The sequence below is a fragment of the Sciurus vulgaris genome (genome assembly GCF_902686455.1).
Source record: "Sciurus vulgaris genome assembly, chromosome: X".
Taxonomy (NCBI): Eukaryota; Metazoa; Chordata; class Mammalia; order Rodentia; family Sciuridae; genus Sciurus; species Sciurus vulgaris.
In genome coordinates this window covers 138,146,604-138,253,367 of record NC_136471.1, presented here as the reverse complement: position 1 = coordinate 138,253,367, position 106,764 = coordinate 138,146,604, and the positions used below count along the sequence as shown (strand labels likewise).

At 64.2% G+C, this 106,764-nt stretch overlaps 3 protein-coding genes and 1 long non-coding RNA gene across 7 annotated transcripts; 1 reads left to right on the top strand and 3 right to left on the bottom strand.

Moving 5' to 3' along the window:
* The first annotated feature begins 26,121 nt into the window (after window positions 1–26,121).
* PLCXD1 (phosphatidylinositol specific phospholipase C X domain containing 1) lies at window positions 26,122–42,021 on the top strand. 2 transcript variants are annotated; one of them, XM_079125006.1, is made up of 7 exons: window positions 26,122–26,425; window positions 33,114–33,261; window positions 36,187–36,323; window positions 38,698–38,826; window positions 40,115–40,270; window positions 40,890–41,073; window positions 41,170–42,021. In XM_079125006.1, the coding sequence occupies exons 2-7, from the start codon at window positions 33,135–33,137 to the stop codon at window positions 41,406–41,408; spliced, it is 972 nt and encodes a 323-aa protein (XP_078981132.1). In that variant the 5' UTR covers window positions 26,122–26,425; window positions 33,114–33,134; the 3' UTR covers window positions 41,409–42,021. The 2 variants fall into 2 exon arrangements, with proteins under 2 accessions (XP_078981132.1, XP_078981131.1); XM_079125005.1 differs by lacking the exon at window positions 26,122–26,425 and adding an exon at window positions 26,502–26,731.
* Window positions 42,022–43,362: 1,341 nt separating this feature from the next.
* On the bottom strand, window positions 43,363–56,043 carry GTPBP6 (GTP binding protein 6 (putative)). 3 transcript variants are annotated; one of them, XM_079124993.1, is made up of 10 exons: window positions 54,721–56,042; window positions 51,521–51,658; window positions 50,862–50,932; window positions 50,570–50,700; window positions 50,151–50,226; window positions 48,070–48,211; window positions 46,196–46,404; window positions 45,163–45,311; window positions 44,770–44,922; window positions 43,363–43,671 (listed from the first exon to the last, which is right to left on the bottom strand). In XM_079124993.1, exons 1-10 carry the CDS (start codon window positions 55,070–55,072, stop codon window positions 43,548–43,550), a joined length of 1,545 nt encoding a protein of 514 aa, XP_078981119.1. In that variant the 5' UTR covers window positions 55,073–56,042; the 3' UTR covers window positions 43,363–43,547. The 3 variants fall into 3 exon arrangements, with proteins under 3 accessions (XP_078981119.1, XP_078981118.1, XP_078981120.1); XM_079124992.1 differs by having other exon boundaries at window positions 48,070–48,228; window positions 50,156–50,226; window positions 54,721–56,040; XM_079124994.1 differs by having other exon boundaries at window positions 43,568–43,671; window positions 44,732–44,922; window positions 48,070–48,228; window positions 50,156–50,226; window positions 54,721–56,043.
* Window positions 56,044–58,237: 2,194 nt separating this feature from the next.
* PPP2R3B (protein phosphatase 2 regulatory subunit B''beta) lies at window positions 58,238–91,912 on the bottom strand. The gene is made up of 13 exons (XM_079124991.1): window positions 91,421–91,912; window positions 72,861–73,046; window positions 68,562–68,665; window positions 68,192–68,294; window positions 67,402–67,476; window positions 65,823–65,909; window positions 65,001–65,157; window positions 62,725–62,773; window positions 62,233–62,322; window positions 61,746–61,921; window positions 60,645–60,763; window positions 60,425–60,531; window positions 58,238–58,832 (listed from the first exon to the last, which is right to left on the bottom strand). The coding sequence occupies exons 1-13, from the start codon at window positions 91,742–91,744 to the stop codon at window positions 58,682–58,684; spliced, it is 1,728 nt and encodes a 575-aa protein (XP_078981117.1). The 5' UTR covers window positions 91,745–91,912; the 3' UTR covers window positions 58,238–58,681.
* Window positions 91,913–104,789: 12,877 nt separating this feature from the next.
* Window positions 104,790–106,315, bottom strand: LOC306651986. The gene is made up of 3 exons (XR_013761283.1): window positions 106,017–106,315; window positions 104,956–105,079; window positions 104,790–104,919 (listed from the first exon to the last, which is right to left on the bottom strand). It is a non-coding gene; the product is annotated as an uncharacterized lncRNA (long non-coding RNA).
* Between the last annotated feature and the right edge of the window lie 449 nt (window positions 106,316–106,764).

Genomic DNA, 106,764 nt, shown 5'->3' with positions numbered 1-106,764 from the left:
GGGGGGAAGGAGGGAGGAGGGAGGGAGACAAGAGGGCCAGGCCAGGGACGAGCCTGTCCCCTGCGCACACCCCAGGACCAGCCTCCTCCACCCTGGCACCTCAGCCCAGGGGTTCATTCACATCAGGGCCTCGTGACCAGGCACTGCCCCCAGGCTCAGATCTGCACATGGTGTCCTGGGGACCACCCTTCATCAATGGAGTCGTCGGGACCCTCCAGATCCAGCCCCAAGCACTGAGGGATCCACACAGCAGAGAGCCCTCTCCCTACTCCTGTCCTTCCTCCCTGCAGCAGGTACACACCTACCTGGGAAGGACCCTCTGACCTGGTCACCAGGTCCACACCTGGGAAGGACCCTCTCACCTTCCCTGGGGCAGGTCACACCTGGGAAGGACACTCTCACCTCCTCTGGAACAGGTCACACCTGGGAAGGATCCTCTGACCTCCCCAGGGGCAGGTCACATCTGGGAAGGACCCTCTGACCTCCCCTGGGACAGGCCACACCTGGGGAGGACCCTCTGGCCTCCCCTTCTCCATCCAGCTCACATGACAGTGCACAGGGTACCTGCTTCGGGGGTCTTTGTTTCCCAGGCCCCATGTGATGTCCAACCTCTACTGTGCATGTTCTTCTCTGGTTAATCTAAACTGAGCACCGTTCACCAAAAGAGAAGGCGGTGCAGGTGAAGAAGGGCGGTTCTCAGCATGAGAGGACATCAGAGTGGACGTGAGGCTTCACTCTGTGCACAACTGACTGCAGGAGTCCCAGGACCCAGGTGGACACAGTCAGGTCAGGATGAGGAGGGTGCTCAGGTGAATTGTCCACCAGAGAAATTGTCACCATGCAGAGAAGCAGCTCCAGGGCACCAGGTGGCCGAAGTGATTTTTAGCCTTAAACTCTAGGAAATAGGGGTCTGCATCTGTGAGACCTTGAGTAGAGATTCCTTTTGAAGTGTACCCATTGTGAGAGAAAAGACACAAATATCATCATGTTACAGTGAAGAAATTCTCATCACAAAGAAAGAAGACTGATGACAAAGCACAATGAACAGCTGGCTGTAGGTGGGTATAGAGCTTATATGTATTCTGTGTCTGCAGCTGCACATTCTATCTATGTATGTTTCTGCAACCCTCTGTGTCTGCAGCTGCACACTCTACCTATATATGTTTCTGCAACCCTCTGTGTCTGCCGCTGCACACTCTACCTATACATGTTTCTGCAACCTTCTGTATCTATAGCTGCATACTCTATATGTTTCTGCAACCCTCTGTGTCTATAACTGCATACTCTACCTATATATGTTTCTGCAACCCTCTGTGTCTATAACTGCATACTCTACCTATATATGTTTCTGCGCCCTCTGTGTCTGCAGCTGCACACTCTACCTATACATGTTTCTGCAACCTTCTGTATCTATAGCTGCATACTCTACCTATATATGTTTCTGCAACCCTCTGTGTCTGCAGCTGCACACTCTATCTATGTATGTTTCTGCAACCCTGTGTCTGCTGCTGCACACTCTATCTATACATGTTTCTGCAACCCTCTGTGTCTATAGCTGCATACTCTACCTATATATGTTTCTGCAACCCTCTGTGTCTATAACTGCACACTCTATCTGTATATGTTTCTGCAGCCCTCTGTGTCTACAGCTGCACACTCTATCTATACATGTTTCTGCAACCCTCTGTGTCTGCAGCTGCACACTCTATCTGTATGTTTCTGCAACCCTCTGTGTCTGCAGCTGCACACTCTATCTGTATATGTTTCTGCAACCCTCTGTGTCTGCAGCTGCACACTCTATCTGTATGTTTCTGCAACCCTCTGTGTCTGCAGCTGCACACTCTATCTGTATATGTTTCTGCAACCCTCTGTGTCTGCAGCTGCACACTCTATCTGTATGTTTCTGCAACCCTCTGTGTCTGCAGCTGCACACTCTACCTATACATGTTTCTGCAACCCTCTGTGTCTGCAGCTGCACACTCTATCTGTATGTTTCTGCAACCCTCTGTGTCTATAGCTGCATACTCTACCTGTATATGTTTCTGCAACCCTCTGTGTCTATAGCTGCACACTCTATCTATACATGTTTCTGCAACCCTCTGTGTCTACAGCTGCACACTCTATCTATACATGTTTCTGCAACCCTCTGTGTCTATAGCTGCACACTCTATCTGTATGTTTCTGCAACCCTCTGTGTCTATAGCTGCACACTCTATCTGTATATGTTTCTGTAACCCTCTGTGTCTACAGCTGCACACTCTATCTATACATGTTTCTGCAACCCTCTGTGTCTACAGCTGCACACTCTATCTGTATGTTTCTGCAACCCTCTGTGTCTGCAGCTGCACACTCTATCTATACATGTTTCTGCAAACCTCTGTGTCTGCAGCTGCCCACTCTATCTATGTATGTTTCTGCAACCCTCTGTGTCTACAGCTACACACTCTATCTGTATATGTTTCTGCAACCCTCTGTGTCTACAGCTGCACACTCTATCTATACATGTTTCTGCAACCCTCTGTGTCTATAGCTGCACACTCTATCTGTATGTTTCTGCAACCCTCTGTGTCTGCAGGTGCACACTCTATCTGTATATGTTTCTGCAACCCTCTGTGTCTACAGCTGCACACTCTATCTATACATGTTTCTGCAACCCTCTGTGTCTACAGCTGCACACTCTATCTGTATGTTTCTGCAACCCTCTGTGTCTGCAGCTGCACACTCTATCTATACATGTTTCTGCAACCCTCTGTGTCTGCAGCTGCACACTCTATCTGTATGTTTCTGCAATCCTCTGTGTCTATAGCTGCATACTCTACCTGTATATGTTTCTGCAACCCTCTGTGTCTATAGCTGCACACTCTATCTATACATGTTTCTGCAACCCTCTGTGTCTACAGCTGCACACTCTATCTGTATGTTTCTGCAACCCTCTGTGTCTGCAGCTGCACACTCTATCTGTATATGTTTCTGCAACCCTCTGTGTCTGCAGCTGCACACTCTATCTGTATGTTTCTGCAACCCTCTGTGTCTGCAGCTGCACACTCTATCTATACATGTTTCTGCAACCCTCTGTGTCTGCAGCTGCACACTCTATCTGTATGTTTCTGCAACCCTCTGTGTCTATAGCTGCATACTCTACCTGTATATGTTTCTGCAACCCTCTGTGTCTATAGCTGCACACTCTATCTATACATGTTTCTGCAACCCTCTGTGTCTACAGCTGCACACTCTATCTATACATGTTTCTGCAACCCTCTGTGTCTACAGCTGCACACTCTATCTGTATGTTTCTGCAACCCTCTGTGTCTGCAGCTGCACACTCTATCTATACATGTTTCTGCAACCCTCTGTGTCTGCAGCTGCACACTCTATCTGTATGTTTCTGCAACCCTCTGTGTCTATAGCTGCATACTCTACCTGTATATGTTTCTGCAACCCTCTGTGTCTATAGCTGCACACTCTATCTATACATGTTTCTGCAACCCTCTGTGTCTACAGCTGCACACTCTATCTATACATGTTTCTGCAACCCTCTGTGTCTATAGCTGCACACTCTATCTGTATGTTTCTGCAACCCTCTGTGTCTATAGCTGCACACTCTATCTGTATATGTTTCTGTAACCCTCTGTGTCTACAGCTGCACACTCTATCTATACATGTTTCTGCAACCCTCTGTGTCTACAGCTGCACACTCTATCTGTATGTTTCTGCAACCCTCTGTGTCTGCAGCTGCACACTCTATCTATACATGTTTCTGCAACCCTCTGTGTCTGCAGCTGCACACTCTATCTATGTATGTTTCTGCAACCCTCTGTGTCTACAGCTGCACACTCTATCTATACATGTTTCTGCAACCCTCTGTGTCTACAGCTGCACACTCTATCTGTATATGTTTCTGCAACCCTCTGTGTCTACAGCTGCACACTCTATCTATACATGTTTCTGCAACCCTCTGTGTCTATAGCTGCACACTCTATCTGTATGTTTCTGCAACCCTCTGTGTCTGCAGGTGCACACTCTATCTGTATATGTTTCTGCAACCCTCTGTGTCTACAGCTGCACACTCTATCTATACATGTTTCTGCAACCCTCTGTGTCTACAGCTGCACACTCTATCTATGTATGTTTCTGCAACCCTCTGTGTCTGCAGCTGCACACTCTTATCTGAATATGTTTCTGCAGCCCTCTGTGTCTGCAGCTGCACACTCTATCTGTATATGTTTCTGCAACCCTCTGTGTCTATAGCTGCACACTCTATCTATACATGTTTCTGCAACCCTCTGTGTCTGCAGCTGCAGACACTAAAGCCAAGTGAATTAGACCCAGTAGAAAACCGGGCACAGTGGAACAGGCGTTTCACACAAGCACATACAGGACAGGCCATTCCTCACTGGCGAAGTCCAGGTGACTTGGGAATGCTGGACATCTTCCCACAGATATGGAAGTTCTCCTTCCCTGCGCCATAGGGATGGAGGTGCACGTGCTGCTTTAACACTGCTCTGAGGGGTATCAAACTGTCAACTTAGGAAACTCACGGTCAGAGCCCAGGCACATGCACAGGAGGAAGAGAGGAACTGAGGGGTGCAGGTGGCAAGCGCCACATTTCACCTGCCGAGGGAGAGCAGAGAGGGGTCGTAACAGGGACAGTGACACCAACCCGGAACACTGCACCAGGTGGAAACTAACACTTAGGAAGGCACTCAGCACAGGGACCTGGGGAGGCTGCACCAGGGGACTCAGCCCAGGGGAGCACAGGGACCTGGGGACGCTGCACCAGGGGACTCAGCCCAGGGGAGCACAGGGACCTGGGGACGCTGCACCAGGGGACTCAGCCCAGGGGGGCACAGGGACCTGGGGATGCTGCACCAGGGGACTCAGCCCAGGGGAGCACAGGGACCTGGGGACGCTGCACCGGGGGACTGAGCCCAGGGGAGCACAGGGACCTGGGGACGCTGCACTGGGGGACTCTGCCCTAGGAGGTTGCAGAACAACGCCTTCCATGTGTCCCCTTTGCTGAGAAGCCTGCTCGTTATTGGTTTCTATCTGTATTTCATAATCAAGAGGAAGAACTAGAAAAACAGCTTGTGGGGATGACATTAGTGTGAATGAAGACAAATTAGTCTTAGTGACAGTCACGTGTCATTTTCCGTCCCAGCTCTGCGTTGCATTCCTGTTTGCTGGAGTTTGGGTTAATTTCCCTGTAACCTTGCTCTGGGCTTTAGGAACTTCCCATTCATCTTAAGTTCCATGTGCAGCTAGAGCGATAAAAACAGCATATGTGTTGTGATGTTTTACTTTTATTAAGCAATGATTGCACGTTTTTCTGGTGCAGTGTGTCGCAGCACCTGTAAGGCCCCCCAAAAGGAAACCCCAACTCTGTCCCATGGATCCACGGCAACCCCAATCAACCGCAGGAGGCGTCACTTGATGCAAACCGCAAGAGGTGTTTATTCCAGCGCGCTGGGACCCAACTCGAGGAGTCGAGTCCCTAGCAGAAAATCTTGTAGGTTTATAAAGGCAGAAACCACACATCGGGAGGGGTCGCACATGAAAGGGAAAAGGGGGACAAAGCTGCCGGGAAATTCCAAAGGGGGTCTGGGTTTGCTGACAACATGTTTCCCAATGTTTTACAACAGGTGTAGATTCTGGTCAATAGTTTCTGGTAATCATTCTCTTTGAGCACTTTCTGGCTATCAGGCTCAATTTACCCTTTTATTCTCTGTTTGGGGCTGTTTCTTGGAACAGCTTTAAGGGCTTTGTTCCCATTCCTGGGAGGGAGACCTTAGGGAGTTGAGATGACTGGGAGGGTGACCTCAGACAACTTAAAAAAATGTCCATTCTTTCACACCCACGTGCAGGATGGCTCCCTCAGGTGACCTCCTGTCCCTTCTCGTGTCATGGGGATTCTTTGGGGTGACAACATTGTAGTATGTCCACTTGGAAAATTTCCTCCGTGCAATACATCATCATGTTCGGCACACAGTATCTTCTTTAAAAGTGCTGACATTACACATTGGATAACACACTTTTTTAGGTGTTGCAGTGAGTTGAAGGGATGCCTCCCAAATCCAGATTCTGCTCCCTCAGCCCTGGGGATGTGGGTTTCTGCAGAAGCAGGGTCTTTGCATGTTAATTCACTTACGGTGATTAGACTAGGATATTCATGATTAAGGGGGGCCCTGAGGCCATGGCCGTGTCCTCACAGAGACAGAAGAGGAGGCACAGACACAGAGGAGGAACCACGTGGAGACGGAGGCAGAGGCTGGAGGGCTGGGGCCACCAGCCCAGGGCCGCCTGGAGCCCAGGAGCTGGAGAGGCAGGAAGGAGCCTCCTGGAGCCCAGGAGCTGGAGAGGCGGGAAGGGGCCTCCCTGAGCCCGTGGAGGCAGCAGCCCTGGGACCCTGGAGTCAGCGTTCTGCCCTCAGCACTGGAGACCTGGGCTGCTGTGGCTTGAGCCCCAGCCTGTGGTCACCTGCTCTTGCAGCCCCAGGGAACAGACGCAGCTGCCCATGATGAGATCAAGTTACGGAAGTGGGAATGTTGCCGTGGGTGGAATATGGGGGGTGGGAAGGGGCACCCTGCTCTTGGTGGACTGTGGGCTCCGGGTCAAGTGCAATGAGGGACCGGGAGCTGGGCAGCGGGCAGACCATGCGGGCCGTGCTGCAGCATCGCTGAGTCTCCCCTGGTCCACCACACAGGGCAGACACCGCACGGTACTTGGGCCCCATCAAGAGGGTGGCAGTGGTCTGAAGGGTCAGTGCTCGGGGTGGACGCTACATGCCCGTCCCTGTGGCCTCACGGCTGCAATGAAACGTGGTGGAGGCGGGTTTTACAACGTGGGGCTCAGAGCGGCACCTGGCTCGAGAAGCGAGGCAAGGCAATGGTGGCAGCGCTGGAGATGTCCATGCAGATGGGCGATGGTCACCGCTGTCCGGGAGCCCCAGCTGCAGATGCCCACTGCCCAGCAGAAGGGCAGCTGGGCAGGGCGTGGGGCTCTCTGCTTGGGTGAGGAGTCCGGGTGGCTACAGAGCTTCCGGAAGGACAGTGAAGCCGTGAACAGCAGCAAGTGGCAGGCAGCGGGCAGGGGTCTGCGGCGCTTCCTCCCTGGCTGCTGGCTGGGTGGCGAGCAGCAGGGCGGTGTCCGGCTCCCGCACCCCTCTGGGCCGTGAGGAGGGTGTGTCCTGTGAATAGCCAGCGAGGCTGCCCTGGTGAGGGGGACGCATGCGGAGGGGTCCTGCCGGGGCTCAGCAGTGACCTGCCAGCTCAGCAGCGACCCCAGGGTGGCGAGAGGGCTGTTCCACGGGGGGTGTGTGGGCAGGCGAGCACCGTGAGGGCGCGTGGTGTGGAGCTGTGTGCACGTGCGTGCGGGCAGGCGAGCACCGTGAGGGCGCGTGGTGTGGAGCCTGTGTGCACGTGCGTGTGGGCAGGCGAGCACCGTGAGGGCGCGTGCTGTGGAGCCCGTGTGTGCACGTGCGTGTGGGCAGGCGAGCACCGTGAGGGCGCGTGGTGTGGAGCCCGTGTGTGCACGTGCGTGTGGGCAGGCGAGCACCGTGAGGGCGCGTGGTGTGGAGCTGTGTGCACGTGCGTGTGGGCAGGCGAGCACCGTGAGGGGGCGTGGTGTGGAGCCCGTGTGTGCACGTGCGTGCGGGCAGGCGAGCACCGTGAGGGCGCGTGGTGTGGAGCTGTGTGCACGTGCGTGTGGGCAGGCGAGCACCGTGAGGGGCGCGTGCTGTGGAGCCCATGTGTGCACGTGCGTGTGGGCAGGCGAGCACCGTGAGGGCGCGTGGTGTGGAGCCCGTGTGTGCACGTGCGTGTGGGCAGGCGAGCACCGTGAGGGCGCGTGGTGTGGAGCTGTGTGCACGTGCGTGTGGGCAGGCGAGCACCGTGAGGGCGCGTGGTGTGGAGCTGTGTGCACGTGCGTGTGGGCAGGCGAGCACCGTGAGGGCGCGTGGTGTGGAGCTGTGTGCACGTGCGTGTGGGCAGGCGAGCACCGTGAGGGCGCGTGGTGTGGAGCCCGTGTGTGCACGTGCGTGTGGGCAGGCGAGCACCGTGAGGGGCGCGTGCTGTGGAGCCCGTGTGTGCACGTGCGTGTGGGCAGGCGAGCACCGTGAGGGCGCGTGGTGTGGAGCTCTGTGCACATGCGTGTGGGCAGGCGAGCACCGTGAGGGGTGCGTGCTGTGGAGCCCGTGTGTGCACGTGCGTGTGGGCAGGCGAGCACCGTGAGGGCGCGTGGTGTGGAGCCTGTGTGCACGTGCGTGTGGGCAGGCGAGCACCGTGAGGGGCGCGTGGTGTGGAGCTGTGTGCACGTGCGTGTGGGCAGGCGAGCACCGTGAGGGGCGCGTGCTGTGGAGCCCGTGTGTGCCTCTGTGTGCCTGCAGGTATGTGCACATGAGCGTGTGCATGAGACACTGCCTTAGGTGTGCACATGACTGTGTCACTGTGTGCACGTGAGCATCCGCTTGTGTGTTCGTGTTGTCAGTGTGTGCCTAAGTTGTGTATTGGTTTGTGTGTGAGCCCCTTGAGACTGCACATGAGCAGTTGCACATGTGGTCACAGGCGCGTGTGCCTGTGTGTGTATGCAAGTGTATGTGTGTACCCAGGGTGTGTATGTGACTGTTGCTTGTGAGCCCCTGAGTGCACAGTAGTGTGTATGAGCTCCTGAGTACACATAAGCATGTGTATGTGTGCCAATGTGTGCCTTAGGTGGGCACATGAGTGTGTGTGTGTGTGCATGTGTGAGCCCCTGGGTGCCTGTGAGTGGGTGTGTACCAACGTGTGCCTTAGGTGTGCACACAAGTGTGTGTGTGTACCTGTTGTGTGCACATGTGTATGTGTGAGCTCCTGGGTGCATGTGTGTGTTTGCCTTGGTTGTGCATATGAAAGAGTGTGTTGGGTGTGTGTGCATGTGCGAGCACCAGGTGCCTGTGAGTGGGTGTGTATGCCGTAGGTGTGCACGAGTGTGTGTGCATGTGTGAGCTCCTGGTGCACAGGAGCAGGTGCCTGTGCGAGCCCAGCCCAGTGCTGCACCTGGCAGGTCCAGGCAGCTGCCCGAGCCCAGGGGAGCGGGGGGCCTGGCAGGCGGCTGCAGTCAGGAGGCAGCTGGTGGGGTGGTGCCATGCTCTTGGGATCCATCCGCCCACCTGACCTCAGACCCGTGATTAAGTCGGAAAAGAAAGAAGGTGTCTCCTCGCAGCCGTGGCTCCAGGGCCTTTCGAAACCTTGGCTGTGCCCACTGTTCCTTTGCCAGGAGCGGGGGAGGCCCACTGTGGACGGGCCAGGCAGGCCGGGCAGGACTGCCACTCCAGGGAGGCTGGTCAGGTGCAGGGCATGCCCAAGGGGGTCCAGGCAGGTCCAGGGCATGCCCAAGGGGGTCCAGGCAGGTCCAGGGATGCCCCATGGGAGTCAGGCAGGGCCAGGGGACTCCCCAGGGGTCAGGCGGGTCTGGGGATGCCCCAGGGGTCAGGCAGGGCCAGGGGACTCCCCAGGGGTCAGGCAGGTCTGGGGAGGGCAGCCAGACACTGGCTCTCCAGGCCTCATGGGCTCATGGCTCCTCAAAGGCAGCGTCCACCCAGGGGCAGGAGGCTGGAGACCCAGCAGCCCTGGGCTTCAGTCCCACCCTTCAGCAGGATACGGCTGGAAAGCGGGCTCTGTACTCTGTTGAAAGGAGGGTAGTGACGCAGGGACGCGGGTCATGGGCGTCCAGGAGGGAGACCTGACCTTTCCCCACCTCTGCACACTGCACGGGACACGAGGCGCTGAGAGGGGAGGCTGGGGGGAGGCATATCTCACTCTCGTTTCCACACCTGAGTGTCGCCAGAGTCAGGGGGCACAGCGTGAGTGGGTCCTGGAGGATGGGAAGAGACAGGGGTCTGAGAGGACCCCAGCGGCGAGCAGATTACAGAACCGGATGCCACACAGCGGGGTGTATGTGGGTGGATCGAGTTGTTCCTCAGTACTAAGCAATGACTCAGTGACAGCACTGAGCACTGAATGTGTGACAGTCCTGAACACTCACTGTGTGACAGTGCTGAGCTCCCACTGTGTGAGAGCGCTGAGCTCCCACTGTGCGACAGTGCTGAGCACCCACTGTGTGACAGCACTGAGCTCCCACTGTGTGACAGTGCTGAGCACCCACTGTGTGTCAGTCCTGAGCACCCACTGTATGAGAGTGCTGAGCTCCCACTGTGTGACAGTGCCAAGCACCCACAGTGTGACAGCGTAAAGCTCCCACTGTGTGACAGGGCTGAGCTCACACTGTGTGACAGCGCTGAGCTCCCTCTGTGTGACAGTGTTGAGCTCCCACTGTGTGACAGTCTTGAGCACCCACTGTGTGACAGTGCTGAGCTCCCACTGTGTGAGAGTGCTGAGCACCCACTGTGTGTCAGTCCTGAGCACCCACTATGTGAGAGTGCTGAGCACCCACTGTGCGACAGTGCTGAGCTCCCACTGTGTGAGAGTGCTGAGCACCCACTGTGCGACAGTGCTGAGCACCCACTGTGTGACAGTGCTGAGCACCCACTGTGCGACAGTGCTGAGCTCCCACTGTGCGACAGTGCTGAGCACCCACTGTGTGACAGTGCTGAGCTCCCACAGTGTGAGAGTGCTGAGCACCCACTGTGTGTCAGTCCTGAGCTCCCGCTGTGTGACAGCGCTGAGCACCCACTGTGTGACAGTGCTGAGCACCCACTGTGCGACAGCGCTGAGCTCCCACTGTGTGACAGTGCTGAGCACCCACTGTGTGACAGTGCTGAGCTCCCACAGTGTGAGAGTGCTGAGCACCCACTGTGTGTCAGTCCTGAGCACCCACTGTGTGTCAGTCCTGAGCACCCACTGTGCGACAGTGCTGAGCTCCCACAGTGTGAGAGTGCTGAGCACCCACTGTGTGTCAGTCCTGAGCACCCACTGTGTGACAGTGCTGAGCACCCACTGTGCGACAGTGCTGAGCACCCACTGTGTGACAGTGCTGAGTTACCACTGTGTGACAGTGCTGAGCTCCCACTGTGTGAGAGTGCTGAGCACCCACTGTGTGACAGCGCTGAATTCCTAGTGTGTGACAGTGCTGAGCACCCACTGTGTGAGAGTGCTGAGCACCCACTGTGTGACAGTGCTGAGCTCCCACTGCGTGAGAGTGCTGAGCTCCCACTGTGCGAGAGTGCTGAGCTCCCACTGTGCGACAGTGCTGAGCTCCCACTGTGCGACAGTGCTGTGCACCCACTGTGCGACAGTGCTGAGCTCCCACTGTGCGACAGTGCTGAGCTCCCACTGTGTGACAGTGCTGAGCTCCCACTGAGTGACAGTCTTGAGCACCCACTGTGTGACAGTGCTGAGCTCCCACTGTGTGACAGTCTTGAGCACCCACTGTGTGACAGTGCTGAGCTCCCACTGTGTGAGAGCGCTCAATTCCCAGTGTGTGACAGCGCCAAGCACCCACAGTGTGACAGCGTAAAGCTCCCACTGTGTGACAGGGCTGAGCTCCCACTGTGTGACAGTGCTGAGCACCCACTGTGTGACAGTCTTGAACACCCACTTGTGACAGTGCTGAGCTCCCACTGTGTGACAGTGCTGAGCTCCCACTGTGTGACAGTGCTGTGCACTCACAGTGTGACAGCGCTGAGCTCCCACTGTATTATAGTGCTGAGCACCCTCTGTGTGACAGTGCTGTGCACTCACAGTGTGACAGCGCTGAGCTCCCACTGTGTGACAGTGCTGAGCACCCACTGTGTAACAGTCTTGAGCACCCACTGTGTGACAGTGCTGAGCTCCCACTCTGTGACAGTGCTGAGCTCCCACTGTGTGACAGTCTTGAGCACCCACTGTGTGACAGTGCTGAGCTCCCACTGTGTGACAGTCTTGAGCACCCACAGTGTGACAGCGCAAAGCTCCCACTGTGTGACAGGGCTGAGCTCACACTGTGTGACAGTGCTGTGCACCCACTGTGTGACAGCGCTGAGCTCCCACTGTGTGACAGTGCTGAGCACCCACTGTGTGACAGTCTTGAGCACCCACAGTGTGACAGCACTGAGCTCCCACTGTGCGACAGTTCTGAGCACCCACTGTACGACAGTGCTGAGCACCCACTGTGTGACACTGCTGAGCACCCACTGTGTGACAGTGCTGAACTCCCACTGTGTGACAGTGCTGAGCTCCCACTGTGTGACAGTGCTGAGCTCCCACTGTGTGACAGTCTTGAGCACCCACTGTGTGACAGTGCTGAGCTCCCACTGTGTGAGAGTGCTGAGCACCCACTGTGTGACAGCGCTGAATTCCCAGTGTGTGACAGTGCTGAGCTCCCACTGTGCGACAGTGCTGAGCACCCACTGTGTGAGAGTGCTGAGCACCCACTGTGTGTCAGTCCTGAGCACCCACTGTGTGACAGTGCTGAGCACCCACTGTGTGACAGCGCTGAATTCCCAGTGTGTGACAGTGCTGAGCACCCACTGTGACAGTGCTGAGCATCCACCGTGTGACAGTGCTGACCTCCCACTGTGTGACAGTCTTGAGCACCCACTGTGAGACAGTGCTGAGCTCCCACTGTGTGAGAGTGCTAAGCTCCCACTGTGTGACAGCGCTGAATTCCCAGTGTGTGACGGTGCTGAGCTTCCACTGTGTGACAGTCTTGAGCACCCACTGTGAGACAGTGCTGAGCTCCCACTGTGTGAGAGTGCTAAGCTCCCACTGTGTGACAGCGCTGAATTCCCAGTGTGTGACAGCGCCAAGCACCCACAGTGTGACAGCGCAAAGCTCCCACTATGTGACAGGGCTGAGCTCACACTGTGTGACAGTGCTGAGCACCCACTGTGTGACAGTCTTGAGCACCCACTGTGAGACAGTGCTGAGCTTCCACTGTGTGAGAGTGCTAAGCTCCCACTGTGTGACAGCGCTGAATTCCCAGTGTGTGACAGCGCCAAGCACCCACAGTGTGACAGCGCTGAGCTCCCACTGTGTGACAGTGCTGAGCTCCCACTGTGTGACAGTGCTGAGCACCCACCGTGTGACAGTGCTGTGCACCCACCGTGTGACAGTGCTGAGCACCCACCGTGTGACAGTGCTGAGCACCCACTGTGTGACAGTGCTGAGCTCCCACCATGTGACAGTGCTGAGCACCCACTGTGTGACAGTGCTGAGCACCCACTGTGACAGTGCTGAGCACCCACCGTGTGACAGTGCTGAGCACCCACTGTGTGACTCAGTGGGTGACTGAGTCACCCACTGTGTGACTGTAGTCACTGTGTGACTACAGTCCTGCAGCTGTAGTCCATGGAGGTGAGGAGAGGACACAGTCCTGCAGCTGCCGTCCATGGAGGTGAGGAGAGGGCACAGTCCTGCAGCTGCCGTCCATGGAGGTGAGGAGAGGGCACAGTCCTGCAGCTGCCGTCCATGGAGGTGAGGAGAGGGCACAGTCCTGCAGCTGCAGTCCATGGAGGTGAGGAGAGGGCACAGTCCTGCAGCTGTCGTCCATGGAGGTGAGGAGAGGGCACAGTCCTGCAGCTGTCGTCCATGGAGGTGAGGAGAGGACACAGTCCTGCAGCTGCAGTCCATGTGAGGCCGGTGATTGCCTGGCCCCCTGTGTTCGAGACCCCGGGCTGGGGGACAGTAGATTCATGTCCGATTCTGCGGGAGGTACTGTTCCACCACCAGCACCCTCGCAGTTTCCCCGAGGCTTGGTCCTGTGGCCTGGCGCCTTTTTCTGAGGGCCTGTGCGCTTCCTGCCGCACAGAGAGCTCCCCTGCCCAGGTCTTCCCGCCGTGCTCCTCCCCCATCTGACTGCAGGTCTCAGATTGGGCCATCCGCCCACAGCAAGGGACCAGCCCCAGGAGGGTGGTGGCTTCCTGTCCACATGCAGCGGAAGAGCAGAGTGGTGTTCGCGAGAAGAGACGGCCAGCCTGGGCTCTCCTCGGGGGGCATGAGTGTTCTGGAACCAGGGGAAGGTTTACCTCCTCTGCATCTTGCTCAGTGAGATCAGCCTCTATTGTGGGGATCACATTAGGATGCGGTAGATATGAGTGTACCTGAGATGTGGATTACGCATGTCTATAAACGTACCTGTATGTGTGTGTGCACAGGGGTGTCCACACACGTGTGTGCTTGTTGTTTTGTACACATCGTGGTTAGCACCCCACTAACAGGCTGCACGCCTCAGCATGCTCCAGGATTAGCTCGCAGCTGCAGGGAGTTTGGGGGCTGGTGAACGACCACCCAGGACACTGTCAGCAGGATCCTATGTCAACCAGAAGTTACATGGGGTATGTGCTATATGCATGGATGTGTTCTGTGCATGGGGGTGTGTGGTGTGCATGGGTATGTAGTGTGCATGGGCCTGAGCTGTGCATGGGGTGTACAGTGCATGGGGTGTGGTATCCATGGGTGTGTGTGCTGTGCATGGGTCTGAGCTGTGCTTGGGGTGTACAGTGCATGGGGTGTGGTATCCTTGGATGTGTGTGATGTACATGGGTGTGTGCTGTGCACAGGTCTGAGCTGTGCATGGGGTGTACAGTGCATGGGGTGTGGTGTGTGTTGTGTGCATGGGGTGTGCATGGTGTGCATATGTGGTGCATTCTGTGCTTGGTGTGCATGGTGTGTGTTGTGTGCATGGGGTGTGCATGGTGTGCATATGTGGTGCATTCTGTGCTTGGTGTGCGTGGTGTGTATTGTGTGCATGGGGTGTGCATGGTGTGAATATGTGGTGCATTCTGTGCTGTGTAGTGTCCATGTATATGGTATGCCTGTGTTACAGAGGCATACTGTTCTATGTGGCATGCTGTGTCTCGTATGTTTTTCATGTGAGTGTGGTGCTATGCTACATGTGCATGATGTGTTCTGGGTGTGCACGGAGTGTCATGTACCTATATGGAATGGCTGCTGCTGTATCTGCATGTTGTGTGCTGTGTGTGCATGGTGTATGCTATATGTGCATGGCGTGTGTTATTCTTCCATAGCATGTGCTGTGTGTTCATGGATTGTGCCGGGTGTTCATGGTGTGTGCTGTGTGTGCATGATGTATGTTATACATGCATGGTATGTGCTGGGTGTGCACAGCATGTGTTATACCTCCATAGTGTGTGTTGTGCATGTATGGTGTGGTTGGGTGTGCATGGTGTGTTTTATAGCCCCATAGCATGTGCTGTGCTTACATGGCATGGCTGGGTGTGCAGAGCATGTGTTATACCCCCATAGCCTGTGCTGTGTGTGCATGGTGTGGCTGGGTGTGCATGGCGTGTGTTATACCCCCATAGCCTGTGCTGTGTGTGCATGGCATGGCTGGGTGTGCGTGGCGTGTGTTATACCCCCATAGCCTGTGCTGTGTGTGCATGGCGTGGCTGGGTGTGCGTGGCGTGTGTTATACCCCCATAGCCTGTGCTGTGTGTGCATGGCGTGGCTGAGTGTGCATGGCGAGCTCTTGCCTGCATGGTGTGCGCTGGGCATGAGGGACGTGGTGCAGGGCGCAGCCTGTGTCCTGAGGCCTGCTGTGCACCGCTGGAGCCCCGGGGGCCATGGTGGAGCACCAAGCTCCTCACCAGCTCAGTGGTGCACAGAGAGCTGTGCCTACAGGCCGGCATCACTGGGCGGACACCGTGGCCCTGGGTTTTGACACCCAGCGGGGCGGGAGGGCGGGTGGGATGAGCCAGGTGCAGACTCAGGGGCCTGAGCCGCGGGCCTGCCTGTCTGGGCCAGTGCCAGCTCATTACCCTGATCTCTCTGCTTGGATCTGGTTTGAAATTTTCCATGGGGCCCCGTGTGAGAGATGTTCCACTGGAGCCAAGAGGCCGGGCTCCCCTCTCCAGGGGCCTGACCAGGCCTGTGCAGGCGAATCTGCTCTTGTCGACCGTGCGGGCAGGAGGCTGGAGAGCCAGGAACTCCGGGATCAACAGCAGGGCTGGGAGTCCCGGCAGGGAGGAGGTGATGACCACAGGACTTAAGAAGACCAGGACAATGGAGAGGAGCCAGCGCCAACCAACGCAGACAGCACAGCACAGACTCCCTGAGACTCAGCACCCAGCACCACTGCAGACAGCACAGCACAGACTCCCTGAGACTCAGCACCCAGCACCAACCAACACAGCTCAATACAAACCTCCCTGAGAGTCATCACCCAGCACCACTGCAGACAGCACAGAACACCCCCAATGAGACTCAGCACCCAGCACCACTGCAGACAGCACAGCACAGACTCCCTGAGACTCAGCACCTGCTCCTCTGCTGGACACCTGCTCCTCTGCCTGGACACCCGCTCCTCAGGGTCCTGAAGACGCCTTCCCAGCTGAGTTCAGATGGACAGAGAGAGCAGGGCAGGGGCCTGGAGCTCGGCCTTGGCCCTGACACCCACAGCGAAGGTCCCCGGCCCTCCTTCCACCTCTGCCTGTGGCGCTGGCCCTTGACCAGAGCAGCTCAGGAGCATGAACCTCGGGGGGGCAGGACCGCAGGGCCTCCTGCAGTCGGCCACTGCCCGCTGGCTCTCTGAGCATGCTGGGCTGCCCAGCCGTGGGACAGGCATGGGCCCCGGCCTGGCCGGAGACAAGCTGCTCAACTGAACTTCCCTCCTTCTCTCCCTCGGGAGGGAAGGCTGTGCTCTGGCCCCACCTTCAGAGCAAGTGCGTGTGCAGCCCGGTGCCTGCAAGATGCACGCAAATCTCCGACTGTGCGAGACGCCCTAACTCTGGCGTAACTGGTGCCGAGCACGTCTGCTAGGGCTGGGTGACCGCAGGTAGGTCTGCTGAAGTCGGCGAGGCCCCTGAAGACCCACTGAAGCCGGGTGACCTCCAGCGGGTTCTGCAGCCCAGGAGCCTGTGGGCAGGGGAGCCTCGTGGAGAGGCCCTGCCTCCGTCTCCGGGGTTCTGTTCCCAGAGGGAACGCCCTGCTTGTTTTCCCTCAGTGCAGACGGAGGACACGGTAGTGGGCTGTACCCGCCTGGCCTGCACAGGTGTCCCCTCTTCCCTCCACAGCCCATCCAGTGGACCCCGTGAGCAGCCGGTTGTATCGCTCTGCCCGGAAGCCCCGCAGCCTGGGGGCTCGAACAGCAGAGGTCTACTCCCCGTCCTGGAGGCTGGAGGCCCGAGGTCCAGGCGTGGGCAGGGCTGGCTCCTCCCCAGGCCTCGCTCCCGGGCTGGCAGACACCGTCTTCTCCCCAGGTCCTCACAGGGTCGTCCCTCTGTGTGCGTCTGTGTCCTCACCTCCTCTTCTACCAGGACCCCAGTCCTGTGGGGTCAGGGCCACCCTGGGGACCTCACTGCACCTCAGTCACCTCTGTGAAGATTCATTGCCACACGTGGTCACATCACAAGGTCCTGGGGCCAGGGCTGCAGCAGAGGAATTGGGGGGAGGCGATTCAGCCCATCCTAACCCCAAACCAGGAATGGATCCTATCTGGACACAGGGTCTCTGCAGAGGCACTGAGTGCAGGGTCCTGAGAGGAGCCCCTCCTGGTCAGGTGGCCCTGAGGCCATGGCCGTGTCCTCCCAAGAGACAGAAGAGGAGACAGAGACACAGAGGAGGAGCCACGTGGAGACGGAGGCAGAGGCTGGAGGGCTGGGGCCACCAGCCCAGGGCTGCCTGGACCCCAGGAGCTGGAGGGGCAGGAAGGAGCCTCCTGGAGCCCGTGGAGGCAGCTCAGCCCTGTGACCCTGACCTGGCCTCTGCCCTCCAGGATGGGGAGCTGGACTCGGGGGTAACAGCCCCTGGTCCCAGGCTCCATCCACTGTGGTGGCAGCCCTAGCACTAAGCCACCCTCCAGCTCTGACCCAGGTCTGCCTCCTGGAAACCCCAGGACCTTGCTGCCCAGGAGAGTCTGGGCTGTTTCCTCTGCCCATTTGGTCAGCAGCATTCTCCCAGGCCAGCAGGGGACAGCTGGCCCCATTGTTCATCCTGCAAAGCCAAAGGAGCCCCACGCAGCAGCCCTTCCCTCAGCAGGGCTGTGGCCACAGGGATGGCGCACCCTTGCAAGGGGACAGTGCCCAGCCATGGTGCCACCCCCTGAGGGACAGGCCTCGGGTGCTCAGAATGCCCGGCACCCTCCCTGCTGGCTCTGGGAAGGACAGACCCATCTTCAGGACCCTCCACGGCGTGGGACCCCGCTCTCAGCAGGACTGCGGACAGTGCGTGCTGTCCCCTGTCCCCAGCTGCTGAACAGGACGGCAAGGAGGGACCCAGAGGGGGCATCAGAGACCACAGGAGTCCCAACGTCACCATCCCCACCCACCAGCTGGGTCCTCATGGTGGGGAAGACAGGTTGCTGGGCGGCCAGCGCCCCCTCATGAGGGGAGCCCGCCTGGAGCCCCCCAGCTCCACACGGGTGTGGTCTGAGCCCGGCTGGCGCCCAGGGCGGGCTCCACCGTGCCTGGGCCGGCCTGAGCGCAGGCGCGCCGCTCACGGAGCCGAGACTGGGAGCGCGGAGGCCCGCGCCCGGCCTCGCTGCTCCGCAGACCAGGGCCTTCGGCAAGCCCTGCTCTGGGCAGTGTGGGGCTCGGCGGGGCGACGGCCCTGGCGGTCTCAGCCCCCGACCCTGGCGCCGCCCGTTTGGGGGACCTGCCGGTGCCTCCAGGCCTCCGCGGGACTCGCGGCTCCTGCTCGCCACCTGCAGGCGGAGCTGGGCGGCTGCGCGAGACTCCGCGCCCGGCGGCCTCCACGCGCCTCCCTCCCTCCCAGCAGCCGCCCTCTGGCCCGGGACCTCGGCCCCACTGCCGCTGAGCCCCTGGCGCCCTGGCGGCCTTCGCCGTCCCTGGCCTTCGGGGCGGGGGTCGCTTCCCGGTCAGGACCCGCCTGCAGCGTCCACCCACGCCGGCCCGACCCCGGACGCGGAAGTGCGGCTCCGTCCACAGGAGCTGCCGGCGAGGAGAGGCTGGGGGCCGGAGGCCGAGCCCAGCCTCCCCGCGCTGCAGGGCACCTGAGCGGCGGCCTGGGCGCAGACCCCGCGTTTCGCACTCGCCGCGCAGGACGCGCAGTCGGCGGCTGCCCGTGTGTTCGAGCCGGTCGCCACCTGCATTCCGGGCTCCAGGTCCACGAGGGCTGGCCCTCGGCGCTCTCAGTTCCGAGTACCCCTGCTGGCCTGGACTCCCAGGCGCAGGCCGGGGCCTCCCACCGACTGCTTCACGCAGATTCCAGGATGACTCCGCCGCCCTGTCCCGGGTTTCAGGCCCCGTAGGGCTGCTCTGGGTGGTGGACAGTGCCCGCCCTCGGGGCAGCAGTGGCCACACTGGACGTCCCTGTCCTCCGGGCAGCCCCAGATGCACTCATCACGTCCCTCTCCCCAGATGGTGGCTGGCGGCTGGGGCAGTCCCTTCTGGACGGAGGTCCCTGCAGGCCCAGCTCCGGCCAAGGGGAAAACTCGGCCCAGACCCGCAAGTCTGCTGTTTCTGACCGCGTTCTGTCCACGCGACGCGCGGCCCCCAGAGCAAAGGCTCGGAACCCACGACTGGCCGAGTCACTGCTTCGCAAAGTTTTGTGTTAATCGAATAAATTAGTCGGCGTTGGGTGAAGAGGGGGGTCTGTCGGCAAATAGGTCACGAACCCCCGCGAGGGTGGCACGTGGCTCCGCGCTGCAGCCTGCAGAGTTCGACGTGCGCGCGCACGCGCAAACCCTCCCACCGGAATCTGCTAACCGCTTTTTTCTGCTGGTCCCAGGGTTGAACGTGGGGTGCTCTACGCTGAGCCACCACCCAGCCCTTTTTGCTTAGGTCCTCCCTAAGTTGCCGAGGCTGGCCCCCAACCTGCCATCCTCCTGCCTCAGCCTCCCAAGCTGCTGGGGCTGCAGGCATGGCCATGGTGCCCTCTCTCTGGACCACTTCTACTGGGCGTGGCCTGGACACGTGTGGCAGTGATCGCTGGCCTGTGAAGGCGTGAGGGCCTCAGGGCTCCCAGAGCTGCGGCCTCCCTCATGACACCCGCCGTCCCCTTCAGACCGCTCTCCCAGCTCTGCTGGCACATGTGACAGATGGCACAGGTCCGTGCACCATGCTGTGCGACACGTGTGTGCTAGAGCGAGAGCCCACGTGAGTGTAGGACGCTCTCCGGGAGCCGTGCGTGGGAGGCGTAGAAGCAGAAGCCGACTTCCCTCGCTGGCCCTGACCTCAGCCTTCTGCCCTGCAGGGCTGGGGAGCTGGGCTCCTGTGGGCTCCTGTGGGCGAAGTCCCCGAGCGTGGCCACTTGTCACGGCAGCCCAGGACACGCCTACAGGGGCCTCTGCGGGCTCTCTGGGTGGGGTGGCCCGGTCCTCTGCGGCACAGGGAGGCCCCGCAGCCCGCCACGTCCAGGTGCACCAGACCTGGAAGGCAGGTGGGGTGCAGGCACAAGGCAGGGAGGACGGGAAGAGACGGGGCCTGGAGGGTTAGGGATGTGCCTCTGAAGTGTGCTGACCGTACGGAGAGACCGTCCCCTGGAGAGGGCGGAGGAGCTGACCTGCAGAGGCCACTGTGCCTGGCCTCCCTAGGACCCCACAGAGGGCCTCCCTAGGACCTGGCCCTCCCTAGGACCTCACAGAGGACCACTGAGCCTGGCCTCCCTAGGACCCACCTGCCCCTCACCCTAGGACCCCACAGAGGGCCTCTTGCCTGGCCTCCCTAGGACCCCACGGCCACTAGCCTGGCCTCCCTACTGCAGTCCCGTCCACTGGGCCTCCTGGGAGGGTGGACCCCACACGCCAGGACTCTGGGGGCCTGGGCAGTGTGCCCTTGCTTATGGCCAACATCTGCAGCCCACAGCCCTGCTGCAGGTCCTGGCGGCTTCCAGAGTCCAGCCAGCGAGGCTCTCGGGAGGGGGACGCTGAGCCAGCCCCTTGGGTCCACGTGACCACACCCTGACCCGGCTCTGGGTGTGGCTGGTGTGTCCACTGTCCCCAGAGACAAGGGCCCTGTCCTGAGGAGTTCTGGCTGGGCTCCTTCTCCAGCAGACCCTGACCTGGGCCTGCCAGGTCCACCCAAGGTGAAGGACCTGGGCACACACTTCAGCCACTCAAGGCCTGACCAAGGGCCAGCTCAGGAAGCAGGGGCCCCAGTGGACGCCTGTGTCCTGCCACTGGAGGCCCCATCCAGGGCCAGCTCAGGAAGCAGCCTGGCCCCAGTGGACGCCTGTGTCCTGCCACTCGGGCCCCATCCAGGGCCAGCTCAGGAAGCAGCCTGACCCTAGTGGACGCCTGTGTCCTGCCACTCAAGGCCCCGTCCAGGGCCAGCTCAGGAAGCAGCCTGGCCCCAGTGGACGCCTGTGTCCTGCCACTTGAGGCCCCGTCCAGGGCCAGCTCAGGAAGCAGGGGCCCCAGTGGACGCCTGTGTCCTGCCACTCGGGCCCTGTCCAGGGCCAGCTCAGGAGCAGGGACCCCAGTGGATGCCTGTGTCCTGCCACTCGAGGCCCCGTCCAGGGCCAGCTCAGGAAGCAGCCTGACCCCAGTGGACGCCTGTGTCCTGCCACTCGAGGCCCCGTCCAGGGCCAGGTCAGGAAGCAGCCTGACCCCAGTGGACGCCTGTGTCCTGCCACTCGGGCCCCGTCCAGGGCCAGCTCAGGAAGCAGGGGCCCCAGTGGACGCCTGTGTCCTGCCACTCGGGCCTCGTCCAGGGCCAGGTCAGGAAGCAGCCTGACCCCAGTGGACGCCTGTGTCGTGCCACTCAAGGCCCCATCTAGGGCCAGGTCAGGAAGCAGAGGCCCCAGTGGACACCTGTGTCCTGCCACTCGGGCCCCGTCCAGGGCCAGCTCAGGAAGCAGCCTGGCCCCAGCGTCGGGAGCAGGTCCCGAGGGGCCGGAGCTGAGGTCCCTCCTCCTCCCAGGGCAGGACGGGGCTGCACACCTGGCCTCTCTCCAGGCCTCCCCCCTGGAATGAGAGGTGGCCTCCAGGGAGGACTGACTGGGCTCGTGCCTGCAGCAGGTGCCAGGTACAGACCCTTGCCAGCCACAGTGGACCTGTCACCCCTGGCTCCAGTGACCGCTGTGTCCCTCCCACCGCTTGTTCGCCCTGCATCCGGCCCCTCTGAGTGAGCTCAGTTCACACTGCGCCCCTGGCCCTCACCCTGGCCCTGGGCCTGGCCCTGGCCCTGACCCTGGCCCTGACCCTGACCCTGACCCTGGCCCTGGCCCTGACCCTGGCCCTGGCCCTGACCCTGGCCCTGGCCCTGGCCCTGGCCCTGGCCCTGACCCTGGCCCTGGCCCTGGCCCTGGCCCTCACCCTGACCCTGGAATCGGGGTCTGAGGTGCGTGTGAGCGATGAGGAGATCCGAGGGGTCCCAGGAGGGTCCCAGGGCACCTCGTAACGTCCTGCAAGGTCCCAACCCTCTGCCCACAGCCTGCAGCCCTGCCGTCCCCAGGCCCCTGTGGGGACCCCGGGCACCAGCTGCCCATCGTCCTGCCTCCCGCAGATGCCCCTTGTCTCCCGGCGTGGGGAGGCCGAGGCACGGACACCTGGGAGGGCCAGTTGACCTGCGATGTGGAGGGCCAGCCCAGGGTGTGCAGTGACTGGGCCGGGCACACTGGACGGAGGAGGGGTCAGCCAACAGGGGGACTCTGTCCCTGCGCTGCCTGGGGAACGATGATGCAGCTGTGGGCCGCACGCGGACACCTCCGTGGGAACCAGGCAGCACCGTGTGTAGAGCAGGGCGTGCGGCTGCACAGCGCGCGGAAAGCAAGAGGGTCCTGGAAGACGCCGATGCCAGGAGGCCGCCCCACCCACAGGCAAGGAAGGCCAAGACGCAGCCAGAGAGAAGCTGCGGGAGAGAAGCAGGGACCAGAGAGGCAGAGCACGTCCAGAGGTGGGCGCCCTGGTGCCGGGCACACGAGGAGGCCGAGGCCGGAGGATCACAAGTTGAAGGCCAGCCTCAGCGACCTAGTGAACCTGCCGCAAGATAAAATTAACAGGGCGGGAGAGGGCAGGGGTCACGTGGGGGTCCTGGGGGCCCCGTGGGGCTGTGGAGGGTCCTGGGGTCTCAGGGGCTGTGGAGGGTCCTGGGGTCTCAGGGGTGTGGAGAGTCCTGGGGTCACATGGGGCTGTGGGGGGTCATGTGGGGCTGTGGGGGGTCCTGGGGTCTCAGGGGTGGGGACAGTCCTGGGGTCATGTGGGGCCATGGAGGGTCCTGGGGTCACATGGGGGGTTCTGGGGGCCCCATGGGGCCCCATGGGGGTCCTGGGGTTATGTGGGCCATGGGGGGTCCTGGGGTCACGTGGGACTTGGCGGGTCCTGGGACCTCCCTCGGTGGCCGTCCCTGGGTTAGGTGCACAGCCTCTGCTGACATTCCTGGCCTCCAGGGTGGCACTGCCCACTGCTGCCCAGGCAGGGCGCAGGGCGGCACGGGGTCCTCCCTGATCGCGGAGCTCCGCTGCGGGAGGTCCAGGGGCCACGCCCTCCCTCGACCCGGGCTAAGCACCTGGCTTCCCCCAGGGCCACCCTGGCCTTGGTCAGCAATCTCCAAATGCCCGAGCTTGCGACACAGGTCAGTGTCCAGGAGGCCACGGGCACAAGTGAGGCGCACCGGCCAGGCAGGGCGGGGCAACCCACTGGCCAGCCCAGGTGACCAGCCACACGGCAGGAAGATCCAGGGGTGGCTGATGCAGGCCTTGGTGACACGTCACACATCACAGCAGGGCAGGGACAAGGGTGATCCAGGCCTTGGTGACACGTCACACGTCACTCCCAGGACAGGGACAAGGGATGGTCCAGGCCTTGGTGACACATCACACGTCACTCCCAGGACAGGGACAAGGGTGATCCAGGCCTTGGTGACACGTCACACGTCACTCCCAGGACAGGGACAAGGGTGATCCAGGCCTTGGTGACACGTCACACGTCACTCCCAGGACCGGGACAAGGGTGATCCAGGCCTTGGTGACACGTCACACGTCACTCCCAGGACCGGGACAAGGGTGATCCAGGCCTTGGTGACACGTCACACGTCACTCCCAGGACAGGGACAAGGGTGATCCAGGCCTTGGTGACACGTCACACGTCACTCCCAGGACAGGGACAAGGGTGATCCAGGCCTTGGTGACACGTCACACGTCACAGCAGGGCAGGGACAAGGGTGATCCAGGCCTTGGTGACACGTCACGTCACACAGGACAGGGACAAGGGTGAATCAGGCCTTGGTGACCACTGACCCTCACCACACCAGGGCAGATGATGGTCAGGCCTGGGTGACCACTGACCTTCGTCACACCAGGGAAGGCGGTGCCCTCTCTGGGTGACCACTGGCTCGTGTCCCACAGTATCCGCACTGGACCAGAGTGGAGTCCACAGTGGGCCCCGCGGAGGGGCAGGTGTCCTTGGTGGGCTGTGCGTGTCAGGGGCAGTGTCCCCTGTCCCCCCCGGGTCTGTGCCGTGTCCACTTCATGCTCTGACAGGGGCCCCGGGGAGAGGCTAACGCGCCCACTGGGCGCAAGCGTCCCTGCTCCTCTGGTCGCGACGGTCTTTAAAGGTCCAGCGCCTCGGCCAGAAGCAAGCAGGGAGCCCGTGTCCGCCGCGGCCCTGGACACCAGCCTGCTCCCCTGGATCCTGCTTGAGAAGGGAGGACCGTGGTCCCTTCTGCCTGAGGACGCACCCTGTGACCACATTTCCTGCATGTCATCGTGAGTTCAGGGGTGACCGGCTACTGCTGGTGACCCCGTGTCCCTAACAAGCGCAGATGGCCGAGGCCAGTGTGATTGTTTTCAAGTGGAAACAGAGAGAAGGGCCAGCAGCCGTGTCTGCCCGTCCTCTCCCGCCGCACCTGACGCCCGTCCCCTGTCCCTTGTCTCAGGACACAGGGTCGCCCTCCGCCCCATCCCGGGCAGAGCAGGGACGGCGCAGAGGACCTCAGCAAGGGCCCTGCACAGTGACCTCCGCAGCAGAGGCCACTGTGGCCCCAGGCCCCGTCCCCACCTGGCCGCAGGGACGGTCCCCGTGCTGCTCCTCCCACTCCCGAGCATGAGCACTGGACTGCCTTGGGGACAGGCGGCCTCCAGCAGCAGGTCCAGCAGCCCCGAAAGCAGCGCTCAGCCCTCTGAACGTGGCCGCCTGTGGGTGACCTGGGCCAGGGGCAGGGTGGTGTCCACCGCGGCTGCCTGTAAGTGACCAGGGCCAGGGGCAGGGTGGTGTCCACCGTGGCTGCCTGTAGGTGACCTGGGCCAGGGGCAGGGTGGTGTCCACCGTGGCTGCCTGTAGGTGACCAGGGCCATGGGCAGGGTGGTGTCCACCGTGGCTGCCTGTAGGTGACCTGGGCCATGGCAGGGTGGTGTCCACCGTGGCTACCTGTAGGTGACCTGGGCCAGGGGCAGGGTGGTGTCCACCGTGGCTGCCTGTAGGTGACCAGGGCCAGGGGCAGGGTGGTGTCCACCGTGGCTGCCTGTAGGTGACCAGGGCCATGGGCAGGGTGGTGTCCACCGTGGCTGCCTGTAGGTGACCAGGGCCAGGGGCAGGGCTGGCTGGCCACTCTCAAGGGCTCATCTTCGCTGGGCTCTGCTGCACTGGGCCGTCCACCGGGGGCCGGGGCTTGATTGGCTCCTCAGAAGCAACCTTGCCCACTCTGCCTGGACTGAGGCACACTGAATGGGAGGGACATGGACACACAGCCAGTGGACAGAGCCCCCCACAAAGCACCCACAGATGCAGAGACCCCTGGAGGACAGGGCCGCTCCAGCTAATAGCAGTACTCTGGAAGGTTCTGGTCCTCACCTCAGAAATCACCAAGCCCAGGGGGGAAGGCAGACGCAGGGTCTCCATGAAAAAGACCCTTTTTGTCAACTGAAAATAAATCAAGCATGGTGGTGCCCGCCTGTAATGCCACTGGCTGGGGAGGCTGAGACAGGAGGATCACGAGTTGGAGGCCAGCCTCAACAACTTAGCAAGTGCCTAAGCAACTTAGTGAGACCCTTTCCTTGAAGTAAAGAGAAAAGGGCTGGGGATGTGGCCCAGTGGTCAGTGCCCCTGGGGTCAATCCCTAACCCCCTCCCCCAATCACACTTTAAAGGGGCACATTCGTGTGAGCTGGCCAGGGGCGGTGGGCGGGGCCTGGCTCTGGGCAGGTGGAGGCGGCCCTGGGCAGGTGGAGGCGGCCCTGGGTGAGCGCGGGCAGCTGGGCCAAGCCATTGCAACAGCAGGGATTTGTTCCAGGGCTCGACGAGTGGTCTGCGGTCTGACCTGGGTTGAGTGACAGCCCGAGGGGGCAAGAGGGGAGGATTGGCAGCCGCACCCCTGGCCTGGGCCCCTGGTCACCCAGGCCGGGAGGAAGTGGGTCCAGGGTGTGGCCGGTGCTGGGAGGATCCCTTCCCCCTGCGAGGGGCCGCCGGCTGGCTGGAGCCAGGACGAGGGCCACTCGCGGTGAGAGGCCCTCGCTTCGGGGAAGGACAACGCTCCCGGGAACACTCCGTCCCTTTGCTGACCAGGTGCTCAGCGATCAAAGGCCGCCGGCCCGGCCACCGGATGTCGCAATCCGAGCGGAGCTCAAGCGCCCGCTTGAGTGGCGGGGCTCCTGGGTGACCCGGTGAGCAGCAGCGCAGGGCTGCGGGCAGTGCGCGTCCCCGGGGGTCCCCGCCCACCGATTGTCCAGCATCCTCGGTGACCCCTTGGGGGCCTGCGGCCCCGCAGTCCCGCGCGGGCGCCGACCCCGGATCCTGCCCGCCCCGCGGAGCCCAGGCTGCCTCCCGAGCTGGGGGCGGGGTCTGCGACAGGTCTGCTCCGGAGGCCGCGCCTCCCTCCTCCCGCGGAGGCCTGAGGGCCTCCAATCGCAGGCGGCCCAGTGCGCTGAGGAGTGCGAGGCCGCGCGCCGCCGGGAACTCCGCGGGCCGAGGTACGGGCCGGTCTGTCCCTGCGGGAGGGGCTGCGGCGCCGGGCGGCAGTGACCGCAGTCCGAACGAGGAGGGCCGGGACCCCCTCCTGCCGCTCAGGCCGCCAGGGTCTCAGGGACGGGCTTCCGGGGCCGGGTCGGCGGGAGGCCTCCAAGGCCGACCCCTGGACAGAGCCTGGGCGCCGGAGGCCCGCTGGCGGCGGTTCCCAGCGCCGGGAATTCTCGGTCAGAACTGCAGAAGCGGCTGCGGCCGGGCAGCTCCGCGCTCTGCGGGGGCGGGAAGGGCAGGGCCAGGCCGGCCAGGCCGGTAAGCAGGAGGGACGTCGCGGCACGCCATGCCTTCATCACCGGAAGGCTATGCGTTGACTGTCCACCCCGGTCACGCAGAGCACCCGCCCTGGACCAGCCTGCCCCGCAACCACCTGGGCCATTGGCCTGCATCCCTCCCCCAGCCTGTGGGGTGGACGTTACAACTTCCTCTCCTTCCCAGCCTGGCCTCCGGCTGTGAGGACAGGCAGAGATCGGAGGAGCAGGTGTGCGGGCATCGCTGGACCCAACAGGTGTGTGGTCAGGGAAAGACTGGGAGGCTGGGGAGAACCGTGTGGCCTCCCTGTCTGACCCAAGCCTTGTTCACGAAGGGGAACAGGGGACGTTAGGGGTGTAGGAACTGTGCCAGTGTGAGGGTGAGGTCCAGGGGTCAGGGTGGTGGGGCCAGTCCCCTGTGTCAGGACCTAGTGTGGAGGTTCTGGGGACAAGACAGTCCCCTGTGTCAGGACCTGGTGTGGAGGGCCTGGGGACACGACAGTCCCCTGTGTCAGGATCTGGTGTGGAGGGTTTGGGGACAAGACAGTCCCCTGTGACACGACCTGGTGTGGAGGGTCTGGGGACAAGACAGTCCCCTGTGTCAGGACCTGGTGTGGAGGGCCTGGGGACACGACAGTCCCCAGTGTCAGGACCTGGTGTGGAGGGCCTGGGGACACGACAGTCCCCTGTGTCAGGAACTGGTGTGGAGGGTCTGGGGACAAGACAGTCCCCTGTGTCAGGACCTGGTGTGGAGGGTCTGGGGACAAGACAGTCCCCAGTGTCAGGACCTGGTGTGGAGGATCTGGGCACAAGACAGTCCCCAGTGTCAGGAACTGGTGTGGAGGGTCTGGGGACAAGACAGTCCCCAGTGTCAGGACCTGGTGTAGAGTGTCTGGGGACAAGACAGTCCCCTGTGTCAGGACCTGGTGTGGAGGGTCTGGGGACAAGACATTCCCCTGTGTCAGGACCTGATGTGGAGGGTCTGGGGACAAGACATTCCCCTGTGTCAGGACCTGGTGTGGAGGGCCTGGGGACACGACATTCCCCTGTGTCAGGACCTGGTGTGGAGGGTCTGGGGACAAGAGAGTCTCTTGTGTCAGGACCTGGTGTGGAAGGTCTGGGGACAAGACAGTCCCCAGTGTCAGGACCTGGTGTGGAGGGTCTGGGGACAAGACAGTCCCCTGTGTCAGGACCTGGTGTGGAGGGTCTGGGGACAAGACAGTCCCCTGTGTCAGGACCTGGTGTGGAGGGTCTGGGGACAAGACAGTCCCCTGTGTCAGGACCTGGTGTGGAGTGTCTGGGGACAAGACAGTCCCCTGTGTCTGGATCTTGTGTGTTGGGTCTGGGGACAAGACAGTTCCTTGGGCCAGGACCTGGTGTGGAGGGTTTGGGGATAAGACAGTCCCCAGTGTCAGGACCTGGTTCGGAGGGTCTGGGGATAAGAGAGGCTCCTGTGTCAGGACCTGGTGTGGAGGGTCTGGGGACAGGACAGTCCCCAGTGTCAGGGCCTGGTGTGGAGGGTCTGGGGACAAGACTGTCCCCAGTGTCAGGACCTGGTGTGGAGGGTTTGGGGACAAGACAGTCCCCTGTGACACGACCTGGTGTGGAGGGTCTGGGGACAAGACAGTCCCCTGTGTCAGGACCTGGTGTGGAGGGCCTGGGGACATGACAGTCCCCTGTGTCAGGAACTGGTGTGGAGGGTCTGGGGACAAGACAGTCCCCAGTGTCAGGACCTGGTGTGGAGGGTCTGGGGACACGACAGTCCCCTGTGTCAGGAACTGGTGTGGAGGGTCTGGGGACAAGACAGTCCCCTGTGTCAGGACCTGGTGTGGAGGGTCTGGGGACAAGACAGTCCCCAGTGTCAGGACCTGGTGTGGAGGATCTGGGCACAAGACAGTCCCCAGTGTCAGGAACTGGTGTGGAGGGTCTGGGGACAAGACAGTCCCCAGTGTCAGGACCTGGTGTAGAGTGTCTGGGGACAAGACAGTCCCCTGTGTCAGGACCTGGTGTGGAGGGTCTGGGGACAAGACATTCCCCTGTGTCAGGACCTGATGTGGAGGGTCTGGGGACAAGACATTCCCCTGTGTCAGGACAGTCCCCAGTGTCAGGGCCTGGTGTGGAGGGTCTGGGGACAAGACAGTCCCCTGTGTCAGGACCTGGTGTGGAGGATCTGGGCACAAGACAGTCCCCAGTGTCAGGACCTGGTTCGGAGGGTCTGGGGATAAGAGAGGCTCCTGTGTCAGGAACTGGTGTAGAGGGTCTGGGGACAAGACAGTCCCCTGTGTCAGGACCTGGTGTGGAGGATCTGGGCACAAGACAGTCCCCAGTGTCAGGACCTGGTTCGGAGGGTCTGGGGATAAGAGAGGCTCCTGTGTCAGGACCTGGTGTGGAAGGTCTGGGGACAAGACAGTCCCCAGTGTCAGGACCTGGTTCGGAGGGTCTGGGGACAAGACAGTCCCCTGTGTCAGGACCTGGTGTGGAGTGTCTGGGGACAAGACAGTCCCCAGTGTCAGGACCTGGTGTGGAGTGTCTGGGGACAAGACAGTCCCCTGTGTCAGGACCTGGTGTGGAGGGTCTGGGGACAAGACATTCCCCTGTGTCAGGACCTGATGTGGAGGGTCTGGGGACAAGACATTCCCCTGTGTCAGGACCTGGTGTGGAGGGTCTGGGGACAAGACAGTCCCCTGTGACACGACCTGGTGTGGAGGGTCTGGGGACAAGACAGTCCCCAGTGTCAGGACCTGGTGTGGAGGGTCTGGGGATAAGAGAGGCTCCTGTGTCAGGACCTGGTGTGGAGGGTCTGGGGACAGGACAGTCCCCTGTGTCAGGGCCTGGTGTGGAGGGTCTGGGGACAAGACTGTCCCCAGTGTCAGGGCCTGGTGTGGAGGGTCTGGGGACAAGACAGTCCCCTGTGTCAGGACCTGGTGTGGAGGGTCTGGGGATAAGAGAGGCTCCTGTGTCAGGACCTGGTGTGGAGGGTCTGGGGACAGGACAGTCCCCTGTGTCAGGGCCTGGTGTGGAGGGTCTGGGGACAAGACTGTCCCCAGTGTCAGGACCTGGTGTGGAGGGTCTGGGGACAAGACAGTCCCCTGTGTCAGGACCTGGTGTGGAGTGTCTGGGGACAAGACCGTCCCCTGTGTCTGGATCTTGTGTGTTGGGTCTGGGGACAAGACAGTTCCTTGGGCCAGGACCTGGTGTGGAGGGTCTGGGGACAAGACAGTCCCCAGTGTCAGGACCTGGTGTGGAGGGTCTGGGGACAAGACAGTCCCCAGTGTCAGGACCTGGTGTGGAGGGTCTGGGGATAAGAGAGGCTCCTGTGTCAGGACCTGGTGTGGAGGGTCTGGGGACAGGACAGTCCCCAGTGTCGGGACCTGGTGTGGAGGGTCTGCGGACAGGACAGTCCTGTGTCAGGACCTGGTGTGATGGAGGACCTGGGCATGTGTGATGGTGTTCAGTGTCCGGGTGAGTTTCAGGCGTCTGGGGATGTGGGGACAAACCTCATTGTTGGGACCTTGTATTGTCTTTAGTGCTGACATTGTTTGCATCCATGCATCCATCCATTCATCTCATCTCCCCACACATCCCTTCACCATCTGTTTGTGCATCCATCCCTTCTGTCCACCCATCCATCAGTCATCCACCCACCATCCACTCTGATCTGTGCTTCCATTCCCCATCTGTCCACTCATCCATTCAAACATCCATCCATCCACCCATGCACTCACTCATCCATTTGTCCATCCACTCACCCACTGTCTATCCACCCGTCTACCTGTCCATCTACCCACCCACCCAGCCACTCATCTATCCACCCACTTTTTTGTACCTATATACCCACTATTTACCCACCCAGCTAGCTGCACATCCACTCACCCCTCTGTCTATCCATTCATCCACTCTGATCTGTCTCTGCATCCATCCACCCATCTCTCCATTCCCCATCTACCGACCTATCCAAACATCCATCAAAACATACATTCACCCACCCATCCATCCACCCATCCATCCACCCATCCACCCATCCTTCCATCCATCCAATCATCTACCCATCTAATCATCCACCCATCCGCCCATCCATCCATCCATCCATCCATCCACCCATCCATCCACCCATCCACCCATCCATCCATCCATCCTTCATCCATCCATCCACTCGTCCATCCATACATCTGTCCACCTACCCATCCTCTCATCCACCCATCCACCCATCCATCCGTCATCCATCCATCCATCCATCCTCCATCCATCCACTCTCACCCATCTGCTCGTCTGTCCACCCATCCAATCACCCATCTATCTGTCCATCTGCCCACCTACCCATCCACCCACTATCAACCACCCACCCACCCAGCTACTCATCTGCCAATCCTTCATCCATCCCCTGACTCACCAGTGGCCATTTTTATCCTGTTCACAAGTTATAAAATTGAGAACAAACCTGGAGAACCCTTAATGCTGACTTGACTGCTGACTAGCTGAGGATTTGGGGGGGACTCACAGGGTCTGAGTTCCACCAACGGGCAGGGCACAGGCCTGTGGGCAGGCGGGGTGTGGTGCTGAGTGGTTCAGGAACCAGCTCTGTAGAAGAAAAGGCACGTGCGTCCGTGTGTGGTCCACCCCACGTGAGCAGGTGGGAGGGACGGGTGTATATGTGGTCCACCTCAGGTGAGCTGAGCTGGTGGGAGGACAGGCACCATGCCATTGAGCAGGGTCAGCTGTACGTCAGCACATGTATGAAGTCGTGACTCGCAGCAGCTGTTGGCGTAACCTGCCCCAGAGGCGTGCGCGTCTGCACTCGCATCGAAGGTTCATAGCACACGACCAGCTGAAACCAGACAGCTTTAGCTGGGGTTGTAGCTCAGTGGTAGAGTGACTGCCTAGCTACTGGACTCCACGATAGGGGACAGGGCAGGCCACTCACCAGGCACCAGGGTCCAGGACTGCAGGGTGGCTTCACATGTCGTCCTCTCCCTGTGTCTGCAGGATCGTCCCTCTATGTGCATCTGTGTCCTCATCTCCTCTTCGTACAAGGACCCTGTTGGGTCAGGGCCACCCTGGGGACCTCACTGTACCCCCATAACCTCTGTAAAGACCCGTCTCCACACACAGGCATGTCCCAAGGTCCTGGGGTCAGGGCCACCCTGGGGACCTCACTGTACCCCCATAACCTCTGTAAAGACCCGTCTCCACACACAGGCATGTCCCAAGGTCCTGGGGTCAGGGCCACCCTGGGGACCTCACTGTACCCCCATAACCTCTGTAAAGACCTGTCTCCACACTAGGTATGTCCCAAGGTCTTGGGGTCAGGGCCACCCTGGGGACCTCACTGCACCTCAGTCACCTCTGTAAAGACCCGTCTCCACACACAGGCATGTCCCAAAGTCCTGGGGTCAGGGCCACCCTGGGGACCTCACTGCACCTCAGTCACCTCTGTAAAGACCCCTCTCCACACACAGGCATGTCCCAAGGTCCTGGGGTCAGGGCCACCCTGGGGACCTCACTGCTCCTCGGTCACCTCTGTAAAGACCCGTCTCCACACACAGGCATGTCCCAAGGTCCTGTGGTCAGGGCCACCCTGGGGACCTCACTGCACCTCAGTCACCTCTGTAAAGACCCGTCTCCACACTAGGCATGTCCCAAGGTCCTGGGGTCAGGACCACCCTGGGGACCTCACTGTACCTCCATCACCTCTGTAAAGACCCCTCTCCACACTAGGCATGTCCCAAGGTCCTGGGGTCAGGGCCACCCTGTGGACCTCACTGCACCTCAGTCACCTCTGCAAAGACCCCTCTCCACACACAGGCATGCCCCAAGTTCCTGGGGTCAGGGCCACCCTGGGGACCTCACTGCACCTCAGTCACCTCTATAAAGACCCCTCTCCACACAGGCATGTCCCAGGGTCCTGGGGTCAGGGCTGCAGCAGAGGAACTGTAGGGAGACTGTCCTCCCTCCTTTCTCCCTCTCCCCACAGCCACACCCCACCTCTCCCTGCCTCCCGGGGTAAGTCTGTGGGTTGGATTTTCCCCAAGCCAGACTCCCGTGTAAGTAGCATCCTGGCCAAAACCCTCTTTTCCGTCCGCAGGTTTCACAGGGTCAGCTTCCAATGGGTGGGCAGGTGAGCACTCGTGGAAGCTTCCGGAGCCTGCCCTGCACAAACGCCAATGCGGACTGGATGTCAGCGCTGTGTCCCCGGCTCTGGGACGTGCCCCTGCACCACCTCTCCATCCCGGGTGAGGGCGCGCCAGCTGGGCCTCGGGAGGCTGGGGTCGGTTGGCGGGTGCACTCGCGCGCACACGTCACCCCTTCTCTGACTCCGTCACCCAGCCTCACACGACGAGAAGGTGGCTCCCGGGAGACACGGGGCCGTGTAGTCAGGAGGTCAGGGAGAGAGGACCTGAGGTCAGGCCCAGGCCAGAGGCAGACCGAGGAGCAGCAATCGCTGCTGACCACACAGACCTGTGAAGGGGGCCCCGAGTGTCCACCTGGAACCTCAGGACCTGACCTTGTGCGGATAGGATGTTTGCAGACGTGATCAACTTAGAGGTCAAGTTAGCGATCCCAAGATGAGGCCATCCTGGTCAGGTGGCCCTGAGGCCATGGCCGTGTCCTCACAGAGACAGAAGAGGAGCCACAGACACAGAGGAGGAGCCACGTGGAGACGGAGGCAGAGGCTGGAGGGCTGGGGCCACCAGCCCAGGGCCTCCTGGAGCCCAGGAGCTGAAGAGGCAGGAAGGAGCCTCCCTGAGCCCATGGAGGGGGCAGCCCTGGACCCTGACCTCAGCCCCTGCCCTGCAGGCTGGGCAGCTGGCTGCCTGTTGCTGAGCCCCTGGGGTGGCTGTTGGCTCATGGGCGGCCCCTGGAGTGAAGGGCAGAGTCCCGGTGGGTCTGCTCTGCCAGGCGCGTGGGGCATGCCGGTGACCTCGGGACCTGCGCCAGGCGCGTGGGGCGAGAGGGGACCGCGGGGTCGCGGGCATGGCTCCCTGTGTGAGCCTCCCATTTCTCCTCCACGCTGCCTTCGGGAAGCCCAGTGTGCGGTGGGAGAGTTTATTTCAGATCAGACTCGGGCTGGGTCCTGCGGGCAGCCCTGTGATGGGCAGGAGGACGTCTCCTGCTCCTCCCTGGGACGGCTGGACCGTGGGTGTGGCTAGGAGCCGACCCTCCCCAGCCTGGTCACCTGGTCCAGGAGAGTCGGCCCCCAGGGACACGCAGGGACCGGTGGCAGGTGGCTTCAAGGCCTGGAGTTTGCACAGGTCTGCAGGTGGCGTGGGTGGGCGCGGGGTGGTCCTGAGCACTCCACCTACACACCACCGAGGCAGTGGCGTGGCCAGTGGCTGTAAGCGAGCCGTCCACACCGGCATTGGCCAAGTGGACAGTGGCCTTTAAACTCCGTTCACAACAGCAGCAAATGAGGGCGTCGAGGCCAGCAGGGGTCTGGGGAGGAGGGACACGGAAACGCATCTCCAACATGCAGGAATGACGGATCTGTCACCTGCATGGTCAGCTCCAGCGCAGGACCGTCTAAATACGAGGCTGGGCACATCGCACCTGCCAGGAGAAAACGCAGGTTGGCACGTGGCAGACCCAGCAGCAGCTTCCCTGGTGGGTCTCGAAAGCCAGCAGATAAAACCAAGAATCCACGCGTGGGACGGCACCCTGCAGAGGCTCTGTACAGCCAGACGGGCGTGAGGCAGAGTACGCCCGGCGACTGGCACACGCGGAAGCCAGTGGGAAGCAGAAAGCAAGACCCAAGGACATGGTGAGGGCAGAAGGCACATGGCCACACCTGTCATCCCAGCCACTCGGAGGCTGAGGCAGGAGGATGTATGTCAGAGGCCAGCCTCAGCAGCTTAGGGAGACCCTGTCTAGAGATAGAAACTGAGCAGGGCTGGGCGCCGCTCAGTGGTAGAAAGCCCTGGGTCCAGTCCCAGCAGCCCCCGCAGGAGGCGGGAGGGATGCCAGCAGGGGGGATGGGGGTCCTGGGAGTGGGGTCCCTGCGGGCGTGCCTCAGCGGAACCCCCTGTGCACCATCAGGGTGCGCCAGCCAAGCAAAAAAGACCCCCGCAACAGGGAACCCGCCCGCTTGCTGAGGAATCCAGGTGTGGATGAACCGGGAGGCTGGGGCGGGGAGGGGGAGACAGGCCCAGGGGCGGCTTCTCCGGCACCAGGTCCAGGGTTAGGGTTGGGTTAGGGTTAGGGTTAGGGTTAGGGTTAGGGTTAGGGTTAGGGTTAGGGCTAGGGCTAGGGCTAGGGTTAGGGTTAGGGTTAGGGTTAGGGTTAGGGCTAGGGTTAGGGTTAGGGTTAGGGTTGGGTTAGGGCTAGGGCTAGGGTTAGGGTTAGGGTTAGGGTTAGGGTTAGGGCTAGGGCTAGGGTTAGGGTTAGGGTTGGGTTAGGGTTAGGGTTAGGGTTAGGGCTAGGGCTAGGGTTAGGGCTAGGGTTAGGGTTCGAGTTAGGGCTAGGGTTAGGGTTAGGGTTAGGACCTGCACCAGGTCCGCCTGACCGCGCCGCGGATGCTCAGGAAAGGCAGCTCAGCCGCCGGCACAGCTGGGCGCCACTTTTGGGGACTCACAGGACAGGAGGACGTGCTCGGAGGACAGACAGGCCGACCCTCCGACACATGGCCGCACACAGGTGGCTGGAATCATGCACGGCAGCCTCAGAGGTGACCAAGCTCTTCACGCTACGCTCTCGCTTGTCGCATTCAGCGGCTCACTTCCCGGGCTGGTGTAGCAGATGGCCATCACCAGGGGCCTGGGTTCTTGGGGGTTCACGCCCCCCAGCCTGGACGGGAGGCCGTTCCCAGGGCTGCTCCCTCCAGGGCTCCAGGAGGCTCCTTCGCGCCTCTCCAGCTCCTGGGGTCCCTGGGCTGGTGGCCCCAGCCCTCCAGCCTCTGCCTCCGTCTCCACGTGGCTCCTCCTCTGTGTCTGTGTCTCCTCTTCTGTCTCTTGTGAGGACACGGCCATGGCCTCAGGGCCACCTCCCCAGGAGGGACTCCTCTCAGGCCCCTAACCTGTTACACCTGCAGACCTATGTCCACCCCGGGCCATGCCCAGGCTGCAGGTGGTCTCTCTGGGCGCTGTCCCCGGCCGTGTGTGCTCCCCGTGCAGCTCCTGGCCTGCAGCCTGGGGACTGATGGCCGTCCCCGTTTCTTCCCACAGGAAGCCACGACACCATGACCTACTGTCTGAACAGGAAGTCCCCTGTGTCCCACCGCGAGTCCCGCCTGCTGCAGCTGATGAGCAAGGTGGCCCCGTGCGTCACGCGCCCCATGGTGCTGAAGTGGTCTGTCACACAGGTAGGGGCCGCGTGGGCGTGGGGGGTGGACGGCGGTGGCGTTGCCTAGCGCGAGGTGGTGGGTGCCCAGGGCTGCGCTTGCCTCACGCAGGAGACGGGAGGGAGAAGGAGGCCTCCTGCCCACCTGGCAGCCGCCCCAGGTGGTGGGGACGAAAGGTGTCGTCACTGGCGGCGTCACAGTGGACGTGTTGGCCGCCGGCTGAGAGGGCTGGGGCAGGGGTGCGCCTGGTGCCGGCTGAGGGGACACGCCGTCCTCCTGTGGCCCCGCCCCGCTGAGCCTCCCTGCTCCTCCTGGGCTTGGTCAGCCGTGGTGTCCACTCCCAGGGGCAGAGGGAGCCACGCTGCAGGGTCCTAAGGAAGTGGCCCAGGATGGAGGCGCATCTCCTCCGGCGTCTCTGCTTTCGCCTGGTTCACCTCCGCCTGCACCCAGCCTGCTGCCCGGGGTGGGGCAGGTGCGCCAAGAACCGGGAGGGCGTCGATCTCGGCGCTGGGCAGAAGGGGCCTCCTGGAGGCTCCTGCCGGAGGCCCAGCCAGCCTCAGCAACACCTGGCAAGGCCTGGAGGGGGTCTCTGCCCATTCCGGGCCCAGGTCGGCAGGAAGCGGGCCCACCCTGGAGAGGAGCCTCACCCACTGCCTCCTCTGCCTCCGTCAGGGCCAGCGGGTGACAAAAGGCTTGTGTGCCCGGCTGTCCCGGGGACACTGGGCTGGCTTCAGCAGCCAGCTCTGTCCTGCAGAGTGAGTCCTATAATCCTGGGGGCAGCAGGAGTGGGGGATCTGCAGGGCGGGGGCTGAGCACCTGTCGGGGTCACACCTGAGGGAGGGCGTCTCCCTCACCTGTCAGGGTCATACCTGCGGGGGGGCGTCTCACTCTCCTCTCGGGGTCACACCTGAGGGAGGGCGTCTCCCTCACCTGTCAGGGTCATACCTGCGGGGGGGCGTCTCCCTCTCCTCTCGGGGTCACACCTGCGGGAGGGCGTCTCGCCCTGGGGCTTTGGGTCCCCAGCTGCCAAGGGTCCTGCTGCAGCTGCCCAGGCTGCCCCGGGAGTCCACCCTGAGGACGTCCCCACACGTGGATACAGAGGGACAGGAGGTGGGCTTTGTGTCCATGGGCTCAGGAGCCGCCTGGCGGGCAGTGGGGCGGGGCAGAGGAGAGAGGCCCTCCTAGGCCTCAGCAGGTGCCTGGAGCGGGTGGCCACAGCCTCCTGGCCAGCTGGAATCCCTCCGGCACCGTCACGGGGTCCCCACGTCCGGCCACAAGGCCCGGCGAGGGTTGCGTCAGGATTCGGGGCTCTGCGGCCGGTCCACACTCCCTGTCACTCATACACCCGCCCAAGTCCAAAGCCCCTGGCCTGCGCCTCGGGGGCCAGGTGCAGCGTGGTCACGATCCCAGGTGCTCGTGGGGGCGGGCAGGGCCCGGGTTCTGGCTGGGTCTCTGTGCACACAGGTGGCGGGGCACCTGGGGCCTGGCCTCCGTGTAGGTCGCAATCGAGGTCCCTCGGGCCCTGGTCACTCTGTCCGTCCATGGAAGGGCCCTCGGGCCAAGGGCAGTGAATGTAGCCCTTCCCTGGACGCCCAGAGGGAGTGGGGTGCTCCTGTGAGCGGCGCCACCCTGGGGCTGTCCGTCCCCACTGTGACCTGCCAGGAGGAGACGCCCTCCCGCAGGTGTGACCCCGACAGGTGAGGGAGACGCCCCCCCTGCAGGTGTGACCCCGATAGGTGAGGGAGACGCCCTCCCACAGGTGTGACCCCGACAGGTGAGGGAAATGCCCCCCCTGCAGGTGTGACCCTGACAGGTGAGGGAGACGCCCTCCCGCAGGTGTGACCCCGACAGGTGAGGGAGACGCCCTCCCGCAGGTGTGACCCCGACAGGTGAGGGAGACGCCCTCCCGCAGGTGTGACCCCGACAGGTGAGGGAGACGCCCTCCTGCTATAGCCCTCCACGGTGCTATCCTGGCGTCCAAGGGTCAGGACCCGGGCCGCCGGGGGCTGGCTGGATCCAGGCCGTGGGCCCCTTCCCAGAGACCTTTGGGGATGCAGGCGACCGTGACTCCAGGACGCCTCCGAATTCAGGGTCGGGGTCCAGGGGTGCGTCCACAGCAGGTTGGGGTGGGGTGAAGCCCTGGACGGCCGGCAGGCCCAGGCGGTGCAGGTGAGGCCGGCTCCCTGCAGTGGGCTTCCCCAGGCAGGGCCGGGCGGCTCGGGTCCCCGCGCGCAGCACACAAGCCGGTGGATGCACAGCGGTGACATCGCGCAGGGCCACCCTAGGTGCCTAGGTGGGCAACCCCAGCGCCTTCCTGAGTCCCAGGGACAGGGCGACTCGCCCAGGAGGGCGGCGCCTGCTGGCCCGGGCAGAGACGATGGGGCCTCTGTCGCAGGCGCTGGACGTCACTGAGCAGCTGGACGCCGGGGTGCGGTACCTGGACCTGCGCATCGCGCACATGCTGCAGGGCTCGGAGAAGAACCTGCACTTCGTGCACATGGTGTACACGACCGCGCTGGTGGAGGTAGGGGCGGGGCCTGGAGGCCGGGCGGAGCAGGAGGCGCCGCCCAGGGGGCGGGGCGGCCATGGCGGGCCCAGGGGACGGGGCTGGAAGCGCAGTCCAGGGGCGGGGCGACCACCGCAGGTCCGGTCCAGGGGGCAGACCCGGGCGATGGCTGCCTGGCGTCCCACCCGTGTGCCTGCTGAGCGTGCGCAGCGTCGCTGGGCCTGGCAGTCTCTCCCCGGCCTCAGGCTTCCCTACATCCAGCACATTTGCAGAAGCGGGTGAACCAGCCTTGAGCCCGTTTGGCTTTTCTCAATCCATTCTCCTTCCGGATGCCGGAGGCTTCCTGAAGTCTGAAGAGCACACGTGGCCGTCCTCCCAAACCCTGCCGGCAGCTCCCTGTGTCCGCGATACACGCCTCCCAGGACCCCTGGGGTCCAGAGGCACTGACTGTGGGTCACTCTGCACCCGCTGGCATGGCTCAGGCCCACAGCCTCAGGACCCCACACCTTCTACTCACAGAGCCTTCTGTGTGGAATGTGCTCGTACATACACCGGCACATGCATATGCACGCATGCACGTGTGTGACACAGGCACACACACAGACACCTAGACACACATGCATGCACACAGACATGCACAAACACGTGCAGGTAGACACATGCACGTGTGATGCAGACACAGACATGCATGCACCCATGTACACAGGTGCAGAACACAGATCCAGATCCAGACATACACATGTGCTGACATGCACTATCAGACGTGCATGCACGCAGAATGCACATATAGGCAGGTATACAGATGTGGATACAGGCATGTGTGTGCACACACACGGACACGTGCACATACACATGTGTGCACAGATACATACGCACATGTAACACCAATACAGATGTGTACACATCCACCCACACGTGGAGGACAGATTCAGATCCAGATCCAGATCCAGACATGCACAGGTGCTGACACGCACCCATAGATGTGCATGCACACAGACACAAGTGGACACAGGCACTCACTCGAATGAACAGACATGCCTGTGCACGCAGGAACAGGCGCTTCCCCGCTGAGAGCCCGGGCTGCCCTCCTCTGGCGGGCTCTTCCCTCCTGCTGGCACCCCTTCCCCACCCTCACCCTGGAGGCTGTGGCTTCAGCCGTGTCCCCTGGGCAGCTCCGCCTCCCGCCTCCCGCCTGCAGCACAGGAGGCACACCTGCCAGTGGGCGGGCCCTGGAAGCCCCGTGTCCCGGGAGGCTCCTGGCCTCTGTTGCCCTCTGGGCACGTCTGAGTGCTGGCTCCTCACCCAGGACACCCTCACGGAGATCTCAGAGTGGCTGGAGCAGCACCCCCGGGAGGTGGTCATCCTGGCCTGCAGGAACTTCGAGGGGATGACGGAGGACCTGCACGAGTACCTGGTCGCCTGCATCAAGAACATCTTTGGGGACATGCTGTGCCCCCGAGGGGTGAGGAGGGTGGCCGCCCCAGGCACCGCAGGCCCGTGTGCAAGCCTAGCCTGGCAGAGCAAGCCGGTCTTCCCGCTTCTTGCTTCCCTGAGAGCGGCCGGCTGCCCGGCGTGGAGGGCGTCTGGGGTGGGCGCGCAGCAATGTGCTGGTCTGCCTCTCCCGCTGGGCACTCGCGTGTCGGGCTGTCCTCTCCCGGCGCCCAGCCAGGACTCAGCCTCGGTGCTGACTTGGGTCCAGAGAGGATGCGGCTGCTCTCCAGCTGCTGGGGGCTCCTGCCTGTGGTGGTGCCTGGCCCTGTCTGCGCTCAGCATCCTCCTTGGACAGCACAGGGCACCCCTGAAGGGATTAGGGCCTGCCCCCTCCAGAGTGACCGCATGTCGCCGATGACACCTGAAAGCCTGTTTGTAGTGAGGTCCTGGGGGGGGACTTGGAGCACGGGCTGGGGACACAGGTGGCCCCTCAGCACAGCCAGGGGTCAGCAGCGTCCTGCATGGGCCTGTCACTGCAGGTCCCGCCCTGGGCCCCAAGGGCCCACTAAGCCACGGTGTCACCTCTGAGCCACAGTGCCAGGGTTGGCGCCACCCCACACCCGGCACCCAGTGACCCTGGTCCCTTGCAGGAGCTGCCGACGCTGCGGCAGCTGTGGGCGCGGGGCCAGCAGGTCCTGCTGTCCTACGAGGACGAGGCCTCCGTGCGCCGGCACCCGGAGCTCTGGCCCGGAATCCCCTACTGGTGGGGCAACAAGGTGAAGACGGAGGCCCTGATCCGCTACCTGGAGGCCATGAAGAGCTGCGGCCGCCCGGGTAGGAGGCGCCCGGCCGGTGACGGCTTTCGGTCGGCAGCGGAGGGATTCTGGGGGGCGGGCGGGCCCAGCGTCCTCACGCTCCTGTGTCCTGCAGGGGGTCTGTTCGTGGCTGGCACCAACCTCACGGAGAACCTGGAGTACGTCCTGGCGCACCCGTCCGCGTCCCTGAAGAGGGTGACGCTGCCCAGCCTGCCCGCGCTCAGCGCCTGGGTCCGCCAGCAGTGCCCGGGGCCCGGCGCCCGCTGCACCAACATCATCGCGGGCGACTTCGTGGGCGCGGGCAGCTTCGTCGGCGACGTCGTCGGCCTCAACCAGAAGCTGCTGAGGTGCTGACCGGCCCCTCGCCGGCGCGCGGCAGCCTCGCGCACCTGACCACCGAGGCTGCGGCGCGTCGCCCCGGACCCGGCGAGAGGGCCGGTCTGCGCAGCCTCCTCCCCGACGTGGACAAGCCCCTGGGCCCCAGCAGCGCTGCTGTCCGGTGTCTCGGTCAGGACGGGTCCAGCGGGCTTGTCCTGGCCAGCCACGACCATCAGGAGGGTCCATGTGCCATGGTTAGCCACAGCCATCAGGACGGGCCGGCGGGCGTGCCTGGACACCGAGGCCTACTCCACCAGAAGCATCACCTGTGGACGGACGTGGGCGCTGCCTTCCCCACCGTGGGCGGGAGCCAGGACAGGGTCAGGACGCCTCCTCTCCGTGCGCTCAGAGGGCCGGTCTTGATCGCCTGGGGGCAGTGGTCAGCCTGGGAAGTGCACAGGCTCCTGGGCAGGTGGGGTGCGGAGCTGCAGAGGCTCTTGCAGCAGTACTGGGCGCCTGGCTCTCATCTGACTGACTGATGCCGCCCTTTCCCTGGGCAGCAGGGCTCCGGGGGGCTCTGGTCCACCTTGCTTCTTCCGGCTATTAATGGAGGCCTGAGGGGTGGTCCCTGGGCACCAGGAAGGCTGCCGGGGGAGGTCCTGAGCCTTGGCCTGCCCTGCGTTCCCAGCCCCTGAGAACGATTAAACGGGTCCAAGCCAACATGTCCGCCCTGGTGCCCGACGTCCAGGATCCGAGGGAGCGGTCTGCCCGCCATGGGGGAGAGGCTGCTGCTGGGCCAGGGGTCAGCTCCTGCCCCAGCGAAGCCCACACCATCCCGTGCACCAGACCCCAGCCCCTCCTCTGGGCTCAGAGAGGCCCCCTCCTCTCCCCTGACCACAGAGTCCCCAGCCTCTCCTCTGGGCTCAGAGAGGCCCCCTCCTCTCCCCTGACCACAGAGACCCCAGCCTCTCCTCTGGGCTCAGAGAGGCCCCCTCCTCTCCCCTGACCACAGAGTCCCCAGCCTCTCCTCTGGGCTCAGGGAGGCCCCCTCCTCTCCCCTGACCACAGAGACCCCAGCCTCTCCTCTGGGCTCAGGGAGGCCCCCTCCTCTCCCCTGACCACAGAGACCCCAGCCTCTCCTCTGGGCTCAGGGAGGCCCCCTCCTCTCCCCTGACCACAGAGTCCCCAGCCTCTCCTCTGGGCTCAGGGAGGCTCCCTCCTCTCCCCTGACCACAGAGACCCCAGCCTCTCCTCTGGGCTCAGGGAGGCCCCCTCCTCTTCCCTGACCACAGAGACCCCAGCCTCTCCTCTGGGCTCAGGGAGGCCCCCTCCTCTCCCCTGACCACAGACCCCCAGCCTCTCCTCTGGGCTCAGGGAGGCCCCCTCCTCTCCCCTGACCACAGAGCCCCCAGCCTCTCCTCTGGGCTCAGGGAGGCCCCTCCTCTCCCCTGACCACAGACCCCCAGCCTCTCCTCTGGGCTCAGAAAGACCCCCTCCTCTCCCCTGACCACAGAGCCCCCAGCCTCTCCTCTGGGCTCAGGGAGGCCCCTCCTCTCCCCTGACCACAGACCCCCAGCCCCTCCTCTGGGCTCAGAGAGACCCCAGCCCCTCCTTCCCATCCTTGGTCTGGGAGCAGCCCAGCCCCCACTCGTAAGATGCTGGGCAGCTGGAGGGCGGCCAGGGTCAGTGGGGGGAGAAGCCTGAGCAGGTGTCAGGTGACCACTCAAGGTGGGGTTCTTGCTGGACACCCGGCGGCCCAGCCGGGGCAGGGTTTCCGGCCCTGTGGGGAGGTGTCCTCTCTGTCCCCTGCCACCTGCACCTGGGCTTGGGCTCCCACCCTCGCCGCCCCCCGCCCGCTTGGGACCCCGATGACCCCTCCAGCACAAGGCCTTCGGCCACAAGACTGTGTGAGCCCGAACACACGGCTGGACAGGAAGCCGCCCCCGTCCTGGCCACCGACCGGGCAGCGCCTCAGTAACCAGCCACACGGTCCACACACCGGCTCGGGCTTTAATGGCAGCTGGGGCCCCGCCACGCCCCCCGCTGACCAGCCGCCCAGAGGGCTGCCGGCTGGGCCGACCGCCAGCCCACGTTGCTGTGGACGGGGAGGGTGCAGCCGAGGCGGCCGTGGCCACTTCTGTCCATTCTGAAGCAGAGGCTCCCCACGCAGGCAGCTCATCCTGGGAAGAGCTTCTGGAACTTGCCGTAGGCCGAGTTGCTGATGATGACCTTCACGTGGGCGGCCCCGGCCTCAGGCAGCACGTCCACCTGCTGCACCGTGGCCTCCCGGTACAGCCAGCTGGGGACAAGCAAGAGGCAGTCACGGCCTTGAGGTCCAGCCCCCGGCCCACCCCACGGCTCTCCCCTTGCTGGGGCAGGAGGCACGACCTGCGGCCTCGCCACGGGAGTGAGCAGAGCTTAGGCACCTGGTGTATGCACATGCGAGCATCAGGGTGGACTTCCACGCCCACTGGAGAGACCTGCCCTTCTGTGCATGGACGCCACTCAGCATGGCCGTCCTGTACAGACCTGGCCACCAGGGAGCTGGGGCAGGACCCCGCTTAGCCCCTCACCTGAGCTGAGACCCCACCAGGGAGCTGGGGCAGGACCCCGCTTAGCCCCTCACCTGAGCTGAGACCCCACCAGGGAGCTGGGGCAGGACCCCTCTCAGCCCCTCACCTGAGCTGTGACCCCACCAGGGACCTGGGCAGGACCCCGCTCAGCCCCTCACCTGGCTGAGACCCCACCAGGGAGCTGGGCAGGACCCGGCTCAGCCCCTCACCTCAGCTGCGACCCCACCAGGGATCTGGGCAGGACCCCTCTCACCCCCTCACCTGAGCTGTGACCCCACCAGGGACCTGGGGCAGGACCCGGCTGAGCCCCTCACCTGAGCTGAGACCCCACCAGGGACCTGGGCAGGACCCGGCTCAGCCCCTCACCTGAGCTGTGACCCCACCAGGGACCTGGGCAGGACCCCTCTCAGCCCCTCACCTGAGCTGAGACCCCACCAGGGACCTGGGCAGGACCCGGCTCAGCCCCTCACCTGAGCTGTGACCCCACCAGGGACCTGGGCAGGACCCCTCTCAGCCCCTCACCTGAGCTGTGACCCCACCAGGGACCTGGGGCAGGACCCGGCTCAGCCCCTCACCTGAGCTGTGACCCCACCTGGGACCTGGAGCAGGACCCTGCTCAGCCCCTCACCTGAGCTGTGACCCCACCAGGGACCTGGGGCAGGACCCCTCTCAGCCCCTCACCTGAGCTGTGACCCCACCTGGGACCTGGGGCAGGACCCGGCTCAGCCCCTCACCTGAGCTGTGACCCCACCAGGGACCTGGGCAGGACCCCTCTCAGCCCCTCACCTGAGCTGGGGCAGGTGCACCTGGGCACAACCCCTCACCTGAGCTGTGGCCCGGCCAGCTTGACGTGCAGGGTGAGCACCTGCCTCCCGGTCGCCCTCAGCACCGCGTCCTCCAGGGTGGCCCTCAGCTGGTCCAGCCCTCGTCCCTGGAGGGCAGACACGGCCACTGTGCTCGGGTCTGGGGGGCTGTACCTGGTGGGGTGGGCAGACCTGTCAGGCCCAGGTGGCCGCAGAGGTGGGGGCCCAGGCTGGGACCCTGTCACTTCAGCAAGGAGAGGCCGCAGCCCGATGACTCGGGAGGCCGCCTGCCATCAGCTGTCCCCAGCGCTGGGAGGACAGCGAGTTTTCATGAGAACGGCCGCCATGGCCTGTGACCCACCCCACCGGGACAGGATGTCCAGGGAAGGACGCCCTCAGGCCGGCCCCACTCACCCCGGAACCAGGTCCACCTTGTTGTGGACCTCAACCATGGAGTCCAGCAGCGGGGTGGGCAGGCCCAGGCCCCGCAGGGCAGACAGGACGCTGGCTTTTTGCAGCTCCGTCTCGGGGTGGCTGACGTCTCTCACGTGCATGATGACGTCCTGCTGGATGGGATGGGCCAGGCGGTCAGGGGCTGTAGTGCTGCTGTCCCTGCCGGCTGTGGACGGGCCCGGGAGTCCTGAGCGCACCGCAGCAGGGGAGGTGGCGGTGGGGCAGCCGACTCCGCTCCAGGACAGGGCTGCTGGGGCCAGGGCACCTCCCAGGTGGACACGGGCACCCAGGTCCCCCTCCCGACCCTGGGGTCCCCGCACAGCCTGGGCCTCCTGTGAGGTCCGGCCTCCCCGCCCTGGGGTCCCCGCACAGCCTGGGCCTCCTGTGAGGTCCGGCCTCCCCGCCCTGGGCCTCCTGAGAGGTCTTTCTACAGACGGGCTCCTCCTGGCAAAGCTGGACAGGAGAGAAGCCCCAGGACTTCCGCCCTGGACAGCGACTGCCCATTGGGTAGCTCCTGCCCCAGGCTGCTCCTGGGGTCAGGGTCCTTCTGTGTCTGGCTGTTTCTTAATCTTTTCATCTTGGAAAAGTCAGGGTCTCAGAAACCATGCAGGCTGTGGGCATGGGAGCCACTGCATCTGCCGTCCTCCTGGACGCTGGGGGCGGGCCTGTGGGCCTGGGGGACCTGGACACCACATGTGGGCTCTGCGGTTCTCCTACTGTCCTCTGCTGCCCGGGACACTGCCTTGTCCTCCCTGGGTCTGCCCCTGGAGCCCAGGAGCTGGAGAGGCTGAAGGAGCCTCCTGGAGCCTGTGGGGGAGCAGCCCGGGGACCCTGGCCTGGTCTCTGCCCTGCAGGGTGGGCGCTGGACTTCTGTGGTTTCTGTCCCCAGGAGGCCAGGAGCTCTGACTGGGGTCCAGGGAGTATCTCTTGCTGAAGGGCCTGGCCCCTGGGGTTTGTCTATGGGGTCTTGTCCACGGGGTCACCCCGCACGCACCGAGTGGGCTACGTCTTCCAGGGTGGCGGAGAAGGACTCGATCAGGTCATGGGGCAGCTGGGAGAGGAAGCCGATGGTGTCCATGTAGAGGATGGTCACGCGTGAGGGCAGGGAGCCCGCGTGGGCCGTGACGTCCAGGGTGGCAAACAGCTGGTCCCGAGGCTGCATGGCCATGTCACCGGTCAGAGCCCTGATCAGCGTGGTCTTCCCTGGGGACGGCACGGGACACACCACGTGAGGCCCTGAGGAGGCCCTTGCCTGGCCACGGGCCCCGTCCACGCCTGAGACCCTGTGCCTGCAGAGGCAGTGGGACCCAGGTTTCCACGAGCCCTAGGCGCAAGCGCCTCAGGGACCCTGGTGGCCAGAGAGGGAAGACCCAGGACACAGCCCTGGGTGACGGTGTGGACACGAGGGGTGAGGGAGGGCACAGGTGGGAGGTCGTGTGCACAGGCCTGTGGTGTAGACGGGAGGCGGGGAGGGTGCAGACGGCTGATGATGTGGAGTGTGGCGTAGACAGCCTGGTTTTGTGTCGTGGTGTGTGGCCACGTGGATCGTGGGCTTGGTCCATGCACGTGGTGTGGACGGGCCTGGTGGTGTAGACGCGGTGTGGGCTGGTGTGGACGGACCTGGTTCTGTGCATGTTGTGTGGACAGGTCTGGTGGTGTAGATGTGGTATGGGCTGGTGTGCACAGATCTGGTCTGTGCATGCGGTGTGGATGGGCCTGGTGGTGTAGACGGGCCTGGTGGTGTAGACACGGTGTGGGCTGGTGTGGATGGACCTGGTTCTGTGCATTTTGTGTGGACAGGTCTGGTGGTGTAGATGTGGTATGGGCTGGTGTGCACAGATCTGGTCTGTGCATGTGGTGTGGATGGACCTGGTCTGTACATGTGGTGTGGATGGGTCTGGTGATGTAGACGGGTCTGGTGGTGTAGACAGGCCTGATGGTATAGATGCGGTATGGTGTGGTGTGGACGGACCTGGTCTGTGCACATGGGAAGGGCTGGTGTAGACAGACCTGTGCATGTGGTGTGTGCTGGTGTGGATGGCCTGGTGGTGTGGATGTGGGGTGGGCTAGTGTAGACGGACCTGGTCCGTGCACATGGGGTGAGGTGGTGTAGGCTGGCCTTCTGCTGTGCGGTGGTGTCAGGCAAGGATGGGGCTGGAGGCGGGTGTGAAGGAGGCTTTGCAGTGGTCCCTGGTGACCGGCCTCTGTACTGGGCTGGTCCCTTCCGACCTGACCCGGGACTGCTTCCAGAGCTTATGGGACATTCCGGGCCGCGGGTCTCAGGACCCGGGCACCTGGCAGGTCAGGGCTGTGGCGGCCCCTGCCCCGCCCCAGCCTTGCCCAGCCCCGCCCTTTCCCTGGGCACCCGGACCCACCCCACCCCGCCCACTCAGCCCCGCCCCTGCCTGGGCACCCCGCCCTGCCCCGCCCCACCCAGCCCCGCCCCTGCCTGGGCACCCCGCCCTGCCCCGCCCCACCCAGCCCCGCCCCTGCCTGGGCACCCCGCCCTGCCCCGCCCCACCCAGCCCCGACCCTGCCTGGGCACCCCGCCCTGCCCCGCCCCACCCAGCCCCGACCCTGCCTGGGCACCCCGCCCTGCCCCGCCCCACCCAGCCCCGCCCCTGCCTGGGCACCCCGCCCTGCCCCGCCCCACCCAGCCCCGACCCTGCCTGGGCAGCCCGCCCTACCCCGCCCCACCCAGCCCCGACCCTGCCTGGGCACCCCGCCCTGCCCCGCCCCTGCCTGGGCACCCCGCCCTGCCCCACCCCACTCAGCCCCGCCCCTGCCTGGGCACCCCGCCCTGCCCCTCCCCACTCAGCCCCGACCCTGCCATGCCCCGCCCCCCACCACTCCACGCCCCGCCCTCACCGCAGTTGGTGTACCCGACCACGGAGACCACCGGGAACTCCCGCTTGGCGCGCTGCCTCCGCAGGAGCTGCCTCTTCCTGCGCAGCCTCTCCAGGGCCTTCCTGAGCTTGAGCTCCTTCTCCCGCAGGAGGCGCTGCCGCATCTGCATGAAGGACTCCCCTGCAGAACCAGACGGCGCCTCAGCGCAGAGCCGGCGCCCGAGGGTCCCGGAACGGCACGTGCGAAGGCGAGCCCGCACCTTCCCGAGGGGACCTCCTGCCCGCTTCCCCAGCAGCCCTGCTCTCCTGCCACGGCCCCAGCCGGTGAGAGGCGGGACGCTCCCGGGAGCTTCCCTTTCCCCGGGGAAAACGAAGCTGAGGGGAGCCTCGGAGGGCAGCCTGGAATAATGTGCAGTAGGCTCAACGTGGCCCGCATGTCCCTGCCCTGACCCCTCCATCCTGGGTCATTGGTCACGCAGCCCAGGGACTGCTACGACGTGGACCATGGTGTGTGTGTCCCCAGCACTCAGGTGCTGGAGACCAAATCCCCAAACAGATGCTACTTGTGTTTGGAGGTGGGGCCTCTGGGAGGTGAATGGGCCATGCAGACAAATGGATTAATCCCTTCATGGACTGGGGATTAATCCGTTAGTGGATGAGTGGATGAGTCTGTTCATGGATTAGTCCATACATGGATCAGTAGAGGAATCCACATATGGACTCATGGACCAGTGCACCACGTGTTCATGGTTAGTCCCCACGGGGATTAGTGGGCTAGTCCATTTGCTGGTTAGGGGGCTAGTCCGCTTATGGATTAGTCCATTTGTAGATCAGTGAACTAGCCTGTTTATGGATTAGTGGGCTAGTCCATTTGTGGGCTAGTGGATCAGTCTATTCTCAGATTAGTGGGCACATCCATTTGGGGTGAGTGCATGCGTGCATCTGTGAATTGGTGTGTTCGTGGATTAGTGGGTTAGTGGATCAGTCCATTCACAGATTAGTGGGCTCATCCATTTGGGGTCTGTGAATTGGTGTGTTTGTGGATTAGTGGGTTAGTGGATCAGTCTATTCTCAGATTAGTGGGCTAATCCATTTGGGGTGAGTGCATGCGTGCATCTGTGAATTGGTGTGTTCGTGGATTAGTGGGTTAGTGGATCCGTCTATTCTCAGATTAGTGGGCTTATCCATTTGGGGTCTGTGAATTGGTGTGTTTGTGGATTAGTGGGTTAGTGGATCAGTCTAATTCTCAGATTAGTGGGCTTATCCATTTGGGATCTGTGAATTGGTGTGTTTGTGGATTAGTGGGTTAGTGGATCAGTCTAATTCTCAGATTAGTGGGCTCATCCATTTGGGGTGAGTGCATGCGTGCATCTGTGAATTGGTGTGTTCGTGGATTAGTGGGTTAGTGGATCCGTCTATTCTCAGATTAGTGGGCTCATCCATTTGGGGTCTGTGAATTGGTGTGTTTGTGGGTCAGTGGGTTAGTGGATCAGTCCATTCACAGATTAGTGGGCTCATCCATTTGGGGTCTGTGAGTTGGTGTGTTCGTGGATTAGTGGGCTAGTGGATCAGTCTATTCACAGATTAGTGGGCTCATCCATTTGGGGTGAGTGCATGCGTGCATCTGTGAATTGGTGTGTTCGTGGATTAGTGGGTTAGTGGATCCGTCTATTCTCAGATTAGTGGGCTCATCCATTTGGGGTCTGTGAATTGGTGTGTTCGTGGATCAGTGGGTTAGTGGATCAGTCCATTCACAGATTAGTGGGCTCATCCATTTGGGGTCTGTGAGTTGGTGTGTTCGTGGGTCAGTGAGTTAATGCATTATCAAGGGAGCGGCTATGTTTAAGAGCCAGCTCTGTCTTGCACACAGGCCATGTGATACTCTGCCAGGTTACAATGCAGGACCAGGTCCCAACAGACTTTGGCACCTTGTTCTTGGACAGCAGCCTCGAGGAAAGTGAGCCAGACTCCATTCTTATCAATGGCTCAGTTATAGCAACAGAAGTGGACGAAGATGACACCCTGATTTGCCTGGGTGCCTACCCAGGGCTGCCTCCCTTTTCCGGGGAAGACCACGCAGACATGCCCCGCCTCAGGACACACCTTACCCGACCCCATCATGTATCGAGAGCCCCCGCCTCCTCGGTCCAGGGCAGCTACTTCATTCTTCAGGTTCGACCTGGTGGAAACGAGAGGCGCTTTCGTGCTGTGGACACTGGGGTCCCTCCAGAAAAGCTTGGCAGCGCAGCGGCTTCAAATGTGGGGAGGGAAGCACTGCGCAGGGGCCTTTCCCTGCGTGGAGGGTCCCCCACTGCCGCGGGGTAGCTTCCACACGGGCCAGGGGCTCCTAACGGGAGGACGGACGCCTGGAGAGCCTGCTGGATGCACTGGGCGCCCACCAGGAGCCGAGCTGCGGGGAGCGCCCTACCGCACTGCTTCTCCTCCTGCAAAGCCCGCACAAGCCGATGAGATTGAACGAGAGAGGGGGCCCTGGCGGCTGGCGGCCTACGTGCCTCGGGTACCTGAGGAGGGGGATCTCGGCCAGCGCCACCTGCAGCCTGGCCTCCTGGGTGCGCGCGTTGCAGCGGAAGATGTGCAGGACGATGGTGAAGCGATCGAACACCCGCACGCCCCAGGCGGCCTCCAGCTCTTTCTGGAAAGGAGTGCGCAGGTAGAGGGCGCAGGGGCCGGCCGCGGCCGGCCTCAGGAGGGCTGCGCGCCACGGCCCTATCCTGCCCCCCATTCGCAGCTGGGGGTACGGCTCTTTCAGCGCTGGCGTGGGTACAGGACGCCGTGGACACCGCTCTGACGTACCTTGGTCGGCGGGGTCAGCCTCTCCACGTTCAGGAACACGGACGTGACTTCTGGAGACCCTCTGATTCTTTCTAACGGGAAGAGAAGGTGCAGTCGGCAGGTGCGGCTTGGACCCACTCTGCAGCGCGTCAGCGAGACGCGCCTTCTCGGGACGGTTCGCCCACTCTCCGAGCGCACCGCAGGGTAAGTCGCCAGGGTGGGAGTGGCATGCGACGCACGCACGCGCGCGCACGCACGGCAGCATCTTGGAGGCGTTTGAGTCTCGGGTGGAAGATGGATACGGTCCCCCATCCTCAGCGGAGGCCTGGGCTCCTCTGGTTCAGAAGAGCGGGGAGCCCAGCAGCTGCGGGAGCCAGAGGGCTCCCACCCTGCGGCTCGCTGGGGCCGCCAGGGCAGTGGGGCTGCCACAGGTGCAGTTCCCCACCAGCTGGCCGTGACCTGCCGCCACCCACGCTTTCCAGGTGACTCAGCCACCCTCCACCGGGCCTGAGTCCCACGCGGGCCCAGCGGGATATCCCTGCAGCCGGCGCCTCCAGCCGTGCGCGCCTGCCTGAGACCTGTGCGGCTGCTTCCAGGGACCCAGCCCAACAGCTGCCCAGCTTGCTGTCCTGGGCAGCAGAAGATAAAGGGAGGGGAGGGACACACCCAAAGGGACTCACCTGTCAGGTGCTGCAAGTTCCCTTTCCCGAAGACGAGCTTCCTGCCAGGCGTTTTGGTGGACACCACCATGGTCTCCACCACGGACCAGCCAGCCAGGGTGTGGACCAGCGCCGTGGCCTCTGCCACCTGCCACTCGGCTGTAGGAGCAGACGGGGCCACTTGAGGGCCTTCCCTCAGGGCAGGACCAGGCCCACACACCACGCGGGACAGCCGCACCCTGCTTTCCGCCCGGAGAGATCTGAGCAGACACCCACAGCCCGTGTTTACTCCCGAACAGGAGGACTCCTTCCCGTAAGGCCAGGGTGGCATCCGTGGGGGTGGACACAGGAGGAAGGAAGCTGCAGCCACCATGGGACACGAGGGCCCACACTGCTCCCTGGAGGGTTCTGGCTCAGGGACATGCAGCTGGGGCCTGGGATGTGTGCAGTGATGGCCTCCACGGCATGTCCCTCAGGCAGCTGGACAGCCCAGGTAGGCTGGGTGCCCTGGGTGGGTCCTGGACCCTCAGGACAGGTTGTGAGCCCTGTGGGCAAGAAGCAGCTCCTTTCCCAGGTGACCCAGGGCCAGCACCGGCCTGGGCTGGGTGAGACTCATGGAGGCCAGACTGGCTGCCCCTGCTGGGTCCCGAAGGACAGTGTCCACCTGAAGCTCAGGACACGTGCAAGATGAAATGATAGATGACTTGAAGGGCCTTAGGAAGGCAGTGTCCACCCGAAAGGCAGGGAGTGGACAGAGCTCCCTGAGCATCCTGAGAGGGGGCTGGGGATCAGGCAGGCCCAGGCAGTGAGTGGGGGTCCAAGGGGGGCTGGGGCTGCCCCAAGGGGCCCAGGCTGAACACAGGAGCTGCCTCATCCACTGATGAAATGCTCCGTCCATCCTGCTGAACACGGTGGCACAGGGGAGGGACAGAGGGAAGACACCTCTGACGCGAGGCTCCACGGACAGCGGAGGCTGGGAGCAGCTCCCCTGCATCCTGGGGCTTAGGAAGGGTGTCCACTGGGTCTGCAGTCAGGGGTCCAGGACGCAGTAAGTGCATTCGTCTTCACATCTGCTCCCCACAGCCTTCCTTCCTGCCCATACCGCCTCTAGGCAGAATCACGTTCCCCCAGAACCTCAGAATGGACCGCATTTGCAGTAGGGTCTTTGCAGATTGTGATTATCAAAGGTTCCTGAGAGGAGCTCCTCCTGGCCACGGCCGTGTCCTCACGAGGGACGGAAGAGGGGCACAAATCTCAGGTTTGGCTCCCCTGGGTCCCCGGTCACCCTCTTGTGGCTCAGATCAGACATCTGACGTAAACCTTCCGTCCAGCCCGTCAGCAAACTCTGCCGGCGCTGTCTTCCCGCCACCCCCGCTGGGGTTCAGGCCCAGCTCCATCAGAAGCATTGCACGGAGCCCGCCCCACCCCAGCTGTGTAGCCTCTCCACACGGTCACCTGACGGGGGGCCTGGCCAGAGGCCGTGGACCCACGTTCCACCCACGTGTCCTCCCACGGGGACCCAGGCTTGTGTTCACAGCAGGCTATCTGGACAAGCATCCTGGTGGATGCTAAGCAGAAGGCCATGGACGTCGGTGCGACATGAGCCAGAACTGGGACGAGCCATGACATCAGCACACCGAGCGGAGCTGGACACCAGTCCCGTGCTGTAAGAGTCCATCTGCATGACCTGTCCAGAGCAGGCAAGCCCAGGCAGAGTAGTGGATTCGAGGCTGCCAGGGGCTGGGGAGGGGGAGTGACTAATGGGACGGGGTCTCCTTTCGGGGCAACAAGAATGTTCTCGGACAAGACAGAGGCTGTAGGGGACTGTATCCTTCAAAGTAATTAATATATGAATTATATCTAAAAACAAACAAAAACAACTTAAAACTCCTACTATTTGGTGTCCACCATCTGCTCAAAGCCCAGTGCCCATTGAGAGAAAAATTCAAGAGCTCATACAGCTGCACTACTCCGTGTGGCTAGGCTCTGTCCCCAGCTACAGCGGCCAGCCCTCTGATGGGAGATCCCGCGACATGCTCCCGAGACCCTCCGGGGACCCCGTTCCTTGCAGACAGACCCGACCTGTGTGCTCCCCAGGAACAAAACTCACTGCCGCCACTGGGCATTCCAGTCGCACACCTTCCTGCCTCGGGGACTTGGGGAGGGGAGGTGACACCACCTTCTGTCTCTCACCTTCCCCTGATCCCAAACCTGCCAGCCGTGACCCCTTGTCGGCTTGCAAGAGAAGCCAGTGTTCCAGGGAGGGACACGGCCCCGCCCCCAAAGACCCTGCCCCTACATCTCCACCCTGGATTCCTCCCCTGGAATCCGCACTCCACTCAGGCGCCATCCTCGTGTCCAGCCCACGCCCAGCACCTCCATCCGATGAGCTCTTGTCCTGTGTTTTCACTTCTCGCGGGCCCCACCCTCAGCACCTCCACCCTAGGAGTGCGTCCCCTGATTCCCCGCCCCTCGAAGGCCCCGCCTCCCCAGCACTTCCATCCTATGAACGAGCGTTTCCCCTGGGTCCCCACCCCCTGCCCCCTCTGCCCTATGAGCGCTTCCCCTGGGTCCCCACCCTCGCAGGCCCCGCCCCCGACGCCTCCGCCCTAGGGGCGCTTAGCCTGAATCCCCGCCCCCGTAGAGCCCGCCTCCCGGCACCTCCATCCTATGAGCGCTTCCCCTGGGTCCCCAGCCCTCGCAGGCCCTGCCCCCGGCACCTCCGCCCTAAGAGCGCTTAGCCTGAATCCCCGCCCCCGTAGAGCCCGCCTCCCCGGCACCTCCATCCTATGAGCGCTTCCCCTGGGTCCCCGCCCCTCGCAAGCCCCGCCCCCGACGCCTCTGTCCTAGGGGCGCTTAGCCTGAATCCCCGCCCCCGTAGAGCCCGCCTCCCGGCACCTCCATCCTATGAGCGCTTCCCCTGGGTCCCCGCCCCTCGCAGGCCCCGCCCCCGACGCCTCCGTCCTAGGGGCGCTTAGCCTGAATCCCCGCCCCCGTAGAGCCCGCCTCCCCGGCACCTCCATCCTATGAGCGCTTCCCCTGGGTCCCCGCCCCTCGCAGGCCCCGCCCCCGACGCCTCCGTCCTAGGGGCGCTTAGCCTGAATCCCCGCCCCCGTAGAGCCCGCCTCCCCGGCACCTCCATCCTATGAGCGCTTTCCCTGGGTCCCCGGCACCTCCGCCGTAGGAGCGCTTCCTTTGTGTTCCCGCCCCGTCCGGGTCACCTCTGGTCAGCTGCGCCTTCCCGGCTCCCCACTTGACCTCAGGGTGAACCAAGCACACGCGCTGGGTCCCGGCCGGCAGCAGAGGTTCGCTCCTCAGCAGCTCCTCTTCCTCCTCCTCTTCTTCCTCATCTTCCGGCTCCTCCTCGTCCTCTCCCGCACGGACTGTCCGGCCATTCGGTTTACTCCGCCCAGCGCTCCCCGGCTCCTCCCGGCCCCCCCGGCCACAGCGGCCGGTGGCGGCGAGCGCGCGCACTGGGCAGGGCGGCGGTGGTGCGGCCCTCGGAATTGGGCGGGCGCGGCCCACACGGGAGAGCCGGAGCCCCGGGCGGACGGCGGCCCGCAAGGCCCACATGCCGCGTCCGCGCCGTTCGCGAAGGGGCGGGGACCAGGGCGGTGTCGTGCGTCGGGTCGCTCTCTTACGGGCTGCCTACTGGCTGCGCTGCGTCACGTGCTCGTGATGGGCGGGCGGGGAGGCGGAGCCTGGGCCGGTTAAAGAGCGTCGGCCCGCGATCTCCGCGAGCTCAGTTCTGCCTGTGTAGGTTTGGAATCTGAGCCCGCTCCGGACTCCGGTCCCTTCCCGCGTGTGCTGAGGTCCTCCTTGGGGATTCCCGTTCCTCCCCGGGCATCCGGAGGTCCACTCGGGGCTCCTGTCCGTCCCAGGGATCCCGAGGTCGGCTGGAGGCTCCAGACCCGCCTGGGGGTCCCAGAGCCGTCTTTGGGGCCTCAAGTCCGGCCGGGAGGGGACCAGCCCTAATGGCCCCGGAATTTGCGTCGGGAGGTCCGTCCAGCCCTAGGGGATACCCGGCCACCGAGTTGCAGCCCGGCCAGCTCTGGGATCTTTAGAAAATTCCAGGTCCACCCGGTTCCCAGGGCGCTGCCCTCCCCGCCGGGCTTGGGATCAAGCGGTCCGGTGCCCCGGTGTCGGGTGGGTGCGTGGCGAGTACTAGCCGTCGCCCCGCTCCTTCCTCCCTGCCTCCTCCTTCCTCCCTCGCAGTTCCCACGGAAAGGCTCCTGGAAAGCGTCTGCAGAAGGCGTCAGGAGTTGTGGCGCCCCCGCGCCCCGGGCACCAGGACTGGCTGGCGGGTCCCTGAGACGCGCCTGCCCAGAAGCGGCGGTGCCCGTTGTACGCTCCTGTGTGCGGCTCGGCCTCCCCGCGGACTCCCTGAAAAGAGCGGGGATCTGCTTAAAATCGCCTGGATCGTTCACTTAACCCACATTGGCCCCTGGTTCTCGGCCGTCACAGTCCTTCAAACCCAAGTCGCCCTTTTAAGGAACTAACGGGCTGGATTTCTAGGCTATTTTATGTTACAATAAAATAAACGAAGGAGCAGTCGGAGAGCAGAGTGGAGAGGACGGTCTCAGAACGTGGGAAGCCTACCCAGGAACCGGTGTGGGACTTCGCTGGGAACCCGGGGGCGCCGAGGGCTCCCGGCCGGTCCCTCGCACACGCGCCTGATAGATGGGGTCGGGCGGTCGGTATCCTCTAGTTGCTGGTCCCTGGTGCCCAGCGATCCGTGGCGAGGGCTGCGAGGAGCCCAAGCCGAGGGACGTGGCTGCAGGCGTAGCCAGAGCATTAGCCAGAGCGGCTGCTCTGCGACGGGAGGGGCAGCAGGCTGTCCCTGACCCCCCGTAGCCAGAGGACGGCGCAGGCGGGGCCCGAGCGCCACCTGGCGGGGGTTTTGGTAGCCACTTCATTCCAAGCCGAGCCACCCGTCCCGACAGCCTTCCTTTGAGGCTGAAGCCATGGGAGTCGGTGGTTCCAGAGCGCTGGGGTCCAGAAAGCAGTTCCGGGCCTCTGGACACCGCTCCGGGGCCCCTGGACGCCACCCTGCCGGGCGTGGTGGCGCACGTGCAGGCCCAGCGGCAGGGCGATGGCCCCGCCCCGTCTCAGGCCCCGTCTCTGCCCGCTCCCGCGAAGAGCTCGGCATGGACCCGGAATCCCGTCTGTCGTCTGGCAAGTTCAGAGGCATGGACAGCCAGGGGCAGTTCCGAGTGGGCAGCAGTGCGGTGTGAGCTGGTGGCTGATGACCCTCACCAGGCCCGCAGAAATTTCTGGAAGACTGAAGGTCCCTGAAAACACCTAAGCCAGGGTCCAGGACCCGCCTTAGGGCGCAACACCAAGTCCTCCTCGAGTCAGGTGTTAAAATGGACCATGCCTGATGCCCAGGGGTTGTGCCCTGATCTCTGCAGGGCCATGTGCTGGGCCACCCGGGCAGTCTGTCCCCCAGAAGGCCAGGGGTCTGCATGAGAGGCTGCCCCTCTGCCCACTGCTGGGGCGGGACTCCTGGGCAGCAGGCAGTGGGCGGCCCTGGACCCTCCTGAGTCTGAATCCACCGCGGTCGGGGGTCAGCTGCAATGGAGTGCGCTGGGCACGCTCTTGAGGGACCGGGAAGTCCCAGCGGCAGCACAGGGCTGTGGCCCCCGACACTGGGGGACCCCAGCATGGTGTCCATCCCTGTGACAACGTGATCACTCACTGCCACGTCCTGGGGCCCTGCGGCTGCCGGGAGGCCCCAGGCGTGCCCTCCGTCCAGGGGGCCCTGGGCACACGGAGGACCCTGCCCCCCCAGCCATGCAGCTGTGGCTTCCTGTCCTCTGAGACGCAGCCTCTGGCTGAGGACAGTCACATCCCATCTGCACTCTAGGTTTGGGCCCTTTGAGGACCATGTAGGGAGCCAGGCCATCAGGGGGACGGCACTGACCGGAGTGCCGGGGACCTGGGACCTAGGGGTGGACAGGAACGTGAGGATGGGCTTGCGGGGACGTGGGGGGATCCTTCCGTTTCCTGCATGGCTCCCGGGCCACAGGGCATCTTTGCCTCACGTCCCCGAGGGGTGGGACTGGCTCCTTCCTATGCCAGGGGCAGTGGGACCTGGTCACAGGTAAAGGGGCAGCCGAGGTCAAGACCCCTGATTTCCATCTCCCAGCTGGACATGGGGTCCTCAGGAGCACAGAGGGGGGCTGTGTGCAGTGCGGACCAGCAGTGCCTGGGCTCTGGCTGAGCCAGTGGCCAGGCAGGGACCTGCAGGTGGCCTCTGCCCTCCTGGCTGCTCCTGGGGTGGATGGCCAGACCCCCCTGCCCTTGAGCACCTGGGCTCGGGTGCTGGGGGCAGGATTCCTGCTGTCCCCTAGGGGAATTCCCAGGGAGCCCCAGCGCCCTCCCTGCCCAGAAGGCCTCTGGGGCACATCAGCAGATCTGAGGTCATGTCCATCCTGTGGGTGTGTCCCCAGTCTGTCTCCGGGGGGTCCTCTGGCTGAAACGCCCACACTGCCCCATGAGAACGGCAGGAGTGGCCTCCAAGCTGCCTAGGTGTGGGCAGGTGCAGTGGCCGCTGTCCTGGAGTGGCCCCCTGGGGCAGCCTGCGGAGCTGGGTACGCAGCCTGTCCCCGCGTCCTGGAGACCACTGGGTGCGGCGGCAGCGCTGTCCAGGCACCGCCGAGCTTTCCGGAGCTCTTTGCAGGGGCCCCGACCCAGGCCACTGTGTCCCGGAGCTGCCGCTGAACAAACCCGGCAAGTGGCTGAAAATCTTTAAATTCTTTATTCAAAAATACAAACGTGACCGCGTGAAAGTGTCAGGCTGGCTGTACAGCAGGTCGAAGTCCTCTCCGCACGCCTCTGCCGTGACCGCACACGAAAGCGGCCGCAGGAGCTCTGGAATGTTCGCCAGCGACGCGCGGGGAAGGGCGCGCAGCGCGCAGGCGGCGTCCGGGGCGTGCGCGGGGCGCAAGACCCGCCGGGCAGCAGCGGGTGCGGGGCAGGGCGTCCCGCAGCCGAGCCGAGCCCGCGGCCCAGGGGCCTGGGGTTCGTGGACCAGCGTCGGTCCCTCGGGGTGCGGACGTGCGCCGTCGGCAACACCCTGACAAGTTCCGCGGAGAATAAATAAAAGTCGACCATTCCATACAAACGCACGCGGGTTCCAGGACAGCTCGGCGGTCAACAGGACACGGCCGGCCGCGGGCCTCACAGCGGCCGCAGGTCCTCGTCCCCACACGCGAACTCGAACAGGTCGACGTCGCCCAGCGGGGTGGGCACCTCGAAAAAGGGCCTCTGGGCCAGTGGGGACCGCAGCGCGCTCAGCTTCTGGTCCACAGGGCTGAGCTCCTCCTCGTACCTGCAAGAGCGGCCGGTGAGCGGCAGGCGGGGGTCGGCCGCCCTGGCTCAGCCAGGTTCGTTCTCCACCCTGCAGACGGCTCCGCGCGGACGCTCCCACGGGGCTGCAGACGGCCTGCTGCACCCCAGGGACATCCACACCCGGCCTGCCCAGGGTGGCCGGCGCCCCTGTGAACAGGGCAGGAGCTGGTGGCCCCGGCGCCGCCAAGCCTAAGGAGCCCCTGTCCTGCAGGCCACCGCCAGATCCCAAGTGCAGCCAGTCCTAAAACCGTTCTTCCCCGACAGACTGAGGAGAGGAGCCCCCGCCATAGCAAAGACCACCGTTTCAGAAAGGGGTTAAACCCGGTCAGCCCGGGCACAGTCGGCTGAAGGTGGCCGGAGGGGCTGACCAGCACTTTCCAGCAGAGGCGGCAGCCAGCAAAGCTGCCTGTCGTGTGCACACACAGGGCCAGTGGGGGAAGGGTGGCAGGAGGCAGCAGACACACCGGGCGTGTCCGCTGGCCAGCTGTTCTACAGAGCCAAGGGGCAGGGAAGTACTGGGAGCTGGGACCCATGAGGTCAGTGACCTGGGCAGGGACATTGGGACATGGGCAGAGATGGCCCAGGAAGCAGAGGGCCCACAGGGCTGGGCTGGGCTGGGCTGGGCTGGGCAGGGGCGGGCCTGTGGCTGGACAGGGTGGGGTCTCAGGAGCCCCAGGCAGAGGAAGCAGGGTCCACACGGTCATTTGAGCCCACAGGGGCACGAGACCCGCTGGCTCCTGGGTACCCAGCGCTCAAGGCGCAGAGAGGGAACCCAAGTTTCCACCACGGGAAGGGAGAGGGGATCCGGGTAGCGGGAAGCAGGGGTCCCTGGACAGACTGCCCTGGGGGCTCCGGTAAGATCCACAAAGACCCAGCTACACGGAGAACATGGGGTCACCATGTCCTGCGGACATCAGGTGTGACAGGGAGGTAGAAGCAACCACATGGGGGGGGGCGGCCAGGCTCCTGGAGGGCAGCTCCCTGCAGGGCGGGCGTCTCGTCCAGTGCCTCTGGGGCCCAGCCAGGTGGCCTTAGGGACTCAGGGTCAGCCCTCGGACAGTCCAGTGGACGGCCAGGAGGGCAGGGCGGTCTCCCGAGGGTGCTGAGGAAGGCCCAGGCTGGGCCGTGCGTCTGGGGACCTCGGGACGCGCCTCAGGCTGCAAGCAAGGTGGCCTCGACCAGCCTGCCCAGAGAGCTCCCTGCGCCCTCGGACTCGGGTGTGCGGGGCCTGGGCCTCAGATGCCTGTGATGCAAGACTGACCAGGAAGCGGCATCCAGGCCCAGGCTGGAGATGCGGCCGCCCGGGAAGACGCCATGTCCACTTCCGTTCGGAAGAGGTAACTGCCGGGTCAGTGTGACCGGGCGGCCCTCTGAGCTGCCGGCCCTGCCGCTCCAGCCCGGGGTCAGGACCCACGTCGGCTAAACCGAGACCAGTCCAGTGCCCGCGTGAAGGCGTAAGGCCGGGGGCTCGCCGGGCCCCCAGGGCCGCGCGGTGCTGGGGTCCGCGCTGGCCGGCGCTCCAGGCGCGCTGACGGGACCCGCGCGGGGCTCTGCGCCTCGGGCCGCGCTCACCCTTCGTCCCACGGCTCGGCCGCCGCCTCCTCCGCCACCAGGACGTCGTACTCCTCCGCCGCGTACCTCTCCCAGTCGGACAGCTCGGGGCCCTCGCTCTCGCTCTCCTGCGGGAAGCGAGGGAAAGGACGCGTGTTTGGAGGCCCGGGAGCCGCAGCGGACGGCAGGGAAGGCGGGCAGTGCAGGGGCCGCAGGGCCGCGGGCCGGGCGGATCGCTCACCCTCAGGAGGGAGGCCTGCTCCTTCTGCTCGCGGTCCAGGTACTTCTCGACGTTGAAGAAGGTGTCGAAGAAGACGTCGGCGAGCCGGCACCGCTTCAGGTCCCGCAGCGTGATCTTCCCTGCGGAGGAAGGGCGTTGGGGCTCCGCCAGGGCACTGGCCAGGGCCCAGCGCACTGCCACGCCCACGCCCCTCCCACGGGGGCCTGAGGACACACCATCCAGCCTGCTGGGCCCTGAGTCCCTGGGTGGACCACGCAGTCCTGCAACAGTGAGTGTCGCAGGGGACACGGCAGCCGCCAGAGACGTCCCAGCCCAAGACCAGGTCTGAGCTGTCCAGGACCCTGGTGGCCTGGCCAGGGAAGGTGGAGGCAGCGAGTACCCCAGCACATCAGAGGAAAGGGACAGTAGCCGCCTGTCCTCATCAGGTCTGGTCCTTTCCAGGATAAACCAGGTGGCAGTATGGGGAGGGTCCCTCCCATCTCTAGGGAGCAGGGAGGCCCCTCCCGTCTCTAGGGTGCAGGGAGGCCCCTCCCCTCTCTAGGGAGCAGGGAGGCCCCTCCCATCTCTAGGGAGCAGCGAGGCCCCTCCCATCTCTAGGGAGCAGGGAGGCCCCTCCCATCTCTAGGGAGCAGCGAGGCCCCTCCCATCTCTAGGGAGCAGGGAGGCCCCTCCCCCCAAAAGCTTTGGTTAGGTTCAGTCTTTCTGTCTGGTGAACTCAGAGGTTGGGGCAAGGACAAGACTGGGCAGGTTGGGACAGCACAGCTGGGCAGGACAGGCCCTCTGTCCACACCGCTTAGTGTAGACCCTGCACTCCAGTGCCCGGTCCCCCTGTATGGAACCTCCTGCCCCAGGGCCTCCTCCAGAGCCGCGCTGGGGACACTCCTGTGAGCACCTGGCCTCAGGTCCTCGAGCAGGGGCCTCCCCTGGCCCTCGCAACGAGGCTTCGCCTCCTCGTTGTGTCCACTCGTGCTGTAGACGGTGGCTCGCGCTGGGACCTGAACGAAGGGCAGCCCCACCCCATGTCCACTCGCCGCCCTCCCTGCTGTCCCTCCCCTGCTGTCTGCTCACGACCCTCCCCGTCGTCCCCACACTGCTTCTCACCTTCGCTCTGGGGCTTGACCAGGTCCAGCATCTGGCAGAGGCAGTCCTCGAAAGGCAAGGCCTCGATGGCCATGCTGTCCAGCCGGCGGCACTGCTCCTCGTAGAAGTACTCCAGCTCAAACATGGACAGCGCCCCGTCCCCGTCCAGGTCCATGCAGCGGAACCAGTACTCGATGCTAGCGTCAGGGGCCTGTCAGCCGGCCCGCAGGGGCCAGGCACACGTCCACCCTGGCCCAACCCGGGCCCAGCCGGACCAGGACACGGACAGGACCAGCCCAGACCCAGCCTGACCTGTTCAGGGCCCACCCACCCCAGCCTCAGCGGACCAGGCCAGGGACACACCCACCCCGTTCAGGCCGACCTGCAGGACACGCCCACCCTGGTTCAGGCTGACCCGCCAGGACAGGGACACGCCCACCCCGTTCAGGCCCAAGGCAGGGAAGGGCACCAGGGGGCGGCCTCCGCCTGCTGGGGACCGCAGCCCTACCTGGTGGGGGTCTTTTTGTCCTCCTCAGAGATCAGAAACCAGACGAAGTCGGCGTAGCTGATCTTCCCTTCCTTCTGGACTTTCCTGCCTCTGCGTCAGGGAGGGAACCACGGGGAGACACTTGCACGGGCGCGAGGGGCGGTGTCCCTCAGGCCCGTGGCAAGGTGGCCCCAGGCCTCCTCCCTGCCGTGCACCAGCGGTACTGCCGGGCTCAGGGGTCAGCAGCGGGGGCTGCCTCCTGCAGGGCCGAGACGCCCAGTGCCAGGTGCGGACCGCCCACGGGGTCTGAGCCGGCCCTCAGCCAGGACCCTCCACGAGCCTAGGGCCAGGCTCGCCAGGTCCCTCTGAGGACCCCTCCGCACAGGCAGTTCCCCCTTCTCTGAAGGTCAGACAGCGTCCGCTCCCCCCTGGACATCAGGGGGAACAGATAGACCTGCACCCTCCCCTGGCGGTCAGGCACTCGGGAGGACACGGAGCTGCTGGGCCACCTACCGTGTCACGGCTCCGGAGAATATCCTGTCAATCATCTTGGCGGAAATGGCTGCAGGAAAGGGTGGGCCGTGAGCTGCATTGCGGCCCTCGGCACCAGGGGTGCAGCGCAGGCCCAGGCCCGCCCGGCGCAGTGCCCTCTCTCCTCGCTGACCTGGGAGCGCACCCCTCCACCGCCACCGCCACCGAGAAGGGCCGGGGCCAGGCAGGCTCGTGACACGGGACCGACGCACGTGCCCATCAAACCCCCTCGCTGGTAACCGGAGGAAGCCCGGCAGAGAAAACAGCAGCCAGTGCAGCAGCTGGAAGCGTGCCGGCTGCCACGAGGCCAGGCGCTGGGCCAGCAGGACACGCCGGGGCCAAGGGATCAGGTGACCCATGCTGCACAGGGCCCACCGGGTGCACAGGTGTCCTGGGGGCGAGCGGCGACCCCTGGGTGAGCACTGAACCCTGGGTGAGCGGTGACCCCTGGGCGAGCGGCGACCCCTGGGTGAGCACTGAACCCTGGGTGAGCAGTGACCCCTGGGCGAGCCGTGACCTCTGGGTGAGCACTGACCCCTGGGCGAGTGGACCCTGGGTGAGCACTGACCCCTGGGCGAGTGTTGACCCCTGGGCGAGTGGACTCTGGGTGAGCACTGACCCCTGGGTGAGCACTGACCCCTGGGTGAGTGGACCCTGGGTGAGCTCTGACCCCTGGGCGAGCACTGATCCCTGGGTGAGCACTGACCCCTGGGCGAGTGGTGACCCCTGGGCGAGTGGACCCTGGGTGAGCACTGACCCCTGGGCAAGCACTGACCCCTGGGCAAGTGGACCCTGGGTGAGCACTGACCCCTAGGCGAACAGTGACCCCTGGGTGAGCGGTGACCCTGGGTGAGCACTGACCCCTGGGCGAGCGGTGACCCCTGGGTGAATGTTGACCCCTGGGTGAGTGGACCCTGGGTGAGCACTGACCCCTGGGCGAGTGTTGACCCTGGGTGAGTGGACCCTGGGTGAGCACTGACCCCTGGGCGAGTGGACCCTGGGTGAGCGGTGACCCCTGGGTGAGCACTAACCCCTGGGCGAGCACTGATCCCTGGGTGAGCACTGACCCCTGAGCGAGCGGTGACCCCTGGGCGAGCACTGACCCCTGGGCGAGCGGTGACCCCTGGGCGAGTGGACCCTGGGTGAGCACTGACCCCTGGGCAAGCACTGACCCCTGGGCAAGTGGACCCTGGGTGAACACTGACCCCTGGGCGAGTGGACCCTGGGTGAGCACTGACCCCTGGGTGAGTGGACCCTGGGTGAGCACTGACCCCTGGGCAAGCACTGACCCCTGGGCAAGTGGACCCTGGGTGAGCACTGACCCCTGGGTGAGTGGACCCTGGGTGAGCACTGACCCCTGGGTGAGCGGTGACCCTGGGCGAGCGGTGACCCCTGGGCGAGTGGACCCTGGGAGAGCACTCACCCCTGGTGAGCACTGACCCCGGGGCAAGCGGTGACCCCTGGGCGAGTGGACCCTGGGTGAGCACTGACCCCTGGGCAAGGGGTGACCCCTGGGCGAGCGGACCCTGGGCGAGCGGTGACCCCTGGGCGAGTGGACCCTGGGTGAGCACTGATCCCTGGGCGAGCACTGACCCCTGGGAGAGCACTGACCCCTGGGCGAGCAGTGACCTCTGGGTGAGGACTGACCCCTGGGCGAATGGACCCTGGGTGAGCACTGACCCCTGGCCGAGTGGACCCTGGGTGAGCACTGACCCCTGGGTGAGTGGACCCTGGGTGAGCACTGACCCCTGGGCAAGCACTGACCCCTGGGTGAGTGGACCCTGGGTGAGCACTGACCCCTGGGTGAGCACTGACCCCTGGGCGAGTGGACCCTGGTGAGCACTGACCCCTGGGCGAGTGGACCTCTGTATGATTGGACCCCTGGGTAAGCGGTGACCCCTGGGCGAGTGGACCGCTCTATGAGTGGACCCTTGGGTGAGCGGTGACCCCTGGGTGAGCGGTGACCCCTGGGTGAGCACTGACCCCTGGGCGAGCGGTGACCCCTGGGCGAGTGGACCTCTGTATGATTGGACCCCTAGGTGAGCGGTGACCCCTGGGCAAGTGGATCTCTGTATGATTGGACCCCTAGTGGACCCTGGGCGAGAGAGCTCCTACATGGAACTCTGCCCTAGGTGAACAAGGCCCTGAGAGAGGACAGGACGCCAAGAGCAAGCAGGCAGGGACAGGAGGACGTCGGGTCACGCAGTGCCTGTGGTGAGCACAGCTCCCTGTCCCCACGTCTCCGGAGCCAGGCTCACCGTGGTCGTTGTGCCGGGCCAGGTCTTGCGCGTCGATGAGGAGGTCATGGTCTGTGTCCAGCTCCCAGAACTTGCAGTAGATGACATAGAAGTGCTCGTAGGAGAAGTACTCCGTCAGCTGGTTGATGTCCGCCTCCTCCTCCAGCAGGGCCACGTTCTGCAAAGGACCCAGGAAGCAGCTGAGCAAGGTTCCCGAGGGGAGGCGCCTGCACAGGAGGGAGGAGCCTCCTGAAGATGGGGAGTGGGTGGGAGGAGCCTCCTGAAGATGAGGAGTGGGAGGAGCCTCCTGAAGACGGGGAGTGGGTGGGAGGAGCCTCCTGAAGATGGGGAGTGGGGGGGAGGAGCCTCCTGAAGATGGGGAGTGGGTGGGAGGAGCCTCCTGAAGATGGGGAGTGGGTGGGAGGAGCCTCCTGAAGATGGGGAGTGGGTGGGAGGAGCCTCCTGAAGATGAGGAGTGGGTGGGAGGAGCCTCCTGAAGACGGGGAGTGGGTGGGAGGAGCCTCCCCCCGTCAGCCTGGGCAGCCTCTTTGGCTTGGGTGAAAGGCTCTGCTCTGGTCAGGTGTGGCTCCAGGAAGGGGCAGCTCCAGAGACGAGAGCCACCCCCAGGGGTGACTCAGGGAGGAGCGCTGGAGGCGGCCAGGCCCAGGCAGGCACACCCGTAAGGACCGAGTGGCCACAGCCCGCATTGTGGAACAGCCCGGCGAGCTCCCTAGCATGGTGCTAGAGGCTTGGCGCCCCCTGGTGGGACTTGGTGGCCTGAGGGTCCTCAGTGTGTGGGGGAGGCGGCGCATGCAGGTCCTCCAGCAGGTGGAAGGAGCCCACCTGCAGGAAGGTGCTCCTCCGGAGCTCCGTGCAGGTGATCCTCCCGGTCCAGGACCTGTTGACGGTGTAGAATATCCTCTGGATAACCTGCAGGAGGAGGACCCTCAGCGCAGCACACGCGGGTCAGCAGGGACCTGCACAGGGACCAGTCACCAGCAGAGGGCGCCCGCCGCCCACCAGTCGGGCGCGGACTTTTGAAACCACAGCAGAGAGACTGCCAAGGCCACAGCTGCACAGGGACGGAGCTTGCTGTCCTCGGGCTGCCCTAGAGGGCACAGTGACAGAGGACAGCCAGGGCCACAGCTGGATGGGGATGGAGCCCTGCCCGAGCTGCAGGGAGGGTCTGGGGAGGGCTGGCCAGGGCTGGGACTATGCTGCTCATGGCCAGGACAGGTGAGCCGGGGGCCAGGACAGGGATGACAGAAGTCCAAGGACGATGTCAGGTGAGCCTCGGTTTAAAATCTGTGCAGAGATGGCCACAAATGCAGTCCAGCACCGTGAGGAGAAAGACTCGGTGGGGCAGTGGCCTCCCCTTCCCTGGCAGAGCCAGGCCCGACCTGCACGTGGGCTCAGCCTGGCCCCAGGACAGGGACTGCCCCACTGCCCTCATCCCAGGACGCCTCAGCTGCCCACTCCTACCATGGTGTGGGACACCTCTTGACCCCCAGGCCTCCCCACCACCCGGCATGGCAGCCTGCCTGGCAACTCGACTCAGGGACAGTTTAAACCCACCAGTCCCAAGAGGAGGCAGCGGGGGTCAGCAGGGCCCACCAAACGCAAAGAGGACCAGGGACCCAAGAGCCTCCACTCTGCTTGTCAGGAGGTCCACACTGCCCACGCACGACCCAGGGACAGCCCTGTCCCTACCACCCATGACCCAGGGACACACCTGTCCCTGCCACCCACGACCCAGGCAGACCTGTGCCTACCACCCACCACCCAGGAAGACCTGTGCCACCCACCACCCAGGAAGACTTATGCCACCCAGCACCCAGGAAGACCTATGCCACCCACCACCCAGGAAGACCTATACCACCCAGCACCCAGGAAGACCTGTACCACCCACCACCCAGGAAGACCTGTGCCCACCACCCAGCACCCACCCAGGAAGACCTGTGCCCACCACCCAGCACCCAGGAAGACCTGTGCCCACCACCTACAACCCAGGGACAGACCCGTCCCTACTACCCATGTCCATGGGCAGACCTGTCCCCACCACCTATGACCCAGGGACAGACCCGTCCCTACTACCCATGCCCCAGGGCAGACCCGTCCCCGCCACCCACGACCCAGGGGCAGTCGCCCTGACCACGTCCCTGAGCCGCCAGGAGCTCGGCACAACCCAGAAGCCTGTGTCCCGCGCCCCGCGTTCCAGGTACCCCAGCTGTGGGCAGGCCTCGGGCCCAGTGTCATCAGGCCACCGTGCTGTCCCTCAAGAACCTGGAGGGTGTGCAGGCCGGCTGGCGGTCGCCACGGGGCTGGCTCGGTGGGCTGGCGCTCGGCCATTTGCTAGCTGTGGGGCTGCGGCCGGGGCGAGGCCTGCGGGGCCCTGCACGTGGCGGGGCGCGCGGGTACTCACGGTGGTGATGTAGCGGGAGTGGAACTCGGACGCCTCCTTCAGGAAGGACAGGCCAGGGTGCGTGTTCACCACGTCCTGCATGCAGAGGGCCACCCAGCGGGGCGCGCGGTCACCATGCCACAGACACGGCCGAGCCACGCGGCGGCCGCGGCAGAGGCTGCAGGTACAGCCACGCACCACCTCCCACCACGACACGATCCACGGGCCGCCTCACAGCCTGTGACCCCGTCCGGCCGCTCCCCACTGGGCCGCTCGTTGCGTCCCAGGAATAGCCCCTGCCATGCGTCTCTGCGGCCCGCCATGAGGCGAGAACAGGCGGGCAGCCACGTCCAGGGAGCTAGCCTGGCATGGGAAAGGGCCTCTGCCACCGGGAGGAGCCCAGGAGAGCAGCTGCTGCCTCCAGCCCTGGCCCCCAGACCCCAGTGCGCAGTCAACACCCACGCTGAAGGCACTGCTGCTGGTGGGCTTCTGGCGCCAGCCAGGGGCGGGGCCCAGGCCTGCGTGGGAGGAGCCCCAGGGGAGGGGCAGCCTGGGGGCGGGGCCCAGGCCTGCGTAGGAGGAGCCCCAGGGGAGGGGCAGCCTGGGGGCGGGGCCCAGGCCTGCGTAGGAGGAGCCCCAGGGGAGTGTCAGCCGGGGGCGGGGCCCAGGCCTGCGTAGGAGGAGCCCCAGGGGAGTGTCAGCCGAGGGGGGGGCCCAGGCCTGCGTAGGAGGAGCCCCAGGGGAGGGGCAGCCTGGGGGCGGGGCCGGGCCTTCCCTGCCATGGACACCCTGCACCCACAGCAGAGCTCACCTGCAGGAAGGGGACGAAGTCCTCCTGCACCAGGTAGTTGCAGCCAGGGCTCATTAGCAGGTGGACGAACTTGGCGGCATCGTCGTGGCAGTTCTGGAGGACCCTGGGGATGAGAGATCTGAGCCCCCTGCTGGCCAGATGCAGGGGTGGAGGGACAGCATACAGATGAGGACCAGACGGGGGATGACCGGTCTGAGCACCCGCTGCCCAGACACGGGGGCGGACGGACAGTGTACAGATGAGGACCCTGGGGTGGATGGGAGGCCAGGAGGGATGCACGTCGGTGCGTGGCCCAGCCCTGGGGGTGGCTCATGGGGACGAGGACCCAGGGACCCTGCCCCTAGTGCGCCCTCGCCTGGTCAGGACTCACTTCCTCCACATGGCCACGAACTTGTGGACAGACACAGAGCCTGTGCGCTCTCCACCGGCTCCATAGAAGAGTGGCCCCTTCCAGTACAGCGGGCAGCCACAGGCCTGAGGGACAGAAGGGAGTGGTCAGTGGGCCCTGGACACAGCACACACCTGAGTGGAGAGGGAGAGTGCCGCTGCAGACCACGCGACCCTCATGCCCCTCAGCAAGCGTGAGACCTGCTCTTGCTCCTGCCCTGGGTGTTGGCCATCCTGGGGGCGGGAGGAGAGCAGCTGGCTCCGAGTGCTGGGTGCACAGTAGCCCACAGCAGACAGCACTCAGCGTCCGTGGCAGGAGCCTGGCCAGGCCAAGGCCCAGAGGCCCAGCAGCACAAACAGAAGATCCCGACCCTGCGGCAACATCCCCAATCCAAGGATGCCAGAAACCCTGCACTTCAAACCTGAGAGCACAGACAGGGCCAGCACAGCGGGGACGGCCAGCACACAGGGAGGAGGGTCAGGTTCCAGTCCCACCTGGCAGCCGCAGGAGGGCATCAGGGCAGACCAGAGCAGGGCGCCCAGAGAGGACCGAACACAGCCAACACAGCACCTGGAGGCTTAAACCTAGCAAAGCCCTGCGCTCTTCAAAGAGAAAACAACCCACGTGACGGAGGCACCAGCCACGCGGCCACGGAGCCCACAGGTCGTGGTCGGTGGTGTCCAGGAGGGAAGCAGGGCAGGCATGACTGACACCTCTTGCCAAAAGCAACACATGCACAGAAGCTGTCTTCACCACTAGAAATGCCACCAAAGGAGCCACCAGCACCGAGGAGGAGCCCACAAACCTGGGAGGCCCCAGGGGGAGTCCCACCAGGCACTGAGGAGATTCCACAGCCCCCTCCAGAGGTTGCGAGACCTGAGTGGGCGACTGTCAGGGTTCCACACAGACAATGGACCAGGAACCCAGAAGGTGGGGACACTGTCATCCTAGGAAAGGGTGCTGAGGTTTGGCAGAGTGTCCCCAAGTTTCTGTGCTGGGTCCTTGCCAGGAGCTGGTGTGGGAGGTGGGGCTCTGGGAGGGGCTGAGCTCATGGGTGCAGCCCAGGAAGGGGACCAGGGTCCTGCTACAGAGACCAGAGAGCCCCCTGCCCTTCCACCTGTGAGGACCAGGAGCAGCGCCATCTGTGAGCAGGAAGCAGCCTCAGCAGCTCCGAGTCCGCCCCGCCTGGACCTGGGCTGCAGCCTGCGGAGCTGAGAGCGGTCAGGTCTGGGGTCCATCAGCCCCGGGCTGGGGGTCTGGTCACAGCAGCCCAGGAGACTCACACAGGATGCACCAGCCCTCTGAGCAGGGCAGGGACCTGAGTGTGTGTCCCCAAGTTCCTGTGCTGAGTCCTCACCAGGTGCTGGTGTGGGAGGTGGGCTCTGGGAGGGGCTGAGCTCACGGGTGCAGCCCAGGAAGGGGACCAGGGTCTGACTCGGGATGGGAGGCTGCCGCCCGCTGTGTCCCATGAGGAGCCAGCGGAAGCTCCAAGCACCGAGGCCATGGGGGAGGGAGCGACGGTCTTCAGCAGGGCTGCTGGGCCAAGGAGGACATCCAGACAACGTCCACGGCACCCGACACGGCAGTGAGCCGCCAGGAAGTGACACATCGGTTGACGGCTGCTCCTCTGCAGTGCTGGGCGCAGTCCGCCGCGGAGCTGCTCACCAGAGACAGGACCGGATGCGGCCTGCTGTGCACTTACCAGCCAACAGCCCCAGGACTCAGCTGCTGCCCAGCACCCCATGAGCAGCACCCCTCGAGACCCACAGCCATGCAGACCCCTGCAAGACGGGAGCCCCAGGAGCAGACAGCATGCCATCCAAACACGGGCCCCCGGGGAGGCACCAAGCCGGCCTCCCGGCCTCCTAAAACCAGCCCAGAGACCTACAGGAGCGAGGCCACCCAGGGCATCCTGCCCAGGAAGTTCTCCACCACAGAGCCCTCTGAAGGTGCGCAGCGTCTCAGAATCAAGGACAGCCTCCACTCGGCCAGCAGAGCAGACCTCCCCAGGGGAGGAAGAGCCTCAGCTACAGAAAACAGTAGCTAAGTCAACCTGTGGGAAGCAGTACTCAGCACACAGCACCATGTGCTCACAGGAGAGAGGAGGAAGGCCTTGGCTTACACTAGACATCATGACTATAGCTAAGTCAACCTGTGGGAAGCAGTACTCAGCACACAGCACCATGTGCTCACAGGAGAGAAGAGAAAGAGCCTTGACTACACCAGACATCAGGACTACAACTAAGTCAACCTGTGGGAAGCAGTACTCAGCACGCAGTACCACGTGCTCACAGCAGAGAGGAGAAAGAGCCTTGACTACACCAGACATCACGACTACAGCTAAGTCAACCTGTGGAAAGCAGTACTCAGCACACAGCACCACGTGCTCACAGCAGAGAGGAGGAAGGTGTGGCTTACAGCAGGTCACCAGGACAATACCAAAGTCAAGTCAACATCACTGACGCGGAAGAAACAAGCGAGCGGTCAGAAAGCCTTACGGGAGCAAGCCACGCTCACGGGGAAGACTGCTAAGCAAACCTGCTTGCAGGAGGAAATCAGGAAGCCAAGGGCGCGAGGACCGACTCAGTCCCGAGGAGAGCAGAGCCCCTGGAAGCAGCAGCGGCCGTCGTCAGAGCCTGCACTCTCCGGCTGCACGACCACCCCGCACGCAGCCTCGGCCAGGCGACCAGCCAGAGGGAGCAGCGCAGGCACGCGGCCCAGAGAGAAGGGGGCCACACGGTCACTACCAGATGGAGACGCCAGCCTGTGCCCACAGGGCAGGGACGCCACAGGGCTGCAGGACACTCTGCCCACAGCCACCACAGGGAGACGGCTCGCCAGGGACAGGCGGGCAGCGGCCTCAAGGCAGAGCCCCAGGGACAGGCGGGCAGCGGCCTCAAGGTGGGCCTGGGGCAGACGGCAGCCCACAGGGACACAGCTTGTCTGCAAGACAGGGAAACGGGCTGCTGAGGGCTGGTGGGCAGCTCTTCCCCAAGGACAAACCTGCAGGCAGGCAAGACACAGAGCTGCAGAGACCTGTGGGGGCCCAGGGAGGTAAGTCCACCTGGATAGGAGGACAGGCCTGGTGGACACACACACACAGGCAGGACTGGTGGCACGTGCGTCGCTCCTCTCACGCACACACTGCACCACAAGGACGGGCCCTAGGCGAGCAGCTTACTGTCCCGCGCGGTGGATGCCTGTTCTGCACCTGGACCGCTCACCTCAGGTACAGCAGCGCACCCGGGCTGCCCTGCCTCAGTCCGGCGCTGAAGGACAACTCATTCACCGAATCCTCACCGGACACGGGAGGGTAGACTCACGGGTCCTGGGAAAGCGCCGCGAGGGGACCCAGTGTGACCAACTCCAGGCAGGGCTGAGCAGTGGACAGGCACGCGGCAGCCACGTGCATCAGGACCCGGCCCGTGAGCAAGGTCACCTCAGAGGATGGCGCCTAGGAAACCCCTGGGCACCGCCGAAAGGGCGGCAGACGGTGCTGCACCGGCAGCTCTGCGGTAGGTGAAAAGCGCACGCACCTCCGACGCCGACGGGCCCGCGCCCCGACTCCGGGCTGCGCCCACACGCGCCCCCGCGCCCACCTGCCTCCGACGCCGACGGGCCCGCGCCCCGACTCCGGGCTGCGCTCACACGCGCCCCCACGCCCACCCGCCTCTGATGCCGTCCCCACGCCCCGACTTGGGGCTGCGCCCACACGCGCCCCGCGCCCACCTGCCTCCGACGCCGTCCTGGCCCGCGCCCTCAGCACATGACCCTGACACGTGTCTTGTTCCCATGGTTCACATCCACCAAGGCTTGCACACTCGGAGGACTGGCACACTGGCAGGGGTGTGTGCCGCCCAGCTAGCTCTCACCCAGCAGGACCTGCACACCCACCCCAACACCGGCACCACAGGGCAGGCCTCGCGCCCTAGCAGGGTGTGCCCTTGGCTCACTCTTGAGCGCAGAGGGGTGGCCCCTGAGGGCCACAGGCGGGGGCGGCTGGCTGGGTTCGCTATCTCAGTCTCCGTCCAAGTCGTGCAAAACCTCCCGCGACCTCCACGTCAAGAATCGGAGTAAGAAAGGCAGAAACCGCCTCTGGACACCAACCAGGGAGCTGCGAGCTCGCGCTCCCCGCGACCCCGCGCTCCCCGCGACCCCGCCTCCCGCCCACGTGCTCCCTGGCTCTCCTGGGCCGAGGGGCGGCTGCTGCCCACGTGACCCCGCCTCCCGCCCGCGTCCTCCTGGCTCCCGCTCCTCCCACGCCTGGGGTGCTCCACTCACCTTGGCCACCCTGCCCATGTCCTCCAGGGTGGCTCTCTCGTGAGGGAACTGGGCGAAGGTGCGCTCGATGGTGGTGATGATGGCATCCACATTCACCGTGTCCTTGGGGCGGCCTCGGGGGAAGTAGAAAGCTGGGATGCTGTGGCTGGTGGCCGGGGGCAGCGGCTCTGCCTTCTTTGCCTGGACCTGAGGAAGAAGCGGCCACACCTCATCAGAACCTGGGACTGTCCACCCCATTTCCAAACCCTGTCAGAACCTGGGTCTGTCCCGTTTCCAAGCTGATGATCACGATCCTGGGACCTGTGTGGACGGGAGGAACCACGTCCTCCTGGATGACCCCCTCCCAGGTGAAGGGTCCTGCGTGAGGTGCCCCACGGGGTGGGGGGGCGGTGCTGAGGTGACTCGTGGCCAGGTCCCTCTCTGACGCAGCTCCCAGGACAGCATGGCTCAGGAGTCTGCCTCCAGACGGGCCACGGTCAGGGCTCGTGGGCTGAGGGATCTGCAGGGTCAGCGCCTGAGCTGAGGCCACCACGACGTCAAGCGCTGGAGGAGGGCCGGGCCTCGCGGGCATGGGGCTGTCACAGCGCGGGAGCCGGGCTCCGCCATGGCTGAGCTCAGTGCCGCCACCAGCGTGGTCACTGCTGGGCCCCCTCCCTGCACAGGCAGAGGGCCACACTGCCCACTCCGTGCCTCCCGTGGAGCCATCCTGTCCAGGAACGACTGCCCCGAGCCAGGACTCGGATGGCCACAGGGCGCCCGTGCCAGGTGGGCCCTGCCAGGCCGTGACCGGGCTCAGACAGCCACACCTGCCCCTCAGGCAGGGCCAGGCGCCCCCGGGGGCAGACAGGACGCCTGCCGGCTGCAGGGACAGTGTGGGGTCGACCCCTGGGAGGGCCAGGCACACGCCTGGCCAGGCTCAGACCTCAAGGCACAGAACAAGCCCAAGTCCAGACCCCCAACCCCCGTGTGAGGTGTGGCTGGCCCAGCAGGACAGCAGAGCGAGGGCCTCAAGCACGGAGATGTGAGGGACACCTGGTCAGGGGACAGTGAGACACAGGAGGTGCGGGCAGACCTGGTCAGGGGGCGGCGAGGACGCAGGAGGTGCGGGCAGACCTGGTCAGGGGACGGCGAGGACGCAGGAGGTGCGGGCAGACCTGGTCAGGGGACGGCGAGGACGCAGGAGGTGCGGGCAGACCTGGTCAGGGGGCGGCGAGGACGCAGGAGGTGCGGGCAGACCTGGTCAGGGGGCGGCGAGGACGCAGGAGGTGCGGGCAGACCTGGTCAGGGGGCGCGAGGACGCAGGAGGTGCAGGCAGACCTCGTCCAGCTCAGTGGGAGGGGCCTGAGAGTCACATCCCGGTGGCCGCAGACAGGCTCGGACTCGGTCCCACTGCGCATCAAGTCCCTGGGCTCACACGGTGACACATCCCCAGGCGTCCCCGAAGTCCTCGGACCACAGCCTCAGACACAGTCCCTCCTGTCACCACCTCCAACAGGGAGCTGTGTCCCTTCAGACCTCAGGCCTGGGTGGTACCATCCTGCCAATCACCCACCCCGGTCAGTGCCACAGCCCCCGGAGGCCAGGCTGGGACACACTGCTGGGCCCTGCACACCCAGTGGTGCAGTGGACACGCTGGGGACCGTGCACCTGCACAGTGATGCCGACAGGCTCGTGTGGCAGAGGCCGCCGGGGGGTGTACCTGGTAGGCGATGAGAGGGCACTGGGCCAGGGCACCGAGCTACGTGGTCAAAGCAGGCCATGCTGGCTGGCACTGAGTGGAGGGCAACCTGTGTCCAGAGGCCTGGGGCCTGGACGACCCACAGGGGACAGGAGAGCGGGGATGGCTACCAGGGTCCACGGGGACAACCCTCCTCTGGCTCTGGCTGCAGGCAGCATGGTGGACCTGGAGTGAGGTCAGGATGTGGGACAGCCCCACTTTTACCAGATGCAGAGGACTGTCCCATGGCCTCGGGTTGACACGGCCCTCACACGTGGCCTGTGGCCGCCCAGGACACAGCAGGCCCCTCCCTGCCCAGGAAGCCCTGCCCCACAGGAAGGACCACGGAATTCCTCAGCAGGGCTGTGCCAGCTGCCCAGGGCCCAAAGCAGACCCAGGCCCGAAGACACAGCAGGACATGAAGCCAGACCCGCTGTCCTGCGGAAGGACAGGACCACCAGGGCCCAGCAGGGGGCAGAGGCCACTGTCCTGAGGAGGGACAGGACCACCGGGCCCAGCAGGGGGCAGAGGCCGCTGTCCTGAGGAGGGACAGCAGCACCAGGGCCCAGCAGGGGGCAGAAGTCACTGTCCTGAGGAGGGACAGGACCACCAGGGTCCAGCAGGGGGCAGAGGCCACTGCCCTGAGGAAGGACAGGACCACCAGGGCCCAGCAGGGGGCAGAGGCCACTGTCCTGAGGAGGGACAGGACCACCAGGGCCCAGCAGGGGGCACAGGCCACTGTCCTGAGGGACAGGACCACCAGGGCCCAGCAGGGGGTAGAGGCCACTGTCCTGCGGAGGGACAGCAGCAGCAGGCCCCTGGGTGCTGTCCTCGGCTCAGGAGAGTCCCTTCCCGACCTCTGAGCTGCGACCACAGGCCTCTGCTGCCCCCGGCTACCTGCTCAGGGTCCCCTCTGGCCAGGCAGGAAGCGCAGGCCCCCACGGCCCTGTCCATCAGCCCAGCTCTGCAGGCTGCTGGCTTGCCCTCTGCCTCCACGGGAGTCTGGCACGATGGCCTGCCCCCTGCAGGCCGTCCACGGACACCCACGGGACCCCAGGTGACAAAGAGGAAGCAGCCTCCCGGGCACTGTGCTGTGCCCTCCCTGGGCACAGCAGGCTCCAGCAGCCCGTGCCCAGGGCCTCCCTCGCCGGCCCCACCTGGCTGACCCAGGGCTTGGGGGCTGGTGTCGGGTCCCCCTCCCCGGAGCCCTGGATGCTTGGGAGACGCGCACATCATGGTGGGCATGTGCCCGGCGGGAGGGCACTTGCTGGTGCCCTGGTTGGTCCCCAGGACCACAGAGACACCTAAATGAACATCACCAGGGTCCTGGGACCCCCAGCTCAGCGGGCGGGTGCTCATGACCCGCCCTGCCGCAGCGTCCACGGCAAGCACACAGGCCACGGTGGACGTGCGCGGAGACGCAGACCCCACCGTGCCGAGGGCTATGCACAGGGAAGGCCGGCTCTCTGCAGGAGTCTCCCCCAGAGCCCAGCACAGTGCCCTCCGCACTGGCTGAGTGGCCGCCTCGACACCCCTTGCCAAGACCCCTGCCAACGGTGCACACCACGCCCGCTTCCTACGGGACCAACCCACGGAGGAGTCTGTGTGGATGACGCCCAGGTGCTCGGGTCTGTGACCAGCCCCGCTGGCCCTGGAGGTCAGCTGCTGTCCTCAGGGTCTCATGTGTGGGTGCCGCCCAGGCGCTCGGGTCTGTGACCAGTCCCCCTGGCCCTGGAGGTCAGCTGCTGTCCTCAGGGTCTCATGTGTGGATGACGCCCAGGTGCTCAGGTCTGTGACCAGCCCCGCTGGCCCTGGAGGTCAGCTGCTGTCCTCAGGGTCTCATGTGTGGATGATGCCCTGGCCCAGGTGCTCAGGTCTGTGACCAGTCCCCTGGCCCTGGAGGTCAGCTGCTGTCCTCAGGGTCTCATGTGTGGATGACGCCCTGGCCCAGGTGCTCAGGTCTGTGACCAGCCCCCTGGCCCTGGAGGTCAGCTGCTGTCCTCAGGGTCTCGTGTGTGGATGACGCCCAGGTGCTCAGGTCTGTGACCAGTCCCCTGGCCCTGGAGGTCAGCTGCTGTCCTCAGGGTCTCATGTGTGGACGCCGCCCTGGCCCAGGTGCTCAGGTCTGTGGCTGGTCCCCTGGCCCTGGAGGTCAGCTGCTGTCCTCAGGGTCTCATGTGTGGACGCCGCCCTGGCCCAGGTGCTCAGGTCTGTGGCCGGTCCCCTGGCCCTGGAGGTCAGCTGCTGTCCTCAGAGTCTCATGTGTGGACGCCGCCCTGGCCCAGGTGCTCAGGTGTGTGACCAGTCCCTTGGTCCTGGAGGTCAGCTGCTGTCCTCAGGGTCTCGTGTGTGGATGACGCCCAGGTGCTCAGGTCTGTGACCAGTCCCCTGGCCCTGAGGTCAGCTGCTGTCCTCAGGGTCTCGTGTGTGGATGACGCCCAGGTGCTCAGGTCTGTGGCTGGTCCCCTGGCCCTGGAGGTCAGCTGCTGTCCTCAGAGTCTCATGTGTGGACGCCGCCCTGGCCCAGGTGCTCAGGTCTGTGGCTGGTCCCCTGGCCCTGGAGGTCAGCTGCTGTCCTCAGGGTCTCATGTGTAGACGCCGCCCTGGCCCAGGTGCTCAGGTGTGTGACCAGTCCCTTGGTCCTGGAGGTCAGCTGCTGTCCTCAGGGTCTCATGTGTGGACGCCGCCCTGGCCCAGGTGCTCAGGTGTGTGACCAGTCCCTTGGTCCTGGAGGTCAGCTGCTGTCCTCAGGGTCTCGTGTGTGGATGACGCCCAGGTGCTCAGGTCTGTGACCAGTCCCCTGGCCCTGGAGGTCAGCTGCTGTCCTCAGGGTCACATGTGTGGATCATGCCCTGGCCCAGGTGCTCAGGTCTGTGGCCGGTCCCCTGGCCCTGGAGGTCAGCTGCTGTCCTCAGGGTCTCGTGTGTGGACGCTGCCCTGGCCCAGGTGCTCAGGTGTGTGGCCAGTCCCCTGGCCCTGGAGGTCAGCTGCTGTCCTCAGGGTCTCGTGTGTGGACGCCGCCCTGGCCCAGGTGCTCAGGTGTGTGGCCGGTCCCCTGGCCCTGGAGGTCAGCTGCGCTCTCAGGGTGTGGAGGGGTGGCTCGAGGCTGCCCTTCACAGGCTGGAGGCCCTCTCTGGATGCTCACATGAGGAGCGTGCACACCCGTCCAGTGGCTCGCTGCCCGTGCTGGACTCGTGGGTGGGGCACCCAGTCCTGCAGCATGTGCAGTGGTCGGCTCCTGGTCGCATCCTCCAAGTCTGAATGAGGACCGTGTGGGACGCAGAGCAATGGAGTGTCCAGCCGCACAGCCTCGCCCTGGGTAGTGGGGACTGTGCTGGGTGAGCCGGGTAGGACCGTTGGGCAGTGGCCAGGGAGCCTCCGGTTTGTGCCTGAGGCCCTGGCACAGCCTGCAGCCCAGGGAGTGGCTCAGAGGCAGGGGAGAGGCCCAGCCGTGGCAGAGGCTGGGGAGTCTGCACTCAGGGTCAGCCCAGGCCAGGGCGCAACCCTGTGGGGTGTGAGGAAGGAAAGCCCAGTGCCAACTGGCCCCTGGCTGGGCAGCGCCAGCAGCAAGGCGCACAGCTCCTGGTCACTGGGCCACCCGGCCTCGTGCCCCAGCCCCAGGCAGGACAAGGCCCAACGGCAGCCGCTCTGGGCGAGGGCCCGGCCACTCTCTCCTCCCAGGCCTCTCCGCAAGGCAGCTCCCCGGCTGCGTGCTCGTGAGAACTCACCACGAAGCCCCAACATCACTGCCGCGGGCTGAGCTGTGTCCCCAGTAAAGGTCAGGGGCAGCGGAGGTCCTTCCACCTGCTACAGGAAGGAGGCCTCAAGGTGTCAGGAGGATGAGCTCAGCTGGGGGAGCTGACCCTAGGCACGGAGGAGCCCGGACGCAGGGAGGACAGAGGGTGGACGCAGTCATGACCCAGGGAGAGGAGGGCCGAGCACTGGGTGGCATAGGGACACCTGGGGCTGGAGAGAGGACAGTGCCTCCAGCCACCGACGTATGAACGAGTCAGCAAAGAGGGTGGCAGTCTGCACGTTCCTCGAGTCTGTGTGTCCATGCTGCGCTGACCCAGCTCTTTCCCACCCTCATCACACGTCATCAGGCAGGGCCAGTCTGCCACCGTCCCTCCTCTACTTCTGCCCACGAGGAAGCAGGAGAACAGGAGCAGAGTGGCAGCAGGCCCCTCCCTGGAGCCTCCGGCCCCGAATCTGTCCAGTCCTGCTCCACGGTCAGCAGGCCGGTGTGGACACGGGATTTCTGCAGGGGCAGCGAGCGCAGATCCTGAGAGGAGCTCCTCCTGGTCAGGTGGCCCTGAGGCCATGGCCGTGTCCTCACAAGAGACAGAAGAGGAGACACAGACACAGAGGAGGAGCCACGTGGAGACGGAGGCAGAGGCTGGAGGGCTGGGGCCACCAGCCCAGGGCTGCCTGGACCCCAGGAGCTGGAGAGGCGGGAAGGAGCCTCCTGGAGCCTGGGGAGGAGCTCAGTCCTGGGACTCTGGTCCCAGCCTCTGTCCACACAGCAGAGACCCTCCTCTACCTGTGGGTCTCCGCAGACGTGTGAACACGTCATGACAGGAGGCTGGGCCTCCGCCCTCACAGAGCTTGGACAGGAAGCCCCTGCCCTGGGTCCCACACAGTTCAGCAGGGGCAGTGTTCAGACACCGCCCAGGGCTGCCAGGGTGCCTTCCGCAGCCACTCACAAGCAACATCCCCTCTGCTCTTCCCGAACAAGATCCCAAGTACTGACAACGCGTGACAAGCCAATAGTGCTGGATCAGGCTAAGGTCAAGGAGGACCACACAGGGGCTGAGGGTTAGTAAGGGCTCGGGAGAGTGAGGAGGGCCACTTGGGGGCTCAGGCTCAGCTACCAGGAAGAAAGGCCTCTGCGTCCACCCGTGGCTGACCCACAGCTGCAACACTGACTCAGCGTGCTCTGCCTGAGGAACTCAGAGCTGGGGGACACAGGGGGAAGGCCTGAGCCCGGCCATTCCAGCAGACTGCAACAGGTGGGGCGGGAGAGGACACCAAAACAGCCCTGTGCGGACACGGGGGATTTACAAGTGTAATCTCCTGGACGTAAATAGACTCGGCCGCACAGCTGCAGGACACATTCTTTCCCAACACACGAGCAGCTGGGAACAGGCCACTTCCCAGCCCCGAGTTGGGTCTCAGCAGATTCCAAAGGGCTTGCAGTTTCCCTGGCCACAGCGACCGTGGTCCCAGCTGCACTGGTGGCAAAACCGCCTTGGAATGTGCCTGCAGGACTCTAGGTAGGTCCCTCCTCCTGCGGTCAAGGCCAGCCAGGGAGGCCTGGTGTCCTCCACACTGGTGTCCTCCACACTGTGCAAAGCAGTGTCCTGACGGCACTGATAAAGCTGACACCGCTTCACAGGGCCACTTCTATTTGACTGGAGTAGACTCACGACACATCCCAGCCGCCGGCCTCCAGAACACACGCCCTGCTGCCAAACGTCCACGCACGGGGAAATCGAGGCCTGGCGTGAGATGAATGTCACATCCTCCTGTGCCCCCAAGGGTAACTCATGTGCAGAGGTGGGTGTCCCCCCCCCGAGGGTGCAGGTAACTCATGTGCAGAGGAGGGTGTCCCCAGAGGATGCAGGTAACTCATGTGCAGAGGTGGGTGTCCCCAGAGGGTGCAGGTAACTCATGTGCAGAGGTGGGTGTCCCAGAGGGTGCAGGTGACTCGTGCAGAGGTGGGTGTCCCAGAGGGTGCAGGTAACTCATGTGCAGAGGTGAGTGTCCCCCCAGAGGATGCAGGTAACTCATGTGCAGAGGTGGGTGTCCCCCCAGAGGATGCAGATAACTCAAGTGCAGAGGTGGGTGTCCCAGAGGGTGCAGGTGACTCATGTGCAGAGGTGGGTGTCCCAGAGGGTGCAGGTAACTCATGTGCAGAGGAGGGTGTCCCCAGAGGATGCAGGTAACTCATGTGCAGAGGTGGGTGTCCCAGAGGGTGCAGGTAACTCATGTGCAGAGGTGAGTGTCCCCCCAGAGGATGCAGATAACTCAAGTGCAGAGGTGGGTGTCCCAGAGGGTGCAGGTGACTCATGTGCAGAGGTGGGTGTCCCAGAGGGTGCAGGTAACTCATGTGCAGAGGAGGGTGTCCCCAGAGGATGCAGGTAACTCATGTGCAGAGGTGGGTGTCCCCAGAGGGTGCAGGTAACTCATGTGCAGAGGTGGGTGTCCCAGAGGGTGCAGGTGACTCATGTGCAGAGGTGGGTGTCCCAGAGGGTGCAGGTAACTCATGTGCAGAGGTGAGTGTCCCCCCAGAGGATGCAGGTAACTCATGTGCAGAGGTGGGTGTCCCCCCAGAGGATGCAGATAACTCAAGTGCAGAGGTGGGTGTCCCAGAGGGTGCAGGTGACTCATGTGCAGAGGTGGGTGTCCCAGAGGGTGCAGGTAACTCATGTGCAGAGGAGGGTGTCCCCAGAGGATGCAGGTAACTCATGTGCAGAGGTGGGTGTCCCAGAGGGTGCAGGTAACTCATGTGCAGAGGTGAGTGTCCCCCCAGAGGATGCAGATAACTCAAGTGCAGAGGTGGGTGTCCCAGAGGGTGCAGGTGACTCATGTGCAGAGGTGGGTGTCCCAGAGGGTGCAGGTAACTCATGTGCAGAGGAGGGTGTCCCCAGAGGATGCAGGTAACTCATGTGCAGAGGTGGGTGTCCCCAGAGGGTGCAGGTAACTCATGTGCAGAGGTGGGTGTCCCAGAGGGTGCAGGTGACTCATGTGCAGAGGTGGGTGTCCCAGAGGGTGCAGGTAACTCATGTGCAGAGGTGAGTGTCCCCCCAGAGGATGCAGGTAACTCATGTGCAGAGGTGGGTGTCCCCCCAGAGGATGCAGGTAACTCATGTGCAGAGGTGGGTGTCCCAGAGGGTGCAGGTGACTCATGTGCAGAGGTGGGTGTCCCCCGAGGATGCAGGTAACTCATGTGCAGAGGTGGGTGTCCCCCCAGAGGATGCAGGTAACTCATGTGCAGAGGTGGGTGTCCCCCCAGAGGATGCAGGTAACTCATGTGCAGAGGTGGGTGTCCCCAGAGGGTGCAGGTAACTCATGTGCAGAGGTGGGTGTCCCCCCAGAGGATGCAGGTAACTCATGTGCAGAGGTGGGTGTCCCCCCAGAGGATGCAGGTAACTCATGTGCAGAGGTGGGTGTCCCCCCAGAGGATGCAGGTAACTCATGTGCAGAGGTGGGTGTCCCCAGAGAATGCAGGTAATCATGTGCAGAGGTGGGTGTCCCCCCAGAGGATGCAGGTAACTCATGTGCAGAGGTGGGTGTCCCCAGAGGGTGCAGGTAACTCATGTGCAGAGGTGGGTGTCCCCCGAGGGTGCAGGTGACTCATGTGCAGAGGTGGGTGTCCCCCGAGGGTGCAGGTAACTCATGTGCAGAGGTGGGTGTCCCCCCAGAGAATGCAGGTAACTCATGTGCAGAGGTGGGTGTCCCCCCAGAGAATGCAGGTAACTCATGTGCAGAGGTGGGTGGCCCCCCAGAGAATGCAGGTAACTCATGTGCAGAGGTGGGTGTCCCCCGAGGGTGCAGGTGACTCATGTGCAGAGGTGGGTGTCCCCCCAGAGGGTGCAGGTAACTCATGTGCAGAGGTGGGTGTCCCAGAAGGTGCAAGTGACTCATGTGCAGAGGTGGGTGTCCCCCCAGAGGGTGCAGGTAACTCATGTGCAGAGGCGGGAGCCCCCTAGAGGCTATAGAGAAGGAAAGGGCTGGGGGCACCTGGCCACACCTCTTCTGCAGACACCTGTGAGCAGGTAGTGCAGAGGGTGGGATGGAAAGCCCTCGCAACAGCCCCAGTGAGATGGACACGGGCTAAGGTACAGCACAGGAGACGGACCAAGAGGGGCTCAGAAAGTGCTCGAGGTGGCTGAAGGCACTCAGCCTCCCCAGGAGGGCAACTGGAGTTGGCCGTGTGCAGCCTGGGATCCCTGGGCACGTGACGTGGGAGGTGGGCCAGGAGGGACATGCATGGCTTCTGGGCACCTCTGTCCCCCAGACAGTGGCCACGTTTTGCTGCAGGTCAGGTGCTTCCTTGTGGCCAAGATCAGTGCTCCCTGAGACCCCTTCCCACAGCTAACCCAGGAGGCACTGGATGGCTGGGGAGGCCAGGGCCAACGCCTGGGCCTCCTTCCTGCAGCACTGGATGGCTGGGGGAGGCCAGGGCCAACGTCCTGGGCCTCCTTCCCGCAGCACTGGGCTGAGCCCGGGGACCATGCACGTGGGCCCCAGCTGCGTCCAGGGTGGGAGCTCCAACAGAGGCACGCGGTGGAGATGCCCAGCCATGGCCAGCGGTTCTCCCGCCAAGTCGGGAGCACTGGGTGACGGCCCCCACAGTGGTGCATGAGCGCCAGGGCTCGGGCCCGGGGAGCTATCCGGGGCAGGTGAAGGACACCAGCTGGACTGTGGCGGAGGCAGGCTCTGATGCACCCGAGGGCGCAGCCTGGCCCGACACCCCTGCCGGATGGGCACACCGGGCTTGGGCAGGGCAGGCCTCACACAGAAGTCTGGGTGCCACTGCCGTGAGACGGGGTAGCACGCGAGGGGCGCCCGTGGCCGCCATCCCACGGTGGACTCCGGGGTGCTGGCCGCAGCAGGGTGGGGAATCAGCACCTTCCCCGCCCAGGAACCCACACTGCAGGTGGACCTGGAGAACCGCAGGAGACACAGGACAGTGACGGGTGACAGGACAGGTGACGATGTGGAGCACGCTCACAGAGAGGCGTGGCCTGAGCGCATCCGGCCAGGTGAGGAGAGCCGGAGGCCTTGCTCCCTAGGGCAGGGAAGCCAGGACATCTGCCAGGGCGGGCAGTGCAGCTGTGCTGGCCACCCAGGGGCAGGGCTGGGCTGGGCGGGCTGAGGGTCTGGGGCCGGTCAGCACACAGGCTGAGGAGCCCCAGGCAGGCACCAGGCAGGCCCAGAACAGCACCGTGCACCTCAGGAGGGGGCATCTCTGGACCCTGAACGGTCCACGGCCACCCAGCTGGGAGTGTCCGTGCTGGCCGAGGACCTGCCACGGGCCGCGTACAGGCAGACGGGCTGGACTCCACGCACGGCCCTGACGCCAGCGTGGCAGTGATGGAAGCCAGAGCCCCCTCCCCAGCACGGAGCCCCCGACACCCTGTGGTCAGCCCAACTCCCTTCAGAGAACGCCAGTCCACCCAGGACTCGGCACGCGCCCAGGAGACGCCGCAGCTCCCGTCCGGGGAGCCCAGTTCCCAGGACGCGGCTTCACAGCGCAGCCCACAGCCCTCTGTCACCATGGTCTGCCAGGAGGGGACCCTTGGGGCGCGTGGCCCTAGGGTCACGGAGGCTGCAGCAGGGACCAGGCAGCAAGGGAAGCCCAAGGACTTCGTGAGCCACCACAGGTCCAGGTAAGGCAGCAGGCGTCGCTGACCTGCCGACACCGCCTCTGCCCTGCAGGCCCAGGCCAGCCACGCCCAGCGCTCCCAGGCCGCCGGACTGGACGGGAGGGAGCCCTGCCTTGCACACACGCCCAGGCCTCCACCCACCCGAGAGGAGCGCTCAGCCTGACGGGCGCCCCGGGGGCTCAGCCGGACACCAGCAGACCAGCTCTCCCCAGAAGGGTGCTGCAGCCAGGGCCACGCCATGTCACCTCACAGAAGGTCAGAGGCGGCACGGAGGCGCCCGCAGGTCCAGCCCAGCAGCCAGCAGACCCTGCCCCACGGTCCTGGCCCCAGCACCCTGTCCTCACTCCTGTGGCGCTGTCCCTAGCACCCTGTCCCTGCCCATGACCCTACTTCTGTCACCAGCACCCTGTCTCTGTCCCCAGCACCCAGTCCCTTCCCCCAGCACCGTGACCCTATGGCCATGTGTCTGTCCCCAGCACCCAGTCCCTATCCCCAGCACCCTGACCCTATGGCCATGTGTCTGTCCCCAGCACCCAGTCCCTTCCCCCAGCACCGTGACCCTACGGCCCTGTCCCCCAGCACCCCACCCCTGCCCCCCATGACCCGCCCCTGCCCCCCACAAGGAGATTCACCAGAACGAGACCAAGCCCAAGCAGCCCAGGCCGTCGCGGGGCTCCCTCTAGGTAATGGAGGCCCTTCCTCAGAGCAGCGGGCAGGACACAGGAGGCACAGACAGAGCTTCTCTGAGCACCTGCAGGCCTCGAGGGCCAGGTCAACAGTGGCATGGTGACCCCACCGCCCTCCACCCTGGCCCCGGCGGGTGACCGACCTGCGACGTGAAGGCGGCCTCAGGGAGCCGCTAAGCCCAGCTTGGCCAGCAGCACAGCGACCAGGAGGCCGTGTGCGTGTTTATCACCCGGCGCCGGAGACCGTTCAAGTCCACCCTCCTGGACCTCGGTACTTAAGGCCCACAGCCCGGGGTGCCCAGCACCTGTCCAGCAAGCGTGCATCACACTGGCCCCCGGGTCTTCCAGGGTTTCCCAACTCCAAGGGACAGCAGGAGGCCCTGGCCCTGAGAGCCCCTGGGGACCCCTACCAACTGCTGGGAGCCCCAGGCCCCTCCAGTGCGGCAGGACCACAGCCCCCAGACCCCTCCAGTGCGGCAGGACCACAGCCTGCAGACCCCTCCTGGGGTGCAGGACCACAGCCCCCAGACCCCTCCAGTGCGGCAGGACCAGAGCCCCCAGGCCCCTCCAGTGCGGCAGGACCACAGCCCCCAGACCCCTCCAGTGCGGCAGGACCACAGCCCCCACCCACCTGCTGGAAGGCCTTCAGCCTCTTCTTGAAGCGGGACGGGAGCACAAAGTCGCAGCCCCGGGCCAGCGAGGCCAGCTCCTGCCGCAGGTCGGGGTCCTGGCGGAGGGACAGGTCCCTGAGCCGCATGCCGTCCGCTCGCATGGGCCTCCGGGGGCCGGGCCGGGCACCGCGCTCTCGGGACTGGGCAGAGCCGGGGCCGGCGGGACACTCCGGGCGGCCGCCGGGCTCAGCAAGCTCCATGCGTCCCGGGCCAGGCGCTCTGGGGACCGGCCCTGAGCCGCGCGCATTCCACAGGCTGAGGAGGGCGCATGGTGCAGGCGGGCGGGGGAGGCAGCGCAGGCGGCAGGCGCCCCTCCCAGCCCGCTGTGCGGAGGGAGCCGGACAGGAGCTGCCTGCACTGGCCGGGCGCTGCTCCTCCCCTCGCTCTGCCCGCTCCACTCCTGCGGCCCAGCCCAGCGGGAGCTTCACGCAGTGACCCGACCCATCACGTGGCTCGTCCCCAGAACACAAACAAGTCACCCTCAGGGAGGGCCTGGGCCCGGGCCACGGGCACCCAAAGGCTCCTCCCTCCCCAGGGAAGTGGCGACCCCTGAGAGCAAGACCAACTCGGGCGCTCAGACACCAGAGCAGAACCGACCCAGGCGCCCTGCTAACCCGGGAGCCCTGCTAAGCCAGGAGCCCAGCTAACCCGAGAGCCCAGACCCCTCAGAGCAGAACCAACCCAGGAGCCCAGCTAAGCCAGGAGCCCAGACCCCTCAGAGCAGAACTGACCCGGGCACCCCGCTAACCCGGGAGCCCAGGTGCAGCTCCTTCCCTGGGCCCTGGGCCCTGGGCCCTGGGTCCCGGCACCGCGCACCATGCCTGGGACAGAGGGATCGACCTGTGTGGCCGTGCTCCTGCCCTAGAGGAGAGGCAGGGACAGCCCACGGCAGTGGGGTGCCAACGTGCCCTTCAGCCTGAGGGGCCCAGTGGCCAGCACCTCCCTCGGGTGGCAGTCCTCCAGTGCGAGATCCCACAAGTGCAGCTGAGGAGGAAGAGAGGAGGGCGGTGGGCAGCGTGGCTCCAGACACACGGAGGCCAGCACCCAGGGGCCTCCCGTGGGTCCCCACCAGCAGGAAGGAGCGGGGGAAGTAAGGCGCACTGTGCCCACGATGGAGCCCTCAGCAGGCCCCTCCCTCCAGGCTGCTGAGCGACCCCAAACCACTCAAGGCCCGGCTTGAAGTACGACGGGCAGACACCGCGGCAAGGCAGGGCACCTGCGGGGAGCCCCTCGCACTGCTGCAGGCCCTGCAGCCAGCCAGGGAGCCCCGGGGCCTGACCAGGGAGAAGGGCCCTGCTCTAAGAATGACAGGGCCCTGCAGCCACCCAGGGAGCCATGCAGCCCAGACTCAGCAGGTCACCGGCAGATCAATGTCCTAAGCCAGCCCAGGGCCTGACCAGGGAGGGCACTCAGAGTCAGGAAAGCCGGCACACACCTGTCATCCCAGTGGCTCAGGAGGCTCAGGTTTGAGCAGCCCAGGCGACTGAGTCTCAAAATGAAAAGTAAAAAGGGCTGGGGACAGGCGCAGTGGATGAGCACCCTGGGTTCCACACCCCCAAATGAACGGAGCTGGAAAAGGCCCCAGAGCCTCGGGGTGCCCGAGAGCCCTGGTGGCACCTGACCAGCAGGCACAGCCCTTCCTGGCCCCCCAGCGAAGGCAGAGCGCAGGACACGGCCGCCCTCAGGCCCTGGTTCGGCCCTCTCCTGGCCTCTCCTCCCCTCCCTGCTGACAGATTCTGTTTCCTTCCTCATCACCGTCCCCTGTCCCTCGTCCCCCCACCTAATGGAGACTAGCAGCCTCGGGTTTACAGGAGCACCAGGCAGCAGGTTCCCCTGTGCCCTGCTCCACCCCCCACGGTCAGTGTCCCCACTGTCAACGTCCCATGTCACTGTGTCATGAAGGGGCCTGAGTGGCAACCACCCAGAGTGCAGAGGGCCAAGGTCTCTTGGGTGTGCTGCACCCCCAGATCTGGAGAAGTGTGGGGTGCACACGTAGCTCCCTTGCTCCTCCCTCCCAGGCCTGGGTCCTGCCACGCTGGCCTTCTGCACGCACTGTGGCTCCCGCTGGCCTTCTGCACACGCTGTGGCTCACGCTGGCCTTCTGCACACGCTGTGGCTCACGCTGGCCTTCTGCACACGCTGTGGCTTACGCTGGCCTTCTCCGGCAGAGTTGTGGCTCATGCTGGCCTTCTGCACACGCTGTGGCTTACGCTGGCCTTCTGCACATGCTGTGGCTTACGCTGGCCTTCTGCACACACTGTGGCTCACGCTGGCCTTCTCCAGCATGCTGCGGCTGGACCCCTCGGCCTGGGGACTCTTTGGCTACACACTCTCCCTGCCTGTCCCAGTAACCAATCCCCTTTCCAAGCTCTGTCGGGGACCCTCCTGGTCCCGCACCCCTGCCTCTGCCCCTTACCTTGCTGGAGGACTCAAAAGTCTGCCTCTGGCCCACTCAGCTCCCCAGATGTCCACTCTGAAGACAAGGCAGGCCAAGTGTGCTCGCACCCTGCAGACGTGTATTCAGCCAGGGCTCCTTTACGCGTGCAAACGGGAGGCACTCTGCACGTGTCCCACATGGCGGCTCTGCAGCGCCACAGGCCACAGACGGGCACGGTGTGTGCAGGGGCGGGCAGAGCTGCACCACGGATGTCCCTCTGCAGCTCTGCAGCCTCCCACCTGTGACACACACTGGGGACCAGGGACCACGAGCAGCAGTGACCAGCCGCCCTGACCAGACACGCGAAGGAGGCAGCTGGGAGCCGCCCAGCCAGAGCCCAGCCACCGGCCGTGCCGAATCACGGGCTGAGAGCGGGTGTTGTGGCTAGAGCGTCAGGGGGCTCACGCGGGTCACTACAACACCCAGCGGGGTGAACAGAGGGACAGCCTGCAACAGGGGAAGCAAATCAAACTGGCTAACCGGTCAGCCATCGCTGGGCGCCGCCTGGCAACAAACCGTCCCGTGGGGACGCCGGAGGGTGGACCTCTGAGACCAAAGCAGCTGGAGCCTCCACGCCCACCTGGCCGAGCCCTGCAGACCCCTCGCCTCCCCGTGGTCCCCTCAGATCCCACGGACCCCCCACCCTCACCTCCCCACAGACCCCCACACGCCTACCCCCTCTCTGCCTGCTGCCCACCCTGCTGTCCTCTGGGAGTGGGTGGGCACAGCCTGCTGCAGACAGTGAGACCCCAGGGTCCACTCCGCACTCGTGTGTGCAGGTGAGACGGTGGCAGCGCCTGCCCACTCCTCCCGGTGCAGAGGCGCTGGGGCGTACACACCCAGAACCAGCCCCCGCCGCCCAGGGCGCAGACCAGACTAAAGCCCTGCTGCAGAAGGACGTTAGTTAAAACAGCAGGTCCGCCACCAGGAGGCCAGGCAGGGGACCCCGTGCTGCAGGCAGCCTCAGCACCTTAGCGAGGTCCCGTCCGACATTTAAAAAGCACTGGGGTGTGGCTCAGCACTAAGCACCCCTGGGCTCCCTTCCCAGTACGGAGAAAAGAAAAGAAAAAAGAATACGTTTACATTTCCATCACAAAGGAGAAGGAGACCGTTCTTCCCCAGACCCTGAAATCCCAGAGTCCACTTTCAGCACAGGGCAGCGCACGGCCGTCCGCACCGCAGTTTCTCCAAGGTGCGACGCCCGGTCCACCTGGTGACTGTCCGTCGGTCCCGACCCCTGCAGAGCGACCCCGGACGCAACCTGAACCAGGCACACCAGTGTGCACCCCACAGGGACGCCGCGGTGTGTCTGGCTGATTTCTAACCAGAGGCTTTGGACAGCTACACGGACGCGGAGGAGCTGAAGCCGAGCGGCGCCAGGGCAGGCGCGCGCAAGCCTACCTGTACCCACACCTGCATCCAATTGGGTGGGTGGGACAGGCTCCCTCTGAGGGCGAGGAACTACTTCCGGGGCGAGGTCTCACGCTGCAGCTCCTGAAGGCACCCTTCCCTGCACTCCCCAGGAGGACACCTGACCTCTCCACCTGGACCAGACAGGACCGACAGGTGAACCCGGGCCCACCGCCGGTGGGGCCGAAAACAGGAGGAGCCACCGGCGAAGGTGTGGCCTGCGCCGGTGACTCCTCCAGCAGTCCCTCGGTGAGTGTGCCCGCACGTCCCCTGGCCGGAAGCAGAGTTAGGCCTTCTGGCCAGCAGACCTCGTGGCTGGGCCCATCAGCACAGACTGGGGGCACTGGCAGAGCCCAGGGTCTGCTGCACGTGGTGCTCGCATGCTCCTCAGGGGGTGGCGGCGCGTCCTGAGCACCCCTGACCTTGCAGGCCACCTCTGCATGCAGGGCTGGCGTCGTCCCTGCCGCAGTGCTGATCGCCGGGGACGTGTGCACCCGAGGGGGACGGGTGGCCAGGCCCTGTTTTAGCCTCGCTGTGCCTCCCCACACGGTTGGCGGGGGAGCTGAGCGGACACCCGACAGCTCACGCACTGTTGGTCACTGAAAGCGGGTCCTTTCAGGCCTCCTCAAGCTCAGCGGAGTCACCCACACATTCCAAACCCCTAAGGCAAGTTCAAGGCAAGCGTCAGGACTCGGGCAAGACCCATACCACGTTCAGAACCTCTGGGACGTGTGCGGCAACAACCCTGCTTTCACAAAACCAGGCTCCTCGCCCTGGTCCCGGCTGCAGCAGGCCAGCCGAGGGCTCTCCCAGCCCACCCTGCGAGCCAGCGATCCTGAGGACGCTCTCCTCGTGGTCCCCACGCCGCACGTTTGGATGCCCTCCCGGCTCGCCAGCCCACGCCTGCCCCTCCAGATGGGAGCAGGTCTTTCTCAGGCAGTGCATGCAGGCCGTGCTAATGGTGGTCAGGGCTGCTCCCAGGGCATCCCCGGTCCCTCAGAAGCCTGGGAGGCAGCCACACCTTGAGCACAGATTCCCACACAGATTTCAGAGCTCGGCACCTGCCCAACTCGACCAGCCCAGGCTTCCCTTCTGCAGGGGCCGCAGACCGCTCCGGTGGCTGAGCGAGGCTCACAACCGAGCTCACTACCCTCTGCAGCGTGTCCTCCCTCCGCCCGCCTCCCGGGCCCCACAACTCACTTCCTGACCACCTCTCCAAGCAGAAAACGGCCTCTCCCTGCTTGGAACACCTGGGGGACTCCATTTCCACTGCCCAGGGGCTCATGGCCTGCTCTGCTGAAGGCCCCCCCACAGAGCTGATGGGCAGTGGTTATTTCCAACCCTAGGGGCATTCCCACAGTCTCTGGGTCTCGGACTACAGGACGTTATCTCACAGTGGCTCCTGGTTTTCTGTCACTGAGCAGCTCATCGGCAAACCCAAGGAGTAAGAGCGGGACGGGGTGGGCGCAGCGAGACTGCGGGAGAACTGCAGCCCGGCACCACAGCACACCTGGCTCCTCAGCAGACGGGATTCGGGCGAGGGATTCTAAAGGGCCAAAGCCCGGCAGTTCACGGGGCCAGAGCTCAAGGGTGGGTACTGGGCTGAGTCCCACAGGACCAGACGCGCCCGGGGCCTAACCAGGTGCTCTCCCAGGCTGCCTCCAGCTCTCGCTCCCTGTCCTGAGTCCTACCGTCTCTGAAGTGCTCTAGATCAGGTCACAGTAGACAACCACCAGTCACTCAGAACCGCAGGCCTCTCCTGGGAATTGACACCTGTCACTCAGCTCGTGGCGCATGGTCTAGCGCTCTACATCATCTACCGCTTCCTGCCGTGCTCAGGGCCCTGGGCCAATGCCAGTCGAAACACTGGCTCAAAAGAGCCTCCAGGAGAGGCTGGGTGTGGGATCCGCACGCAGCACGCAGTGCTCTGTACCATCTGAGGCCACGAGTCACCACGCTAAGCGACACAGTATTGAAGGACAGGAAGAGCCTTTAAGGAAAACCAAGGCCCTGCGGTCAGCTCCGGCCATTGTGCAATGGCCACCAGACAAATGCGGGCTGGAACGGCCAGGCTCATCATTCGAGCGCAGTGGGACCACTGCTGGGGGTGGAAACGACCGCCGGCCGGGAAGCCTGAGCTCCGCAGGCGTCCACCTGGGGCCGCGGCTGTCACCGTCCAGCTGCGAGGGCGCGCAGTCTGGGCCGGGCCGGGTGCCGCGCGCGGCGCGGGAGGCGAGGGTCACTTACTGCTCTGGGGCCGGCGGACCTGCGGGCGCCGCGGGCGTGCGGCCCGAGCCGGGGGCTGGCGGCGGCTCCCAGGGGCAGCGCGGGCGCGGGCCCCGGCGTGGCGGCGGCGGCCCCCGAGGGCTCGGGCGCGGCCGGCCGGCAGGCGGGCGGCCAGGCCTCGGGCGGGCCCGCGTCCCCGGCGCCCAGCGCGGCCGGGCCGGGCGCCTTGATGCGGTGCAGGCCGTCCTGCAGCATGCGCTGCGTGCTGGCCTCGCTGAGCCAGCACAGGAAGAGCTCGTCCACCTTCATCTTCAGCACCGGCTGCAGCACCTTGCCTGGCGGCATGGTGGGCGCGGCCCGGGCCGCCCCGGCCTGACGGGGCTCGGCCGCCCGGGGGCCCGGGCCGAGGCGGGGGCGCGGCGGCCGCGGGCGGGCGGCCCGGGCCTGGCGGGCGTCGCGCGGTGGGCAGGGGCGGCGGCCCGGGCCGCGGCGACGCCCGCGCCGCTCAGCGCAGCTTCAAAACGGGCGCGCCCGCCGCGCTCCCAAACAAGGGCGCCGCGTCGGACGTCACCGCGCCGCGCGACGTCACGACGGTCTACGTCATCACCCCGGCGACGCCGCCGCGGGCGCGCGGGCCCCGCGGCCCTCCGGGCTTTCGCTGGGGGCTTTGGTCGGACTGAGGGGCTGCGGGGGGGATGAGGAATGGGCGGTGGCCGTGCCGCCCGAAGCGGCTCTGCCTTCAGGGCGCCAAGGGGGCGGCACACGCTGCCTGAGGACCGCGTGGTGTGAGCATGCGCGGCGCGTGTCCGCCGGCGTAGGCGGGGGGGCGGTAGGCCGCCGGATTGAGCATGCGCAGAGTGGGCCGCTGAAGGCCAGATTCCGGAGTCCGAGGGGTGGAGCATGCGCAGTGCATGCCAGCGCGGCCCGAGCCAGGAGCCCAGAGGAGTGCCAGCGGGGAGGCGGGGGACGGGAGCGAGCATGCGCACTGGGTGGCAGCGGGAGCGGGCGAGCATGCGCGGTGCGTGCCCACCGATCAAGGGCGCGAGCTTGCGCGCCGGGTGCGCGCTCGGGGATCGGGTTCGGAGTTTTGCAACGAGGCGGGCGGCTTAGGATACGGAGGGCCGAGTTTAGGTTGGTTTTGTTTGTCAAACAGTAACGACAGGCTGGAGGAGTGCGACTCCTCCATCTGGTTCTCTAGGATGAGAATAAACTGCTTTGATGATCACAAAAATAATCCGTGTCCAAGGGGGAGAAATGGCTTCCCCCGAGGGCTGGCCTTTCCAGTGGCGACCCTTGCAGATGCGGGGTCCCGCTGCTGCACCGGCGTGCCTTTTCCCTTGTGCCTGGCTGGTGTCCTTTTCTCCTTTTATTCGGCGACGCTGGGCTTGCAACCTGGCTGGTGTCCTTTTCTCCTTTTACGCGGCGATGCTGGGCATGCAACCTGGCTGGTGTCCTTTTCTCCTTTTACTCGGTGACGCTGGGCATGCAACCTGGCTGGTGTCCTTTTCTCCTTTTACTCGGTGACGCTGGGCATGCAACCTGGCTGGTGTCCTTTTCTCCTTTTATTCGGCGACGCTGGGCGTGCAACCCCGGGTCTTGAGCACGCGCTCTACCGCGCGCTCGCCCCACAGCCCCACTTGTCTTCTTCACCTGACTTCATACACCAGAAAAGCTTTCCCCTGGCTTCACCTCCCAGGGGGGAAACGTCACGGTCTTGGAGGAGCCGAGCTCGCTGGAACACCGAAACGCTGGTTTTATTTTGAGCACAAGGGTTTCGCACCTGGGTTGTGTTTCATGGCTGGAGATAAAAATGGTGCGCTGGGTCACGGGGCGCCTCTCGCAGGAATTCCGAGGCTTTCGGTGACCGCGAGGCGAACGTGTGTGCGCTCTCTGGGGAGCCCACGAGGCAGGTCTGCTGCAGTTTGCCACAGCCCCGGGTTTGCTGGGAACAGACGTGCTTTTCACCCGCGCCTTCGCAGGAGCCGCTGGGTTCGTCAGTGTGGTTTCAGGCAAAGGGCTCCTTTGAGGGCCTGCATAGCTGGGTTTATAGACGCGGGCACGGCGGAGACGCCAGGGCAGAGCCGGTGCCAGGCCAACAGGACAGAAATAAACGTGGGGCCGGGACAATGTGCCCTCTGGGGAAGGCCCTGCCCAGGGAGAACGGGAAGGGGCCTGGGGTCTGCAGAGCTGCCCAGCAGGAGCAGGTTCTGCAGGCTCAGTCCTGCTGGGCTCAATGCGGATGGAGCTCTGCTGCTTCCTTCCAGTTTTGCAGGGGGGGTGTCCTTGGGAAAGAGGGAGGGACTGCGGGGACAGGCTGGTGGAGAGGAAGGTTCTGGGGACTGGGCCAGGTGGGTCAAGAGGAAGAACTGGGTCTACTTTGGGGGGAGCTAGGAGACCAGGCTGGCTGGGACCCGGAACAGCCTCTTCTGGCCCCCACCGGGGTCCAGGTTATCTCTGAGAGCGCTTCCTCTGGAGCACACAGCAGCCCCTCCAGGTGAAGCCCGCCCACCTGCTTCCTTAGCCCCAACACCTGAGTCCCCAGGTGAAGCTCGCCCACCTGCTTCCTCAGCCCCAACACCTGAGTCCCCAGGTGAAGCCCGCCCACCTGCTTCCTCAGCCCCAACACCTGAGTCCCCAGGTGAAGCCCGCCCACCTGCTTCCTCAGCCCCAACACCTGAGTCCCCAGGTGAAGCCCGCCCACCTGCTTCCTCAGCCCCAACACCTGAGTCCCCAGGTGAAGCCTGCCCACCTGCTTCCTCAGCCCCAACACCTGAGTCCCCAGGTGAAGCCCGCCCACCTGCTTCCTCTGGAGCACACAGCAGCCCCTCCAGGTGAAGCCCGCCCACCTGCTTCCTCAGCCCCAACACCTGTGTCCCCAGCCCCAGCCGCCCCTGCCAGCCTGTGCCTGCCCCCTGTGAATCGGGTGCACGTTTACCTCCACCCCTGGCCTGGGTGGGGACATGGAGACCCTGCCAGCTGGGTCTGCGGCACTGGGTGGACCCTCAGCCCCAGAGGTGCGGCTGGAGCAGAAACGGCCGCCAAATCTGTGTGGCCACCTGGGCCCCACCCGATGGAATGTCCTTTCTACTTGAATCTTTCAGCTGGTCCCGAGTGGCCAGAAATGTGCGCATCTGATTTTGGACCTCCTCTCCAGGGGGCTGAGGAGGGGCGGGAGGGCCCTGGGTGCAGCGTCCCGTCCGTGGGTGGCTGTGCTTTGCTGTCCGTGGCTGCTGACTCCTGTCCTTTCGGCCTGTGGCTTGATTTGCAGCTACAAAGGTCCTTCGCTCAGAATCTTAGCGCAGGGTCACTCACTCTTCCCATGGCCTTGCTGGGAGGCTCCGTGAGAGGTGGGTGGGTGGTTGGGGCAGGTCCGTCCACTGTGGTCCTCCACCCACCATAGTGACCCTTCAGCCCATCTCCTCCCGGGCTCCAGAACCCAGGAGCCAGAGAGAGGTCTTCTGCCTGGGTTTTCATCCCATTCGAGATCGGCCTTTACCAGAGCACCCTCCTCCCCTTCCCGGGATGGAGACCCTAATTCAATCACCTGCAAAGACCTTTCCTTGTGTTTGCTGCGGTAGCAAAGCCCCACAGCTCAGGTGGTCACAACAGCAGAGGTCTATCTCCCCCGTCCTGGAGGCTGGAGGCCCCAGGTCCAGGCGTGGGCAGGGCTGGCTCCTCCCCAGGCCTCGCTCCCGGGCTGGCAGACGCCGTCTTCTCCCTGGGTCCTCATGGGGTCGTCCCTCTGTGTGTGTCTGTGTCCTCACCTCCTCTTCTACCAGGACCCCAGTCCTGTGGGGTCAGGGCCACCCTGGGACCTCACTGCACCTCAGTCACCTCTGTAAAGACCCGTCTCCACTCACGGGCATGTCCCAAGGTCCTGGGGTCAGGACTTAAGCATAGGCATTGGTTGGGAGGCATGGTCAGTCCACAACAGGATCCATGTGTGGGCTCTGCAGGCCTCAGCAGGGGGAGAGTCCTGGCACACATTGGTGGCCACCATCCCTTGGGACTCTCAAGTCCAGAGCAGCAGACAGCTCGGGACAGGAAGGGCTGCTTCTCCTTGCCCTCTCTGGGGAGTCTGTCGAGGCTGTCCGGCTGCTGAGACATCCTCCTCCTCTGTCCGTCAGCTCCTTGAGCTTACTTTGGGAGGTCAATGCGAGGTCCATTGTCCCTTGCAGCCTGTGCTGCTCTGTCGATGTCGAATGTCCAGAACGGGCAAAGCAACGCAGGCAGAAAACAGGTCCGTGGTGCCCGGGGCTGGGGCAGAGAGTGGCAGGAGGGTAATGGTGCGGGGTCTCCTGTGGGGTCGAGAGTGTTCTGGAATGAGACCCAGGGGCGGCTGTACAACCTGGTGAGCAAACCAAATGCCTGTGAGCTGTTGACAACGGTCAGTTTTACACATGGTGAACTTCACCTCACTGAGGAGGGGAGAGGCTGTGCGGGTAGAGAGGCTGTGCAGGTAGAGAGGCTGAGCAGGTAGAGAGGCTGTGCAGGTAGAGAGGCTGAGCAGGTAGAGAGGCTGTGCAGGTAGAGAGGCTGAGCAGGTAGAGAGGCTGAGCAGGTAGAGAGGCTGTGCAGGTAGAGGGGCTGTGCAGGTAGAGAGGCTGAGCAGGTAGAGAGGCTGAGCAGGTAGAGAGGCTGAGCAGGTAGAGAGGCTGTGCAGGTAGAGGGGCTGTGCAGGTAGAGAGGCTGTGCAGGTAGAGAGGCTGAGCAGGTAGAGAGGCTGTGCAGGTAGAGAGGCTGAGCAGGTAGAGAGGCTGTGCAGGTAGAGAGGCTGAGCAGGTAGAGAGGCTGAGCAGGTAGAGAGGCTGAGCAGGTAGAGAGGCTGTGCAGGTAGAGGGGCTGTGCAGGTAGAGACAGAGCAAGGGGCACCCCGGAAGGGGCCCTGCCAACGGCTCTGGGACAGGCGCTGAAGGAGCTGGGCGCGCGGCGGCCGTCCCCACCACAGGGACCCCGGCAGGCCCCGTCTGGAGCCCCGAGGGTAGGTTTCCTGTCTTGGTGGCTCGGGGCGCACGTGGTGTCTGCTGTCTCTCCAGCCGGGCACCTGGAGGGCTGAGGGTCCGGTTCCCCTGCTGGGTACGCACAGCGCCGTCCAGGTCTGCGTTCTTCGCTGCTGCATGGACACTGGGCGTTCTGAGTCACGCTCATCCGTGGCTCTCAGGGCCCCGTGTGTTTTTCATGGATTTCCCAGGTGCCGTTTAAGACCCTCTGGCGCGGTGGGTCTGGTGAACCAGCCCCACGTCGTAGATGAGGAAACCCGGGCATCCGAAGAGAGCTGACAGGTTTGCAACGACGTCGTCACGCCCAGCGTAGCTGGTTACAAGCCAGCGTAACCTCCAGAAGGGGAAAGAGTGCTCCCTGTGGGTCAGAGCCCTGGCCGGGGGTGTCCACCCCCAGAACCTGTGCAGGGGACCTGGTGTGGACACGGGGTCTCTGCAGAGGCGGTGAGTGCAGGGTCCTGAGAGGAGCTCCTCCTGGGCAGGTGGCCCTGAGGCCATGGCCGTGTCCTCACAAGAGACAGAAGAGGAGACACAGACACAGAGGAGGAGCCACGTGGAGACGGAGGCAGAGGCTGGAGGGCTGGGGCCACCAGCCCAGGGCCGCCTGGAGCCCAGGAGCTGGAGAGGCAGGAAGGAGCCTCCTGGAGCTCGTGGAGGGGCTCAGCCCTGGGACCCTGACCTGACCTTGCCCTCCAGGGTGGGGTGCTGGATTCCTGCTGTTTAAGTCCCCCCCCCCCCCCCCCGTGTCCGGCTCTTGGCATGGCTGACATCCCACGCTGAGCGCTCGCTAGCACCGGAGCCCCAGGGAAAGGTCTGGAAACCCGTGCCTCTGACTCAGTCTTGTAGAGGCTCTTTTCTGAGAAACTCTGCCTGGCGAGTTTATTTTGTCAATTTGGTGTATATTAAATGTCAGACCCAATCAAAGGAAGTTAAGTGTCTCATAAAGAAAGCCAAGGGGGGCCTCGCTGGTCTCCCGGAGAGCGTGGCGTCTTCGTCCAAGAGCTGAGTTTGTGAAGCGGTCTGTGCTCTGCGGGCTTCGCGCTCCTCCTGTGGAGCGTGGCTCTGCGGCTCAGCGGGCGCGCGTTTGCGTTGAGGGGAGCCGGGTGGGGGGGCGTCCACTGCGCAGGACAGTGGACACCCGGCAGCAGCTGGAGCAGACCACTGCGCACGCCTGCCGGCTCCAAAGCCCGGAGCGCGGGGCCCCTCTGTGCGTCATGCCAGGGGTCCTCCGGGGCCTGGGAGGGGTTCCTGCCCCCGGGAGCGGGGACCCCTCTGTGCGTCGTGACTGGGGTCCTCGGGGGCCTGGGAGGGGTTCCTGCCCCCGGTAGCGCAGGACGCCACTGTGCGTCATGCCGGGGGTCCTCCCAGGCCTGGGAGGGGTTCCTGCCCCCGGGAGCGGGGACCCCTCTGTGTGTCGTGACTGGGGTCCTCGGGGGCCTGGGAGGGGTTCCTGCCCCCAGAGCGCGGGGCCCCTCTGTGCGTCATGCCAGGGGTCCTCCGGGCCTGGGAGGGGTTCGTGTCCCCGGAGCACGGGGCCCCTCTGTGTGTCATGCTGGAGGTCCTTCACGGCCTGGGAGGGGTTCGTGCCCCCGGTAGCGCAGGACGCCACTGTGCGTCATGCCGGGGGTCCTCCCAGGCCTGGGAGGGGTTCGTGCCCCTGGTAGCGGGGACCCCTCTGTGCGTCGTGACTGGGGTCCTCCGGGCCTGGGAGGGGTTCGTGTCCCCGGAGCACGGGGCCCCTCTGTGTGTCATGCTGGAGGTCCTTCACGGCCTGGGAGGGGTTCGTGCCCCCGGTAGCGCAGGACGCCACTGTGCGTCATGCCAGGGGTCCTCCGGGCCTGGGAGGGGTTCGTGCCCCCGGGAGCGGGGACCCCTCTGTGCGTCGTGACTGGGGTCCTCCGGGGCCTAGGAGGGGTTCCTGGCGCGCGGCTGCGTCTCCAAGTCAGCCCCCGGGTCCCGATTCTGGGCAGGACCTTGGGGGGTCCGCTTCCGCCTGCGCGCCTGGCGCCACTTGTTTGGAAACTTAAAAGGTAAGTTGGAAATGCCCCTTTTCCATCCTCAGCTCTAATTGAATTCTCGCCTGACCCTTTCGTCCCCCACGGCTGTGTCTCAGGTTTTGATGATGAGCAAAAGAATTTTGTATTTGGATAATACAATTTTCTCCCTCGCCTTCAGCAACCTTCAACTCAATTTCCTCTCCCCGGAGACGGTGTATATTATAGAACAGAATCAGGTTCTTTATTCATAGGGAAAAAGTTCCAATTTAATCTGAATATTCAGCGTTTCGCCCGGGCCGGGGTGATGGATGGCGTATGGAAATGCGTAATCAGAAGGCGGAGTGCGCGCTGGTATCGGAAGAAATAACGAAGTCTCCGCCATCCTCTCCTAAGGCGGGAGGCCGCTGGTGGCGCCGGGACCCCGGTTTTCTCTTATTACCTTACCAATAACAGCTCCATTGTTGGGAGAAAAAGAAAGTGAAATGTGGTCAAAAATTAAGAATTAATGTGAGAGAATGCAAAATGGAATCGCCGCCGAGGGCAAAGGGGCAGCTAGCTGTGCCCCGTTATGGGAATCAATATGGATCATCTCCTTGCGAGAAACCCCGAGAAGCCGCCGTCGTGATGAGCAGCCCCGCCGCCGCCTGGGAAGGACTGGGCGAGGGCCGAGGACTCTCAGGGGCAGTGGAGAATCAAACCACATCACTGCCCCCCCCGTCCTGCTTCGAGCAGTGTCGCGGCAGCAGGGCACGCTGCCCTGTCCAGCTCACGTCCAAGGGCCATGCAGACTTGGAGCTTCGGGTGTGGGGTTGAGAATGAGCAGCCCACAGTGAGAATTCCAAGTCTGGCAGAAGAGGATCCGGGGTTCCGGGTGGCCATGCTCTGTGTTTGTTATTCTAAGACACATTCGGGACAAATTCATCCCCAACACAGGTCAACATCGGGTACGATTCCCAGGAAGCTCAACTACCCTCCCTAAGACAGGGTGGCGGCTGCAGCGTGTGCTTCCAGCCATCTCCGTGAGACCCAATGCGATGTAAATGTCATGTGCGTGGTTGTTACACTGCATTATTCAGGCAGCGCCTGGAAGGGGAGAGATCTATACCTGTTCGATACAAATGTGACTTCACTTTCCTGAATAATTTTGATTCCAGCTTGGCTGACTCTGTGGATTGGGAACCCCCAGATACAGAGGGCTGGCTGCATTGAAGACACGCATGTAAGGAGCATTTTCTGTCTGATTATCATCTACAGGAGGATAATTCACATTTCCATCCCTGATTAAACACGGCCCACCAAGGACCTCAGCAGGAGTATGACCTTATGTGTCCCTTCCTTCTCTGGGTGGTGCTGGCCCAGGATGAGCTGGTGCGGGAAGAGCCCTCGGGGTTCTGGCAGGCGCCAGGCCTGTGACTTCCTCCCCAGGGTCCTGAACCTGGCCCTGGCGTTCAAGTGCACCTGCTGTGCGTCTGCTCTGGGGGAGGCAGGTCCTGAGCCACCCGCGAGGGCCTCTGCTTGGGTCAGCCTGCACCCTTGGTAAAGGTCTGGCCCACGAAAACCCCCATGCTGTCGACCCTGAGCCCCTGGGGCCGCTGGGTGGGGTGCGGTGACTCTGACCTCCCTCCTCAAAGCGGGCAGCTGACAACGTCCAGAGGGAGGCCCGGGTCCTGGGCCCTCGCCCTCCACTCGGGCGTCGGAAGTGGGGCGCCTGCTTGCAGGGCTGAGCCCTCAGCCGCGGGGTCTCTGGAGCCCAGTGCGGGCGGGTATGTCCGGCCTGAAGCCCAGCACTGGCCGCTCCGCGAGCCCCGAGCGGCAGAGTGGCCAGGGCGGGCTGCGCCACACGGTTGGTGTGCCGGGTCCGCAGGGCTCTGACCTCGCTCGCTGTGAATAGCGACATCCGCCCGAGCCCCGAATAGCCCTGCGCGGAAATCGCCCTGGACGGCGAGGCTGTCGGTCCGCTGAGGAACCAGGAGCGGCGGAGGCCAGGCACGCGACCGTCCCTCCGTGCTGGGACCTGGGCGGCGCTCCTTTCCCGGGAGCGGAACGGATGCGGAGTCTTCCGCCCGCGGACACGGTGCTTGGTCTGGAAATAGGGTCAGAGCTTGAGAAAGCAGAGCTCAGGCTCCGGCGCAGCGCGGCAGACAGGCCAGGGCCCCAGGGGTGCGCCGCCGCCCCAGCTGTTTGCAGATAACTCTCGTGTCCCCCTGTGGCTCCAGTCCACCTCTGGGACTTCTGAACTGTCCTGCTACCTTGATTAGGGAGTCACGACCAGGAAAGGAAGAATTCCCTGCGCGTCTGGTGCAAAATAAAAGAATTGTTTTTGGATCCCCAGTTGGTTGAATCCACAAAGGCAGATCCTGCAGACTCACCAACTGCAACGATCCCAAACCCAAGCAAAACCCGTGGCAGGCACCGTAGGCCAGAATAACAGAGGGTGTCCACCCGTCCCATCCGTGGGGCCAAAACCAAGCTCCCTTCAAGGGACAGGGGTGCTGAGCCCTAAGCGTGACAGCAAGTCTCTCAGAGACTCCACGCTGTTGTGCTGGAGGGCGCCGTCCTGCAGAGCAGGAGAAGAGATGACCCTGGGCTGGGTATTCAGGGCCACCGGGGCCTCAGGCTCCTGAGACAAGAAGCTTGCACATGAATGTCCACACAGCTGTGTCCATGATCTCCCTGAGGCAGAAATGACTTGATGCCTCTGAACAGAGGAACAGATAAAGAGTGTGGTCCATCCAACCCAGTGGAATATTATGTAGCCATGAAAAGGAACAGCTGCTGCACTTTGGTGGACCTTCGAGACAGGATGCTCAGTGACAGAAACCCATACGGTCAGTGAGCCTGCTGATGTGAGATGTCAGGACAGGCACCCACAGTGGCGGAAAGCGGGAGAGCGCCTTCTTAATCCTGGGAGGTGTGAGGAGGCAGGGATGACGCCTCTTCCACATGTTGCTCTGGAATGGACCGTGACGGCGTCCACCCTGAGACAGCGTCCACCCTGAGACAGCTTCCACCCTGAGAATGCACTCAGAGCTGCAGAGTTGTACAAGTGAATGGGTGAATTCCGAGGTCTGTTTCCAAGAGAAAACCAGGGGACAGGGTGGGCCAGGGGGTGGTGTGGGTCAGGGGCACGATGCCAGCGGGCACACGACCTGGGAGTGAGCAAGGGGGTGGTCACGGGGCTGCGGAAGGTGCACAGGGATCCGGAGTCCCCAGGCTTCCAGCTTGAATCCTGGCTGAGATTCTGTAAATACTGTCTGAATAAACGTTGCAGAGACTGCGGGTTAAGATGGTGAGCAAGACCGGAAGGGAGTGTGGTGCTAGGGACGGCCGGGCACCGGCTGTGCGTGCGTGTGTGTCCTCCTGTCGAGGTGGAGTCACATCCCTGGGGCCCCCACAGGTCGCTGCAGCCCTTCCCGTGTGTGTGTGTGCGCGTGCACTCGCTAGTGGACTCTGCACGTCTCTACTGTGTCGTGTGATTGCTGGAAGTTAAGTGGGAGGAAATGTGTCCCCAAATGATAGGTCCTCATGCTGACCTCCAGGACCACTTGGACACGGGTCTCTGCAGAGGCAGCGAGCGCAGGTCCTGAGAGGAGCCCCTCCTGGGCAGGTGGCCTGAGGCCATGGCCGTGTCCTCACAAGAGACAGAAGAGGAGACAGACACAGAGGAGGAGCCACGTGGAGACGGAGGCAGAGGCTGGAGGGCTGGGGCCACCAGCCCAGGGCCGCCTGGAGCCCAGGAGCTGGAGAGGCAGGAAGGAGCCTCCTGGAGCCTGTGGAGGGGCTCAACCTCTGGCCCCAGCCTCCGCCCTCCAGGGCTGGCAGCTGGATTCATGGGAGCGTGAAGCCCCCAGGGTGTGGTCGTGTGGGGCAGCAGCCCAGGACCCTCTGTGAGGTGGACACCGCCCCCCGGGGGGCCCCTCTGCTCTGTGAGCACAGCCCAGCAGGTCCTAGGACGGTGGTCTGTGGGCTGAGGCCCTTTCTCCGTGTCCCCAGGGCCTGGGGGCAGCCAGCCGGCCCCCGGCTGTGCTGTTCCTGTCCGAGGCCGCGTGGAGAATGTCCGGGACCAGCAGCTGCAGGCCCGTCCTGGGGGCACCCAGCTGGGTATTTCGGGCGGGCAGCTGCACGGTTCAGGAAGTGGCCACCCCGGTCAGGGCCCTGCCGTCCTGCTGCCGGGCAGAGTCCCAGGCCTGTGTCAGCTCCTGGTCCTCAGCTCCCGCCAGCTCCTCTGCGGCAGGGCCCTGGTGCCCCTCGCTGGGCGGAGGTGGGCGCAGGGATGCTGGGCTAGAGAGGACACTGGCCTCTGCCGGGCGCCCTGGGTCAAGGCTGAGGTGGGCGTCCTGGGGATGACCACAGCTCTGGGCATGGTGGCCTCGGAGCCTTCAGCTGGGGCTGGACGTCCCCGTCCTCAGTGGTGGGAGGCAAATCTGCACCGTCCTTGGCCTTCTGTGCAGTCGACGTTGGCTGGGGACGGGGACGGGGACGGGGACGGGGCAGCCAGGATGGGTCACTAGCTCCCCATTCCTGAGCCTGGCCTCACTGCCAAACCCATGTCTGTCCTTCCTCTGGGTAAACACCTGAGGGGTGGATGATGGACAGACAGATGGACGATGGAGAGACAGATGATGGACAGACAGGAATGAATGATGGACAAAGGGATGATGGACAGACATGATGGACAGATGGACGGAGGACAGACAGATGACAGGTGATAGCTGGATGAGAGAGGATAGGGAGATGAATGGTGGACGAAGGGATGATGGACAGATGGATAATGGACAGAAAGATGGATGAAGGACAGATAGATGATGGACAGATGTGGATGGATGATGGACAGGAAGATGGATGATAGACAGATAGATGATAGGTGCTAGCCGAATGATAGATGATAGGAAGACGGATGATAGATGAAGGTATGATGGACAGAGAGATGGAGGACAGATAGATGATGGATGGACAGAGAGATGGATGATGGACAGATGGATGACTGACAGCTGAACGACAGAAGATAGGCAGATGAAGACCTGGATAGTGGACAGACAGGCACATGCCCCACAGCTGACAGGCAGATGTGGAGGAGAGGATGCTTCGTGATTGGCGGGCTAGACGGCTAGGTGCCCGGATGGCACAGGTGGGTGGACAGCAGACAGGCAGGCGGGGTAGGACAGCCAGGTGATGGGCCCGTGGCGGACAGTCCTGCACAGGGACACGTGACAGGGCCAGGCAGCAGGAGGCAGGCCGGGCGCCCAGGCTTGGGGCGCCCAGAGAGGGCCAGGCAGACAGCAGGACAGACACTCCTGGACCCGGGAGGACGTTGTGCCTGGGAAGGTGGGAGGGGACCTGAGGGGAAGGACGGGTGTCCAGGTGAGAGAGGGGTCTGCAGTCTCTGCGTCGGCGCCTCCTTCATACCCTCTGGACCAGGACTGTGCGGCGAGAAGGGACCGAACATCACCCGTCAGGCCAAATGGAGGTTTCTTTCCTTCCTCCCTCCCTCCTCCTCCCTCCTCCCTCCTCCCTCCATCCTCCCCCTCCCTCCTCTCTCCTCCCCCCTCCCTCCTCCCTGTGGGGAGTACTGGGGGTTGAACCCAGGGGTGCTCTACCCCTGAGCTGCACCCCCACCCCTTTTTATTTTCTTTTGAGACACAGTCTCACTAAGTTGCTGAGGCTGGCCTCCAACCTGAGATCCTCCTGCCTCAGCCTCCTGAGTCACTGGAATGACAGGTGTGTGCCACTGTGTCTGGCTCAAATGGAGGCCTGCTTTTCTTTCTTTCTTTCTTTCTTTTTTTAACCAGGGAACGGACCCAGGGGCACTTAACCACTGAGCCACATCCCCGGCCCTTTTTATTTTTATTTACAGACAGGGTCTCACTCCGTTGCCTACAGCCTTGCTAACTTGCCAAGGCTGGCCTCCAACCTGCGGCCCTCCTGCCTCAGCCTCCTGAGCCGCTGGGCTGAGTGCCGCTGGGCTGAGTGCACCCGGCAAATGGAGGATCTCGGGGGGCAGAGGACGCCGAGGCTCTGAGGTGCGCCCGTGGGTCACTAGCGCGCTGGCGACGGGATCTACAGTCTTCCTCGGCCGGCACATTCGCCGGACAGACCATGGACGCGTGAGGTCCGGTTGGCCACGTGACGCCCGCCTGCGCGCGCGTTTCCTTAAGAAGGACCGGGTCGCACGGCGCCCGGGACCCAGGACCGCGTCCCGCCCGCTGCGCTGGCTGCGCCTCTAGGGTAAAGCCGGGGACCCGAGGCCACATGCGCCTCGTCCACAGGTCACGGGATGTCACCTGCGGCGCTGTGACGGGTCACCCCACGGCGTGCGCGGGTTGCTTCTGCACCCGCGGCCTCGCCGTTGCCAGGCTGGCCGTGACCTCGGGGCTCTCTGGGTCCCCTGGCTGGCTGCGGCCGCAGGCGGGGCTGCAGGCATGCCAGCCCGGCCTGGCCGGTGCCGCTGGACGTCCTCCTCGCATCTCCGCTGGATCGAGGGTTACCAAGGAACCGGGGCGCTGCACACCGGCTGTGCCCCCACCTGCACCCCCACCTGCGCCCCCACCTGCACCCCCACCTGCCTGGCGAGCCTCGGGCGCCGACCACCTGTCCTGCCTTCTGTCTGCCCTCCGTCTGTCTGTCTGTGTGCCATCTGTCTGTCCAGGTGCACCCAGCGCTCCCTGGCTGGCGGGGCTTCAGGCCTGCGAGGGAAGAAGGAGACCCAAGCCTGGGCGCGTCTGGGAGCCCCAGGATGCAGCCCTGGGGGTGCAGAGCTGCACCCCTGCCCTGGCCACCATGAGTTTGAGGAGGGGAGAGAAGGGAGGGGGGGAAAGAGGAGGAGGAGGAAGAGGTGGAGGAAGAGGAGAAGGAGGAGGAAGAGGAGAAGGAGGAGGAGCAGTGGAGGAGGGAGGGGGGAGGAGGAGGAAGAGAAGGAGGAGGAGCAGGAGGAGGAGGAGGAGCTGGAGGAGGAGGAGGAAGAGAAGGAGGAGGAGCAGGAGGAGGAGGAGGAGCTGGAGGAGGAGGAGGAAGAGAAGGAGGAGGAGCAGGAGGAGGAGGAGGAGCTGGAGGAGGAGGAGGAGGAGGAGGAGGAAGAGGAGAAGGAGGAGGAGGAAGAGGAGAAGGAGGAGGAGCAGTGGAGGAGGGAGGGGGAGGAGGAGGAAGAGAAGGAGGAGCAGGAGGAGGAGGAGGAGGAGCTGGAGGAGGAGGAGGAAGAGAAGGAGGAGGAGCAGGAGGAGGAGGAGGAGCTGGAGGAGGAGGAGGAGGTGGAGGAGGAGCAGTGGAGGAGGAGCAGGGGAGGAGGGAGGGGGAGGAGGAGGAAGAGAAGGAGGAGGAGCAGGAGGAGGAGGAGGAGGAGGAGGAGGAAGAGGAGAAGGAGGAGGAGGAGGTGGAGGAGGAGCAGGAGGAGGAGGAGGAGGAGCTGGAGGAGGAGGAGGAGCTGGAGGAGGAGCAGGAGGAGGAGGAGCAGGGGAGGAGGGAGGGGGAGGAGGAGGAAGAGGAGGAGGAGGAGGAGCTGGAGGAGGAGGAGCTGGAGGAGGAGGAGGAGGAGGAAGAGGAGGAGGAAGAGGAGAAGGAGGAGCAGGAGGAGGAGGGGAGCAAGGAGGAGGAGGAGGGGGGGGCAGACTAGGTGTCCCTGCCCACCTGCCCGGGCGCATGGTGCATCTGGACAGAGAGGCCATTCCTGGCCCCAGTCCACGTGGCCGGGCGAGGACTCTGTGGTCTCTGTCCCTCTGCCGGCCACTGGACAGCCCGCCTGCCCGGGTCTATTTCTGGAGGGCAGCTGGAGGAAGCTGGGCAGCGAGGTTTGCTATTCTGGGTGGGAAGAGTCGGGTCCCTGGCCTGGGCGACATGGTCTCCGTCTCCTTCAAAGGCCTCCCACCCCCAGCATAACAAGAGCGGAGAAAGCCACCCCCTGGGGACAGGAGGGCCGGGGCGGAAGTGGGGTCCCGCTGACTTTCGCGCAGGGTGGTGGCGATTGTCCTCCTGTGGCCTCAGGTGGAGTTTCCCACCCGGCTGTCGAAGGCTGCCTGTCTCCCTCCCGCGGCTTTGCGGCCAGCAAGGCCCAAGCCGCCTGCAGGCCAAGCCTCTCGGTGCTGGTGGGGGCCCTTCCGGCATCCCAGGCACCCCGGCCATGCCGAGCTGCTTCCGAGGGCCAGGCGTGCCGGAAGGTCTCCCTGCTCGCATCCTGTGCCCCCTGCACGGCCGCGGCCCGCGGAGAATTTCCGTCAGGCGCAGGAGCCATCTGCTCTCAGACCCCAGGAAATCTAGTCCAGCAGAGCAGGTGGGCAGCTTCCTGGGCTCCACACGGCACGGACAGCATGTGAGGAAAAGCAGCGAAGCAGGGGTCACCGGCCCTCACCTCCCCACCAGATCCGCACCCCTCGACCCC

Bases quoted from the DNA above. Each gene is read 5' to 3' on its own strand.
- PLCXD1 (XM_079125006.1), top strand. From the start codon at position 33,135: ATGGGTGGGCAGGTGAGCACTCGTGGAAGCTTCCGGAGCCTGCCCTGC. The intron at 33,262-36,186 runs GTGAGGGCGCGC...TTCTTCCCACAG, and splicing joins GCACCACCTCTCCATCCCGG to GAAGCCACGACACCATGACC. The intron at 36,324-38,697 runs GTAGGGGCCGCG...CCTCTGTCGCAG, and splicing joins TGAAGTGGTCTGTCACACAG to GCGCTGGACGTCACTGAGCA.
- GTPBP6 (XM_079124992.1), bottom strand. From the start codon at position 55,072: ATGTGGGCCTTGCGGGCCGCCGTCCGCCCGGGGCTCCGGCTCTCCCGT. The intron at 50,933-51,520 runs GTGAGTCCCTTT...TCTTCCCGTTAG, and splicing joins GAACTTGCAGCACCTGACAG to AAAGAATCAGAGGGTCTCCA. The intron at 48,229-50,155 runs GTAAGGTGTGTC...CTGGTTCTGCAG, and splicing joins TCGATACATGATGGGGTCGG to GGGAGTCCTTCATGCAGATG.
- PPP2R3B (XM_079124991.1), bottom strand. From the start codon at position 91,744: ATGCCGCCAGGCAAGGTGCTGCAGCCGGTGCTGAAGATGAAGGTGGAC. The intron at 67,477-68,191 runs GTGAGCTCTGCT...CTCTGCATGCAG, and splicing joins ACTTCGTCCCCTTCCTGCAG to GACGTGGTGAACACGCACCC. The intron at 60,532-60,644 runs GTGAGCGATCCG...CGCTTCCCGCAG, and splicing joins AGCAGGCCTCCCTCCTGAGG to GAGAGCGAGAGCGAGGGCCC.